Genomic DNA, 144179 nt, shown 5'->3' with positions numbered 1-144179 from the left:
TACAAAAAACTAGGTGTCAATGTTTTTTAGGAACTGGGAAATTGATACAACAGTCTAGATATACAGGTCCTTCTCAAAAAATTAGCATATTGTGATAAAGTTCATTATTTTCCATAATGTAATGATACAAATTAAACTTTCATATATTTTAGATTCATTGCACAACAACTGAAATATTTCAGGTCTTTTATTATTTTAATACTGATGATTTTGGCATACAGCTCATGAAAAATCTCAAAACATTAGCATATCATGAAAAGGTTCTCTAAATGAGCTATTAACCTAATCATCTGAATCAACTAATTAACTCTAAACACCTGCAAAAGATTCCTGAGGCTTTTAAAAACTCCCAGCCTGGTTCATTACTCAAAACTGCAATCATGGGTAAGACTGCCGATCTGTCTGCTGTCCAGAAGGTCATCATTGACACCCTCAAGCGAGAGGGTAAGACACAGAAAGACATTTCTGAATGAAAAGGCTGTTCCCAGAGTGCTGTATCAAGGCAGTGGGAAGTCTGTGGAAAGGAAAAAGTGTGGCAAAAAACGCTGCACAACGAGAAGAGGTGACCGGACCCTGAGGAAGATTGTGTAGAAGGACCGATTCCAGACCTTGGGGGACTTGCGGAAGCAGTGGACTGAGTCTGGAGTAGAAACATCCAGAGCCACCGTGCACAAGCGTGAGCAGGAAATGGGCTACAGGTGCCGCATTCACCAGGTCAAGACACTTTTGGGCTACAGAGGAGCAGCACTGGACTGTTGCTCAGTGGTCCAAAGTACTTTTTTCAGATGAAAGCAAATTTTGCATGTCATTCGGAAATCAAGGTGCCAGAGTCTGGAGAAGACTGGGGAGAAGGAAATGCCAAAATGCCTGAAGTCCAGTGTCAAGTACCCACAGTCAGTGATGGTCTGGGGTGCCATGTCAGCTGCTGGTGTTGGTCCACTGTGTTTTATCAAGGGCAGGGTCAATGCAGCTCGCTATCAGGAGATTTTGGAGCACTTCATGCTTCCATCTGTTGAAAAGCTTTATGGAGATGAAGATTTGGTTTTTCAGCACGACCTGGCACCTGCTCACAGTGCCAAAACCACTGGTAAATGGTTTACTGACCATGGTATTACTGTGCTCAATTGGCCTGCCAACTCTCCTGACCCGAACCCCATAGAGAATCTGTGGGATATTGTGAAGAGAAAGCTGAGAGACGCAAGACCCAACACTCTGGATGAGCTTAAGGCCGCTATCGAAGCATCCTGGGCCTCCATAACACCTCAGCAGTGCCACAGGCTGATCGCCTCCACGCCACGCCGCATTGAAGCAGTCATTTCTGCAAAAGGATTCCCGACCAAGTATTGAGTGCATAACTGAACATAATTATTTGAAGGTTGACTTTTTTGTATTAAAAACACTTTTCTTTTATTGGTCGGATGAAATATGCAAATTTTTTGAGACAGGAATTTTGGGTTTTCATGAGCTGTGTGCCAAAATCATCAGTATTAAAACAATAAAAGACCTGAAATATTTCAGTTGGTGTGCAATGAATCTAAAATATATGAAAGTTTAATTTTTGATCATTACATTATGGAAAATAATGAACTTTATCACAATATGCTAATTTTTGGAGAAGGACCTGTATACGGTACATGATCAGGCATAATATCATAAAATACTTATGACCACACTGATTATCTCTTCATCACGGCACCTGTTATGCAAAGTTCAGACTGCACAATTTTCAAACTCTTCGGATCTCTACTCTTTTCACATTGCATGACTATCTGGGAAGCATTCGGTCACTGCTGTGTTCACACTACACGATCAGCGACAGGAGGCTTCACAGAGTTTTATGAATCAGTGTATCCAATCAGAGGTTCGGATCACTAAAGTCACGTCATTTCTGCAGTTTGGCGGTTTGACACGCGATCCGAATCATGAATCAATATGCTGATTAATTAAGCTCTGAGGCTTCAGGAAGCAGTGTTTTGAAATCGGCCATCACTATATAAGTCGTAATTTAAGGGTTTTCTTTGCGCACAAAACTATTCTCATTACTTCATAAAATTATTGTAGAATCACTGTAGTGACATGGGCTTTTTAACAATGTCTTTAGTATCTTTTATGGGTCTTGAGAGAGTAAATGACATTGTGTCCAATGGAGGCCTTTCTGAGCCATCAGATTTCAACAAAAATATCTTCATTTGTGTTCCAAAGATGAACGTAGGTCTTATAGGTGTGGAATGACATGAGGGTAAGTAATTAATGATAGCAATTTCATTTTTGGTGAACTAACCCTTTAATCAAACAAAATGCAAAAAATCAGTTTTGTTCTTAACAAAGATTATTATATTTAATTTATACAGTGAAGACAGTATCTAAATACTGTAAGACGTACCTGAAAAACAAAGCACTGTTTATTTCTTTGTATCTCTGACTGTCGCATTTATCTATGCTTGTAATTTTGTATTATTTTCAAAGCAGACTCACACTCAGACACTCAGACAAAGCGTTTCAAGTCATTTGGTCAAGTTATATCACAATATATTGCAGAAAAACTAAATATCACAATGTCATTTTCCCAATATTGTGCAACACTAGTTACAAGAGAAGCACAAAGAATTTCAATATATTTCCCAAGTCCTTCCTGTTGTGTAAGCACAGCAAATAAAATGTTTAGGTTTCAGAACACACTGCCTTTTTCTCTCCATGCATTCTGCAGATATCTTACTACTTTTGGGCTCTTCTTTCTTTATACTCTGATCTTCACAAACTTAATTTGTTCGATACAGTTCTGTGGATATTATTAGTTAGATATATTTTTGGCTATTACAGTTTTCATTTTTACTTGATTTATTTGTTTGTCTTTATAATTTTACACTTTAAAATATTCCTCATTCAAATTTGATTTCTGACATCACTTGATCATCTGTCTGGATCACACTACTTCAAGCATGAACCTGCTTTATATCCTTTTATTGGTCTTTTGGTCAGCTTTCAGTAAGTACATCACATTCCTTCACCTCAGATTTTTTTTCTGTCTTTTGCGTTTGTAAGGAAAGTGTGTCAGTAGAATTGTTTCTGTGTTTGAGATTCATCTGATATGATGCCACCTGATTAAATATCTATCTATCTATCTATCTATCTATCTATCTATCTATCTATCTATCTATCTATCTATCTATCTATCTATCTATCTATCTGTCTGTCTGTCTGTCTGTCTGTCTGTCTGTCTGTCTGTCTGTCTGTCTGTCTGTCTGTCTGTCTGTCTGTCTATCTATCTATCTATCTATCTATCTATCTATCTATCTATCTATCTATCTATCTATCTATGTCAATGACATGACGTGCATTTTTTTTTTTGCCAAGTTCATTTTTTTTTTTTTCAAATCTTTTTTTTCAAATCATTTATTCAAATCTGATAAATGACATTTATTCTACAAAACCTATTTAGTTTGAATTCATTGTGTTTTGTTGTCTGGCAGTCATCAACAACTGTCTGAACAAATGAGTAGTACTAACATTAATACTTATAATAATAAGTATATAATTAATATTAATAATTAATAATAATATTAATAATATAATTAATAATAATAATAATAATTAATAATAATATTAATAATATAATTAATAATAATAATAATAATAATAATAATAATAATAATAATAATAAAAAATACTATGCGTCATTTAGGTTTGAAACCTTTCATATAAACCCATTTTATAAATATCAGTAGTTTTAAAGCTGTTGAGATAATGGATTTTGTGTGTATACAATGTTTTGATATTTTGATGTTGTTTCCTGCTGTATATTTGGACACTCAAACATTGTGTTTGATATTTGTATTTTGAATTTACAGGGGATAAAGTATAACCCACAAAAAGTATTTAGCCAGCCACCAATTGTGAAAGTTCTCCCACTTAAAAAGATAAGAGGGAGATATATACCTGTATATATAACTGTAATTTTCATCATAGGTACTTCAAATATGAGAGACGGAAAGAGACAAAAATAATACAGAAAATCACATTATCTGATTTTTAAAGAAATTATTTGCAAATTATGGTGAAAAATAAGTATTTGACCTACAAAAAAAAACAAGATTTCTGGCTCTTACAGATCTGTAACTTCTTCTTGAAGACGATCCTCTGTCCTCCACTCGTGAACCTGTATTAATGGCACCGGTTTGAACTCATAATCAGTATAAAATACACCTGTCCACAACCTCAAACAGTCAGACTCCAGACCCCACTATGGTCAAGACCAAAGAGCTGTCAAAGGACACCAGAAGCAAATTTGCAGACCTGCACCAGGCCGGGAAGACTGAATGTGCAATAGGTAAGCAGCTTGGTGTGAATAAACCAACTGTGGGAGCAATTATTAGAAAATGGAGGATATACAGACCACTGATAATCTCCCTCGATCTGAGGCTCTACGCAAGATCTCACCCCGTGGGATCAAAATGATCAAAAGAACAGTGAGAAAAAAGACAGGTTGCTAGAGAGCTTTTGGATGATCTGGAAGAGGACTGTTTGAATGTGATGAGGTCAGATGAAATCAAAATAGAACTTTTTGGTAAAAACTCAACTTGTCGTGTTTGGAGGAGAAATAATGCTGAGTTGCATCCAAAGAACACCAGTGTTTCCCCTACCATTGTTTTGAGTGGGCGGCCCGGCGGCCCACCTGTACCTTTTTGTACTTGAAAATCTAGTTCAGACCTACATATTTAATTTGTATGTTTATTCTGCTCTGTGCTGTGCTCGTTATTTGATTAGTTGCTCTTATTTGATTACTGATTGACTTTAACAATATTTAGAATATATATATATATATATATATATATATATATATATATATATATATATATATATATATATATATATATATATATATATATATATGCCTATATATATGAGCCTGACTGGGTCAGAAGAAAAAATCCTTAGCATGGAGTCCTTACATAAAAAAATAAAAATAAAAAACAACGGACAGTGAGCTTCATGTGGAACGGAGAAGGTAAATCATAAACAGACAAACAAAATAGTCCCCCCCCCCCCCCCCCCTTAAAACAACTCAAGCAAAGTCTCCTTTGACTTTGAGACCAAAGTCTTAAAGTGCACAATTGGTGGCTGACTAAATACTTTTTTACCCCACAGTATATACTCTCTGTGTTAATGGTTTAAATTTATCCTTGTAATATTCCTAATCAGATGGATGTCATATGACTAATTGATTGCAGTATAAAAGGCTTCTGAATGAGTCATGCTTCCATATCCTGATGAAGTCTGATGATCAGCCGCTACTATGAATGTATTTTTGGTGCAAAAAAACTGAACAGGTGTGAAAGTGGAATTTATAGATGTAGATTATATCCACACGTGTATCAATAAATTTGAAATCACAGAGAAAAATCTTTTAGGAGTTGTAAATGCATCGCAAGTAGTTCTCCACTACAAACACAACACAACATTTAAACCTTCACACATTCTTCACTGCAGGTGCACAAAATCCTATTTCTATGAATCACACATGAAGAAACTCATACTCATTGTTTTGGGAAGTTTGAATCGGTGAATATATCAAAAAAAAGTAACGGTTCCATTGCTAACGTACTGAGCTGTTTGAAACGGCCAGCGAGACATTATATTTGTTGGGGAATGCAAACTATTTGTAAAAATATATATATATATATATATATATATATATATATATAATATATTGAATTCGTAACCTATAAATTTTTCTCAGTTTGAACTTAAAATGGAATGTGTTGTCTATAACAGTGTCGGATATCTTTTTTTCTTGTAATCAGGTAGTACCAGCTCCTTCCTTATCTACAACAAGGACCACAACAAATGTGTGTATGCCGCGAGTGCTACTGTAGTGCTGACTGCGCCATGTGATGCATCTTTCAAAGCTCAACGTTTCCAATGGATTTCCTCTTCACGAATCATCAGTCTTGCTTTTAGTCTTTGTTTGGGGGCCGAGAAGATTGAAGACAGGGCCAAAGTTATCCTTCTGCCCTGCAATGTATCTGACCCTGGACAAACCTGGGAATGTAAAGATGAGAACTTGTTTGGCTTGAAGGGACATTCACTACACCTGAACTATGGAGATTATGATGAGCCAAATATGATGTTGTATAAAGGAACAGGTGTTTGGAGTCACTGGCTGATTTATGGGACTGACAAAAATGTGTGTTCTCATGGATATCAAGGTATGACCAAAAGTCCACGTAACAGCCATTAAAACTTTTATAATAATGGCTGCCAAAATGTTAAATTCACATCCAGTATGACTATTATGAATTTCCCTGTATGATGTAACATTTATTGAAGGTTAAAGAATTATGTTTCCTTAGTCATTTGAGTTTCAGATCAAACCCTTCAACTATTCTAAACTCCTTATTGAATTTCTTTATGTTCTGCAGAGAAAGCTAGTGATTTAAATGGAAAACCATGCCAGTTCCCTTTTAAGTTTATGGGCAAGTGGTACGCTGACTGCACTGTGGACGGCAGGGGCGATGGTCAGCTGTGGTGCGCCACAGTAAATGATTTTGACACGGACGAAAAGTGGGGTTTATGCCACCCAATAAGTAAGGCAACACAACTATTCACTTCAAAAACATTGCTATTTGTTTTTAATGAGCATCATAAAAAAACAATTTGTATAGCAGTGCTTTTCCTCCAACCTCCAAATGACATAAAATTTTAAATAAAGTTAAAAACAAAAATATATAATATTATTTTTTTATAAAATTAGCTGAAAACATTGTCAGGCTAGCACAAGGGGGCAAAAGATCAGGCAAAAGGGCTGAGATTTTATTTGTGCCCACCCAGTTTCAATTCGTCCCCCCTCAACCCCCTAGATCCGCATCATGTTCGGCAGCAGCAGGTCTTAAAGTGACAGCAGCCTAATAAGCCAGATCCAGTGATATTTGTCATTAATGGTAATCAAAGAACAAAGGTAACAGAGCAAATTGTAGCTTTAGTGTTAATCTATATTTAATTTATAATTTATCCAGCTAAGACTGTAAAGTGTTTAAATAATTTTGTTCAATTTCTGTATATTTCCTATATCTGTTAAACAGGTAGGAAGTAGGGATGTCAATTTACACAAATTCCAATGATCGATCTATGTTTAAATTACAGATTAATTAATCGATTAATTGTTAACCTTAATACTGCAATATGCATCTATAGCAGTGGCTTATAGCCGACAGCATGACAGACAGGGTGTGCAAATGCTTCTCAAAATGCCATGCATTGCATGCAATGCCCGCAAAGTTTGAAGTCTGAACGAAACCAGACTGTAACGATGAGTCAATAGATTGGGGATCCAAATGCAATTTTATTAAGACAACAGTCCACAATCAATGTCCAGAGTACAGGCAAGGTCAAAATACATGCAGGCAGTCCAAACAAACAAACAAACAAACACCACAAGGCAGGAAAAGTAGGCAAGAGAGTAGTCCAGAAACAGGCAGGTGATCCAAAACCAAGAGACATAAAACATGAGAGAACGCTCAGAATTGTAGTGGTTACACTTTACAAGACTTCGCCATGAATGGCAGATTGAACATGGTTTATATAGACCGAGGTGATGAGGTGATATATAAAAAAAGAGACCAAAAAGAACTCAATTTGGTACTTGTGCTGCCTATGAAGCACTATGTGAACACATTCTGGCCAAAAACACAAAAATAAATGTCAGGCCAATTTTCTTACGAGAATACAGAATGTTAAACAGCTTTTGATGACTAAAAAAAATATTGGCAGTATTGGTAGGCTATACCTGCCTTCATTCATAGTACTTAGTACTCTAAAAAGACGCCATTTAACACACATTTAAAATAATCAATTTTTATGTTTCTACATGAAAATTCATGTTGGTGTGTTTTATTTCAGTTGCCCCAGTGCCCAACATCACAGTGTTCAGGCAGAACCAGGACAGAGAGCATGTGGTAGTGATGTGTTCATTTGGCAGGAGGTTCACTGAGAGCTCTTTCCAGCTGTCAGTGGAGGGTGAACACAACTACACACTGAAGAACCCACTGTGTTATTCAAATGAAATGTGTGTGTTTGATGTGAAAGTGAGCACACCTGTTTCCTTCACCTGTGTGCACGAGATTAATTCTGCTGTGAACCGTCACAGTGAGACCTACACAGATGAGGAAGGAGTATCTTTATTCTACATCTGCTATTCCTCCTCCATTGCTGGTGGTCTCTTCATCATGACTCTGGCAGTGATCGTGACCAGCATCAGGAGCAAAGATAAAGGTGTGTGTTTCACCAGTTACTCACAATCATATCAAAATCTATAAATGAAAATAATGAAAGTGCATACACAATGTGCTGAGAGCATCTCAAAATCATTTAATTTTGTATTATTTCCTTACAAGAAGATCCAGGTCATTGAACAGAGTTTCTCTTCCTCAATCATATTGCCGGTGACTGCAATGGCATTACATATGCCTACAGAGCTCGATATAGTTTTCTACATGTTTACATTAGTTTACAATCTTACATGTTTACAATCTCACATTAGTTTTTGTTTGGAGGTGTTTTTTTAAATGCTATTAAAGATAAACCTGGCTTTGTCTTGACTGTGTCTGATGATTTGATCAGTCTTTAGCTTCAGTAGTTTTCCAGCACACACAGACTAACCCAGTGAACTTTTCAGAAGTTGCAGTGTATATGTGTGCAGTTTTTTTATTTTATTTTAGATTTTCGTTAAAATTTTACATGATGCAATTTTAGAGGTGTATTGCAGCAACTTTATTTTCCCATTAGGATAAATTGCTTAGGTTAAGATAAAAAAATGTATACTAAATTAATTGATACAAAAATAAATGCTTCACTTACTGCTGTAGCTTTAATTTCTGTCTACATCAGTTGGCAGTAGCTTTATATTATATTACACATATTTATAATTAATGATACATGAACTAATACATACATGCAAAAAAAAGTAAAATGTCACAAAAAATAATTTAGTTTTAAATTTAAAATATAGCCAACAATGGGTCAAAATTATAGATTTTTCTTTTATGCCAAAAAAACATTACAATACTAAGATCAAGATTCCATGAAGATATTTTGTAAATGTCCAACCATAAGTATATAAAAATGTAAGCAGTAATATGCATTGCTACGGACTTCATTTGGACAACTTTAAAGGCAGGAGACCAGGGTCACACTTGTGAACAAACATTTAATTAAACGTGACCATCATAAGGCTGCTGAATTTTCTTGTGTAACAAACCTTCCTAATCCCCTTGCAAGATACTCTGCTCTTGCTGCAGGGTCAGAGTTAACACACTGCCTATGGCAAGCATTGTTTTTTTTGTGTGTTTTTTTTTTGTTTGTTTTTTTGATTGCTTGGTAAAATAGACGTAAATAGTTATAAATAAATAATAAATGCATAATTAATAAAATTAAATTAATTATCTTTATTATTATTATTATTATTATTATTATTATTATTATTATTATTATTATTATTATATGCAACATTATAAATGTTTTTAAATGACCCAAATTGGATAAAAATGTATTCAAAATAATACTAAAATAAAGTATGTTATGTATATAAACCATCTATTGAATATAAAACAATCTAGGACATATATCTATAATGGAAAACACTCTGCAGTGGTCGCAACACATTATATTTTTAAATTCACTCAAAATTTACAGACATAGAATTGGACACCAAAACAAAACAAGCTTGATTCCCACAAAAGGTCAAACTGTATAAAAATATATATATATTTGTAGAAATAACTTAATACTCATTGTTTTGTTTTTTGAGGTTGCACCACATTATATTCAACTGTGATAACTGCATACCAGCTTTTAAAACGGTTATTTTTTTCCAAATGTGAGAGTTACAAACATGCTTGCTGCTTCAGTGGGTCCTAGGCAAATTGTCAAATGATGTAACTTCCTGTCTCTGAATGGATTTCAACATGAAGTCCAAAAATGTGTAGTTTCTTGATGGTCGCACCACATGATATTTCATAAAATGGACATCCTCGGACAGTGTTTGTTTGAATATTATGAAAGAAACAAACAAAACAAAAATCTTTGCAATATTGTTGCAGGGTTACAAAACACTTTGGAAATCATGCCAAATAGTGCACAAAATAAATCTGAATACATTTAGACAAAAATGGATGATTTGGTCACGGCCACAGATGGAGTATTACATATATATGATATATTTTCATGCATTTAAATCAATTTTTAACTGAAAAAATGAAATCAGACAGAAAATTTAGACGCCATGTCATTGACCCTCAAGCCATCTGAAAAAACTCTAATCTCACTTTCCTTTCTTTTATTTCCTTTCTTTTTTCCATTGAGTATCGTGTTTTAAGCTTTGCCACAAAGTTTCGATCAATTCAGTAAAGCCCAATTCAACTTCAAATCTCATCCATGAGACTTTCCATCAGTCCGCCAACATGCCACGTGATTGGCTTCCCAAGAGGACGATCAAAGACACGACAAGACTCTCAGCGAATCAAAGAACCGGGGAAATCCCCTCTCCAGCAGGACTAAGAAGGAGGGAATACCCATTCAAAGACAAACTACAAACACAAGTATAACATTTCCAGAATAGCTGAACTGGTGCATTGATATCAGGGTTTTTAAATTAGATAAGAAATGATAGGAAGGTTAAATTAGTGATTGATGGTTCATTCAGGTCATGTGTTATAAATGCATATGGCTAGAAACTTGGGATTTCATCATTTCACTCACCTAAAACTCATTCTTTCCTCACTTTCCTTATTTCTGTGTGAATGTGTGTGTTGCATGTGTTTGTGTTAAATATTAGTTTTATATGTTAGAGTGACAACAAAGTCATGTTTGTATTTAAAGATAAGTTTTCTTGTGTTTTGTGCTATGAATTCAATGTCTTGTATTGCTGATCAGTCACCTTGCTATTAAATAATGTTTTCACAATTGTTTAGATATTAATATGCAGAGTTGATAGTTACGGCGCGTTTAAATGAACACTGGACGAGTCATTTGCTCGGCCATAAAATAATTGACTCCTTCAAAATTCCCTATGAATTAAATAATAATTCCCTTTGAGCTAAATAGACCTGTTTCCCTTACACAGCGTCCTACACATAGGAGAATCTATGCTTCACTAAAGGCCCAAACTATATGTGTACATAAAGAATAAATGAGAAGTGCTGAATTGCTTAAAGTTAATAAATGCAGTGACACTGAAATAATGGTAATACCACTTCCTGAGCTCAGTTTTTGTGCAATAGGCTGTTTTACTTCTTCAAAATGTAATAATTTGCGTGACTATTTCCTTTTACATTTTGATACATGTCATGTATATTTACCAATACTAAATTATGTATCGATTATAACTTCAGCTACATCACAGTATAACATAGGCCTTGTTTCTGAAAAACTCTTGAAAAACTTCTGAAATAAAAAGTGAAGAAAAACACAAACCCAACTACACAACATTTTACAGAAAAGAAATTCCTTTGAAATGCAGTTCCTCCTTTTGCTGTTTAGCTGCTCAGCTTTACATAATACACTAGAATTATGCAAGTACATTATAGAGAATAATAAGTAAATAAATGATGTATACTTTCACAAGTTGGATGGTTTCTTTTATTCAGAGAAATTTGCTATTGTATAAACCCAATTATGAGCAAACTCTGCCTGTGAGTATTAAATCATTCGATTTTTAATTGATATTTTCGATATTTGTACGAGAATCAGACATGTGAAGAGAAATCTAACTTTTGCTCTTTGTTTCTTTAGCCTCAGATCTTCTATACTGAGGAGAATGTTTTGAGCATGTAGGCTGACGAAGAGCTACGTGTTGGAAACATTACCACCTGTGGGAGTCTAGCAATATATTTTTACATGTTTCAGAGCTGTGGTGTGGCAACTTTTTCCTGACTATACAAAATGTAATTCAATTTTATGAATGTTTTTTCTGCTTTCCTCATTTGTAGATAATTTGAATGAAAATAGCTGAGAAATTAATACATGTTTTACACTGTTTTCTTACAGCTGTAGCTTCTGACTACATCCAGTAGGGGGCAGAATTAGCTGCGGTTTAGTACTGCTGGGGGTGGTGACGAAACTGCCTTAAAGGGATAGTTCATCCAAAGAAGAAAATTAGCCATGGTTTACTCACTCTCAAGTCATCCTAGGTGTATATATGACATCCTTCTTTCAATCAGATATACAATCAGAGTTATATTAAGAAATGTTTGCGTAAAGAAAAATATCCATATTTAAAACATTACAAACTGTAAATCTCTAACTTCCGCTAACTGTCATGGTTAATGAACATGCCTATCACTAAGATTGCCATTGTTAGGGGTTAACAGCTTATGACCCAGGACCAGTAGTGAAGAAATGAAGACAGAGTCAGGATTCCAATTAAATAAAAGAAAAATTTACTTAAGAATAGTTTGCAGTTTCAAAAGAAGAAGCCAGCTTCAAGTCTCACAAGGAGTTCGTAGGCCGCGCTCCCTCTCTCACCGTCTCGTTGCCTCGCCCTATCGTACATACAATTGTCCCAACAGTTATACCGTTTTCAAGGTCTTATCCACGTCATTACTGCGATGTGGATGGTTCTGATTGGCTCAGAGACAATGCACAGTCATGGTAAATTTCCACTCATGTCAGTTAATCTGATGCACATTTCCACTGACGTGTCACTTGTTGATGCTTTCACCCAGAATTAGGCCCGTAGTGACCTTCCAGATCTGGAGCAGGCGCCAGCTTGCCCAGAACAACAAGTCCACCCATTTCTTAGGGTGCCCATTGTACACCATTCTGATCTGTAACACAGAATATTGCGCACATACACAGATACACAGTCTCTCCAAGGTTGGAGCTGATTAAGCTCCAGTTCTAACCAGTTCTTACCAAAACATACTGATAACATGTGCTTTCTTTTAGTGAGAGGGACACACAATAGTACAGGCAATATTCATCTTGAGTCTTTAGTGTTGCAGTAAAAGGAAATATAAAAGGAATAAAATATAATAAATTAAATGAAAGACAAATCCATATTTCATATCTGGAAGCCGGGCTAAGTGAGCAAACCCTGTTGCTGCACTCCTGACATGTTAGGGGTGTGTGATACCTCCAAAATCCAAACACATGACCTTGTTGCCAGTGTTTAGTGACACATCACACATCTCTAGGCCAGACCCTCAGTCACTCCTCAGAGACCAAATATACACTTTAGAAAACAAGAAACAAAGCAAAATCATAACTGGATAGAATCATTATAATAATATAGGATAAATATTGATTAAAGTTTTGATTATGAAGTTAATTAGGATATAAATATATACAGGTATATTGAAGCGGCAGTGGATTTCAAAATCCCCCCTTCACCATCTTACCAGAAATGAGGAAAAATCCTACTCCAGTTAACGTGTCCCTATCACCAAAAATATTGGTATTCAAAAGTAGCATGTTTCTCATATGAAAGATTGCCCCTGCATATTTAATCCTATGCCTTATAGCCTATATTTAAATCATGCTTTGGTCCTTTATGTCCCTCAGTTCTTGCCATAATAAATGACTCTTTGTCAACTGGTGTGGTGCCGCAAAACTCTGATATGAACATTATTTCAAATTATCGTTCAATCTCAAATATTTCATCCTAGAGGGTGTGGTTGCCGCCCAATTTAACAAACGCTTAGATGAAAATCATTTATTTGAGCCCCATCAAACTGTTTTTTCAGAAATTGTACAGCACTAAGACTGAATTGGTTAAAGGGTTAGTTCACCCAAAAATGAAAATTATTTCATTAATTGCTCACCCTCATGTCGTTGGACACCTGTAAGACCTTCGTTCATCTTAACTATTTTCTATTTAAAAAATAACTATTTTCGTCGCATTGTAAAATTATTGTACTGCCACTGTAGTGAGATGGACTTTGTAACGAAGTCTTTAGTGCCTTTTATGGGTCTTGTGAGTAGGTCAGTGGAAATGTACTGAATGCCAATGGAGGCCTTTTTGAAGCCTTTCTCAGCCATCAGCTTTCAACAAAAATATCTTCATTTGTGTTCTGAAGATGAACGAAGGTCTTACAGGTGTCCAACGACATGAGGGTGAGTAATTAATGAAATAATTTTCATTTTTGGGTGAACTAACCCTTTAAAGTCACTAATGGCTTGCTAATAGCTTCCGATTACGTCTCCCTGTCTCTTCTCATTCTCTTCAGCCTGTGATACCATTCACCATAAGTTATTTGATCGTCTTGAACTGTATTTGGTTTGTCAGAGGCTGGTTTAGGTCCTATTTTACTGATTGCAGTCAATTTGTTTTTTATAGGTGGCTATAAGTCTATCTGTTCATACTGGTGTCCCACAGTGGTCAGTATTGGGTCCCTTACTTTTTAGTATGTGTATTTATTTACCCACTTGGTCATTAATAAAGGATTTTATGTAGCCTAGAAATCTAGACGCACCCTAGCGGCAGCAAATTTAATTTGCCTGCAAGTGTCGTCTAGGAACTCTCAATACCCTTCTGAGCTGTGTTCCTCTCAATCTGGACGGCCAATCACATCGTGTATAGAGTCGGCAGGCGGGGCCATAATGACGACGGCCGAGTTGCGTTTGCGCTTCTAGTAAACACAGAAACTGGCAAACGGCGGTCTTTCGAATCAGCTTTGACTGCGATTAAAGACTTGGAGTTAAGCTTTTCTCTGAGAAAAGAACAAAGAACGGCACTGAAGTCATTCTTAAAAAGGGAAGATGTGTTCGGAGTTCTGCCGACCGGCGAATGTTTAATCTATCAACAAGCTCTGTTTCACCTTCGTTGCTCTGGTTGGTGTAGCGCTATCCTATCGCGTGCAGATGGAGTTTGAAAGACAACCGTTTATCCCGCCCCTCAGATTGAGCTGTCTATGGTGAGTTTCCAGACCAAACATCTTGATGTGGGTCTGGCTTGTCAGGCTAGATTTTATGTAGATGATATGCAGATTCACATCCTTTCAAGACCAGGTAAACATGTGGACATTGTGCATCTTTCGTAGTGTATCACCGAGATCAAGATTTGGATGTCTAATAATTTTCTGTTTTTAAATAGCTCTAAAACGGAAGTAATGCTCCTCTGCTCTCAATTGCAAAATGTTGGTTCTCTTACTTTGCCTGTTGATGTTGTTGCCTTAGAATTTGATCAACTCTTTTGTCTTTTCACGTGTTGACTACTGACTAATGGTCTTCAAGCTGGAGTATCTAAACCAGGGCTATTAAAATCTTACCCTGGAGGGCCAATGCGGTGCAGAGTTTAGCTCCAACCCTAATCAAGCACACCTGAACTTGCTAATCAATGTCTCCAGGATCATTAGAAAATCACAGGTGGGTGTGTTTGATTAGGGTTGGAGCTAAACTCTGCAGCGCATTGGCCCTCCAGGGTAAGATTTGAATAGCCCTGATCTAAACCCTCAGTTGACAAACTTCAATATTTCAAAATTCGGCTGCTAGAGTTCTGTCTGGGGTCAGGACTGGTGATCATATTACCCATGTCTTGGAGTATTTGCACTGGCTCCCCATCAGGTACTGTATCGATTTTAAAATCCTTCTGTTAGCATATAAGGCTTTGCAAAATCTGGCTCCTCAATACTTGACTGATTTATTAACGCCTACGAACCATGTCGTAATCTGTGTTCCTCTTTTTAGAGTAGTCCCTTGGTTTTCCCAGAAACAGGGCTTCATTCTAGGGATAATAGAGCATTATTTTCTTATGCCCCTTAGCTTTGACTTTTAAATCCCTTTTCAAAACATTCTATTTTAGGATTGCTTTTACTTCATTATTCATTTGTATTTGCTTATTTTTGTATTTAAAGTGTTTTCTCTGTTCTTGTGTTTGCTTGTAAAGTGCTTTGAGAAAGTGCTATATAAAATAAGTGTATTATTAATATTATTATTATTATTATCTTTTTGTTATTTGTAATTTTGCATTATTACCTTTTATTAGATTTTTGTAATCTGACAAAAATGACAGTTTTTGCTTACAGAACAATGTCTTTGGGTGTTCAGGCAAGTAGGGTTGTGATCATGGATCCTAAGTGCCCAAATCCACAGGTGAGCATCTTTTATCGGTAACACACTCAAACTGATCTTCCCGTATGAGGCCTGCTGTGCCCAGACCCACAGCTGTATACACTGATCCCTGAGAAGATGAGCTCTCCTCTAAATTTTAGTTAGATCTGCATTGTTTTAGTTTAAGTTTTAGTTTAGTTAATTCTGCATTGTAAAAAGTGCTATATAAAAAATGGACTAGATATTGGCACACTTGAATTGGATGTGTAAGGGTTGTTGTTGTTCAGATTGTTGCAATTTTATGTCTTTGTCTTGAAAAATATTCTTATGTCCATTATGGCAACTAATTTGCTAAATTGGCTGCCAGCACAAAATTAGCCTAAAACATTTTTTCCCTAAAACACATAAACCCACGAGTGCCAGATATGGGTACCATAACATTTTAAAATGCATGAATTTGTATTTAATTTTAACAACATTTTATAAAAACATTGTAATGTATCAATTTGCTGTTATTTATTTAAAAACTGAAGAAAATCATGCAGTCACGGATCGGATAATTTTTCGGATCAGAAAAAAGGGGGAGGAGACTATTTTTATTTGCTTTCCATTTATTATATGAAAAATGTTGGTGTTAGCATAACCTATATGGTTATGGTTTTAACAAATATAAAATAAATAACCAGCTGAATAAATCGCATTTTACACAGTTGTTAAAGTGTAACGTGAAATACAACCTGTGATGTGAAAATGGACCTGAGCATATAATGAAGATTTTCAGTGGAGAGAGTAGACCTCTCACGCCTGTTTAACACATAGACTATTCATTATTTTTATTTAAAATCCAAAAGTTGGTACTGAACATGGCTTTTCATCATTGCAGTTCTCTTTGTAGGTCTACACTCTTTTATATCATGTTTAAACACACTACATTTAAACGTTTTATTCAATTCATTTATATTTATATAGCCTAGTACCTTAGAAACAGGCTGTGGAATATGTTAAAATAACAAACATTTTAAAATTAGAACTTAAAATAGACAAAAACAGCCAACTTGTTTTTTCTTTAATTTTTTAAAAATCTTTTTAAAAGAAATCCTGCAGGTCATAAATAACTTTTTTCCCCTCCAAAAAAGGAGTGTTCTCCATTATTGCACTTGTATACCTAAAGCTAAATGCCATTTCCTTGCTTTACCCAAGGCAAAAAGCCATGTGTTGACTTTGAAAGAGTACACTTTACATTATATGCACCTGTGGGGAAATTACTAGATTTTCGCATCAATGTTTTTTTTAATGCAGACAGTGTGCTATCACTTTAATTCAGCACGTTCAGCACAGCAAAACAAAGACTTGTGCTGCGTTCCAGTTCATTTTTTATCATGCCCTTCACTTGCGAAATTCCCTCCGTCCCGTTCACTCGGATGTGCGTCATTGCTTACGTTGCATGAGTGCCCACTACTGGCGGAACATTTGCTATGGACTGAACTGGAACGCCCTAAGCCTTTGATCACTTGGAATCCACTATGGAGTTGATTTATTATTGTTTTCCTTTACGAAATTGTTTAATGCAGCATTCTATACGTATATGGATGTGTTTGGGTTGTTTTAAATGTTTTTTTACATATCAGAGCTGTTTGTGGTGGGGTAAATTAAACGTGATATGTGGTGACGTCACAATCGCGTAGCATTGTGGTATATGAAGCTGCCTGAAGTGTACATATGGGCTGTGTCCGAAAACTTAGGCAGCTGACTCGTTGCCTCGCTGCCTCATCAGGCAATGACCCTGCAGGCAGCGTTTTGTGCATGAAGGCACCTCACGAAACTAATTTCGGATGACTTCTAGGGCAGTGTAACAGTTTAATGATCTACAGCTAAAGAGAGCTCTGGTGATAACTAAACACATATTTAATTACTACAGTAGTGATTTCTCGCTAGAAATGATATCAGAAGTGGAATATGTTGGTAAAAAAAAACTTACATTTACACACAAACTGACGCAACTTCTGGACGCCATCTTGCAGGATTGTGGGATATCAAAGGCAACGAAGGACACGTGTGCTGCCTTCAAAAATCGATCAGATGAAGGTATCTCAGGGGACAGGAAATGAAGCAAACATTAGATTCGGACGTGGCTCGATGCCTTCCTGTCTTGAAATGTGTCCTCCGAAGGCAGCATTTTGCAGGTTTCGGACACAGACATGAAGTAGACTCGCTCTCTCAGTCAAAATCGAAGGACCAAGGGTCTGTCCATATAAACTTCCATTGTCCACTTCACGAAGTGGAACGCACTTCAAAATGGCGGTGGGGATTCCCCCAAGGGGAAGTGCTTAGGGAAGTTCGCACTGACGGACTGAAACTGCGTGCAGTGTGAAAACTGTAATCTGTTAAAATGGGTACGGAAAAAACACACACCGCAAACAGACTCTACTGTGTGTGAAACGGGCATCAGCAGGTGTCGCTTCAGATAGCCATGCTTGATGTAGCCTACTGCTACTTTCATACGGCTCTCTCATGCTGCCACAGTTACGTTACAGTTTTGTCCACCACCCTTCTTCCGTCGTCATTATATTTCACGGGGAAGCCGAAATGGTCTCATGCGATGTGAATGACGCGGGAGGCTTTTTAAGTTCTTCTGCTCCTTCGCTAGCCATTGTTGACTGATTATGCCTTCACATGAACCACTGCTGTTTCACTGAAACTCGGCATCGAGTTTAAAGGAACAAAATTACTTAAAAAGCAATATCGGCATATGAAATGGTCTTTTCCTCTGCGATCGCTAAACAATTAAGATTAATCCGCAAGTTAAAAACAAACCGCAATAGATCCGCGGGTCACATGCGTGCCAAACCGTGGATCGTGATCTGTTTGGATCACGGATCAACTGCAATCCATTGCACCCCTAACAGTTAGTATTCATTTAATTTTCAAGGACTTTTGGCTTGTTTCTCTTCTACTCGTTTCCTTTGTTCTTGTTTCCTGCCAACAGTTGTCATGGATACTCATTTAACGAGCACACCTGTTTACAATTTTTTTTACAAAAAAATAATAAAAAATTCACCAGTTTAAATCTCCATCATCATCGGACTAAAACAAGACAACTATGTAATCTATGTAAACTATGTAGCCTACCTAATTTGTCTCCACTGTTTTTGATTGAGTCCTCACATGTCCCTAATTCTGTTAAATAATGTATATATTTAAGCCTTTCCTTCCTTTTACTGTACAGTCAATGTTAATGTGGTTGTCATTCTCCAGCTATCTCCTATGTGTTCCCTTTTTTTATCATTAAACACCTTTGTGCACTTAAATACACCCACACTTGACATACTATAAGTTCTATATAGTCTTACAAACAAGAATGTATAATGCTTTATGTACATTAACACGATTATAATGCATTATAATGGAGGATTCTAACATGTTTTCTTATTTTAAAAATGTGGTGCTTCTCATTCAGTGTGTGAAGTGCTGGAAACCATGGGTATATGTGAGCGCTAAATATTGTAGTTTTATCTAAAGCCAAACATGTTTCATTCAAGCCCTTTCAGCTCTGTGCACGTTCCCTCTTTCTCCAGACGTGCGCCACACGCTTAACGCTCAAACGCAAGCCCCCGATGATATCGTCCATCGCAATGTTTTACTGCAGACATCTAATTTAATCCCAATTTGGTAGAAATCACCCAACCCTACCCAAAACTATTCTTGGAAATATTGGAAATATTTTCTTTATTCTTGTTTTTAAATAAAGGTGAAAGAGAATAAATAAAATCACAGATTCTTGATTTTATTTTTTTATTAATTTTAAAAAAATATCCCAATTTTCCTGGAAATGGGGAATAGAAAGTATAGACAAGTTAATGTTTGTCATAAGAGCCACATCTGCTTTGACATTTTTTCTTGGTAACACTTGATAGACTTTTTTTTTTTCTTGGTAACACTTGATAGACTTATTTTTCTTGGTAACACTTGACACTTCCTCTATTAAAACCTTAAATCTCTGCTCCGCACTTGTCTCAGAAAGCTGTAGCTCTCTAATGACAGCACAATGAACCTGCTTTATATCCTTTTATTGGTCCTTTGTTCAGCTTTCAGTAAGTGCATCACATTTCTCTGCCTCAGATTTTGTGTTTATCAACTAGGTGTAAGGAGTCAATATCAGTTTTGCTGTGTTTTTGTAGATGTGTCTGATGCATGGGAACCAGATTACAGGACAATGACAGGTGTGTTAACTTGATTAATTTAAATCTATATATGTATTTAAAAAAAAAAAAGATAGAATCAATATAATTTTGCAGTGTGTTTGTACAGCCTCTCCTGATGCATGGCATACCACTACTACTAATACTACTACTTCAGTGACAGGTGCGTCATCCAATCTAATTACTTTAATTTGTCAGTGACTGCTCATTTTCAAAATAATTCAATAGTCATTAAGTCAATATAATTTTTAATGTGTTTTTGTACTCATTCACTGGTCAGTGATACAATAGTTTACCATTCAACGAAATTGTCTGACTTTATTGTACTGTCAAAAAAAAAATATTTCAAAGTGCAATTTAAAAATGTAGACAAATCTTGACTGAAATATTTGCTTCCACTCTCAGAAAAAGATACCAAACTTTTGGAAGTAGGAGTACTTTTGAAAAAGGACTGCTCTAGTGACAGCTTTTGTTTTTTTCCTGAGTGTGTCAATGATATAAACTAAGCTGAGCTCATAATGTTCATGAAACACCTTATTTTATTATCCTAATATGTCTGAGCTATTAAAATTTTTATTTTAAGGCAGCTCCAATACCTATATTTAATTTTGGAGGAAACATACAGAGCATTAAAAATAATAATACATAAATATAACATTAATCATTTACTACTACTTTATCAAAAACATGGAGTTGTACAGTGAATACAGAGTTAAATAATAAATGTTAAACTGTGACTTATTGAATACTGTAGTGTTTCCAGGTCCAAGTCTCTACTCAGTTTAATCTTAATAGCTGTTTATGAGCACTAATCATGTCTAGCTCACCTTTAAAGGGGTTATGTACTGAATTATTTTTTTTATTTTATAAATTATTATAACAAATTAAATAACTATTAGTAAGATTGTTTACCTTAAAAACTGTCATCATTTATAAATAAAAGCTAATATTCTACCCTAAATGCATCCCTAAGATTTAAACACAGACATTAATGTAAATCCCCACTGCTATGATTGGGCGACAACTTTGTATATGAAATATGTGTTTGTGTTTTCTACGTGTTTTACTATTACAGCTGCTGAGAACCCATCTTGTCCCCCACGTCCCTCCAACCATGTTTTTTTTACTTTTTCCCAGTCTGCGTTTACGGAAAAAAAAGTTGCCAACCACCGCCAGGGTTTTTGATAATTTTAACAAAAATGTAATAGCCCATAGAATATTTTGTTGTATGAATATCTGAACATGCAATATATCGAAATAAAGAATAGACCCTCTGCTTTTAAACAAACAAACAAAAACAAGCAAAAAAATTATCCTAGCTTGGTGCATTCCTTTTTTTAGCAACACTTAAGTTTCATAAAAAAGCATAATTTTGAACAAATGTTTGTCAAAGACTACAACTAGATTCAGAGTGATTATCAAACACAGATGGAGCAGACCAAGTCCATTAACACCATTATTTTCTATACACTTCTACCGTGTTTGGTTGTGAAATGTATTTTGCACACTAGACAGAGTTGTCTGCAGTTCTTCATATTGTAAAGACATACAATGTGAAACCTTGTCGCTGACCCATTGTGCAATGTGCACACAGCACCAACTGAATGCTACCCCAGATAGTCGTGCAGTGTGAAAAGAACAGTGATCTGACTGCTTTAAAAATTGTGCAGTGTAACCTCTGCATTAGATGGCCAATACCATCTAAAAAGTACTTTATTTAGAACCCATAGATCTGTATACACTTGGAAAAAGCAACTTCTCTCTAAACAGACATCATGAGCACTACTACAGATATAAGCCAGCAAAAGTTTTGGACGCCTGCCTTTATGCACATGAACTTTAATGAAGGGAACTTTAAATGTAGGTAGCCCACCCTTTGCAGCTATAACAGATTCAACTCTTCTGGAAAGGCTTTCCAAAAGGTTTCAGAGTGTGTATATGGGAATATTTAACTATTCAACAGGCCTTCTTCGGTCAGGACTGGGTTAGATTTAGTAACATCAACATTTTCCTAATCACAGAATGGAATGTTTTGCTTTTTTCAGTGTCTGATTATAATTTTCCATTCATTCAGATACCAGCTCCTTCCTTATCTACAACGAGGACCACAACAAATGTGTGACAGTCGTGAGTGCTAATGTGTTACAGGCTGTGCCATGTAATGTATCATCTAAGGCACAGCATTTCCGATGGATTTCCTCTTCACGAATAATCAGCCTCTCTTTAAGTCTCTGCTTGGAGGCAGAAAATCTCGAAAACTGGGTCAAAATTATCCTTCAGCCTTGCAAAGAACTTAGCCCAATGCAAACCTGGGAATGTAAAGATCAGAACTTGTTTGGCTTGAAGGGACTGCCACTGCATTTGAACTATGGAAATTCTAATGAGCAAAATATGATGCTGTATAAAGGCACAGGTGTTTGGAGTCACTGGTTGATTTATGGGACCAAAGAAAACTTGTGCTCTCGTGGATATCAAGGTATGACCAAACGTACACCTGACAGTTAGGAAATTTGGACAGCTATTAAGACTTTATTATGATGGCTGCAAAAATGTAACATTCGTGTTTAATTGTCTATTATGAATTTCCCTGTATGATGTTAGCATTTGTTGAACTAGGTGAAAGACTTCTGTTGTCTTATTGTCAGTGATCAAATTCTAAACTATTCTAAATTAAACTTAAACCCCTAATTTAATTTCTTTATGTTCTGCAGAGATGACTAGTATAGGTGGTAATTCAGATGGGAAACCATGCCATTTCCCTTTTAAGGTTGGTGGCCAGTGGTACGCTGACTGCACTGCTGACGGCAGGGACGATGGACAGATGTGGTGTTCAACAGAAGAAGATTTCGACACAGACAGAAAGTGGGGCTTCTGCCCCCCAAAAAGTAAGACAACACAACTATTCACTACAAACACATCACTATTTTAATGACCACCATAAGCACCGTGTATAGCAATGGTTCTCAACCAGGGTACTCAGCAAACTTTCAGGGGGCCACAAGATTACATAAAAGACTACGAAATAAGATAAAACAAGCATTAAAATGAGCTAAAACAACTAAAAGCATGGACATGATTATATATTTTAGAACTTGTACCTCATGTTATGACACTACGATTATTAAAGATCAGACTGTGGATTGTGTAGAAAGCTACAAATATCTTGGGACAGTCATAGATTCTAAACTGACTTGAAAAGAACTGTGAGATGGTTTATAAAAAGGGTCATCAGTGTTTTGCCTCAGAAAGCTATCAAGATTTCACATTGATATATCTATGATGACTCTTTTTTATCGGGCCTTCATTGAATCAATTCAATGAAAAAAGAATAATAATAATAAGTATGGTGGAGAACAATAGTGATGCCTTGTTACCGCAAGCACCACTAATAAAAAAGCCAGTTCATTACACCTTTAAATTCATAAGCACTTAACAAAAGAACACTTATCTTTAAATACAAACATGACTTTATTGATTATTCTAACACAAGAAAAAACTTAAATGGTTACTTCAGCGATTAGCATAGCTTTGTATCAGTAGAAACCCTGAAGTATATACAAATGATTGTGCTTCGCGCCAGACTGAACACGCGGCGTGAATGTATGCCGCGAGTGTGGTCGCGATTGCCTCCGCTCTCATCAGTCAATCTAATCTGACTCCTGCAGCGTTTGTGCTGTGACACTCGCGTGGCGACTCACTCATTATAATGAATAGACACGTTCAGGATTTAAATGTAATGTCTGTTCTCTAACTCAGTCACTGTAATCCAGTAGCAGTGGTTTTGGGAATGGCCTCACAGGGCAGCAAAGCATTCTGGAAGCATTGTTGTCTTTCATCCCCATGAGACAAAAATACATTTTCTGTATTTTCTCAGTCTGGAAGGCACCAAATTAAAAAATAATTGTGATTGTAAGGTGAACAATCTTTAGTGCGTTCGAGGCTATCTATAATCCATTGAATAAAAGTATTGGGGTTCATGCTGCTAAGTTTTGGAAGGTGACATCTCGAAATTGCAATTGGCATCGTGATAACTAGCCTCGGACAAAAATATGGCATGTCAAAACAGATGAGTGCAATAGATTACTAGAAAGAAGAAAAAAATTATATCGAAATAGTAATATATTTATAGTAGTATATTTAGTAATATTATATACATTATATTATATTAATAATATTATATACATAATAATTTAATAATAATAAATATTTGAAATTCCATTCAAATTAATTGTAAAAGTAATGACTAGTAAATAAATATAAATCACTGTACATTGCTATTTGTTACATGTAGGCCTGTCTTGTCTCTGTTATAGTTTAGCCTGTGTATCTCCCCATGTCAATCACCTGTGCCTTGTCATTCACCTGCTCCTCGTTATCCTGTTATCTTGTGTATTTAATCCTTCAAATTGCCCTCTGTGTTTGTCGGTAATCATTAATGTCTAGCTGTGTTGCATGTTCCCCTGAGTTTGTTGATAAAATCCATGTTTATTGTTCTCCTTCTTCTCTGTGAGCTTATCTACGAGCACAGCACGTAACACTATTGTTGTTATGGAGGAGCTGTCGTTTACACATTATATCTACACCCTTTACCCTCACTCATTTCATACTCAATGTTAAATTCAAATCTAAAGTTTTAGTAAAGTTGGAGCTAAAGTTCCGGTAAATATTTAATTATCCACCTGATTAGTAAAATTAAAATGCAGGACTGCAAATCCATTAAATTTTTTTACAACAACTGCAAACAAAACTTTTTTTTTTTCATTTTTATTGGAACATGTTTTTGTTATAATGCATAAATTTAAATGTTCATAGTACTGCTCTACTGTCTTAACATAATATAACTAGTGCGTCATCATAATATGGTTAGTTTCTATTGAAATTGAAGTATACATTTAATAAGTAGCTCTATTTGACTAACTTTGCATCGAAAGTCCTATCTCAATGTCTCTATCACCAGGGATCCTTGCCCAAAAAGGATTACCCCTGCATTGAGCCAAAGACTTTAGGGACTTTGGACCTTTGAAAGTACGATCATCACACACTGCAACATTCAAATCTGTGTCACGCTGCCGCTGATCCGGAGAGAGCAGCTGCCATGTGAATGTACCGTATAAAGCAGCTTTACAAAGTCTTTTCAACCACATATTAAATAAAAGTGTACTGTAATAAAAATGTACAGACTGAAAGTCTGATACTTGTATTGTCGTTATGCCAGAAGATGGCGACTAGTGAATGTTTAAAAAAAAAGTGTTTGTCATTGAATAATCTGTTTAAAAGATTTATTCACAAACACTGAACTATCCAATAATGGAGCACATGTTTATAACTTAAACAATCATTTGAATGTAGTCAATTTTTTTCGCTCAAATTAATGTTTTCAAAATGGACTAAAGCAATGAACATTGTCAGAACCGTTTGCATGTTTGTTTAGTTCTAAGTTTTTTTTTCCCCTTCCAAAATGTGGGAGAATCTTCATTTTAGTCAGAGTCATGCAGCTCTAACTTATACTACAGTCAATTTTGTAAAACATCTCATGTGCCCTGTGTATACATACATGTTGCCTGCTTGCTTTCAGATTTTGCTGAAGATCAGCATAAGAAAGGATTATCTTTATTCTACATCTGCTTTTTCTCCTTCGTTGTTGGTGTCGTCGTCATCATCACGACTGCGGCAGTGATCATCAGGAGAAAAGCTAAAAGTGTGTTTCACCCAATCCACTCATCTTCATGCCTAATATTTATTTGTACATAGCTTTGTGTTTTGCTCAGCAGAATGTAATTTTTTTCAACAGATTCGGCGATTACTGGGACAGATAATACTATATGGATGTTTAAGAAGACATCAGAGTTTCTGAAGAGGAAAGAAGAGGCAACAAACCAATTAATTAATTCAGATTGATCACATGTTCTGCTGAACTGTAATACTCTTTTAAAATAAAAGTAAAATACCCATCATATTAATTTTATCTACATCTTATTTTAATCACAATGTTCAAAATTGAAGGTTATACTGTTAGGACCCACTCAGTGAGCGCCCCCTGCTGGCCTCACTAACACCTCTACCAGCAGCTACGTAGTTTTCCCAGTTGGTCTCCTATCCAGGTTCTGACCAGGCTCAGCCCTGGTTAGCTTCAGTGGGAAACCAGTCTTGGGGTACAGGGTGAGATGGGTACTGGTTGTAAGTAACTGTGTTCATTCTAATGCCTGTTAGTAAATCAAACCAGTGACTAAATATCAACTTGCGTTGTTTCTCTTATTAGAATGAAAATATCAATTCAATTCTATAAAGAAAGCGATCAAACAAAGCTCCGGCTTGCAGCTGTCAATCAAACTGCAAGAGTTTATCAGTGACGCGTTTATCAGTGACTCTCAACATATAGTTGACAGCAACTATATCAAGTTAGTGTACAGAAAATGAGTTGCACAGTGATGAGATCACTGTTTTTATTCGCTCATCATGTGTGTGATCGGCTACAATGGTCATCACTGCAGCCTTTTATGCCATGATCTGAATATAATGCCAAATAATCGAAATATAATGCCATAGATCTAAATGTAATGCAACACTTTTCACGACTAGTTAACCATGAGAGTTGTAATAGTAAAATCGCACTAAAAGAGAGAGTAATATACTATTTAAAATGGAAAGACGTTAGCTAATCACAGCAGTGGGTGTTTACACTGAAGTCTCCAAGCAGACACGCCCCTTAAAACAGAGCGTTCAGACCAGAGGGCTAAAATCAGGGTAGGAAAAATGCTTTTTATTTATAAATTATGAAAATATTTGATGTGAAAAGCATTCTAAAATTATAAGTGCACACCAGGAAACATCATTAAACAATAAGACAATCCAGTTTATAAACCCTTTAATCTGGAGCCTAACGCCGTTTTCACACTGCACGCGCAAGCAGTGCGTTGGTAGGGCAGGAGCAGCGCGTATGGAGAGCAGGAGCCACACGCTCCCGTTTTGCATTCACACTGGCAACATTCGTTTTGCGCAGATGAACCGCGGCTCGTGTATTGCAAATACAAAGGAATATTGTCCATTATGTCACATTTTCCGGTGTTCTCCTCCGTCACTGTCATTCTCGTGCTTTGATTTATGATGGGCACCATATATCTGATGCAAATGTGACCTTTTCCCGTCTGTCCCAAAAACACATGCATATAACATGCTGTATTATAGATAGTTTACATGATAAAAGTAACCTTAAAGTTAAGACATGCCTCTGGGTTTAATCATTTAAATGGCCCGTTGAAGTTTAGACAAAAACTTTTGGCCGTGATGTGTTTTCATGCATTTCATTTATTTTTTTCACTGTGCAGGATGTCATGTGGTGAAACTCACGGAACCTTTTAATTAATGATTTTATGGTGACATCAATTTTATCAACAAACTATTCACTGTGGCTTGAATTCAGCGTGAGCAGCGCGGCAAAAATAGACTCGACGGCGAAACGATCTCGGCATTGCCGCTTCTGCTCTGCTCCTGTGACGCGCTGCCGCGCCATCTCTGCGTGCGGTGTGAATGCTCTAATCTGTTAATATGAGTGCCGAAAAAAACCCCGCTCCTCATGCCCTGCTAGCGCGTGCAGTGTGAAACCGCCCTAAATATGGAAGGAGATTATTTAAGTCTTAAATAACATGCTGTTTTTTTCCTAACCAATTTTGCATTTTAAATTTCCTCCATCTGCAGACACATAAACAGGTTTCAAATTCAAAATTAGACAGTAGAACAGCTCGTTTTTGTTCAGAATGAAAGTTATACTTCCTCTTTCCCAGATCAATCAATCAATCAATCAATCAATCAATCAACTTTATTTATATAGCGCTTTTACAATGACGATTGTTTCAAAGCAGCTTCACAGTATCAAACAGGACAACATTGCAACAAATTTTGATTTGGCTAGTTTAATTTGGATAGTTTATAGAATTAAATATGATCAAATGAATACATTTGATTTGTATGTTTAGTTGAATAACTTGGATCATAATTCTAGTGTCCCCAACTGAGCAAGCCAAGCCAAAGGCGACAGTGGCAAGGAATCAAAACTCCATCAGGGCATGATGGAGAAAAATAAACCTCGGAAGAAACCAGACTCAGTCGGGGTGCCAGTTCTCCTCTGGCCTATTCTACAGTGTATAATTATTACTCTGGCAACCTTGCAGGTCATAAATCATATTAGATAGGAATATTCAAAAAAATTCCTATCACGTAAGAGACGGGTTCATTTAAGATGGCGCGTCAATTACACAAGAATATGAATACTTGAAAGATCTGAGTTATTGCGTCGGAAACAGGTTTATTGAGGTTGACGTGCCGGTGAGGCAAATTGCAGATGAGAAACTAAACACTTGCAAAAGCTAGAAAAACAGAACACATTTAGAAAAATATGCCATAATAATCAACAAATTATTATTATTTTTAAATCGATAAACACATTTACAGAAAGAGATAGTAAAATAAATACAACATCTGGTTCTGCAACAGCACAGATTTCTCCTTCAGTTTATGGAATCTATGGATCATTGTGCTGGTCTTTCTCTTGACGAGCCTGGAATGTGTTTACCATAAAACTAAATGCAGAAGAATGCACCTTGTGATCTCTGTGGCTATCACACTGGATGGCTCGAGTTGGGCTATCCGCTGGTCAGTTTGGCCTATATTAATATCCTTTTACGTGCAGATGAAGCTGACCGAAGCTTCTCACTGTGGTGATTAGTCTTTGGAAAGTCAAAATGGCACCACAATGTCAACATATATACGCGCTTGCCATCACCCTGTTTGCTACTGTTTGACGGTGTGTACATACTGGCATGGAGCAGAGCGAGCGTTTTTAATTTATTCCCATCCCGCTCACAAACTTCCATAAGAATGCAATTAAAAAGCTCGCTCTGCTTCGTATCAGTGTGCACACACCGTCCTTAAAGAGCATATTGCAGGTTAAATTTTTTTTGAGATAAACATATAACCTTGTATGAAAATGCCATATGAAAAGGTAATGCAGGATTTAAAATGATTTTAAAAGACATAAGAGCACAAATTTAGCAGATAAAGTGGCCGTTTTGTTGGCTGTTTGTAAAACCGCTGTTTTTTTCAACATCGCGTCATATTACGTCACGAGAGGGAGTCGTCTGCCAAGCTCTGCATTGGCTCAGTGCAGAATAGGTTGGTATTCTGTAGTAATCAGTGTATTTTCGGTAGTTTTTCTATTTAAATTTATCATTGTCATGGAAAATGATAGTGTCCAGCCTGTCAGGACATTGAGTCCACAGGTTTCCTAAAAAAAAAAGTTAGAAAAGCTGCATTGTGGCGTTTTGTGCAGGTGAAGAGACGGTACTTCACTTCTGCATCTGCTTTGACACACGCGGTGGTGTGTGTGTGTGTGTGTGTGTTCACTTTACACCGCGGATTATCAGCGATATGATGAAGTTTAACATTGCAATACTCATGTAGTTAAAGGATAATATTAAATGATTAAATACTCACACGCAATGCTTCTTGGCTATTGTTTTTACATTAATCAATTGCAACATTGATTAATACAAAGTATGTAGGCAACATAAACACACATGCATAGTCTCACACTTTAACAAAAAAAAAGTCAGGAATTATCTGCTGATAATGTATATTTTATTCAAGCGTACATCGTTCACTCAAATACATACTCAAAACGTCATACATCCCCACACTATCGACGGTGAATTGGCACAAAATAAACCCATAACACAGAATGAGTGAATAAAGTATCACATTAACACTGTCTGTGGCTCGGCCGCGGCGGAGTGTGACGGCCGGTCGCGGATCCGTCAGACGATCAGCTCGGAGAAACCGCGTGAACTGAGCACCGTAACTGAGGCGATCCGGGCGAACACACACACACATACACGAGCGTTCGCGTTAAACAGAGACTGAAGACTCAAACCAGAGACTCAGTGTTGCTGCTAGCTTTAGATAGAAAACATTACTTGTGTGCAAATGATTTGTTGAAAAGCATAGAACAGCAGCCCTTTCAACAGAAACAACCAGAGAGGGAGTGAGGACGCACGTGCGTATGTATGTGTGTGTGTGGTGTGTGTGTGTGTGTGTGTGTAAAAAGGCACTGTAATGGTTGCAGCAACTGAGCTATAGCATACTCATAGATCTAGCCTGTGACATGGTTGTGCATGATTTGGCAATAGGGGAGAGCCATGCTGGTGAAAATCAAGCCGACTCCCGATTCTTTTTGGATTTTGTATGTTTAAAAAATATCGTGAGAGAGGGAGGTGCGAGAAACGTGCTCGGCTCGTCGTGTTTTTCCTCACATGCTGCGAGCCACGACCATACGAGCATCCACAATGTCCACGCGAGGGAAAAACATCTTCTGCGAGCTCATATTTCAGCAAAAACAGCACCGGTAACGTTACGCCGCGCGCCCGGCTTTAACGTCTAATGTGGACGGCGAGTGTGACTTAAGCGATGGTCTGAACTTATTATTAGTTTCTGTTATTGGTATCAATACTCCTAGATGACCAATAGCAGCTTTGCGATTGCCTGATACATGATAATTATCTGCGAAGTATTGTAATCTGAGCACAGTGTTAGCGTATAATGTTATGAGCCGACTCGCTCACCTGCTCTGTTTTCCACTGTTTCTCCTCACACAACAACTCAAATCCTCTCCTCTGACCGTTGTTCTGTCTAATCCTGGCCTGTCCCTTATTGTGTGTCATAATTGCATGGCTGTGGTCTGCCATATGAGTATTAATAAACATTTATAATTTCCTCAGTGTCCGAACTGTCATTGCGATCCATTGTTTTCCTATGGTTGAAAGTCACGGCACTCCCTCTCGTTATGTCACTTCCGGTTTGCGCATTTTTAGATGCGGAAGTAAAATTTCCTCACAAAAACGACTCAAAAAGCCTTATTAGCGTATTTACAAGTATATTTTAAAGAAATTCTAGGTCCTACATTATTTTTCCATACACTGACTCACTGGAGTCTCTAACCTGCAATATGCTCTTTAATGCCAGCTACAACTTGCTCGCTGGTATCTGTGCCTGTAATGCGAGTTCGCAGTATACAGTAAACGCTGTTTAAAACCTGTACCATGATCCGTTTCAACCGACATAAAATAACATCGATAACATCTCAACCGATTTGAATCATTACGTAATTTGTATTGATTTTCAATCGGCTTATATTTTAACAAAATTGTTACATTATACACATTTTTATTAATAATGCATTATGTGCAGTTATGATATTAAACTTTATTACATACACAACCGTATGATCCATAAGGTTAAAAACTGGTAAGCACTGATGGACGTCAGTTTTTTTTGACACCCTTTTTTGACACGCCTTTTTGACAACCCAACCCGTTTCATCAAACCCAAACTATCAGTGAAGAAGAGTCAAGATTTTTGATGTCTTTGCTGTAAAAAAATACATCATAAGATACATTTCAATTGGATCACTAATCATTCACATGGGCCATTGGTGCTTGGACAACTACTTATAGGACTACTATCTTACACACACAACATTACTTTTACAGGCATTTTAGATAAAACGACTTGCACATTACCACGTATTCAGCCAAACACTATATGTCAAACGATGCGGGATGTCAAAACAGATTAATACAAATACTTTTAATCCTGTGTGATTTCAAAGTGATCTAATAAGGAGTTCTAAAAGTTTACATTTATCAAACAGAGCTTTTTGGCGATTGTTTGAGACACCAGGGCAAATGTCACTGTGATCTCGTAATTGTGTGGTCAGAGCTAAAGGTTCAGAACTGTATGTCCAGATCACCACAAAGAACAAATGTGCATGTAACATCTATAATGGATGTCGATGTTTAATGTATGTGGGTTGTTGTAAACATTATGTGGCAAGCAGCGGGGCGAGGGACCGCGAGAGCGGGCCGGTGACGAGTGTTAATGAGTGCCAGCTGCATGACACACCGGTCTCGTCTCGCGGCCATGTGACGGGAGCATAAAAGGAGGAGAAAAGGCAGTGGAAAATGAGAGAGGACCAGGCCTGGAATTCATGTTAAGTTTTGTTTACGTTTTATTATGTGTGTGTGGGCAGTTGTCCATGAGGGGCTGCCCGCGATTTTACTTTCGTTTTGTTTATTTATTTTGAATTAAAGTTTTGAACGTTTGAACGTTTGCCGGATGAAAATTAGCACCCGTCACCAGCCAAATACGGGTGATTTTGAGTTGTGGCGGGTAAACTCGCTTCACCTACCGGCCACATTGGCGGGTAAATAAAAATAGCATACTATTTCCCCTCTTTGTAAACTTTGTTTAATGCATGCGAGTGTGGCCATATGTCCGAATATGACCAGTCGTTTTCGCCGTCATTACCCGGATGTAGTGCCAGACGACGCGAATAAGAACTCGCGCGCTGAGAGATTCATCACTGTGCATCATCCGAGAGCGCGCACTCGTCTCACAGCGCGCAAATATTGAGTTCTCTTTCAAGTCTTGCGCTTAAATGGTCAAACTCACAAAAAGTATGTCAACATGTCCATCTTGATGAGTATCTAAGCAGATAGTCTGTATATGCCTCAAGTGAACCGTATACAGTCGGGAAAGACGAGTATATCCCTGCACTAGGTCTTAAAGGGGCAGTAGCCTTTACTGCTCTTTAATGTCAAACAAAAGGACATCACTCACTGCTCTTGATTGAATAGCTTTTGTAAGTTTAATAAGGATTCATCTTTAATTTAAACCGTTAAATATGCAGTTATTTTACATTTGATTACTTTATTCAATTTCTGTACCTTTCTGCAGGCCTGTACATTATTAATGTAGCCTACACATGAGTGAGGTCAAGTTAAACATTTTAGTTTGAATGTTATTTTTTACTGTGGATTGTTGCAATGTGCTAAAAAAATATTTGCATAATTTGTAATTGATTTATTATTTGAAACTTTAATATTAATTTATACAATTGCAATGCCTTGATTCTTAGTAAAGTTACACCGTCATAGCATTAGCCATAAATGCGATGGTACTAATAATTGGCATAATTTCTTTTGCTGTTTCGGTTTCGGCCAAGAATTTTTATTTCGGTGCATCCCTACTGACAATGTTCTGCTTGGTATGTGGTCAACATGCTTCAGAAGATGCCACAACTAATGGTTTCATTGTCGGGACTAAAAACCTAAAACTGGAAGCCATAAAAGACCACGAATCATCCAAATGCCACATCCAGGTAAAAAAAAAAAAGAGCACAGAGCCCTACTCATTTAAAGAAATGTATATCAAGAGAGAAAGAGAAAATGTCAGTATTTCATTGAAACTTGAGATTAAATAAACTGCTTGTAGAGCTTGTAGTAATAATTTTTCACATGCAGTTACACAATGTCGGTTAAAAACAAGAAAGTGGCTGGTAAAAACATGGAGTGGCTGGTAGATTTTGAAATCCACCAGCCACAGTGGCCGGTGGACAAAAACGTTAATTTCCATCCCTGGTTTGCCGGTTCCCGCCTCCTGTTGTGCAAGACAAATTTCAGACTTGTCTGACAATAAAGTGTATATCACATATCATATCATATCATATCATATCATATCATATCATATCATATCATATATCAAATATCATATCATATCATATCATATCATATCATATATCAAATATCATATCATATCATATCATATCATATCATATATCATATCATATCATATCATATATCATATCATATATCATATCATATAAATGAAGGCCTAGACCTAAATTCAGATATTTTGTATACATATTTAAATCATAACATATGATACTAGTTCCTACAGATTTTAATATATATTAAAATCGGGTTGATTTTGAAAACTGGAACTGGAGACAGTAAATGTTTCTCATGAGAGGCACTTCTGCTTTTTCCCCACTTCTACTCTGCATTTTTCTCAAGTCAGTGTCAGACTGTCACATGTGTCTCAGAAAGCTCTAGCTCTCTAATCTATGACAGCACGATGAACCTGCTTTATATCCTTTTATTGGTCCTTTGGTCAGCGTTCAGTAAGTGCATCACATTTCTCTGCCTCAGATTTTCTGTCTATCTACTGAATTAATACCATTTTTGCTGTTTTTGTACAGATTCGTCTGATGCATGGTACTATACAGGTGCATCTTTAATCTATACATCTTTCTGTCTATGTTCCTATATAATATTCCAAGATGTCTTCAAATACAAGGATAGCAGTCAATATAATTTTTGTTGTGTTTTTGTACAGAGCCGCCTCAAACTACACCTCAACCTTCACAGAAAGGTGCATTATCTAATAACCTCAATTTATTAGTCTATACACTTTTCCTTTATTCTGCATTCAGTTCATATAATTTTATAATATTTTATATATTCAGTCAAAAATAATTTTTATAATTTTAATATAATGTGTCTGTTATTTAAAAAAAATAGCTGTGACTTTTGGAGAGTTTTTTGCAGAGATCATCTAATAACTTCTAAAATCTAGTGTTCTACTTTAAAAATACTTTAAAGTGCAATTTAATATCAGGACATACCTTTGCCTCATTTGCCTGAAATTTCCCTGTTAGTGATACTAGCTGAGATTATAATTGTCACGTACTGCTCTGGTTTATTTTTCTCTGTGTTCTGTTCCTGTTTTTTTATGGGGTTAGAATTGTTGCATTATTCTAAATAAATAGATTGTGATTCACAAAAAAGTATCAAATTCACAATTAAATAGATTAAGATTCACATATAAAAGAGATTTACACAAATGTACAAATTTCACAAATAAATAACATTTGCAAATGAAAAATAAATATTTACCAATGTGTTTTTTTGTCAAACACAACTCTGCATGGCATTTATTTGTAAATCACTTCTGTGCATTTGTAGATCCCCATATGCATTTGTGGAATTTGAAACAGTCAAGAAACAATTAAAACATTTCTATTCTGAAACATAATTTAAAGCCCATCAAATTGTAACACTGAAAATATGTTTAAAATTTGGATTTCATTACACCATTAGACTGTATATCAAGCCAAGCCACATTATAATATTTATGAGCCTTTGAAAATGCCAGAGAAACAGTGCTTCACATCTCTGGGAACAATGCATTAAAGCGTCACGTTATTCAAGATAGAACAGAAAAGCATCAATAGCTGACTAATGAATAACTGGATTCAACCTCGTGATAAACATGCAAGTTTGTGTAATAGGTGAAATTATGGTCAGACAACAACCAACGGCATTTCCCACTTCTTCAATCAAGCAGTTAATGATGCATATGAGCAGCTCTATGCATCTAACAATAAAGCATTATAAATATTGTTTTTAAACATGAAATGCATGCATTTCGATTCCCTTTGTTTGTAGTCATGCATTTAATAGTGAAATGCCCAGCAAACAAGCGGTGTGCATATTTATCAATTAAAACACTTGATCATACAAATAATATTTCATATGAATCAGATTTTTTTTATTGTAAAAGTTACTTACAGCAGCCAAAATAAATGCAAAGATGTATTTTTCAGCATTGCATGATTTTTATATGCATTGCACAAATTATACAAGTAGAAATTGCTATAGAGGCTCATGTGACATTTCTGTGCTACGCAGTCACGAAAGCCTGATCTATCTGCAATTTGATTTCACCCGGCAACTCAATCAGGAAACCTGTACATTAATTTATCCTGCTTCCGTTACACATTTGCAGGAAACAATTACAGACTGGCTTATCCACCTGGTGCGCTATTGGCAGATTTAACACGATGACGGATAGAGAATCGATGGATCGATCACTTTGGAGTGACATTTACTTAAAAAAAGCTAGGCAACTTTTTCCACACAAAAAGTGCTTGTAATCTTTACTCGGGCTATTCTAAGTAATATTTACTTACTAGAACCACTTATTTTTTATGTAAAATACACAAGTAAATTGCACTGGCAATACTCATCTATAGATTGTAACTTTCACTCAGATTACCATTGCATCCAATTACAAAACGCAAGTGAACATTGCTGATATTTCTGAGTTTTGCATGATGCACCCAGAATGCACAGTGGCATGAAGCATGTCGCCATTGTTGAGATTCTTAGGCTGAATCTTGATATCTGTGTGTGAGAAAAGCTTGCAGGAGTTCAAAGTGCTTAGTGTACAAGCTGTTATGAAATGTATACAACTTTTCTGGTTAAAACTGTGCTGGATCTTTTCTAGAATAAAACAAGGTTAATAGTATATTGCTCATACTCAGGTATAAGATTGATGAATTAAGCCACTACACAATGATCATATTCTGATCATCAAGCGGCCAAAAGCATCTGATCATGTTTTCTCTGCTTTTCTTGCCATAACAAACCCAAATACAGTAGTGAGAGAAACACTAACATTAAAAAGTCGCCAAACTGCCCAACTAAAAAAAACACTAATCGCCATAATGGTGACATATTAATTCTCAATAAGAACTTATGTAGCTTTAGCTACCGTTATTGTGATTAAAGGGGGGGTGAAACACTCAGTTTCAGTCCATCTCATGTCAATCTTGAGTACCTATAGAGTAGTATTGCATCCTTCATATCTTCGAAAAGTCTTTAGTTTTATTATATTTATAAAAGAAATATGGGCTGTACCGAGTTTTTCCGGAAAAAACGAGCGCCTGGAGGCGTATCGAGTGGGCGGAGCTAAAGAATGACGAGTGCGCACAAAACGGTGACGTCCTCAAGCGTGGAGAAACCCATCGCTATCGAGCTCAGCTAATAGATATATGATCCAGAATCATTCGGAGGCTGAAATAAATTGAACAGGAGAAACAGCAACAGCAGGACGTCCGTCTCTGTGGTATGGACTGTATTTAGTGGCCTGTCAACATTTGTGTGTGTTTACTCGCAGTTTATGAGGACATGATTTGGTTTATGGACTTTTGTATGCGACTAAACCTTAGCAGTAGCAAGAAAAACGGTTTTGCATGTCAGACTAGTGTAACGTTATACATAGAACAACAATGGAGTAACTGTTAGCGCATTTAAATGACGAAGCACGCAATCGTGTCGTTTACTGATGTTTACTCACGTGACGATAGCCAAGAGCAGAGACAGTTGAAGCAGTTTTACTCACCGGCTGCTTCCAAAGCAGGACCGAACCTTTATCACTGGGACCGCTCCGTCAAAAACACACTTCTTTGGTATGATTTGGTGAAGTCCTGTGACAGCAGTGGCGTGGAAATCCACTTTGCGACGCGACTGATGCGATGTTGTGAAGCTTCCCGTCATTTCTGCGTTCAAATCTACATTTATTTTTTTTGTTTCAATGTCGATTTTTTTTACTCTAGCAGCGACAAAAACGGCTTCAACCAATCACATACAAGGAAAAAAATGTGACGAAATGTCCAGTTGATGTCACAAGCTATTCAATCAACTTTAACCTTTGCCAGGCATGGCATTTCTCATGAGATTACAACTGTAAGCTGTACAGCTGCAGCTGTGTTTGCCCACTGTAGGCTACAGACAGCAATGTTTTATACGCATAGACCTTTTATAAATAGTTGATTTTTTTCTAAACATTGTGTCTGCAATTATGGAAAGTGAACGTGTTGCCATCAGTAGGCTATGTCTGTGGCACTGAAATGTTTACATTCATGAGACTCGACTGGAAACATCTGCTCGGATCGATTGATTCCCTGAAGTGCGCGGTTTGTCTCGTCAGATGCGCTGCCGTCTCTGGAGGAGATCCTCAAATTGTCCCACAGACTTTAGAAAGTAAGTGCTGAACTGGCCATGATAAAGTTTTAGCTCCTGTACAAGATTAGCATCCTCCCCTTCAGACTCTCTGTTCTATAAAGGCATCTTTACACAGCCGAGTTAAGGCGGGTCTAACGCGGGTCTGTGTCTGCTCAAAATTCTGTGTAAAGACGCGATGCCGCATTAAAGCAGACTTAAAATATGCCGGGTCTGACCCACCTCGGCCCCTAGTATCAAAGGCGACATAGAAGCGGTTTTGATTCAGTGTAAATGAACGCGAACCTGTGCCGCCTTAAACTACATCATTGTCATGACAACCGCCTGTCAGCAAGCTCACTAGGCGCGAGAATCAAGAAGCAGCAAGGAGACAAACCATCTAGGAATTAAAGTAAAAGATTTCTGTACTCACATCGTCAAGCTAACCACTGTAGTGTTCGCTGTTTGTAATCTTCCTTTGAAGAGACTGGCTGATCAACGCACTGCAACATTTCCCCTCAGAAACGGTAAATGCTTAACCCAATCGGCGTCACTGTGCAACCCAGTATTATAATCTCTTGGAGAGAACGATATTTTATATTAGATTTGATATTTAAATACAGTTACACGAATAGTTGAACGATCAAGTATGGTGACAAAATAAAACGTGGTACTTTTCTAATCGGATTAAAAAGGAGAACTATAATGTTTGGCGGAATAGCACTTCTGAGAGTACTTCGGCTCGGCGCAGTAAAAAGTCCCGTCCGAAACATCTTTCCTCACATCTCCCCCTCACTCTCTCATTTCTGTCAATAGGGAGATGTGAGGGAAGATGTTTCGGCCGGGACTTTTTACTGCGCCGAGCCGAAGTACTCTCAGAAGTGCTATTCCGACATACATTATAGTTCTCCTTTTTAATCTGATTAGAAACGCGCCACGTTTTATTTTGTCACCATACTTGATCGTTCAACTATTCGTGTAACTGTATTTAAATAGGGGAAACGTGGAGGTGTTTGGTACTTCTAACTTGATCTCTGTTTGGTACCATAGTGAATGAACTGGGCTTAGTGGGCTAAGCTAAATGCTATCAGATCGTCACCGCGCGTCAGAGAGATTAAGAGCACGCTCTCAGACGAGAGAGGTGTGTATCAACTCGTCGTAGTTAAGGGAATAACATAGTTTAATATGAAAAAGCGGTGCAGTATCCCTTATCAGAGGTGGAAAGTAACGAATTACATTTACTCTCGTTACTGTAATTGAGTAGTTTTTCTGTGTACTTCTACTTTTTTAAGTAGTTTTAAAAATCTGTAATTTTACTTTTACTTAAATATATTTTGATTAAAGTATTGTACTTCGCTACATTTTAAACCACATCGTTACTGAGTAAAAATATATCATTAATGCAAAGAGGGGAGGAAAAAAAATGCGATCCAGAAATGACTATATTGAATAGAGGGCGCGGGGCGCAGGAGAGAACAAGCGCACAAATATCAGATGGAGACGAACAAGACAGACGTCCGTGATGCAGACCCAGGTGAAAGCAAAACGCTGTCGTGAACCCCTGGCTAGTATGGAAATACTTTGGATATAGAAAAAAATAACATGGTGTTGTCCTGGAGGATATCAAAATGTGGATGCAAATGAAGAAACACATAGAACATGTTCATGCACACATCCCTCTGTGCAGATAAAGGTATGTTTATAACTTAAGGCCGATTGATTTCTGTGACGCAGAGGGAATCCCGGAATCCAGTCATGAACATTAACTTTACATTATAATGTAGAATTCACGTAATACACGCAAACGAATAACTTGAAAGTAGAGCTGTAGGCCTAGAATAAATCAAATCGCGACATGGTCTGTGAATATTAAAGCACAAAACATTGCTATATGAATATATGATCTGCTTGTTCTGTCTCTGTGAATGAGCTGCTCCGTCTACTACATATGGACTCTATAATTCTTTAACATTTTAACGAATTAATAAGTTGTTAATCTAATTCATATTTAAGAATAAGAATATTTTGAATATTAAGAATATTTTGTTACTCTTTCCACCTCTGTCCCTTATACCACCAGGTATAAACAGGGCCTAAATCACCAGCCCAGCTTTAACGAGTCTACAAGATAGAGTTCACTAGAGACCAGTCTCACATTAATAGCCTTCACAGATTATAACCAGAAACATCTCCAATGTGTGTGCACAACAAAAGCAAAGTGAATATTCACATCACCTTACTCGCTCTAAATTCCATGTTTTAGGAGTTACTTGTGCAAACATGTGTGCGATGAGTGTCTTAATGCACATCATCGTCAACAATAACGTTCCTTTTTGCCATTTTGGCTGGAGATAAATACCATTGCTGCTCTGTACCTGTTGTGAAAATACCAAATATGCCGGAAAGCCAAATGGTGATGTTTCTGGGATCACAGCAGCACCATCAAGAGATCCACACAACTCTCCTCCAGAAACTGTGTCTGGATGAAAGCCACTTCCAGCTCTACTTGAGGATGACGGGTGCCCAGTTTGATAACGTGCCAAACTCTTTGCTGGTTTTTTTGATTGAGGTGATGGTGTTTATTCACGTTTTTGCATTGACTTTGTATGCAATCTACTCATGCAAATAATTAAATTCGCTTTAAGTTTGCACACACCATCGGTCTCTCCTTTAACTTCTAAGACATTCCTAAAGGAGGGTGTGCGTGACTTTTTCATTTACATTGTTCTGGCATTTCATGTTAAAAGTCTGGCGAGTAAAATACATTTACTAGTCAATGGCAACTCAAGCTTCAGTGTGTCCGTAGAGGGTTGAATCTATGTATTTTGGATCATGCAACAATTCTAGCCCATTGTTTTCCCTGCCTGATTTCCTAGTTAGTTTAATTACATTGTATTTGTATTAACATTGTATGTGTATTCATTTAAGTGTTTATTCAGTTAACTGAACGGTCGTGTCAATAATAAACATTGTTCCTATTATATCAACTTGTGATATCCTGTGTATTTCCTATAGATTTATTATTAAAAACTATTTTAGTTTCTTTGCTCTCTACTTTCAATAAAGTGGTATGTGACAATAATATTCATGAGGCACCTTATTTTCTGAACATAAAATCACCAAAGCTGATAAAAAATTGTGTACTTTGCGTCTCTTTATACATTTAGGAGCATCTTCAAATCCCTGCTGGGACTGGTACAAAACACCATGTTATTGGGCCACAAGTAGGTGTGCAGATAATTATATTCATATGTTATCATATATTTGACTTTCAGCTGTTCAAACATCTATGTTTCTCTTTGTTTTATTAAAGCTGAACCCAGCAACATAAGCATACCTCATTACCAGATACAGAGTAAGTCAGCAGATTGCATTGATGCATCATTTTGGGTAAAGTAAGGTGACTTTTTATGTATGTTTTTATTTTATTTTTTTATTTTTTTCAATGAATGAACATTACTAACATCATACTGGTGCATCAAAGGTGTCTCATTTCCTTCTTATTAGGTATCATTTAGTTTCTAATGTTCTTTGTAATGTTGCAATGGTCATAAATTCAGCTCTTCAAACTGTAAAAAATAAAAAATATAAATAAAATTGTCTCTCTTTAATGAAGCTCAAGCCCCCTACTGGAGGAGACCGTATTACCAGATGCCAAGTAAGCAGCAGATTTATAGTGTTGTACTGATGCATCATTTTGGGTATTGAAGTAAGATGATCCCTTTTATTGTTTTTGATGAACATATAACATCATACTGGCACATCAAATATATGTCTTATTTCCTTCCTATTAATTATCATTTAGTTTCTAAATATTCCTTGTAATGGTTTAATGGTCATAAATTCAGCTCTTCAAACTGTAGAAATAATAAAACTGTCTCTCTTTATCTTAATGAAGCTCAAGCCCCCTACTGGAGGAGACCGTATTACCAGATGACAAGTAAGCAGCAGATTTATAGTGTTGTACTGATGCATCATTTTGGTAATAAAGTACAGATGACTTATTTTTTATTTTCTTAAATGGATGAACATTACTAACACCATACTGGCGCATCAAATATGTCTCACATTGCTGCTTTATTGGTGATCATTTATTTTTATTTCCTTGTAATGGTTTAACTGACATAAATTCAGCTCTTCAAAATGTAAAAAAAACAAAAACAATACAACTGTCTCTCTTTATCTCAATGAAGCTCAAGGCCCCTACAGGAGGAGACCGTATAACTGGATGCCAAGTAAGCAGCAGATTTATAGTGTTGTACTGACGCATCATTTTGGGTATTAAAGTGAGATGGCCTTTATTATTTATTTGTAATTATTTTCTTAAATGGATGAACATTACTAACACCATACTGGCGCATCAAATGTGTCTTACATTGCCGCCTTATTATTAGTGATGATTATATATATATATATATATATATATATATATATATATATATAGATTGTATATATATAGATTGTATATATATATATATATATATATATATATATATATATATATATATATATAGATAGATAGATGATTATATATATATATATATATATATATATATATATATATATATATATATATATATATAGTCTTTATCTTAAAGTGGGGTGAAATGCTATTTCATGCTGAGTTTTTAAACTGTTAAAGACTTTAATTCCCATCGTAAACATGGACAAAGTAAAAAAAAAAAAAAAAAACCTACCTGACGTCAGATAGGGCTGAATGTCCTTGTACGGGCCGTACGGGCTCTTCTCCTGGAAGCACATGCGCTGCAGTCACAGGACTTCATTAAATCAACAATGTCACCAAAAAGTGTGTTTTTGGTTGTCAGGGCAAGACAACCCAGTACAGCTTTCTCAAATTAACCTAGAATTTTTTTTGTTCCCTGCATTTCGGTGACATTGGTTTAGAAACAAGGTACAGTTCAAGTCCGAATTTGTAGCTCGTCTAAATGCTGAAAGATGAATTGGTTCCAGCGATTAAGGTTCACGGTTGTATGTTGGAAGCAGGCAGTGAGTAAAACTGCTTCAAATGTCTTTATGTTGTTAGCTATCGACTCGCTCATTCAAATGCGCTACTATTCCATTGTTTCTCTATGTAAACACGCACTAGTCTGACGTGTAAATCCATTCCACTTGCTACTGCTAACATTAAATCGCATACAATAGTCCATAAACCAAATTATGACCTCATAAACCGTGAGTAAACACACACAACTGTTGCAAAACTCACGAGCATAACAAGCTGCTAAGCATATATAAGTTATAGTACGTACCATAGAGACGTCCTGCTGTAGTCGTTGTTGCTGCTTCTCCTGTTCAATTTCAGCCTCTGATTCTGGATCATATATGTATGGCTAAATCTGATTGATCTCAATGGTTTATTTAGGATTATGTTTTTTTCTCCACAATTAAGGATGTCAGAGCTTTCAGATGCTCTCAACGCAATTAGTGTGCGCGCCCTTCATTATTTAGCTCCGCCCACATGATATGCCTCCAGCCGCTTGGGTTTTTCGGAAAGACTCGGTACAGCCATATCTTTCTTTTATAAATATACGTTTACATTTACATTTATGCATTTAGCAGATGCTTTTATCCAAAGCAACTTACAACTGAGGAGGAAAGGAAGCAATCTGTCATGAAGAGGTGAAGAGACGCAAAAAGTGCCCTATATACAAAGATTTGGATATTACTCAGAGTAGCAAAAACTAGAATAGGGAGGGAAAAGATAAAAATAGAAGAGGAAGAGTTAGATCCGCTCATTAGCTGAGCGAAGGCTTCTGGTGGGGATGTAGACTCGTAGGAGCAAGTCGAAAAATGCTGGTGCCGAGCTTGTGGAAGGTCCATAAGCAAGAGTCAGAGCTTTGAACTTGATGCAGGCAGCAAGTGGTAGCCAATGCAGAGATGAAGAGATGTGTGACATGAGCCCTTTTGGGCTCATTGAAGACAAGACGTGCCGCAGCATTTTGGATCATTTGCAGCGGTTTGATTGCACATAATTGAAGTCCAGCCAGAAGCGCATTGCAGTAGCCAAGTCTAGAAATTACCAGGGCTTGGACAAGAAGCTGTGTTGCATGCTCCGTAAGGAACGGTCTGATTTTCCTGATGTTGTGCAGCGCAGACCTGCATGACCGAGCTGTCTTTGAGATGTGGTCTTTTAAGGACAGCTTGTCATCAAAGATTACTCCAAGATTTCTGACCGACCCTGAAGGGGTAATCAAAGATGAACCTAGCTGGATGGTGAAATCGTGTTGTATGGTCGGATTAGCAGGGAAGACGAGCAGCTCAGTTTTTTCTAAGTTGAGCTGCAGGTGATGTTTTTTCATCCATTGCTGACATATCCGCCCGGGCAGCTTGAGATTTGTGCATGTACAGTGGGATATATTTTTTTTATTATACACAAATATAATAAAACTAAAGATTTTTTGGAGAAATTAAAGATGCAATACTACTCTATAGCTAGTTAGGTATTCAAGATTGACATGAGATTGACTAAAACTGAGTATTTCAACCTCCCTCTAATGAAGCTCAAGCCCCTTCCTGGAGGAGACGGTATTACTGGATGCCAAGTAAGCAGCAAATTTAGTGTTGTATTGATGCAAAATTTGATTAACTGATGCATGAATTTGGATGGATAATTGAAATAAGATGACTTTTAATAAAATAAAAGATGATTTTATTTTTTTATTTTAATGAATAAACATTACTAATATCTGGTGCATCAGAGGTGTCTAATTTCCTTTATATTAGTTATTATTTTGTTTCTAATGTCCCTTGTTGTTTTAATGGTCATAAATTCAGCTCTTCAAACTGTAAAAAAACCACACAAACAATGTGTCTCTTTATCTTAATGAAGCTCAAGCCCCCTACTGGAGGAGACCGTATTACCAGATGCCAAGTAAGCAGCAGATTTATAGTGTTGTACTGATGCATCATTTTGGGTATTGAAGTATGACGATGCCTTTTATTGTTTTTAAATGAACATATAACACCATACTGGCTGGCACATCAAATATATGTCTCATTTCCTTCTTATTAGTTATCATTTAGTTTCTTAATATTCCTTGTTTTAATGGTCATAAATTCAGCTGTTCAAACTGTAGAAATAATGAAACTGTCTCTCTTTATCTTAATGAAGCTCAAGCCCCCTACTGGAGGAGACCGTATTACCAGATGACAAGTAAGCAGCAGATTTATTTTGTTGTATTGATCAATCATTTTAGTAAGATGACGATACAGTGAGGAAAATAAGTATTTGCTATTTTGCAAGGTCTCTTACTTGGAAATCATGGAGGGGTCTGAAATTGTCATCGTAGGTGCATGTTCACTGTGAGAGACATAATCTAAAAAATAAAAATACAGCAAAAAAATACAGCTGCATATAAGTATTTGAACATATGTCTATCAGCTAGAATTCTGACCCTCAAAGACCTGTTAGTCTGCCTTTAAAATGTCCACCTCCACTCCATTTATTATCATTAATTAGATGCACCTGTCTGAGGTTGATAGCTGCATAAAGACACCTGTCCACCCCATACAGTCAGTAAGAATCCAACTACTAACATAGCCAAGACCAAAGAGCTGTCCAAAGACACTAGAGACAAAATTGTACACCTCCACAAGGCTGGAAAGGGCTACGAGGAAATTGCCAAGCAGCTTGGGGAAAAAAGGTCCACTATTGGAGCAATCATTAGAAAATGGAAGAAGCCAAACATGACTATCAATCTCCCTCGGACTGGGGCTCCATGCAAGATCTCACCTCGTGGGGTCTCAATGATCCTAAGAAAGGTGAGAAATCAGCCCAGAACTACACGGGAGGAGCTGGTCAATGACCTGAAAAGAGCTGGGACCCCCGTTTCCAAGGTTACTGTTGGTAATACACTAAGACGTCATGGTTTGAAATCATCCATGGCACGGAAGGTTCCCCTGCTTAAACCACCACATGTCCAAGCCCGTCTTAAGTTTGCCAATGACCATTTGGATGATCTAGAGGGGTCATGGGAGAAAGTCATGTGGTCAGATGAGACCAAAATAGAACTTTTTGGTCATAATTCAACTAAACGTGTTTGGAGGAAGAAGAATGATGAGCACCATCCCAAGATCATCATCTCTACGGTGAAGCATGGGGGTGGTAGCATCATGTTTTGGGGGTGTTTATCTGCACATGGGACAGGGCGACTGCTCTGTATTAAGGAGAGGATGTATTGCAAGATTTTGAGGAACAACCTCTTTCCCTCAGTTAGAGCATTGAAGATGGGTCGAGGCTGGGTTTTCCAACATGACAATGACCCGAAGTACACAACCAGGATAAGCAAGGAGTGGCTCTGTAAGAAGCATATCAAGGTTCTAGGGTGGCCTAGCCACCAGGTCTCCATACCTAAACCTAATAGAGTTGAAAAATCAGAACTTTGGCAGATATTCACGCCACATTAAACAATGAGGAGCCTGCTTACCCCTGTCACGTGGCGAAGTGATGGCTGGGAATCCCCGAGGCCAGAGTAATTTAAAAATACTACTGTTATTTTGTCACAAAATGTAGTTTTAAGAGTTTTTCAGGTGAGAATGTAGTCGTATAAAGTTCAAATATGTGGTTTATTTATTAAAAGAGAGCCTATTTGAAAATTTGATCAATCATTTTAGTAAGATATATATATATATATATATATATATATATATATATATATATATATATATATATATATATATATATATATATATATATATATAGTACAGTACAGTGCAAAAGTCTTAAGCATGTTAGTATTTTTACCCCAAACATTTTTAAGCCAGTTATTTATATATTTTGCAATAGTGTGTCAGTAGGTAATATCAGTTTACATTTTCAAACATTTATTTTGCCATTAATTGTAATAATCCATTCCAGTGAGATGTTTGATCCACACGGAGATCTAATCTTACCATCATCGAGTCCGTCTGTGATTACATGAAGAAACTAAAAAAACTGAGATGTTGTCGCAGTTCTTGAGGATTTTGTCTCAGTTTTTTTAATTTCTTCACGTAATCACAGATGGACTCGATGATGGTGAGATTAGATCTCCGTGTGGATCAAACAGCTATTGTCAGACTCCTTCTGCATACAAAAATCTCATTGGAATGGATTTTTACAATTAATGGCAAAATAAATGTTTGAAAATGTAAATTGATATTACGTACTGACACACTATTGCAAAATATATATATAACTGGCTTAAAAGCATTTTTTTGGGGGGGGAATATTAACTTGCCTAAGACTTTTGCAAAGTACTGTTTATATTTATTTTATTTTTTTATTTTTATTTATGAACATTAATAACACCACATTGGCACATCAAAGTTATGACTCATTTGTTTTTTATTAGTTATTTTGTTTAAAATTTTTCCTTGTAATGGTTTAATGGTCATAAATTCAGCTCTTCAAACTGTAGAAATAATAAAACTGTCTCTCTTTATCTTAATGAAGCTCAAGCCCCCTACTGGAGGAGACCGTATTCCCAGATGCCAAGTAAGCAGCAGATTTATAGTGTTGTACTGATGCATCATTTTGGGTATTGAAGTATGACGATGCCTTTTATTGTTTTTAAATGAACATATAACACCATACTGGCTGGCACATCAAATATATGTCTCATTTCCTTCTTATTAGTTATCATTTAGTTTCTTAATATTCCTTGTTTTAATGGTCATAAATTCAGCTGTTCAAACTGTAGAAATAATGAAACTGTCTCTCTTTATCTTAATGAAGCTCAAGCCCCCTACTGGAGGAGACCGTATTACCAGATGACAAGTAAGCAGCAGATTTATAGTGTTGTACTGATACATCATTTTGGTATTAAAGTAAGATGACTTATTATTTATTTTTGTAAATGGATGAAAATTACTAACACAATACTGGCACATCAAATATGTCTCACTTTGCCTTCTTATGCTGTGTTCACACTGGGCGCGAATGACACGATTCGCGTGAGTGATTTACATGTTAAGTCAATGCAGAGACGCGAATAGGCATTCTGCAGCCCGATTCGCGCATGACGCGGCAAGAATCACAGCAATTGTGCATTTTGAGCATTTTGAAAAATCAAAACTTTAGCAGTTATTGGCACTGCGTTAACCAATGAGGAGCCTGCTTACCCGTCACGTGGTGAAGTGATGGATGGGAATCCCAGAGGCCAGAGTAATTTAAAAATACTGCTGTTATTGTGTCACAAAATGTAGTTTTAAGGGTTTTTCAGACGAGAATGTAGTCATATAAAGTTCAAATATGTGGTTTATTTATTAAAAGAGAACCTATTCGAAAATTGTATCTGTCCTTTTCGGAGGTGTGAGACCCAGGCGATCAGCGCTCATCAACCCCGGCGAGAGCAGCCTTAACTAGGCTAGTCCTTCTGCCGACTGCCGCTGTCTTGCAGAAGCGCCTCCCATGACGCAAATTTGCATCTGTTGTGTAGGCATGTGCCGATATCAATTTTTCATGTTGCGATTAATTGATGAAGTTTTATCACGATATACGATATTATCACGATATTGAAATAAGTTGCAAAAAAAAGTGTTGCCATAGCATAACAGCTTTAAGAACTATTTTTGTAAGAACCAAAATAACTGAATGTTTAAATACAATAATGCACCAAAAATATATACAGCTCTGGAAAAAAAAATTAAGAGACCTCTCATTGAGAAATCAATGTTATGTGGTCTCTTGATTTTTTTCAGAGCTGTAAAAGTACAATTTTCAAACTGATTAAAGTGCAAAAGAATTAGGCTATAAAGAACAACAGGTAGGCTTACAAATTACAATAAGGTCTCATTAGTTTATGCATTAACTAAGATTGAGCAATAGCTACATTTGGTACAGAAAGTATAATGTTTTTGTTAATGTTAGTTAAGAAATACTGATCATTGTTAGTTTTATCTTAGGTTTATTAAAAAAGTTATTTTGATTTTAATGTTATTAAAAAGTAACTAAGAAATTAACATAGAATGATTAATTCTTTATAAGTATTTTTCATTGTCAGTTTGGTAATAATGAATTAACACATGTTGTTAACTAATGAAGTCGTATCTCAAAGTTATACTGAATAATAACAAATCATTAGAACAGTTCTAATTATTAGGGTATGTTGTAGTCCAGATTGAAACATAAAAATGTTTAAATTTGAAAATAAATAGCCTATTAAGTCTTTAAGTATTAAGTATTTGGTGCTGTGATGAACAACATTGAGATTACAAAAACGAATGGCTGTTTTAAAAACTATACGCGTTTTTTTGTTTGTTTGCTGGTTTCCGGGGTAACCGGCTGCATTCTGCAGTTCATCAGCGCCCTTGACGCAGAATACAGCAGTGTTGAGCATTTATACGGTTGATGGGCAAAGTATTCTTGAATGCATTATAAACAAATTATAAATTGTTAATAAATTATTATTTACGATATTTTAAAGTGCCCACGATAACAATATCGTGCATATTCATTATCGTGATAAATCGCATTATCGAAAATCGGCACATGTCTACTGTTGTGTAGTAAATGTCAGACGCGAATGAAGCAAATTTCACACGAATGAAGCAAATGGATTCAAAATGTCCAACTTCATGCGAATAGTGCAATTTATTCTTGTCATTCGCGTCCGGTGTGAACCTGCGTTCAATGAATGTCACGCGCGAATGAAGCAAATGGATTCAAAATGTTCACGGGTCCAACATCGCACGAATAGCGCAATATATTTGAGTCATTCACGTCCGGTGTGAACGCAGCATTACTAGTGATCATTTTTTATTTTTTATTTCCTTGTAATGGATTAACGGTCATAAATTCAGCTCTTCAAATCGTAAAAAAACAACAATAGTTTTTCTTTCTTTATCTTAATGAAGCTCAAGCCCCCTACTGGAGGAGACCGTATTACCAGATGACAAGTAAGCAGCAGATTTATTTTGTTGTATTGATCAATCATTTTAGTAAGATGACGATACAGTGAGGAAAATAAGTATTTGCTATTTTGCAAGGTCTCTTACTTGGAAATCATGGAGGGGTCTGAAATTGTCATCGTAGGTGCATGTTCACTGTGAGAGACATAATCTAAAAAATAAAAATACAGCAAAAAAATACAGCTGCATAAGTATTTGAACATATGTCTATCAGCTAGAATTCTGACCCTCAAAGACCTGTTAGTCTGCCTTTAAAATGTCCACCTCCACTCCATTTATTATCCTTAATTAGATGCACCTGTCTGAGGTTGATAGCTGCATAAAGACACCTGTCCACCCCATACAGTCAGTAAGAATCCAACTGCTAACATAGCCAAGACCAAAGAGCTGTCCAAAGACACTAGAGACAAAATTGTACACCTCCACAAGGCTGGAAAGGGCTACGGGGAAAATGCCAAGCAGCTTGGGGAAAAAAGGTCCACTATTGGAGCAATCATTAGAAAATGGAAGAAGCCAAACATGACTATCAATCTCCCTCGGACTGGGGCCCCATGCAAGATCTCACCTCGTGGGGTCTCAATGATCCTAAGAAAGGTGAGAAATCAGCCCAGAACTACACGGGAGGAGCTGGTCAATGACCTGAAAAGAGCTGGGACCCCCGTTTCCAAGGTTACTGTTGGTAATACACTAAGACGTCATGGTTTGAAATCATCCATGGCACGGAAGGTTCCCCTGCTTAAACCACCACATGTCCAAGCCCGTCTTAAGTTTGCCAATGACCATTTGGATGATCTAGAGGGGTCATGGGAGAAAGTCATGTGGTCAGATGAGACCAAAATAGAACTTTTTGGTCATAATTAAACTAAACGTGTTTGGAGGAAGAAGAATGATGAGCACCATCCCAAGATCATCATCTCTACGGTGAAGCATGGGGGTGGTAGCATCATGTTTTGGGGGTGTTTATCTGCACATGGGACAGGGCGACTGCTCTGTATTAAGGAGAGGATGTATTGCAAGATTTTGAGGAACAACCTCTTTCCCTCATTTAGAACATTGAAGATGGGTCGAGGCTGGGTTTTCCAACATGACAATGACCCGAAGTACACAACCAGGATAAGCAAGGAGTGGCTCTGTAAGAAGCATATCAAGGTTCTAGGGTGGCCTAGCCACCAGGTCTCCATACCTAAACCTAATAGAGTTGAAAAATCAGAACTTTGGCAGATATTCACGCCACATTAAACAATGAGGAGCCTGCTTACCCCTGTCACGTGGTGAAGTGATGGATGGGAATCCCCGAGGCCAGAGTAATTTAAAAATACTACTGTTATTTTGTCACAAAATGTAGTTTTAAGAGTTTTTCAGGTGAGAATGTAGTTGTATAAAGTTCAAATATGTGGTTTATTTATTAAAAGAGAGCCTATTCGAAAATTTGATCAATCATTTTAGTAAGATATATATATATATATATATATATATATATATATATATATATATATATATATATATATATATATAGTACAGTACAGTGCAAAAGTCTTAAGCATGTTAGTATTTTTACCCCAAACATTTTTTAAGCCAGTTATTTATATATTTTGCAATAGTGTGTCAGTAGGTAATATCAGTTTACATTTTCAAACATTTATTTTGCCATTAATTGTAATAATCCATTCCAGTGAGATGTTTGATCCACACGGAGATCTAATCTTACCATCATCGAGTCCGTCTGTGATTACATGAAGAAACTAAAAAAACTGAGATGTTGTCGCAGTTCTTGAGGATTTTGTCTCAGTTTTTTTAATTTCTTCACGTAATCACAGATGGACTCGATGATGGTGAGATTAGATCTCCGTGTGGATCAAACAGCTATTGTCAGACTCCTTCTGCATACAAAAATCTCATTGGAATGGATTTTTACAATTAATGGCAAAATAAATGTTTGAAAATGTAAATTGATATTACCTACTGACACACTATTGCAAAATATATATATAACTGGCTTAAAAGCATTTTTTTGGGGGGGGGGAATATTAACTTGCCTAAGACTTTTGCAAAGTACTGTTTATATTTATTTTATTTTTTTATTTTTATTTATGAACATTAATAACACCACATTGGCACATCAAAGTTATGACTCATTTGTTTTTTATTAGTTATTTTGTTTAAAATTTTTCCTTGTAATGGTTTAATGGTCATAAATTCAGCTCTTCAAACTGTAGAAATAATAAAACTGTCTCTCTTTATCTTAATGAAGCTCAAGCCCCCTACTGGAGGAGACCGTATTCCCAGATGCCAAGTAAGCAGCAGATTTATAGTGTTGTACTGACACATCATTTTGGTATTAAAGTAAGATGACTTATTATTTATTTTTGTAAATGGATGAACATTACTAACACCATACTGGCGCATCAAATGTGTCTCACTTTGCCTTCTTATGCTGTGTTCACACTGGGCGCGAATGACACGATTCGCGTGAGTGATTTACATGTTAAAGGGGGGGTGAAATGCTGTTTCATGCATACTGATCTTTTTACACTGTTAAAGACTTGGAATCCCATACTAAACATAGACAAAGTTTCAAAAGTTAAGGTGGACGTTTGATGGGAGTATTTCTTTGTCAAAAATACTACTTCCGGTTAGTCATAAGTTTCGGCAAGTTTTTTGAGATCATGCGTCCCCATTGACGTTAGTGGGGGCGGAATTTCCTTGTATGGGCCTTACGGACAATTCTACCGGAAGCGCGTGAGAGAGAGAGAGGGAGAGAGAGAGCAACAGCCTACGCCCATCAAAGCGCTGGCTTGTAGGATGCTAAACAGGTGATATAACCAGTAGCTACTGACTTACCCACTGATAGGCCGGCGGTCGATCTGTATTAGCACTTTCCTCACGCGACGGGCGAATCACTTTCCTCACAGAGCGACTCACTTTCCTCACGCGGCAGGCGAATCACTTTCCTCACTGAGCGAATCACTTTCCTCACAGAGCGAATCACTTTCCTCACGCGGCGGGCGAATCACTTTCCTCACTGAGCGAATCACTTTCCTCACAGAGCGAATCACTTTCCTCACGCGGCGGGCGAATCACTTTCCTCACTGAGCGAATCACTTTCCTCACAGAGCGAATCACTTTCCTCACGCGGCGGGCGAATCACTTTCCTCACTGAGCGAATCACTTTCCTCACAGAGCGAATCACTTTCCTCACGCGGCGGGCGAATCACTTTCCTCACTGAGCGAATCACTTGCCTCACAGAGCGAATCACTTTCCTCACGCGACGGGCGAATCACTTTCCTCACAGAGCGACTCACTTTCCTCACGCGGCGGGCGAATCACTTTCCTCACTGAGCGAATCACTTTCCTCACAGAGCGAATCAATTTCCTCACGCGGCGGGCGAATCACTTTCCTCACTGAGCGAATCACTTTCCTCACTGCAGCGCGCTGCTGCACACGTCATTATTTAGCTCCGCTCACATGACACGCCCCCACCCGCTCGGCTTTTTTCGGAAAGACTCGGAACAGCGCATCTTTCTTATATAATTATAAAAAAACTAAAGACTTTTCGGAGATATGCAGGATGCAATGCTACTCTATAGGTACTCAAGATTGACATGACACTGACTGAAACTGAGTGTTTCACCCCCCCTTTAAGTCAATGCAGAGATGCGAATAGGCATTCTGCAGCCCAATTTGCGCATGACGCGGCAAGAATCACGGCAATTGTGCATTTTGAGCATTTTGAAAAATCAAAACTTTAGCAGTTATTGGCACTGCGTTAACCAATGAGGAGCCTGCTTACCCGTCACGTGGTGAAGTGATGGATGGGAATCCCAGAGGCCAGAGTAATTTAAAAATACTACTGTTATTGTGTCACAAAATGTAGTTTTAAGAGTTTTTCAGGCGAGAATGTAGTCATATAAAGTTCAAATATGTGGTTTATTTATTAAAAGAGAACCTATTCGAAAATTGTATCTGTCCTTTTCGGAGGTGTGAGACCCAGGCGATCAGCGCTCATCAACCCCGGCGAGAGCAGCCTTAACTAGGCTAGTCCTTCTGCCGACTGCCGCTGCCTTGCAGAAGCGCCTCCCATGACGCAAATTTGCATCTGTTGTGTAGGCATGTGCCGATATCAATTTTTCATGTTGCGATTAATTGATGAAGTTTTATCACGATATACGATATTATCACGATATTGAAATAAGTTGCAAAAAAAAGTGTTGCCATAGCATAACAGCTTTAAGAACTATTTTTGTAAGAACCAAAATAACTGAATGTTTAAATACAATCATGCACCAAAAATATATACAGCTCTGGAAAAAAAAATTAAGAGACCTCTCATTGAGAAATCAATGTTATGTGGTCTCTTGATTTTTTTCAGAGCTGTAAAAGTACAATTTTCAAACTGATTAAAGTGCAAAAGAATTAGGCTATAAAGAACAGGTATGCTTACAAATTACAATAAGGTCTCATTAGTTTATGCATTAACTAAGATTGAGCAATAGCTACATTTGGTACAGAAAGTATAATGTTTTTGTTAATGTTAGTTAAGAAATACTGATCATTGTTAGTTTTATCTTAGGTTTATTAAAAAAGTTATTTTGATTTTAATGTTATTAAAAAGTAACTAAGAAATTAACATAGAATGATTAATTCTTTATAAGTATTTTTCATTGTCAGTTTGGTAATAATGAATTAACACATGTTGTTAACTAATGAAGTCGTATCTCAAAGTTATACTGAATAATAACAAATCATTAGAACAGTTCTAATTATTAGGGTATGTTGTAGTCCAGATTGAAACATAAAAATGTTTAAATTTGAAAATAAATAGCCTATTAAGTCTTTAAGTATTAAGTATTTGGTGCTGTGATGAACAACATTGAGATTACAAAAACGAATGGCTGTTTTAAAAACTATACGCGTTTTTTTGTTTGTTTGCTGGTTTCCGGGGTAACCGGCTGCATTCTGCAGTTCATCAGCGCCCTTGACGCAGAATACAGCAGTGTTGAGCATTTATACGGTTGATGGGCAAAGTATTCTTGAATGCATTATAAACAAATTATAAATTGTTAATAAATTATTATTTACGATATTTTAAAGTGCCCACGATAACAATATCGTGCATATTCATTATCGTGATAAATCGCATTATCGAAAATCGGCACATGTCTACTGTTGTGTAGTAAATGTCAGACGCGAATGAAGCAAATTTCACACGAATGAAGCAAATGGATTCAAAATGTCCAACTTCATGCGAATAGTGCAATTTATTCTTGTCATTCGCGTCCGGTGTGAACCTGCGTTCAATGAATGTCACGTGCGAATGAAGCAAATGGATTCAAAATGTTCACGGGTCCAACCTCGCGCGAATAGCGCAAAATATTTGAGTCATTCACGTCCGGTGTGAACGCAGCATTACTAGTGATCATTTTTTATTTTTTATTTCCTTGTAATGGATTAACGGTCATAAATTCAGCTCTTCAAATCGTAAAAAAACAACAAAAGTTTTTCTCTCTTTATCTTAATGAAGCTCAAGCCCCCTACTGGAGGAGACCGTATTACCAGATGACAAGTAAGCAGCAGATTTATAGTGTTGTACTGATACATCATTTTTGTATTAAAGTAAGATGACTTATTATTTATTTTTGTAAATGGATGAACATTACTAACACCATACTGGCGCATCAAATGTGTCTCACTTTGCCTTCTTATGCTGTGTTCACACTGGGCGCGAATGACACGATTCGCGTGAGTGATTTACATGTTAAGTCAATGCAGAGACGCGAATAGGCATTCTGCAGCGCGATTCGCGCGAATAAGGCAGCGCGAATGGTGCGATTTGCGCGCATGAATCACGCCAATTGTGCATTTTAAAAAAAATCAGAACTTTGGCAGATATTCGCACTGCGTTAACCAATGAGGAGCCTGCTTACCCCTGTCACGTGGTGAAGTGATGGATGGGAATCCCAGAGGCCAGAGTAATTTAAAAATACTACTGTTATTGTGTCACAAAATGTAGTTTTAAGAGTTTTTCAGGCGAGAATGTAGTTGTATAAAGTTCAAATATGTGGTTTATTTATTAAAAGAGAGCCTATTCGAAAATTTGATCTGGCGTTTTCGGAGGTGTGAGACCCAGGCGATCAGCGCTCATCAACCCCGGCGAGAGCAGCCTTAACTCGGCTAGTCCTTCTGCCGACTGCCGCTGCCTTGCAGAAGCGCCTCCCATGACGCCAATTCGTGTCTGTTGTGTAGTGACTGTCACACGCGAATGAAGCAAATTTCACACGCGAATGAAGCGAATGGATTCAAAATGTCCAACTTCATGCGAATAGTGCAATTTATTCGTCATTCGCGTCCGGTGTGAACCTGCGTTCAGTGAATGTCACGCGCGAATGAAGCGAATGGATTCAAAATGTTCACGCGTCCAACCTCGCGCGAATAGCGCAAAATATTCGAGTCATTCACGTCCGGTGTGAACGCAGCATTACTAGTGATCATTTTTTATTTTTTATTTCCTTGTAATGGATTAACGGTCATAAATTCAGCTCTTCAAATCATAAAAAAAACAGATAAATAATAATCATAGTTTTTCTTTCTTTATCTTAATGAAGCTCAAGCCCCCTACTGGAGGAGACCGTATTACCAGATGCCAAGTAAGCAGCAGATTTATAGTGTTGTACTGACACATCATTTTGGGAATTGAAGTATGATGATGCCTTTTATTGTTTTTGATGAACATATAACATCATACTGGCACATCCAATATGTCTTATTTCCTGCTTATTAGTTATGATTTAGTTTTTACATTTTCCTTGTAATGGTTTAATGGTCATAAATTCAGCTCTTCAAACTGTAGAAATATTAAAACTGTCTCTCTTTATCTTAATGAAGCTCAAGCCCCCTACTGGAGGAGACCGTATTACCAGATGCCAAGTAAGCAGCAGATTTATAGTGTTGTACTGATACATCATTTTGGTATTAAAGTAAGATGACTTATTATTTATTTTTGTAAATGGATGAACATTACTAACACCATACTGGCACATCAAATGTGTCTCACTTTGCCTTCTTATGCTGTGTTCACACTGGGCGCGAATAACACGATTCGCGTGAGTGATTTACATGTTAAGTCAATGCAGAGCGAATAGGCATTCTGCAGCCCGATTCCTGCGAATGAGGCGACGCGAATGGCGCAATTTGCGCGCATGACGCGGCAAGAATCACGGCAATTGTGCATTTTGAAAAATCAGAACTTTGGCAGATATTCGCACTGCGTTAACCAATGAGGAGCCTGCTTACCCCTGTCACGTGGTGAAGTGATGGATGGGAATCCCAGAGGCCAGAGTAATTTAAAAATACTACTGTTATTGTGTCACAAAATGTAGTTTTAAGAGTTTTTCAGGCGAGAATGTAGTTGTATAAAGTTCAAATATGTGGTTTATTTATTAAAAGAGAGCCTATTCGAAAATTTGATCTGGCGTTTTCGGAGGTGTGAGACCCAGGCGATCAGCGCTCATCAACCCCGGCGAGAGCAGCCTTAACTCGGCTAGTCCTTCTGCCGACTGCCGCTGCCTTGCAGAAGCGCCTCCCATGACGCGAATTCGTGTCTGTTGTGTAGTGAATGTCACAAGCGAATGAAGCAAATTTCACGCCAATGAAGCAAATGGATTCAAAATGTCCAACTTCATGCGAATAGTGCAATTTATTCTTGTCATTCGCGTCCGGTGTGAACCTGCGTTCAGTGAATGTCACGCGCGAATGAAGCAAATGGATTCAAAATGTTCACGCGTCCAACCTCGCGCGAATAGCGCAAAATATTCGAGTCATTCACGTCCGGTGTGAACGCAGCATTACTAGTGATCATTTTTTATTTTTTATTTCCTTGTAATGGATTAACGGTCATAAATTCAGCTCTTCAAATCATAAAAAAAACAGATAAATAATAATCATAGTTTTTCTTTCTTTATCTTAATGAAGCTCAAGCCCCCTACTGGAGGAGACCGTATTACCAGATGCCAAGTAAGCAGCAGATTTATAGTGTTGTACTGACACATCATTTTGGGTATTGAAGTATGATGATGCCTTTTATTGTTTTTGATGAACATATAACATCATACTGGCACATCCAATATGTCTTATTTCCTGCTTATTAGTTATGATTTAGTTTTTACATTTTCCTTGTAATGGTTTAATGGTCATAAATTCAGCTCTTCAAACTGTAGAAATAATAAAACTGTCTTTCTTTATCTTAATGAAGCTCAAGCCCCCTACTGGAGGAGACCGTATTACCAGATGCCAAGTAAGCAGCAGATTTATAGTGTTGTACTGATACATCATTTTGGTATTAAAGTAAGATGACTTATTATTTATTTTTGTAAATGGATGAACATTACTAACACCATACTGGCGCATCAAATGTGTCTCACTTTGCCTTCTTATGCTGTGTTCACACTGGGCGCGAATGACACAATTCGCGTGAGTGATTTACATGTTAAGTCAATGCAGAGATGCGAATAGGCATTCTGCAGCGCGATTCGCGCATGACGCGGCAAGAATCACGGCAATTGTGCATTTTGAGCATTTTGAAAAATCAAAACTTTAGCAGTTATTGGCACTGCGTTAACCAATGAGGAGCCTGCTTACCCGTCACGTGGTGAAGTGATGGATGGGAATCCCAGAGGCCAGAGTAATTTAAAAATACTCCTGTTATTGTGTCACAAAATGTAGTTTTAAGAGTTTTTCAGGCGATAATGTAGTCATATAAAGTTCAAATATGTGGTTTATTTATTAAAAGAGAACCTATTCGAAAATTTTATCTGTCCTTTTCGGAGGTGTGAGACCCAGGCGATCAGCGCTCATCAACCCCGGCGAGAGGAGCCTTAACTAGGCTAGTCCTTCTGCCGACTGCCGCTGCCTTGCAGAAGCGCCTCCCATGATGCAAATTTGCATCTGTTGTGTAGTGAATGTCACACGCGAATGAAGCAAATTTCACGCCAATGAAGCAAATGGATTCAAAATGTCCAACTTCATGCGAATAGTGCAATTTATTCTTGTCATTCGCGTCCGGTGTGAACCTGCGTTCAGTGAATGTCACGCGCGAATGAAGCAAATGGATTCAAAATGTTCACGCGTCCAACCTTGTGCGAATAGCGCAATATATTTGAGTCATTCACGTCCGGTGTGAACGCAGCATTACTAGTGATCATTTTTTATTTTTTATTTCCTTGTAATGGATTAACGGTCATAAATTCAGCTCTTCAAATCGTTAAAAAAAAAACACAGATAAATAATAATAATAGTTTTTCTTTCTTTATTTTAATGAAGCTCAAGCCCCCTACTGGAGGAGACCGTATTACCAGATGCCAAGTAAGCAGCAGATTTATAGTGTTGTACTGATACATCATTTTGGGTATTGAAGTATGATGATCCCTTTTATTGTTTTTGATGAACATATAACATCATACTGGTCTGGCACATCAAATATATGTCTCATTTCCTTCTTATTAGTTATGATTTAGTTTTTACATTTTCCTTGTAATGGTTTAATGGTCATAAATTCAGCTCTTCAAACTGTAGAAATATTAAAACTGTCTCTCTTTATCTTAATGAAGCTCAAGCCCCCTACTGGAGGAGACCGTATTACCAGATGACAAGTAAGCAGCAGATTTATAGTGTTGTACTGATACATCATTTTTGTATTAAAGTAAGATGACTTATTATTTATTTTTGTAAATGGATGAACATTACTAACACCAACTGGCGCATCAAATGTGTCTCACTTTGCCTTCTTTTGCTGTGTTCACACTGGGCGCGAATGACACGATTCGCGTGAGTGATTTACATGTTAAGTCAATGCAGAGCGAATAGGCATTCTGCAGCGCGATTCCTGCGAATGAGGCGACGCGAATGGCGCAATTTGCGCGCATGACGCGGCAAGAATCACGGCAATTGTGCATTTTGAAAAATCAGAACTTTGGCAGATATTCGCACTGCGTTAACCAATGAGGAGCCTGCTTACCCCTGTCACGTGGTGAAGTGATGGATGGGAATCCCAGAGGCCAGAGTAATTTAAAAATACTACTGTTATTGTGTCACAAAATGTAGTTTTAAGAGTTTTTCAGGCGAGAATGTAGTTGTATAAAGTTCAAATATGTGGTTTATTTATTAAAAGAGAGCCTATTCGAAAATTTGATCTGGCGTTTTCGGAGGTGTGAGACCCAGGCGATCAGCGGCGATCAGCGCTCATCAACCCCGGCGAGAGCAGCCTTAACTCGGCTAGTCCTTCTGCCGACTGCCGCTGCCTTGCAGAAGCGCCTCCCATGACGCGAATTCGTGTCTGTTGTGTAGTGAATAGGCTTGTTCGACTTCCCCTAGCGATGCGCAGAGCGATCGGCGGCTGACTTGAAGCAGTGCATGCCGGTTAGAAATGTTGTCCGACTTGAGACAGCGCCGACAGCACGTGACTGTGACGTATGTCAACAAAGTACCGCGAGAGCGATTCGAGAGCAGCCGGCTGATGCAGCCGGTGCAGATTCTCAAGGGGGGCTGCAGGTGGATGCAAGAGCTCTGATGACGACACAGCTGATCCACGATTGGCCGATTCACCGCATGACAGCGAACACGTGCGTTTTGTGTTTATTCTAAAACCTTACTTTATGCTAATGCTCACAAATCATTTATTTATAACAGTAAAACCTCTTTTCATGTAGCCGCGATGTTATATCATCATGTTTATCAAACTAAAACTGATAAAAACCGTTGATAACACTTCATTGATAGTGTATGTTTATATGTTGAACATTAATCTTGTCCAAATAGACGCTTTATTAAACAGTACATAAAGTATTGGATGAAAATATCATTTGAAACATCTGTGTATTTGAGAAATGCTGCATTTATTTAACTTCAGCTGTGATAAAGTTTACAAACACAGCTCAAGCGTCACCACGGGAAGCAGAAAGCGTCCGACTTCACGTCTCCGTTTGCAGCTCCTCCCCGCCTGCACTCGGCTACTCTCGCCGATCGCATCCATCCAGCCGCAGCCGATGTCGAACACACCTAATGTCACACGCGAATGAAGCGAATGTCACGTGAATGTCACACGAATTAAGCAAATTTCACACGCGAATGAAGCGAATGGATTCAAAATGTCCAACTTCATGCGAATAGTGCAATTTATTCTTGTCATTCGCATCCGGTGTGAACATGCGTTCAGTGAATGTCACGCGCGAATGAAGCAAATGGATTCAAAATGTTCTTCTTTATCTTAATGAAGCTCAAGCCCCCTACTGGAGGAGACCGTATTACCAGATGCCAAGTAAGCAGCAGATTTATAGTGTTGTACTGACACATCATTTTTGGGAATTGAAGTATGATGATGCCTTTTATTGTTTTTGATGAACATATAACATCATACTGGCACATCAAATATATGTCTTATTTCCTTCTTATTAGTTATGATTTAGTTTCTAAATATTCCTTGTAATGGTTTAATGGTCATAAATTCAGCTCTTCAAACTGTAGAAATATTAAAACTGTCTCTCTTTATCTTAATGAAGCTCAAGCCCCCTACTGGAGGAGACCGTATTACCAGATGCCAAGTAAGCAGCAGATTTATAGTGTTGTACTGATGCGTCATTTTGTCCGTTAAAGAAAGAGCGTCAAATGTAACCCTGGTTTCCTGAGAAGAGGAACAAGACACTGCGTCTGGCAATGCTATGGGGAACACCATCAGCTTAATCTGTGTTTAAGCATGTGTTATTGGATGACGACAGTCAGTGACATCACTACCGGTGCGACCATGAGTATATAAGAGGGTGCCTGTTAGGCCTGCACGATAATGGTTAAACTGATAATCATGATTATTTTGCTCAAAATTATAATCCCGATCATTAATTATGATTATTCTATCAAAAAGGGATGTAGCTATGGCCATTTTTAATGTTCTCTACCAATCTACACTACACCCAAAATACCTGTAGGTGGCACACCGACTTCATTTAATCAACTATGATAACTTCGTTAGATGGCAAATCAAAACAAACACAACTCACAGGTCACTCCCCCTAGCTCTATGCTGTGCTACAGCCCTCCCTCCACAGCTCCTCCCCCATCACAACGGAGCCGGCCGTGAACACGCAGGCGGATAAACAGTTATGGCACATTCACTGGTACGGACGAAACATCAATAATATTATTTACATTGACCTTGGCCTGCCCATACTTTGACTACAAACTTGGTCCTCAAAACATTACATGTTTCAATAGTTGCTTTGAACAGTGCATGACATTTTATCTGTATGTTATGCGACTAGAGTTTTGACACAGTTGTGTACTTTTTAAAAAATGAAACATATCAAGTTGGGATACTTACTTGTCAAGCAGAAATCTGGCTAACTCTGCATCGGTTTATAATCCTTTCAGAACATGTAATGTTAGCTCCCTCCACCTCGGAAAAGCCTCTCCAATATTTACCCTTGTTTTATTTAGGGCTCTATCGAATTCTTTCTTTTGTCTTTTTTATCATCGTCATCTGTCTTTTTCCGTTTACCCGTCTTTATTTTATGAGTAGATGCCACTCGAGGAATTGGCAGTTTGGATTGTTTGTCCGCCATAATAAGCAAAGCTGTGGCACACCGGTAATCTTGAATTTGAACGCCTGTACACGCTGTGCAATAAAGAGGGGTTTGATCAGCGCGCACAAGCTTGATTGACACTGCTAAGACACTCCCCCTGCCTCTGATTGGTTGTTTCTTACCGGGAGCGGTGCATTTCTGCAAATGGCAATAGGACAACTGGGAGGAGCCAGAGGAGCTTGATTTTTTTCACAGATTATCTGTCTCTATTCTACTGTCAGGACATAATGGCAGGTTTAACAAATATGTAAAAATAAAAAAAAAATTTTTTTTTTACAAAAGATACCTACTGCAGCTTTAAGGGGAAAAGCTATATTTGGGGGATTTACGTTAATTGCATATGGCAACCACAAGCATGACTTAGGCTCATTACCAACGCAAGATGACGCAAATCCCAAAGAAAAAACACATTTTAAGGATAAAATGAGCGGGCCAATATCATGATGATTATATGAAATCAATCAAGAGATGCAGATATCGTTATCGTGATAAAAATACAATTAATCGTGAAGCCCTATTGCCTGTAGTACATGTCATCAAAAACTTTGTTTGAAGGAGACATAAGCAGGCAAGCCAGAGGCATGGGAAGGATACGAAGCGTCTCATTTCCGCTTCTCAGGGAACCAGGGATACATTGGTAACAGAGACATTTACTGTGTCCTAGAGCTGCAACTAACGATTATTTTTTCTGTCGACTAATCTAACGATTATTTTTTCGATTAGTCGACTAATCTAACGATTAATTTTTTTACCCTTTGAAATTTTTCAAAATTCTGTGGCACCCCCTCGAATAAGTTACGCTAGAGGTGTAACAGTACAGACTGCTCACAGTTCACTTTGTATCACGGTTTTAGGTTCACGTTTCAGTGCAGTTCGGTATTTGCTATGTTCAGGGGAAAAAGGACTACTGTCAAATGAAAATAAAGAAAATAAGAACAGATAACTTAAATAGAAGCAGCAGCACAAATAAATACTATCGAGCAAAGATGAGAATAAAATAAACAATGCTTTTCAGGATTTTCAGGTGGGTCTAACATTAGTTTTTAGGTAGAGAAATGGAATTAAGTAATCAAAAGTAAAATAACCACACATTTAACTGTTTAAAATTAAAAAAATAATCCTTATTAAACTTACAAAAGCTATTCAGTCAGGAGCAGTGAGTGATGTCTTTATCTTTTGTTTGACATTAAACAGAAAGCAGTGAAGGCTACTGCCCCTTTAAGACCCACGGATAGTCGTCGTATTTTCTGTATAAAGTTCACTTAAGGCATAGAGTAGGCTATGACATTTTGACATACTTTTTGTGAGTTTGTCCGTTTAAGCACAGGATTTGAAAGATAACTCAATATTTGCGCGCTTTGGGACGAGTGCACAAAGACAGATCTTCTCATTCGAGTCTCCTGGCTACAAGGGAGTGATGACGGTGAAAATGACTGCTCATATTCGGACGTACAGCAGCACTCGCATGCGTTTTATAAAGTTTACAAAGAGAGACCGTTTTGCCCACGTTTTTCTTTTATTATCGCTGTTGTTGTAGTGTACCTGAGGAGTCAGCACGTGTATCCATCGACAGAAACATACATACAGCATTATTTTCAAGTTACAACCCATATTAAAGATGCGTCATCAGATGCGAGATGAACCGAAGTGTAAGTGCGTCCCCGCAACTTTTGCTCGGGATCCCGGTTGGGAAACACTGGTCTGTATTGATTGACACCGCGCTGGTTTGTTTAGAATTATATGCGCGCCGTGACCGCGCGCTGCCGCGTGATGAAGGCTTGTCGCAACTCTGTTATTCAACTGCTCTGGTTTTAAAAGCTATGTCATACTAATTGCGCCAAAATGCAATAAAACTTGTTTTACGGTCGAATGCAACGCGTGTGTGTGTGAGTGAGTAGACGCGCAAAAGGGCGGAGAGAGAAGTTAAGGAAATGCAGCTAAACGAATACGCGTGCGTCTTTTAAATAGCGTAAAAATGAATGAATGACGAATGTGGCGGCCGTTATTGATTATGTGGCAGCCCTCCACAAATACGTCTATGTGTGGGAAACACTGTTTGGCCTCTGTTTAAAGTATTCCCATACTTTTGATATTTGCGGTCTAGGTTTTTGTGATAGAACCAGGAGCAGAAGCCAACATTACGCGAGATGAACGTCTGACACGACGCGTCGACGCATTTCACGAACGTCGACGTATTTCCGTAGTCGACGTCATCGATGACGTCGACGCGTCGTTGCACTTATACTATGTCCTAAAAGTATGAACTCTTTTAGTGAAGAAAAAGTACACACTTTCGAGTGTGTAGCAGAAGAGAATTCAAGCTTCGGGAGATACTACTTCATCATCTTTAACGGATTCTGTCACTTAGTTACGTGCATCCCATCACCTGCCCTGTCAATCATCGTCAGATTCGTCACAGTTCAAATCCGCCACATTCAGTTTCATTTACGTATCGGAGAGAAATGTAGCTGCACGTTGATTTGCCAGCCGTGGGTCTTTAATGCTGAGACTCTCCTCATGGGTTTGCAGTGTAAATATAATGACGCATTTAAAAGTTAATTGCCAAACGTGTCATTAAAAGTTCATAATGCTGCTGAAGGTAAAATATAATGTGGAGAGCACTGAAGAAATATATTGTCGTCAGGTTAAATACTGATAATTGATCATGCAAACCTTTATCTAAACCTCTCAACTTAACCTCTCAACGTCTGACTCGCACACTTTTAACACTTTTTATCCACGTTTGTAGTTCTAATTGAATCCTCATCCAACTCGCAATGGGTTGTGGGCAACATCAGCCGTTAAGAGTGTGCATTCGACTTACCTGACCGGAAATAGTAAACCATCTGGGTATCTTTGGATACTACGATTTGGGACATCCTAATTCTATTTTCGAATACTATTTAGTATGGACAGTATGCGAATTGGGACGCAGGGAGCCTTTTTCGAATGGGAATTCGCACTGTGTCTGAGAAGATGATATGGAGAACAAATACTACGCCATATTGAGGAAATGACTGCCCGATCGACTTGAGGGCTTAACTCAAGTAAGGACTTTTAAGGACTCTTCCCCAACTCAAGCCACCAGTGGACTGTCCATTACTATATTCCCTATGGTCACCACCCAAACTTTCTTACCCTATGCATGGAAAGTCTCAGCCTTTTAACCTTCCTCACCGGGCCAGGCCCTAATGCTCGTACCAAGGGCAGAGCTCAAAGGTCTGGTAACACCAGCTCTATACAAGACATAACCTTTAATGGGAATACTGGCTCAGGAAATATTTAGTCAATCCCCTAGCCTGTCATTATCCCTAGAGGGAGCAAGCTTGAACAAAACCCTGAACAGTAGGGACGGGAACTCTACACTTGACCCTGGGGCACTGCTGAACAAGGAGAGCCAGTGAAGAGCTAGCTGCAATGCAACAACTCAAATTATTGCATTGTTAATGACGTGTTCTACAGGGGCCCTCTTATACTCATGGCCGCACCAGTAGTTACGTCACAGACTGTTGTCAGCCAACGTTGTTGCGTTTAAACGTGCTTCAGACATCGGTCACGTTGATGCCTCATAGAATCTTGTCAGACGCAGTGGGAGTTCCCATTTGAAAGAGAACTAACCTATTGTTCTAGAAAAAACCTTTAAGCTAAACAGTAAATCTGTTCAAAGCTGTTCTGCTTAATTAAACAAGTGCAGCTTTTAAGTTTGAGGCTTAATGGCAGGTGATATATTAGTATATATATTAGATATATTAAATACAGCGATATATTAGTATAGGGTCATTATTTTTGGTTTATAAATTGAGCTGGTCAAAAGTAGAGAATGTTAGCAGATTCACACTATTATTGCTATTTTTGTATAGTTTGTTTTAACATAGATATTTTTCTTTTTTTATTCTCTCAAATAACAGCATCATACCGGCTCATCCAAGGCATGTTTCATTTCCTTCTAATTGGTCAACATTTAAATAAATAAATATGGAATATAAACATTTTATTTTAAACCGTTTATCTTGACTGTTAGTTTAGAACAGTTTGGAATTAAAAAGCATGTCAATGTGATTTCAGATGCCCCAGTGCCCAACATCACATTGTTGAGGCCGAACCAGGACAGAGAGCATGTGGTAGTGGTGTGTTCATTTGGGAGGAGGTTCACTGAGAGCTCTTTCCAGCTGTCAGTGGAGGGTGAACACAACTACACACTGAAGAACCCACTGTGTTATTCAAATGAAATGTGTGTGTTTGATGTGAAAGTGAGCACACCTGTTTCCTTCACCTGTGTGCACGAGATTAATTCTGTGGTGAGCCGTCACAGTGAGACCTACACCTACAGCTCATCTGGTAAAACATACGGTAAATACACTACAAATTACATTTTCAAAAGTATTATAATCCTAATGCTCTGTTTTGCTATTTTGACATCTCAACATAAGTCAATGTAATCTAAACACTTTAAAATATAAGGTTTCCTTCCAGTGGGCTAATGGCAGTAATACAGGGCCATACTAGTACAAATTAAATATTTCATGTTCAGTAAATGTATAAATTGTGTCTCGTCGACATGAGAAAACCCTATTACCAGACGGAGAGTAAGTCAGCAGAGTTTTTGTCTTGCAAACTTCTGTCGATTGATTTTTTTCCCTCCGATTTAAAATGAAAGTACCCTACTAGCGACATATGGAAGCATCAAAGATATAATATTTCCTTTTTATTACTTTTTTTATTAGGTAAATACAGTTATGCGTCTGTTTTGTTTTTTTCTCCGAAAAAATATGTTTTCCACATATTGTCACATGGGAGCTGTTCCAAAACCATGTTTCCCAAGTACAAAATGTGTTTCACATATAAATTATGTTTTTTTTCTATGCTTGTGTTTGCTTTCAGATTTTCCTGCGGTCTTGAATCAGCATGAGAACGGAATATCTTCATTCTATATTGGCTTTTTCTCCTTCATTGTTGTTTGTCTCTTCTCCATGACTGCAGCGGTGATCATGGCCAGCCTTAAGACTATGAGCAATGCTAAAGGTGTGCATTTCACCTAAACAACTCATGTCTAATAATCATTTGAACACATAAAACTATTGTATACATCATCATTCATGTTGTAGCATTTGGTTTTAAATAAAGGACGGCTATTTACGTTCCACTGATTTTCATATATGTATACGCGAATATGTCAGTTTGCACATGCAAGCTCATACGAAAAGTTTCGCATTTTGCAAGTTACAAAGTTCAGGTTTGGTGAACTCTGACCTGCTCATTCGCATCACATGAAGATGTGACCAGTAGATCGATACTTCACCCCGTGACCTATTGGCTTAATTAAAAGAACGATATTTCAGTAAAGTCAAGTAGATTGCATAGTTTTACATTTTGAAATGTATTACTATTTGTTATATGTTGAATAATGCATTTTTTTTTTACAGGTTCAAAGATTACTGTTGCAGCGAATGAATATTTGGAAGTATAAGACAGAAAGAGGACAGAAATGACACCTAATCATAATCAATTTAGATTGATCAAATCATTTTCTGCATGTTGAACTATTACTCTTTTATAGGCTACATCTATATAGTGAGATGTAATTTTTTTAAATTAATTATAACTAACCAAATTTGCTGCAAACTAGTAATAGAGAATTATACAGTTTAAAGAACCAATCATAATAGAGAAAAATGTAATGTAATAAATAATGCATGGACTCTATGCTGTATTTTTTTTTTTTTTTTGGTGAGGGGATTCTCTCTGAAATTGGTCTGAGATCCTCCTGGCCGTGATTAAAGCATATTCAAAGGCATTGTCCGGAGTCTGTCTCATTACTGCTGCACGGCAGGCCAGATTCTGCTGCGATATCTTGTTCTTTTAACAGTTAAGGGGTTTTCCCATGTCCTGCATTTGTTAGTTGCACCTTGCTCTGTGTTCAAAACAAGTTTCAGTCCAATATAGGAATGTTAATGGTTAATCGATGATCGATTCATTTTTTGATGTAACATTTCATCGATAAACTCATCGATTAAGCTGGGTCATGCACGCATGTTCTGCTCAACCGGGTAAAAAACAGATTCAAGGAAAAATGAAACAAGCTCACTGGATTTGTCTGGGACCATTTTACAGCTGAAGTTACACCTTCATCATGACTAAAAGCATGACTACCTCATTTTGTGTAGGGCAATATATATCTGATTTATCTCATATAATTAGTAAAGCTCCGGTGATCATCTACAGCGCATGCAGCTCAAACAGCAATGCAAAAATTAAAATAAAATAAAATAAAAATCAACAAAAAAAGTTGCCTCACTGTAAAAAAAAAAAAAAAAAAAAAAAAAATGTCTCCAATTGAAAATTTTCTAGTGACTGATCACGTATACATTTTTCAGTTGGCCGAATTGAAATTCTCTGAATTGATGCAATTTAATTCACAGAAATTTAGTTCGGCCAGTCACTTGAAAATTTTCAATTGGAGACCTGATTTTGTTTTACAGTGCTCAAGGAAGGCAACAATGGAATGGAAGGCCATTGTACCATAATGGAATCGCATAAGGCCATACCAGACACAGGTTGGATACAAATATAGCATATCTGTAAGAAAAATTGTTAGAATTCTTTAAATATATTTGCTTTTTTGCATGATTTTGTAATGCAAATTCTTATATATATATATATATATATATATATATATATATATATATATATATATATATATATATATATATATATATATATATATATATATATATATATATATTATATATATATATATATATATATATATATATATATATATATATATATATATATATATATTGTATTAAATATAGTAATTCACATAATACAATTGCACCTATTATGATCTGCACATTTTCTATAGCACTTCTAAAAAGGTGTTAAACACAACTGCCAGTTGATGAGGGTGAGGATGAGGTGTCGTACTGTAATGAGGAAGATAAGGTCATAGTGACAATCTGGCTGGGAGAGAGTCGGGGTGATCGGAGATGAGAAAGAAAGGATTTGACCATTTGATAAGATGGTTTGGTAATACTTGTGTTCCACGATGGTACAATGTTACCGGAGAAAAACAGCTGAATTTAAAATGTTACTTTTTTATTAAATATGAAAATTGTAATACATTTTAAAAAACTGGATAAATGTTTTTTTTTTTAAGTGTCTGATTAAAGAAATTGATGTTTTCAATAAATATATTTATTTCTACAGGAAAATGTCACATGTTTCAATTTGTTTGTTGTGGTACAATGTTGCCTTGAGGCAACAAACTTCATAAAAAATAAAATAAATAAATAAAAAATATGAAAATTTGTATTGCGATTATTATAGTAGTATCCATTTTTAGGCAGGAAAAATATTTTTTCCAAAACATATTGCGTACCATAGAGGGTAACTATGACTGGGACTGTCATATTACATAACATTAATGAAAATACTTTTGTAATAAATGCTTGGTAATTAAATTGGTTTTAGTTGCCGTGTTAAGCTCGTTGTTTCAGGAAGACCACGTTCACAGGCAGTGTTGGTGAGACGTTGTATTAGAGGTTATATTTGGTTATTAAATAAGTAATTGAATTAAGTGATCAATCACATCGATCCATTTACAATCCTATAGCCCTTTATTTAGACTAATAAAAACACTTCTCCTTCATTTGGCGAGGAACAGGCATTATGGGCAGCATTTGTACACCGTCAATTAAAGTATTGTTTAAGGCTAACAATTAATCGATTAATTGATCGTTAAATTTAAACAATAATCGATCAAGGGAATTAGTGTAAATTGACATCCGTAGTCTAATATTGCCTGCATCTAATGGTGTAATAATGAAACTTTTGTTGCTGTTCATGGTCAGGAGCTATTTTTTCCAGCGGACAGAAGGCTTTTTCTGATTTTACATCATGAAATTTGCTTTGATACTTATTTTTTGGCTTTAATATATGCAATAAGCCGAGTGAAGCCGTGCTTTTATAACAGCTCTGTGTCGTGCCTTACTGCTTTAGAAGGCACCTCTTCTGCAATTTATTAAAAACAATATATACCTTTTCACTGGCTTCTTACTATGCTGGTGTACTCCTGAAATTCAGCATTGCAAATTATTTTTGTATTTAGTTTTTTCCTCATTTGCTAGCAATTTAGATAGAACTGTGTGCAAAATTAATAAAGACATTTTACACAAATTCATATTTTATGTTCTTTTGTGTGTCATTGTATATTTACATTTGACTTGTTTTTACTACATCTGTTTATTATTATTATTATTATTATTATTATTATTATTACAACTTCTACTGCTACTACTACAGTCTGATAAATTTCTTGTCAGTTGCATTTTTTATTTGTATTGTATACAATACAAATTAAAAAAAATTTTTTTTATAAAATATCTTCGTTTTTTGTATAAAAAAATACAATATAATAAATAAATACAAAAGATATTGCTAAATTCCAAAATTGTGAATTAGTATTTTGTATAGACAGACATTATTACCTATTTCTTTACATTACTAAACTAGAAATCTTTCTCCATATGTAACAAGCACAGCGTCTCTATTGAGAGTAACAGTGAAGCTCCTCCTCCTCCTCCTAGTCGGATCCCTCCCTCCCTCCCTCCCTCTGTTTTTCTCTGTCTGTATCTGTCCATCTCTGCGCTGGTGTTCAGTGGCAGCGTATCTCTTCACTACAGAGGCAGCTACATTCTCTCTTCCAGGATGTCGGGCCTTCTGACCAGCTCTGCTCTGCTTTTCCTCTCTCTGACGCTGTTCCAGATCCTCACACCAGAGGCAAAGGTAAACCAAGCACTACATCAGACCCTCATCATGCAGGTTTGGCGAGATGCTAAATTCACTCTGATTTCTCTATAGCTATACATTTTAGCATGTTTTTTCCCCTTTTGCCTCATGCAGTTAGAATAAGGGTTTGCATTTGCTGGTAATTAAATGCTGATTTCATTCTGTTTAAGGGGACATTCCTATTTCATTTCGAATATTTGCATATCAATCATGCACATGGATCATTGTGAATATGAGAAAGTACGCCGTGTATTCTTTAGGTGTTTTTTTATACGTTACTCTTGGCTGCGTGTTAATTTCTGCTGAACTGATCGAGATCACTCGAGCCAGATGGCGTGAAATAGGGCGTACAAATCATCATTGCCTGGCAACAACAGAGCACATATAACAGGGCTGGCGAATCGAATCCTGATTTAATTCTGGAAATTTCTCGGAAAGCCAACAGTCCAGAAATGGAAGCTCTTGCAAACAACACGAGCTCACATTAACCATAACGTGCATTGTTTAATTACTGGGCTCTGTGTTATTTTAAGATCAGAGACATCATTTGTTGTTCTGATCTGTTTCTGATTAAAGCAGGACTGTACTATATTATGTCATGAACTAAAAGTAAATCTGTTTTAAGATTTGAAAAATTTAATATTCTATTAAATTCAAGTGCTAGCATTACAAGTCTTATTTGCAACAATAGGGCCTGTGGTCTCTAGACCCCTGTAATGTATTTATCCTTCAAATGACAGTTCAGCAGCAGCACTGAAGCATTGGAGAGATCTGTGGAGCGCCGTCGTGAAGTAAAGTAACTAGTCGAGTTTGTTTTGGCCATCTGTTGCAGTCATTAGCGTGTGCGCTCAGGTTTTCAGCACCACGGACAGCGGTCGTCACTGATACAGAGCTGATTGTGAAAGCCACAGAGGTTTTGGGAACGTGTGAAGGATTATGGGCCGTATCTGAAGGACAACACAGGATCAAATCAATAGGAGAGGAAGCACAATCTCATTAGCAGAACAAACAGCCAGTCTTTCACTCCAAGCGGAGGAGGAACGCTGCCATGGCAACAGCTTTCAGAGAGCGGCACACTCCGTTTTATCATGTCCATCCATCCATATAGTCATTTCATTATGTGCTTTTGTTATTTTTATTAGTTTCTGTTTCTATTTAGCTTTGTTTTATTTTTATTTCAGTTTTAGTAATTGCTTTCAGTATTAATATTAGTATTTATTTCAGTCAGATTCCAAGGCAACATTTCTAATTTAGGTGATTTTAATTTTTTTTATATTTATATTTTAGCATAATTTTATTTTTATCACAGCTTTAGTTTTAGTAATTATTATTAGTATTAATTAGTGCGGTCAAATCAATTTATCATAATTAATCACATCTAACATAAAGGTTTGTAAATATATAATGTGTGTATATACACAAACACAAACATATAATTACAAACTTGTGTTAGATGCAATAATAGTATTTATACTATATAGTATAATAATAATAATAATAACAATAGTATTTTTACATTTATAATTATAATATTTATTTTATTTCAATTACTGAAAACTAATTTGTATAGTTTTAGTTAATAACAAAACTGATTGGTTTACACTTAAACAGTTACCGTACTGTAAAATGTTTTAACGTAAACATTCTGTGTTACAACATTATCATTATTAATCTCTAGTAGGGCTGTGCGATATTGAAGAAAAATGCGATATCTTGTTAAATAATGCGCTATTCGATTTGCGATACGATATTGCAATTAGTGTGTAAAATCCATTTAAATTATATAAAAAAAATTATTTAAAAATTGAGAATGAAACCCATTTGCGTTTCACATTCTTTCTGGGAAAAGGAAGCATTGCTACAACTTCTAAAAGTGACCAGCTGTATTGTAGAAAAAAATTGTGTCACAAATTGTTCACGTTTCGGTGTGTGTGTCAGACAACGCGAGACTGCGAATTATTGTTTTTCGCAAATTATTGTGTTTAATAACTCTTTTTGACGTCAAGCAAGTCACATAAGTAACAGTAATTTGCCCAGTCTATTCTCTGCCCAACGTGTGACCTAAAACTTACACTTTTCATAATGTTAAAGTTGCCTATTAAAATCATTCAGGTATTGCGAGCCATTGCGATATGTACATTTGCGATATTTCGATAATTTCGATAAATTGCACAGCCCTAATCTCTAGCATGTTTTACAATGACACACAACTGTAAACATGACGCACTTTGGCTGGCATCTGCAGGAGAGAGGGTGTTTGTAACTTTGCAGAGAGTTGTTCATGTTAGAAATCTTTCCATTGGCGCATTAATGCGGAGTAGAGCAGATGGTAAGGAACCGGAGGACATCAACACCACTTGAACTCATGACATGAACAACAAGATCTTCCCACCACCCACACAAACATATACACACACACACAGAGAGTACATACGTCACACGAGATTATACGTCTGGGACGAAAGACGTCATAATGCGCCAGAGTGAGTCATCAAATTAACTCGCACATCAGTGCCCAGAGCGATCCTGTTCCTTTAGTTTCATATGACACAATCTGCCTCATTTATTATGAATCATAACAGCCCTGAAATACCATACCGCGCAAAGCTCAAACCGAAGAACTGGCTCAACACAGAAAGAGTTTCATTTCTTATTCTGACGATGCATGTACAATAACACAAATCTTGCACAGAGGGTCGTTTTTGAGCACCACTGCTAGTTGTCTCTCAGCACTCACTTTGTCATTTAAAATAATTACGTTGCACACAGAGGGTGTGTAGACAATGTTATGACTCAGCACCCGGTTTACAACCTCAGGCTTGAGCTGGCCTGTTCAGTGGCTATGAGAAACAGATTCGAGGCTCTCTAGACAATAAATCACTGCTGAACGCAGGTCTCCTATCAGTAATGGTGGACATTGATCATCAGAGCCAGTGACAGAACTACTATACGCTGAAGAGGAGTGGGTTACTCACTGTCAGAATGTGCTGGCTATGCACACTACAGTGATTTCAGCTTCCTGAAAAGCATCTTTCTTTTCCTCTCAATAGTGTGCAAGTGTAATTGAATGACTCATGGAGAGGAGGTGTGAGGATGAGAACAGATAAGAGGGGAAGAAAACGTGCTTACTAATGCTTCCCCTGAATGAAATGTGGCGAACTGTGTCAAATGCATGAATGATTTGTGTGTGTAAAGTGTCATATTGAAGTGGGAGGTGTGTGTTTCTGTGTACTTCAGAATCTACAAATCAGCCAAACTGCCTACTGCCATTCAATATTAAATTTGTCCACTGAATATATTAATTGCTAAATATTAAGATTAAATTTCATAAAACAAGGAATGCAAAACGTGCTGCAAGGGGTGTAAAATCTGTGTCCTGGTGCTCTTTGGGTAGGGACAATACGACTCACAAAAGATATCAAGCCAAGGCACTCAGGTTTATGAAAAGTATAAAAAAGCTTTTATTTTACTTTATTAAGCCTTTAATAAAGGCTTTTCCTACTTTTCATAAACCTTAATTCCTTGGCTTGATACCTTTTGTGAATAAGATTAAATTTCATTGATAAATTGCATTCAATTATTAACAATAGAAAATTAAACAGCATTTATTAAAACTTGTTATTGATGATTTCAGTCTTTTTCCACTAAAACCTTTTAAAATAATCAAAATAAAATTGCCTAGAGCATCTATAACCATGTGTAATTAACTCAATTTCATACCCAGACAAATATGCATCACAAATTTACAAATTTCATAAACAAACTATTATAAACATTTACACTATTACTATATGAATGGAGAGCCCCATTCTATCATTATTGTTAAAGATGATGCAAGCGATTTCAGTCATTAGTTACTAACAATCAGTGCTCGACTTTAAAGGTGCACTATGTACATTTTACCGGCATCTAGTGGTGAGGTTGCAAATTGCAACTGTCCACTGCTCACCCGTCCCTTTCGAAGCACATGGAGAAGCTACGGTGGCTGACACAGGACAAAGATGTCATCTTATGAGACAACAGAGAGTAGCTAGTGCTCTGTAGAGAAGTTTGTCTGTTTAGCGCTAGTGTAGATAAAAATGGCTCATTCTAAGGTAATAAAGATATAACAGTTCATTATGCAAAGTCTTTATATTCCACTGAAAACATAGTGTGGTGTGACAGGCTGCGAGACGAGACCGGTGTGCCACGCAGCTGGCACTTGTCAACATTAATCACCGGCCCGCTCTCGCGGTCCCTCGCCCCGCTGCCTGTCACACCACACATAGTTATGTATATTATTGCATTTCTGTCAATAGATCCTCATAATGCACACTGCACTTTGGCTAGTGGTTCTCCAAAGTTTTCACTGGTCACAATTTTGACATCTACCATGGGGAAAAGCTACCATTTAGATATTTCAGGCATGTGATTGGCTAAGGACAAAAAAGCAGGAAAATATACCATATTTTATAATATAGACCAACCCCTACCCCGCCGCGCCGAACAAACTGGTGGCGGATCAATACGGACAGTAAAGCAGGACCCATAACAACTTATTTGAACAAAAAAATACATTTTATTGTAATAACTTTTTTGTACAGTATGAAAAATAACTAATTATTTGGTGGATGCATTTTTACCCAATTTTAATAGCTAAATGTGCAACATGCACATTTTCATGTCAAAAGAAGGCCTCAATTTTTCTATGACTCTTTAGCCTTTGTAGAAAGCTTTTTTTAGAGCCTCTACACGTTTCTTTTGGAATTTGCGCCTGGCATGATAAATTAATCGATAATGACGAAATGGGGGTGCAATTCACATTTATTCCACAAGGTGGCGATGTCTGATACACAATGATGAAGTGACGTTTCACTCATAGTTACCTCTGACAGAAAACGAAACAATAATAATTATAATCTGCAAAACTTGAAATGACTCAGTGATTTACTGCAGAGAGCAAGTACTGAACACAATCATGTTAGTGTCACTGTCTCTTGATGATGGATGTGGTCAAGAAGCTGTCAGTGAGCAAAATATTGATTTTGAAGATGTTGAAAATGAGTTGGAGAATATGCGTGAGATCGCGAATATGAGGCAGAAGCTGAATATACTGGTAAACGATCTCTGACGAGGAAATATGATGATGGTATTAAACATCTGCTCAAACTGAACCCTTCCAAGCTCCAAAAGGTAACGAAATACGTTTTATTATATTCTTCTGTAGCTGTTACTCTAACATCAGGAGTTGTATTATCGCGACAGGTAGAGGTCTAACGTTATCCATGTTAAATATAGAACCGGGTGCCCAATATGTAAGAATGTTTGGCGAAACAGTCATGCATTTAAGGGTTAAGCTATGGAATGGCTTCAGATGACTTTGTTACCCAAACTGACGTGAAAAAAGCGGGGGGCGCCGAAAAGCGCGCTGTTTGCATATATAGCTAGTGCTAGCAAATACAAGTAATGTTAGCTGTCAAGTTAATGTTAAATGCAGCTTAAACATCCTGCCATAGTGGAAAATCAATCAAAATCGATCATCTAATCAATCGACAACTAAGTCAAATTAGTAACTTATAGGTTATATATAGACACAAGCAATAGTATACCCAGATCATCCGATCCGGTGATGTTCTTGTCACGATACAGTCCTTGTTGCCCATCCCGCGATCGTGGTTTCGACCCGGGTTACCATGGTGACGGCTGTGAGATGACGGTCAACCCACCAATCCCCCCCCCCCGCCAATTTTTTTTTTTTTACAGATCTGCATGATTTACGTAGGTCACATTTTCAGGTCGGAAAATCCGGAATTCCGGATTAATCCGGAAAAATCACATCCCTGATATTTGTAATATCTCATAATTTGGCAGCAGGTATATTAGGCTGCTGTCTTTTTAAGACCTGATACAACTGTATGTAAGAAATGAAATGAGAGAAATTAAGAAATGAAATAAGAAATGAAAAATTATAAAATGGCCCTAATATGTCACTAGACGTTAAGAAATCATGTTAATTTCAAATACTTATATCACTGACAACAGTAGTCCGGCCAGGAAATTTGTCATTTAAAAGTTGTTGTTGCAGCCCTCAACTGATGTTGATGTTGACATGTTGTGTTTTGGCCTAAAGCTCCACCCTCCACCTATCTACCAATCACAAAGTCAGTAGTGTTTAGGGCTGGGCGATATGGAGCAAAAAAATATATCTCGATATATTTTGCTATATCTCGATATACGATATATATCTCGATATCTTTACAGGAAAAATAACCCCCTAAAAACTACAGCAAAAACAAATATGCCAAATACCACAAAAACTTTTTTTTTTTTAATTGAAGTACAAAGAGGTAGTCAAGTGCTTTTGCGACATTTAAAAAAAAAACTCCCTGATTACATAAATAATAATAATTTAACTGTAAAAGAAAATAAATAATATTGCCTTCTTTTCATTTATTTCATGCTTTCAAAAGATGAATCAAATACTCCCTTTTTTACAGTTAAAGTAAACAGTAAGCATTTTGCAGAAAGATGGGGGCATGACTGAGATATAAATAAACAGATTTTGTCATAACACCATTTCCTGTTAAATTTGTATCAAAATTCAAACAGTGATGTTTGTCATGAGTTTGACAAAATTCAAACTCATCATGCAGATCATGTAGGCTACACATGAGCTGAATTTCACTTTTTTTCCAGTTACAGAACGAAATATGAATGTCAGAAGGTAGGCTATATGATAATATGATACAGTACAACTTACAGAAGAGCACCGCGTGTCTCAGGACACCCGGGATGTCGCGTTTTTCCCTCTTGGTTAAAACGTGAATAGACCTATTCATCATAATCCCGTGATAAAGCTGACAAAATAATAATAGTAATGATATTGCAATACTTTTTAAATGTTTTCAAATGATATGCGACCATTTTGACATTTTAACCGAAAACTATGCGATCAGTTAGACATAGATCATAAACTGGCATGATTGCGACCGCGTCTCGCACCAGTAGTGTCAATCACCTGACTGTGGGTGAAACGTGCGATTTGAACTATGATGAACATTAATATTTCTTTATGAATTTTATCAAGCAGTTGTGTTAGAAGGAAAACATGGTCTCTAAACTGAGTCCTGAACAACGTGCGCGCTTGTCAACATGATAACTAATCCTCACCTGGTTGTGGAAGCAGCCGTGTTCAATGAGACAACACGCGAGGGGAGGGGGAACAAAGCAAGAGGCGGGAGGCGCGCGAGGCTCCGCGAGCACAACACAGAGAAGGCAAACAAGCAAAGTGGCGGAATCAGAATTAAATATAAACAATATATCGATATATACGATATGTCCAAATCCATATCGAGCTGAAAAAATATCTCGATATATTTTAAATATCGAGATATCGCCCACCCCTAGTAGTGTTTCTGCATCCGGGTTGCCAGCTCTGCTCTAGTTACCACAGCTGCAGATCTACAAACGTTCCTGCTGGATCCTGCAGCCAATCTGGCAACCTCGAGTCAGGGGGAGGGGGAGAGGGGATAGGGATTGCAGTACCAGTGTTGGCCACAATCGTACACTTCCTTTAACCTCTTAACCCTCGCCCTGTGCTGAGAAATAAATAAAAAAATGACATACCCCAAATAAAAATGTCTGCAGCTCTTAAACCCTATGGTCTATATCCATAAATGTGGTCTTATTTTAAACTAGACACTTTAAATTATGTTACCCAAAAGTCATAATAACTCAAATAGTATAGGGACAGATTAAAACAAGGGGAAATATGCATGTAAGTGACTCACGTTTTTATTTTTTTATTATTCCCTTATGGAAAAAAATATTAGATTTTAATTTTTATGCCCTGAAAATAACCTAAATATAAAACTGAATGTCTGATCATGCTTTGATTAAAATTTGAGGACGATTCTCTCAAAAATGTAGCTTCTGTAAGCTTTTATGTCAAAAAAGAATGGGGCGTCCTTTCAATAAAGTCCAATTATATTAGAACATTTGTGTAATAGTAAAGAGTAGTTTTTATTCAAATAAATCTGCAATAAACTGCTAATTATAATGCATTTGCAGTCCCTGATAACTAAAACAACTATTTACAGAATTTACAAGTGTAAAAAAACTCATTTAGTTGATAAAAACAGTCTCTTATTTAGTCTGCGCGTTGTGTGTAAGTATGTGTGCTTACACTGGCAGGCGCTGGATACGATGAATGAAAACTGTGGAGACGACGCTAATTAACAGCTAAGTAAGCATGAGGTATTCACCAATGCTTCTTACGACATCTCTTACAGAAACTACGCAAAATATTGTCTTTTGATTCGTTACTACATCCATCAATCAAATCTATGCTGGCTATGCATTGGCTAGGCATTGACTGGCTTATCCAACAAAGGACCGGCGAGTTTGACTGACAGATGTATCACCCAGTGACGCGCTCCCTTTCTATTTATGTGTCCTAGTCAGCTTTTGATTGAAGGAGAGAGACCTGGGAGGGTTTAATATAACCGGAACAGTCCACAGTACAGGGGAGATTGTCAAAATAAGGCTTACAATCGCTATTTCATTGAAAATGGACATGATTGATTACTCTTAACACAAAACGCTTATGCAAACAACGGAGGATTTTTAGTTTTTTCCCCTTATTTTTTCGTTGTTTTGGATTAAAAGTGGGATGCATTTTGAAGAGTGGACTCTTACACAGACATGTATGCTGTTGTTTCGTGGATTCGTCCGATCTGATCTGAACGTCAGGAGATGAAAGATGAGTACCGCGTTCATTATGCTAATGTTTAAATAGCCACTGCTTTAGCATTTAATTTAACCCTTTCCTCTCTGGTGTATTTATTGCAAAAACGAGTTCAGAACATGAATCTTGAGTGTTTTAGCTTTCAAATGATGCATAGTTTGTGATAGTTGATTGAACAGTTTGTATAAAACAAAAGTAATTATAAGTAGAGACACGCCCACTTGCGTCAGACGCCCCGCCCACGATCCGGTGCGGATTAAGAAGTAACTGACTGTGTTTATGTGAATACTCACCAAGACAGGGATTTTAACATTATTTTGTGTGTATTCGACAGTTTAAGAGCAATAAGCAGCAGACAAAAAAAAACTCTGAGAATGCGCCACTGCTGAAATCCACCTGAATTTGCCGGTATAATGTCAAGCCCTGCTAACAATAATAATAATAATAAAAAGTTTTGCAGAAACTAAAATCGATTACAGCATCTTTAACCATTTTTAAATAATGTAATTTCACAAATCTACAAAACTTCGTCCACCAAAGACACATCAACTGTCAACGGAACTAATCTTGCAGTGCCATACAGAGTAGATCACAATTATGAACATAAGTTAAACATTTAACGTATATATGAATGGAGAGCCCCATTCCATCTAAGTTACCATCTACTTACTGTTGCGCAGCCTCCACTCCATCATTACAGGAAATTCATAGTCTCTGCTGCATCCGAAAACTGGAAAATACTGCCTTCGGAGGACACATTTTAAGGTAAGAAGGCATCAAGGCACGTCCGAATCCAATATTAGCATCACGTCCAGCCTGAGACCATTCATCCACCGCTGCCTTTGATATTCTGCCTTTCCATTCAGTGACAGTTGAGAAAAAGAAAGATAGCGTCTAAAATGTCACAGTTGCTGGTCAGTTTTGTGTGTAAATGTACGTTTTTAACCAACGTTTTCCACTTCTTTCTAGCGAGAAATATCTAAGGTTACTGTAGTAATTAAATATTCGCTTAGTTACCACCAAAGCTCGCGCTATTTTGCTGCAGATTATTAAACTGTTACGCTGCCTCAGAAGTCGGTCCGAAACTATCCGAAATCAGTTTCGTGAGGTAACTTACCTTCGTGCGTAAAAAATGCCTGCAGAGTCATTGCGAGGCAAACAAATCAGTTGCCTAGGTTTTTGGATGAAGTCTCTGACGCACTTCTTCTCTTTACCTGTTGTCCATGTCATAATGTGATTAGAACTAAAGGTTATACTGAAAGCTGATTGGCTTGAATGGACAGCCATTGACGCTACGTCATTTGAATCTTCATTTTGCCCGTTTAGTAAGTAGAAGTGTTTTTTTTTCTGTCAGCCTCCTCTAAAATTCGTGTGTGGGTGTGTGTGTGTGTGTGTGTGGTGTGGGGTGGGGCTGGTACGTTATCAAAACACATTTTGTACGTTACAAAATGTCCCCACAAAGATGGCAATATCCGAAATCCTTGTCCTTGTGGGGACATTTTTAGGTCCCCATGAGGAAAACATCTTATAAATCACACAGAAGGAGTTTTTTTGAGAAAGTAAAAATGCAGAATGTTCCTGTGATGGGTAGGTTTAGGGGCAGGGGCAGTGTAGGGGGATAGGATGTACAGTTTGTACAGTATGAAATCCATTACGCCTATGGAAAGTCCCCATAAAACATGGAAACACGACATGTGTGTGTGTGTGTGTGTGTGTGTGTGTGTGTGTGCGCGTGTACATTGAAATGAGAAATGTAAAACATGGAGTGGACCACAGTGTACTGTGGAGCTTATAGAGATTTCCACATCAGCTCTGTTTTCTGTTCAGAAAAGCTTTTATGTGTTTATTGTTTGTATTATTCTATGTTATTTTTCCTTTTCCATTGTTGCACTTTGAGATTCTTTGGAATGAAAAGTGCTTTATAAATAAAATCTATTATTATTATTATTATTGTGGGGACAAAATGTCTCCAAAATGATGACAATAACTGAAATATTTGACCTTGTGTGGGTTTTTGGAAAAAATAAAGGCATTAATTTGGAAATAAAATTTTGGAAATAATGAGGGATAACCTAATGAGGAAAACAGCCTACAAATACGTAATACAGATTTTATTTATTATTATTATTATTATTATTATTATTATTATTATTATTATTATTATTATTATTATTATTAATTGGTAAACCCCAAGTTATGGGTACAAAGACGGCAATTTCCTTGACCTTCTGGGGGCATTTTTTGGTCCCCATGGGGAAAATAGCTTATGAATCATACTAAGGCCACATTACATTACATGGTTCAAGTGACCAAATTCCAATTTTATGATCAGATATGTGGATATGTGCTCACAACATCTGTGATACCCACGGACGTGTGAACAGTTTCGGTTTCAGGCCTCGTTCATATGTAGAAATTGGCATCCGCCATGTGAGCGTATGTATGGATCGTATATTCCCGTCAATGCGAGTCGTACGTCATTGACGTACATTGCAGGTCAGGTGTACACCAACGTGATCACATTACTCTTTTTAATGGTGCAATGGAGGACAAAGGCTTAACCCCATGTTTTACTGACCTTTAAAGTTGGTACGGAAATAAATTCCATCCATAAATGAAGATATCGGATATATAATTCACTTTTAGAAGAAGATGTATGCTTATTGTTAAAAAAAGAATATAGTCAACTAATCAGAACAGGGCACTAAGACCTGCAGTGTAAATGCGGCCTAAGTGAGTTTTCTTCATTTTTTAAGGTATATGTTTAGTGTAGGAGAATAAAATATACAGTTGGAATACTGAATAAAAACCATTAGAATAATAATAATACATTTTATTTTGAAATGCACTTTATATTACACAAAATCTAAAATGTAAAACAATCAAAAAATGAAAACTGAAACAAAAATAATTAAGTAACAAATCAACCAAAAGCTCTGCTAAAAAGGTGGGTTAAGACCACATTTAAAAGCATCTACAGTCTGTGGGATCTGCAAGTGGTCAGGGTGAGTAAGTGGTGATTATATTTATGGAAAGTCCCAATAAAACACAAGTGTGTAATATAATGTAGCTTTACAAAGGAGTTCCATGGATGTAAATAAAGTTGTTTATATTGCTTTAACATGGAAACAGGAAACATCTTTCACCAATCATCTGTTGGATTTCTCTTCCTCTTTTTCTCAGCCTCTCTCTGCCATGCGTGGCGGCGGTCGCAGCTTTGACAGCCAGGCAGGTGGAGTGCGTCTCAGAAGAGACCTGCGGGATTCAGTGCCCTACGAGGCCCAGATGATGTCTTATCCCCTCGCTGACTTCAAGAGTCGGAGCAATGATCTGTACTACCAGCCAGAGGTCTTGAGAGCTCAAGGTCTAGGACAGGCCCTCCAGCGACTGGTGGAGAACGATCAGAGGCGGGAGCAGGAAGCAGCTTATCTGGCATCAATGCTGCGTCTCCTTAACGAAGCACAGAATAACGGACAGGGCAAACCAGAGGAAGATGAGGAGGACGAGGGGGATTTCCAAGGACCGTACCCATCGGACTATGATGAGACCGAGCAGGCTGTGAGCATGGCGAAGCCCCAGGGCCTTCTGGATCCTCAGCTTACTCAGGCTCTACTCAACCGCTACAAGCAGGAGAGACTGAGGCAGGCTGGACTCGCTCCGACAGCCAACAGGATTCCAGAGATGGAGCAGGACAAAGACCAAGAGATGCTCAGGTAACAGAAACATGCTGATCAAAACCAAACCAGTGCCTCAGAGTCAGGGTTAACTATTAAAAACATTTTTGTTAATTAAAATAAAGCTGAAACAAATCTCTGAGAGAGGACTCAAATGTAGAAAGAGTGATAAAGGGTTTATTGACAAAACAGCAGACACGTCAAGAAGATGAGGGAGAGGATGTGATAACAGTCCAAATGATAGGCAGGGACAAGGCACGATGACAGGCAAGCAGAGGGAATGGCCACCGAGACCAGCCCAGTGTGTGAACAGGCTGGTGTGCTGTGGTAGAAGTGAAGCACCAGGCTGATGAATGCAGTAAGAGTCAGACAGGATCACACTAGCCTGACAAGCCAGAGCCACATCAAGATGTTTGGTCTGGAAACTCACCATTGACAGCTCAATCCAAGGGGCGGGATAAACGGTCGTCTTTTAAAATCCCTCTGCACGTGATAGGATAGTGCTACAACCAACCAGAGCAACGAAGGTGAAGCGGAGCTTGTTGATAGATTAAACTTTTGCCGTATCGGTCGGCAAAACTCCGAACACATCTTCCCTTTTTAAGAATGATTTCAGTTCCGTTCTTTGTTCTTTTCTCAGAGAAAAGCTTAACTCCAAGTCTTCCAGAGTCACGGTCAAAGCTGATTCGTAAGACCGCCGTTCGCCAGCTTCTATGTTTACTAGTCGCACGCTGACGCAAGCGCAACTCGGCCATCGATAGGCTTGTTCGAGATCCCTTGGCGCTGCGCAGAGAGACCAAACGGTGTATGACATCGAAGTACCGCGAGAGAGATTCAAAAGCATAAGGAGTAGTTTGCTACAATCGTTCTCGCGGTACTTTGATGTCATATGCTGATCAGTCTGCGCAGCACCAAGGGATCTCGAACAAGCCTATTATGTTAAGCCCCACCCACCGACTCTATACACGATGTGATTGGCCTGACCAGAGTTAGGTTTTTACAGCTCAGAAGTGTATTGAGAGTTGCTAGACGAAACTCGCGGCAGATTAGATTTGCTGCCGCTAGAGTGCATCTAGATTTCTAGGCTAGGATCACACAGCACACGTGGAAAGACTCACAGGGCACGATCATGCATAGCACTTGTGCTTGTGAGAGAAAGGAAGCAACCAGAGATGCTCAGCTTGCAGGACAGGACTGTACACTGCAAAAAATGCTTTTCTTATTTAGTATTTTTGTCTTGTTTCTAGTCCAAACATCAAAAAATTCTTAAAACAAGAAGTATTTACTAGACAAGCTAAGGTAATTGTCTTGTTTGGGGAAGAAAATAACTCAAAATTAAGAGAGTTTTTGATTAAAATAAGCAAAATAATCTGCCAATGAGGTAAGCAAAATAATCTTAATTCAAACAGAAAACAAGATAATTTTTCTTACTTAAGTTTGAGTTATTTCTTCCCAAAACAAGACAATAATTTTGATATTTTTACTAGAAACAAGACAAAAATACTAAGTAAGAAAAGCATTTTTTGTAGTGTTACAATCAGACGACCCAATAAACACAAGAAAAAGCAGATAGCAGAAACAAATGCTTGGCAGTAACTAGATAAACTACTACTACCAAACAAAGTGTAACAGCACAAAGATTATAAAACTGGCAAAACATGAGGGAGAGAGCACACATTATAAAGGAAGCAAAAACACATTAGGAACAGGTGAACACACTCAGACAAATGAGACTAAACAAGAGGGGCTGGTAACTGGAAACAAGAAGGCAAGAACATGGGAGCACATGGTAAACACAAACCAAGACAGAGCCATGTGTTCAAGCACAACGCAAGACAGACAGAAAGACAGACAGACAGACAGACAGACAGACAGACAGACAGAGAGACAGACAGACAGACAGACAGACAGACAGACAGACACAGACAGACAGACAGACAGACAGACAGATAGATAGATAGATAGATAGATAGATAGATAGATAGATAGATAGATAGATAGATAGATAGATAGATAGATAGATAGATAGATAGATAGATAGATAGATAGATAGATAGATAGAAAGAAAGAATAGACACAGACAGACAGACAGGTTTTGGAAGAGCATGCGCATATGATTTTGGCCAAAAAACGTAATATGTTGAAACGTTACGCAAACATACAACAGTATCTCTGTCTTTGCGTTATAAAGGTACCTTGTTGAGAAGATCCTCTCCGGCTTGGCATCAGGTGGCAATCAGGGAGGCCCCTCAAACCAGCGTGCTAAACGGGACCTGAGCGCCATGGCCAGCATGGAGCGATCCGGAGGCCCCGCCCTAAAACGCTCCCGCCGCTCTCTAGACTCCGCCCCTGCCCCCTCCCCCCAGGTGGAGGCGTCGCTGCTGAGGGTGAAAAGACTCGAGGACGACATCGACGACGACCTCATCGCAGGGCAAAGTAACAGAACGCCACACGCCGGCCTGCAGAGAATGAAGCGCATAGACACTGACCTGCCGCCCCCCAAAAAAACCAGCCGCAAGCGCAGAGCCCTGACCTATGACCCCGCCCTGATCGCACAGCACATCCTGCAGTACCTGCCAGCCTAAAGAGTGCATGTGAAAGCCAGAGGAAAACAAGGGAAAAGTGGGGAGGGGAATTAGAAGGAAATCTAGACTGACAGAGAGGGCGAGAGTTTCACTTGCTTACAGATATGCCAGCATTCATTGTCATCTGCCTAAGTCTAATCTAATCAGGCCTGCTTGCCAAGGTACTCTGATATGATGCTACTGTTTCGATGTTATACTATAATAAATTCCACACACATAACAGCTTATGGAATATGCTTTTTGTTTTTCTTCTTGCCATATTGTACAGGCATTTTAACACCTTCTTGACAGATAAGGCTGCTGGTATCTCACTCGGTTCTTAAAAACAAAACCACGGCTTGACCGGGGTCATGCAAGAGCGTTTAGGTGACGTTTCTCATGTGAGTTTCTGCTGAAGCCCAGAATCCCTGAGCTTCTCCACCGATTAAAGGAGCGTTTGCTGGTTCTGCTCCTGTCATGCTCCATATATCCTCATAAATCAGAGCTTTACTACAGCTGTCAGTGGGTGTGGAGAGCCTCTTTGCCTCATTTCAGATTGTAACAGAGCTCACATTGTGATCCAGCATTTCTGCTTTTTAACTGAACTGCAGCTCTATATGGAAAATAGTCATTTCCAGGTTGCTGTATTGAATATTTCCTGTGATAATGAACATAAATTAGCCTATAAAACAGCTTTCTAGAGTAGGCCATTGATAAAACACAACTTAAACATTGTGGAATTGAATTTACATACACTACCATTCAAAAGTTTGGGGTTTAGTTATTTATGTTTTAGTTAAGAAATGCAAAACTGTATTCATCAAGAATGCTTTAAACTGATCAAAAGAAACAGTAAAGACATTTATAATGTTACAAAAGATTTCTATTTCAAATAAATGCTGTTCTTAGGATTTTTCTATTCATCAACACTGTCTTCAGCATATTAGCACCAAATCAGCATATTATATCTTAAGAATCACATGAAACATACCATATCCACATTATTAAATATATCAAAAATATGTTATGTTTTGTGTATTTAATGTGTAAAAAATACAATGTATAAAAACAAAATTATTTTAAATTGTAATAATATATACCATTAGTTTTTACTGTATTTTTAATCAAATAACTGCTATTTCACATGAATAAATATCTATCAAAAATATATTATGTTGTATATTTCACATGAAATATATAATGTGTAAAAATACAACATTAACACAAAAAATATTTTAAATTGTAATAATATTTAACATTACAATTTTTACTGTATTTTTTATCAAATTGCATATTCTACATTAATAAATAGTCAAAATATATTATGGTATATTTCACATGAAATATGTTGTGTAAAAATACAACATATTAAAACTAAAAAAGTTATTTTAAATTGTAATAATATTAAAAATATTAATTACCATTTTAGTGTATTTTTGATCACCAAACTTTTGAACAGAAGTGTGAGGATGAAGACATTTCCATCTAAACAGCAATGCATCTACACAACATAACCTGAACAAACTGCTTCACAAATGTATTTAATTTAATTTACATTTACAGCAAATAACAGAGCAATTGTGAGTTTTACATGCCTAAATCTATCTACTGTATGTTCTGTTAAAAATGACGTTTTTGCTTGAAACAAATGATTGAGAGAGAAAAATATATTTATTGCAGAAGATGTCTGGTACAGGTTTAAACAGCACAGCACAGCGCATCAGATCAACCGCTTTATACAGCACTAGGTGAGTTTAGGCCGGTCTAAATGTCAAACAGTGAGTTTCCTGTCCTCTCTTTCTCTGATTGGCTGTGAAAGTGGTGTGCCATCTTAATGTCATTTGCATCCTATCCCAGCTTGATGAAATGTTTTTTGTCCTCCTTGACTTGGCTTTGAAACACTCTGTCTGATACGTACTAACTAATCCCTGTCCTAACTTCCTGCCTTCTGGGTTTGTAATCTGACTATTATGAATTTGTGAAGGAAATCGTGGCTCTGAGTATATAAATGCTTTTCGATATTCGTGCAGTCATAAAATCTTGTACAAAAATACATATCTCTGCACTGCAAGTTGTCAAACACCAAAAATCACTGTACGTGCTAATAAAGTGAATGTGAACACCAACAGTTTGTTTAGAACTTTGTTTTGAGAAATAACATCACATTTAACATTTAACGCATTGGCTCGAGAAAAACGCACAAGTCATGACCGAGACAAGGACTTGTATGTAAACGATGGATGAAGACGATTTTGAATACATGCAATTTTATGAAACTACCATACTACCATTTCACGAGTTCACAATTACATCAAATTAAATAGAGTAAAGATTATGCGTATTTGGTGTCCTGTCCAGGGGAGGGCTCCGGGCTCGCATTTTTAGCCCGAACCCAGACTATTCAGAGTATGGGGTGGAGGGATGCCAAAATAAAAATGGTCAACGAAAGAAGGTAAATCTATTGTATATATACACCTCTTATCGTTGATTAGATTGATTAGCTTAATATGCTCCACTCGTGTTTAATTAGATTTAATTATCTGAACGTGCTCCACTTGTTTACTTAGGTTTGATTATCTGACGTGCTCCATTGTTTAATTAGGTTAAATTATCTGAATGTGGTCCTCCCGAAATTTGTTAATAAAACATCACATTGTGACATTTCCATGTGAAACGGCTATCGGACATTTTTGGGGATGGGACATGATTTCATCCATTATTTCTTGACTGGACAGTACAAAGTAAGTGGACTGATGGTCAGAAGCATGCATTAAGAAAATAAATAGGTCAACAATAAAACCAATTAAATTGATTTACAGAATTATAATACTGAAACTGTGACTATCCTCCCATCTTGTCTTAAATACATGCATAAGAACACTGAACCAAACATCAAGCATCATTTGATCTGTTTGTGTACCGCACAAGGTCACAGAGACCTGGACTATAACTCAAACAGAAACGCACTAAAGAAAATAACCGTCCCTCTTCTCTATTATAAACCACCATTATAAGATCAGACTAATGTTCCTCCGTCAGGGGAGAAAGGACTCAGTACTGTTGCCAGGTGACTGTTTCTAAGCAGGCAGGTTATGTAAGCTGACTTCACAGGATGATGACATCATGCTGAGGGGGAAGAGAGAAGCGTCTCTTCACACGATTTATGTCATCATTATTTGTCGAGAGTGAAGTTCACAGACGACGTGATGAAACGGCCACCTGAGAGGGTGAGAAAGAACAGCGATGTGAGATCCAGAAGAGAGGAGAGGATGCTTGAATGCTAGCGCTAATTAGAAACATAAACGAAGCCCGGAGAAACTAGATTGCAGCCTTACCAGCAGTTTCTGACTGTTGAGAACAGCTCAGGCCTCTTTCATGCTGCCAGTAACAAGCCAGTCACTGAGAAGAGAGGACAAAAGAGAACTGAAACATCTGGATCTATATGATAACATGATAATGAATAGAATTAACATGTCGTGAATTTAGTCAACTAAGAAAGAAAGCAGTACAGCTCACAATGTCACCTTATTACCACAAAAAGGATAGTACATTTTTCGTATATCTGTATTAAAAAAAAAAAATTTCATATGAGTATATGTTAAAATATTATATAAATATATGTTAATGTATAATGTCAATATTAAACCAGTGTTATTTTAGTATAATTTATAGTCTATATTATAATTGTTTTTTATTTTTATATAGTTTCATTTTAATATATTTATCTTGATTATTTTCTTATTTTATTTCAGTTTAGTTTTGGTCATTTTAGCACTTCAACTTATCTTTAACTTCATCTTATATTTATATTTCATTTAATTTCAAAATAAAAAAATATATATATTTGTATGTTCAAATGTATTATTTGAGAGAAAAAAAATATGGTTTAGTTAAAAAGCTAACTAAAGTCTCTTCATATGGGCTGTAAAGCATGAATAGATTTAGAGATGTTAGGAAGAATAAGTGAAGCGTTTACCATCACCATCCTTAGCATTTTCTGGCAACAGGGCATCTTGGCGATTCGCTAATACGAAAGCCAGTGTGGAAAGTATGCCGGCATCCAGGACCCCCAGCAAGGCCAGTATGTACGCCCAGTGAACGGAGCAGTTCCCTGGGAAGAAACTACTCACACGCTCCCCGCACAGCGCCCGCATCTCAGCGCACGCCCAGGAGTCTGGGAACAACACACACGCCAGGGCCAAACAGAAGCCTGGGGACAGAAACAGATTACATTAGGAACACGAGAGAGAGAACGATAATGCGCTGCTTAACATATTTAGATCCGATTTCTGGTCAAGAAGGCCACATTAGAGTGTGGAGAGATCTCAGTGTAATGTTGCTTTTGCAAAGAGGTTGTTATTGAAGGATGGCTGAGCAAACTATATAGGACTCGACAGCAAACTCATAGCCTGTGACCCCAGAGCCTTATTTAGCACGCAAAAAGGTTAGCCAATCATAAATGAGATCATTTACGTCCTCCAGAAATCTTAAAGGTACAATAACTCTTAGGGTCATAAAGAGGATCATGACAAACTGAATTATGATGTTTTTGGCCCAAAAACCCTGAATAACATTATAAGTGGAACTTTCAGACAAAAACAACTGCTCTAAAAAAAGGATTTTAAGAAAGTATGAGCTCTTTAGAAGAACATTTACAAGCTACATATACATACACACAGTCAAACCAAAAATGTATTCAGACACCTTTAACATTTTCTCACATTATCACAGTTTATTTGCCTTAGTTTATAAAATGTGAAAAAAAAACTCATAGTTAAACCGTCAGAATTAATTCATCTTGATAATGTCAGATAATTTTGATAGAAAGGTGTGTAGCTGATTAGTCAACCGATCAGCTGTCAGCTGTTAAATTTGTAAGTACACAATTAGATCATATTAATCTAGGTCAACCAATGAGCAAGCAATGCTTCATTTTGTTCAGTCTGTGTAAAAGGCTGCATTAGCAATTTAATAAAAAAACACTTCATCAAAGCATGCTCAGTGTCAAATTTGTATAAATTTTAATGGTAGCTCACCGTATGAAGAATTGTTGGGTATAATATACCACAGTTATCCTCACTTACATAAATGTACTGTCTGAACAATTTTTGGTTTGACTGTGTGTGTGTGTGTGTGTGTGTGTGTGTGAGCCTGTTTATGTGGTTTATGAGGACACAAATTTGTATAACTACATGGGTATTACACTGGTATTACACTATAAATGTGGTTTATGAGGACATATCAAATGTCCCCATAATTCAAATGGCCTTAAAATCATACTAAATTATGTTTTTTTGAGAAAGAAAAAATGCAGAATGTTTCCTGTGATGGGTAGGTTTAGGGGCAGGGGCAGTGTAGGGGGATAGAAAATACGGTTTGTACAGTATAAAAACCATTACGCCTATGGAGAGTCCCTGTAAACCACATAGACCAACATGTGTGTGTGTGTGTGTGTGTGTGTGTGTACACCATATTTTGTATGTCTTTGTTTTATCTATGTATGTGTATAGTGATATGTATATAATGATTTATAGATATGTAGCTGCCTTCTTGTGAAACCATTCAGATTTGTTAGGGGGAATTGTGGCATTATATTTGAATGAGAATTAAGCACAAATTTGTATTTTGACATTAAATTGAGAATAATGAGTATGAAAATATACAAGATGGAACTGTCTGATTGCATTACAGTAATGAATACCTGAGGGAAAATTAATTGCTTAATTGTCATGAAAAATGTCACAATGCAAAACAACTTAATGGTCCTAAAACATAGGGCTGTGCAATTAATTATATTTCAACTTCAGTTTTGGTGTCCAATTATTATGAAAACAAGATAATCGAGGTAAAACAATTATTGTAACTAATAAAACTGACCTGCAATATTGACCAAAATAATCCTGATTGTGATATTTGCATTAATCAGGCAGCCCTACTAAAAATTATTTGACTTAAATTAGATGCATATTAGGGTCAATAAGATTTAATACTTCTGAGTGACAGACATTTATAATGTTACAGAAGATTGTCATTTCATATAAATGTTTTATAAAATGTAATGTTTATCTAAATATAATTTAATAATGTATAATATATTTCCACAAAAATATTAAGCAGCACAAAAATGCTGTTTCTTGAGCAGCAAATCATCATATCAGAATGATTTCTGAAGGATCATGTGACTCTGAAGACTAGAGTAAGATGCTGAAAAATAGCAAACTTTTAAAAATCTCACAATATTATTGTTTTTCCTGCCTTACACTGATGAACCGTCTCACCTGCTGTGAGCTGCAGCCAAGCGCATATCTTATAGACCGTTGCTGCGTTGCAGAACCTGAACAGACACAGGCAACCCACGCTGGCCCAAACCATGGTGAGAGACATGCACACCAGCACAGCGGGAGACTGGAAGGCAGGGAGCGGAGTCAGGGTGTGAAGAGACCCCCGGCATTCTGGGACGGGCCAATCTGTCTCCATGCAGACCTCAAAGAGCCCCAGTGTCCCGGTCGGAGGGGCCGGTCCCCCTCCGCGGTAGTGCAGCTCTCGAGTGCCGACCCATGACGGCTGGACGAGAATGACCACCTCGATAACAGCGAAGCAAAGGGTGCAGATGGCCCACAGCACGCCCACCGCACGGGCGCTCCGGATGAACTCGGTCTGATACAGACGGGCCACCTCAGACGAGTGATGCTGCATGCTGGACACAACTGCGGCAACAATAAATTATGTTCTGTTTAATACAAAACTTAATAACCACAATATTATACAGTGTTTATTATACATATTATTATTATCATACAACCATTCTAAACTCATTTTTTCTTAATATCCATAACAAACCATATTAAAGGGATGCTAGCACTTTAATTTACAGTTATGTTACCCATGTGCATAGTATGTACCTATATTAGTAATTGCAATAACTGTGTAATATTTAGGTACTAACCCTGAACCTACATCTAATCATAACCTTTAATAATGCATTAGTAAATGTTAAAATTGACATTAACTCAGATTAATAAATGCTTTAAGACCTGTTGGTTTATGATAACTAATGCAGTTTACTATAATGTTAACAAATGGAACCTTATTGTTCCAAAGTGTTACCATGTTGTTCTTTTTTGTGTTATTGATTTACATTACACTTTAAAGAATGCTGTTACAATTAAGAATGTCCATAAAACATGGTGATACTATGGTACTATAAGTACAAACATGTAAATACCACAGCCATTTTACCCCTAAAATATCACAAAGCATGACCAAATTATAACAAAGGACATGATGCACAGATGAACAGCTAAGAAAGCGAATGCCTACAGGAAAATGAACACAAAGCCTGTTCTCAACATAGTAAACAATGTCAAATAGATGGATGAAGGATGGATGATTCACCTTTCTGCTCTGGTTGTTTCCAGGTCTTTTCCTCCCAAAACAGGGAACTGCGTGACAAAATCACATTAAAATGTAATTACTGGAGAGCAGCATCACGTAAAAGCGTGGGATTGAGCGAAAGAGAGAAATTGACCTGAATGGGGGGATTCTTCTCCTCCTCTTGCTCCCGGTGGGATCACGACAGGATGTGCGACATTAAAAACAGGCCCACGCTGGCTGCAACCATCCTCCTCGCACATATGGAGGGAGAGGAGAGTGGGAGAGGGGAGGGGAGGGGGAGCGCAGGGCCATTCTGATTGGGAGGAGGGTCTCAGCGTGTGTACACACACACACACACACACGCACGAACGAACAAAAGCAAAGGCAATGCGATGCAATGATGCACAATGATAAAATGAAATTATCTGTCGATCCTTGTAGGGGGAAAATAGTAACAGCTTGTCAATCCTAAAAGCATTACATTACATGCAGAGATGAAAGAGGAAGCGAGAGAATAATACATGATGCAGAAGTGATGCAGTTCAGATGAGCCCAAGATAAATGACAGAAAGACAGCAGCAGAGAAATAAATGTTTGAATGGTCAAAGGAAGAAGCTCATCTGTGAATCATTTAACAGGTTCACTGACAGCATCTCTCTGAGGACATAATCATGAATGCGAGCAAAAGAACTTCACATTAAAATCACATTAAATATTCCAAAATAAAGATATCCATTAATCAACTTTAACTAAAAGAAATAATACACTTTCGGTGAATATCATTAAAATATTTCACCTCAAAATCTAAATATTATATATATTATAAATGTATTGTAAAATGTAATTTATTCCTGTGGTCAAAGCTGAATTTTCCGCATCAATATCTCCAGTCTTCAGTGTCACATGATCCTTCAGAAATCATTCTAATATGCCACTCAAGAAACATTAATTATTATAAAAAATTAAATAAAAATAGGATTCCTTAATGAATGGGAAGTTAAAAAGGACAGTTTTAAAATAAAAAGCTTTTGCAACATTGTTATATATATATATGGAAAAAAATAAGAGACCAGTTAACATTGATTTAAGTTCTCTTTTTTTTTCAGAGCTGTATATATACATATATATATATATATATATATATATATATATATATATATATATATATATATATATATATATATATATATATATATATATATATAATTAAAAATACAATTATAACACACACTATAATGTATAAATACTTGGGTAAAAATATGCATTACTAAATATTTTTTGTGGGTTTGTTTGCATTATGGTAATGAAAATTAAGGGAGAATTGTCATTAATTGTCAATTGGGTTGAAATGCACTGAACATGTTTTTGACAGGGTTTACGCCCTTTATCTTTTTTTTACAAATGTGACCATAGAAAGAACTGGCTTTAAAGAACAAGAAACAGACGGGTTTTATTTAGATTGCAACATGTACCAACGGTTACAAAGTCAGTTTCCAAACGCCTGTGCCACTATACTTGTGCAAAAAAAAATAATGGAAATATACAAAACCACAAAATAACACTGTTTTGGGAAATATTGCACTTTTTATTGCTTTAAGTTTAAGTTTTTTTTTCTAATTTCTACAGTTTGAATATCTTGGCCTGGAGTGATACAATGAAAACAGGAATGCTTCACAACAGTGCAGTGCGAACGCTGTTGGCTTTGCACTGAGAATGCGAAACATTTGAAACTAAATACTACAGTTGTGGCTGGTGTAAAACATTTTGGTTTTAGCACCAGGCTACCATGCTTCTGCAATAACTTATAAAATTACTTTAACAATTTGCAGAGAGTGCACCTTTTAAAAAATGATTTTCTTCAAGACGAAATAGATTACATTAATAAAATTTATATTTTGGCAGACAACCTCATAATTGGCACAATGAGAATCTATGAAATATGTTTAAGACACAAGTGAAGAAGGAAGACAGAAGAAGTGAAAAAAAATTGCTTTCACAGCAGCTCAGTTTGGTGTTATTTTCACTGCATCTATATACATGCAAACAACAACCATCTCACAACACGCAAACACACACACACACACACACACACACTTCCTTCTCTCTGCTGGTTTAGTTGAAAGGAAGAATTCCCTCTCCAAACTTCACGAGGTGAGCAGCGTTTTTGGCTTCATGGAGCACCTGGTTGTGGACGTATGACTCACAAGCGTAGCACCAGACAGAAAGATCAGCGAAGCTCAGCACAATAGGGTGACCGGACACCTGCCCGTGGGTCACCATATGCTGGTTCACATAACGCCCACAGAGCACCTGGAAAAAAGAGGAACATTTTTTGCTGATTGCCTCTACAAAATTTAACCACATTAGGTTTTATATGTGATTTCAAATAGGTAAAATACTCATCAAATTTTGTAATAAAAAAAAATAATGCATCTTAACTAATAATTGTGTGGATTATTCATATTTATTTTCACAGAAAAAATTCTGATGACAAATTCATGAGGCTGTGGATTACAGGTAATAAAGTTGTAACGTTCAGTTTCTTGCACAGACCGATCATTTCGCATCATAAAACCTTCATTAAAAAAAATGTGTCGTCAGGAGACATGGGTATTCATTTAAGGTGCGTCTCAATCAGCTACCTAGTTCAGTAGTCAGGGCACTAATCAGGGAGTTAGCCCATTGATTTGTGTCCTGATCAGTGCCCTGAATACTGAACTAGGGAGCTGATTGAGACGCACCCTTAGTTTCGCCTGTATGTTTATTTGACTCTCAAAGTAACTGTAGTCATTGACTTGCATTATATGAATCACCAAGGACTAAAAATCTTCTTTATATTTCTACTGAATGAAAAAAGACACCTACATGAACAGCAATTTTTCATTTTGGGTGAACTATCCCCCTTTGACATCGTTCGAACATTAATGAATCTGGAGTATTCTTAAAGAGTGTCCACGTACTCAAAGTTAGTAATGTGCACAAAACATCTCTATTTACTCTCTCCTGAAATCATGTCAACAAGATCCTTGAGCAACAAGTGTGCCAGTTCAAACACAATAAGCACCTTCCACAGACCCAGATTACAGACCTCCCATTAGCCAGCTGTATATAGATGTACCTGCATCTTTATGCAGAGGAACTTTAAGCTACAGCGCTCATTTTCTTATTATTTTGCTGTATATGATGACACATTTAAGATGATTCATGTAGAACATTTAATCCTAACACAGTTATAATGCCACGTTTGCGTAGGTCATTTCCATTGTTCCTACATTCTATTAGAAATGTTATAGTAACTAATCTATTACTGGTTACCGAATGAGGAGTTTTGTTTGTATGCAGATTTCACACACGTTAGAGGATGAGACCCAATGTGTACCACTGTCGGCAATGGGTCATCTAAACCTCAGTATGTTCTCACTGTGATTTTGAGCATCATTAGCGGTTACCTTGTAGCAGAAGAGGCAGATCCAGTTTTCTGCATCACCTCCACACTCTTCACACGGCAGGAAGACATCAATGCCACCTGCGGGCACCGGCCGCACAGACTCCAAGTGTGGGCACCATGGCAACGGGTTCACCACATGCATGCCATCCTAGCAACAAGAGCCACATAGTTAGATTCACTCAAATTCACATCATCAATATCACACAGAATAAAACTGATTGAGGCAACAGAATTATAACATACTACTACCTGTTACAAGTAGCATTCTTAAAGGGTTAGTTCAACCAAAAAATATACTGATGTCATTAATGACTCCCCCTAATGTCGTTCCACACCCGTAAGACCTCCGTTCATCTTCAGAACACAGTTTAAGGTATTTTATATTTTAGTCCCAGAGCATATGCAGTCTATGCACACTATACACTAAACCTAAAAAAAGATTCAAACGGCCATCAATCAGTGACGCCAATGTCACATGATTTCAACAGTTTGGCAGGTTGACACGCGATCCGAACTGCTGAAATCATGTGACATTGGCGATCCGAATCATTGATCGATTCACTGATTCATGGCCGTTTGAATCTTCATTTGAGGATTGAAAACAAACAAGGAAGAGAAGACTGATGCTGAATAAAGTCGTAGTTTTTGTTATTTTTGGACCAAAATGTATTTTCGATGCTTCAAGAGATTCGAATTAACTAACTGATGTCACATATGGACTACTTTGATGATGTTTTTATTCCCTTTCTGGACATGGACAGTATAGTGTGCATAGACAGCATATGCTCTCGGACTAAAATATAAAATATCTTAAACTGTGTTCTGATGATGAACGGCGGTCTTACGGGTGTGGAACAACATTAGGGTGAGGAGTTAATGATATCAATTTCATTTTTGGGTGAACTAACCCTTTAAATCCCCCACATGCATTTACCGTACTGGGTGTATATATACTTGTTTATGATGCATTATAATTAGGCTTGAATTTGAATTGTATGCTTAAATATGACTAATATTTGAATATGGCTGTTCTCCTGAGGCTACATGAGCAAAATATGAATGCACCACATTCATTTGTTTATTCAAAGCAAATAAATAACATGACTATCTGTAAAAAAAGAAGAAGTGCATAACGTTTAAACTAACATTTAGAAATAAAATCTAAATTAGTAACTTGCATAAACAATTTAAACAAAACAGCATCATGTATTTATGCATTGTTTAAACACAAAGAACCAAAGCGCCGATTTCACAGTGCGGAGTGCGCTTCTGGGAGTTGGAAAAAAAGTCATGAGACATGTTTTTTTGAAAGTTGTACTTCTTTTAACATTACATGGCTTTCTAAACAAGTGAGTGTAAAAGTCAAATATGTCTGTCTAGTGCTTGTTTTCATGGTAACAATGCAATCCGTGCTCACGGTTTTTGCTTCTCTATTTTTGCAATGTTTTGAATGGCTTGAACACATTACCAAATCTGTGAGCTGGGCTCCAAAGACCTCTATAACTGCTTTCACAGTCCCACCACAAGCAGCCTCCAGACCACAGCTCTCCTGGTCATACATGGCAGCTGAATTTCCAGTGACCACAGACACTGGGATAGACCGGTCCTGTTAAACAGAGCATGTTTAATGACTGAATATATTATGAGTCACCAAAACATACTGCTAATGACATTTGAGATTGCCTACAGGTGTCTCTGCTTTTACAGCCGAAATCTCTGCATGTGTGCCGTCTCCATCTCTGGCTTCCTCTGATGTGGGTTTTAGGGGTGAGTCTGACTCCTGGGCAGCCGAATTCCTCTGTTGGTTGGATTTCACCTTCCGTCTGGCTCCTCCAATAGCAACTGACGCTGGGCTGGTGTTTGATGAGGTACTTGTGTTGAGATTCAGAGAAAGCAGATCCTCAGTGAGCTCATCAAGGCCGGACTGCTCAGGATGCTGCAGTTTCTGTCCAGGACTCTGAGCAGGGGTGGACTGGCGAGGCGATTTCTTGCCCTTGCCTGCCGATTTCCGCCTGCCTTTTGGTTCAGGAGACGGCAAAGACAAACGAAGTGACTCCGGAACTGATAATACAAACAAACAAAAGCATTTTGCGTTAAAATAATCATCATTTTCATACAAATTTTCAATTCCTCAGCTATGAAATTGATAAAGTAGACTTTGTGTCACTAGATGCATGTCAGTCTCAGCTCTGACTCACTCTGTATTCTCAGGGAGCTCCAAAAGGGGGAGTGGGCACGCAGGACATTGTTAATGGTGACAGCAGCGCTGGTCTTGGGAGGAGGTAGATGGTCTAGAGGTGGAGGAGAGTCTCCAAGCAACATACTGGTGCACATGGACATGGACTCAGAGATGGAGGTGAGGTTATATCCTCCCTATGGTGAAAAGAGAGATGACATCATTAACCAGTGTGTATATATGCGATTGTTCAACAGTTTGGAGTCAACTTTTTAATGTTTTAGTATGAAGTTTTATTCGCACCACAGTAAAAAAATTATTAAACTGTAATACTGTGAAATATTACAATTTAAAATACTTTTTCTTCTTCTTAGGGTATTAACCCTGGCAAATAATTGACAAGTGGTCGGTTCCAAAATCAGTTTGTACAAGTTCCAAAATCTACTAACAATATTGTAAATTAATTAACATTTTCTATGGTTATTTTTGAAAAATGTGTGTATGTCTCCTTTGATTTCAACAATTTTTATTATATACAAATTATGGCTACCATCAGGCACCATGCGCTCTAGATATCGACATCAGCATTGGGCACTGAAAAACTCAATAGTGAATGTGAGAGTGAAAATGACCCACCTCCAGTATGACTAGCACTCTTCCTGCTGCCAGACCCATCAACTGATGGGTGAAGTGGGCATAGCCTTCTGGGGTCACCTGATACCCTCCTAACGGATCACCCCGTGCCGCATCAAACCCAGCAGATACCAGCACCAGCTCTGGGGCAAACTAGAACACAGACAACGCTATTCACTTAGTATTAAACTTCAAACAACACATGGGCATAAGGTAAAATAAGCATATTTTACCTCTCTGGCTATTGGCATCACTAAGTGATGGAAAGCTGCCATGTATTCTGCGTCTCCCATCTTTCCTCCATTCCAGGGGATGTTGACATTGTATCCTCTGCCTTTCCCCAGCCCCACCTTATCATAGTTAGCATCCTCAGAGTTGGGGAAAAACGTCCCGTCTTCATAACAATGCAGAGAAACATACAGGACGCTGAATAAAGAGAAAGACATTGGTTAAAAATGCACACTGACCAATGCATATGCGACTGATCAAAACAAAAATATATTTGTTTATAAATTATATGACAACATAAAGAGGATAGCTACACATCACTGATCCCAGATCAGGCATTAATGAACACTTACTCACTGTTTGTGGCGGGGATGTCGAATCCATATGATAAAGCCTGTGCTGACATTACGACTGATAAACTGAATCCATGCTCTACTAATTCTCTGGGCGGCAAAGCAGAGGAAGAGGCGGTAACCTTTCCTGGTATGACGTCATAACAGGAGAATTCAAGATCAGCTCGTCTGAGCTCTAATTTTCTCAAAGGCAGAGAAAGACAGCCAGAACTCGGTTTACACCGATCAAAATGTCTAGCCTCTTGAGGCCAATATTCAGGCTAGGGGAACTCATATTAATGTTGAAAAACCGCATAAAATTAAAATGCCATGCCATGTGACCTTTAATTAGGGGCCAAGCACCGAAGGTGCGGAGGCACCTATTGTAATCGTAGCCGTTCCTATTATTAGGGGCCAAGCACCGAAGGTGCGGAGGCACCTATTGTAATCGTAGCCGTTCCTATTATTATTATTATTATTATTATTAGGGGCCAAGCACCGAAGGTGCGGAGGCACCTATTGAAATCGTTAGTGTTCCTATTATTATTATTCTGCTTCTTCTTCTTCTTCTTCTTCCGCCATAGGAGTCTCTGGCAGCCCATAGAACCGTATGGTAAAAAGTTGTGAAATTTGGCACACTCATAGAGGCCAGTCTGAGCTGTCACTATAGCAAATTTGGTGCCTCTAACTCAATCCCTCTAGCGCCACCACCTGTCCAAAGTTTCACTCATATTTATGCTTATAACTTTTGACCCCTAAGGGCTAGAAACAAAATTCTTTTTTCATCGGATTCCTTGGCTCAAGCCGATTCGATTTCACCCTATGATGTCATTTTCCGGTATGCAAATTTTCCCGCCATTTTGAATTTTCTGAAAAACCTACTTTTTCGAACTCCTCCTAGGCCGTTGCTCCGATTTTCACGAAAATTGAAACAGATCATCTTCAGAGCATGTTGACAAAAAGTTATGGAATTCAAGTTGATTCGTCCAATCGTTTTCAATAAACGCACAAACAAATTTTACGTGGAGGTTGCAAAAACACACTAAAGGCTATATCTCCGCAACGCTTTATCGAATTCAAACCAACCTTGGTACATGTCATCACAAGCATGACTTGAAGCAACATGCAGCGTTTCGGCGCAGCGCCACCTACCTGTCCGGAGATACGAAAAATGCCTATTTTGGCTTATAACTTCTGAACCGTTTATCCAAAAATCATAAAATTGGTCTCATTAGATTCAGGGCGTCATGCCGAGTCGACTGATATCCAATTTTACCATGTCGGCCATTTTGGATGTCGGCCATTTTGAATTATGTGCAAAAATGCTGTATTTTATGAACGCATGAACAGATTGTTATGAAACTTGGTATGGGTCATCACCACGATGCCCTGAAGTAGCCTGAGAAGTTTCGAAACAGCGCCACCTAGTGGAGAATTTTTTTTTTCAAACGCTTATAACTTTGGGTGTGGTTGACATATTTTGATGGGAGTGTGTTTTTTGGTCTCCTGAATCCTTGCCGACTCCAACGATACCAGACTTGCCAGGTTTCGGCATATGGTTTGCGCAGAGTTGTAATTTAGTGCTTAAAAAACATTTGCTGATATCTTCGAAACCGCTAGTCCGATCGAGACGAAACCAGCCTCAGAAGTTCGGAAACATAGGTCGATAGCTATACGCTAATGCCCAAATCTCAAAATATTGATAGTAAGGGGTAGTAAAATCCAATCAAAGTCAGGTGTCAGTCCTTTTTTACGTGTTTTTTCATATAAATGTCTATAACTCCAAAACAAAATGAGATATTTTCACCAAACTTGACACACATATGTATGGGCTCACTATGAGGACACATAAAAAAATTGGTGGGATTGTGCCTCTTGGTGGCGCTATAATAAAACAAAACATGAAATTCCCATTGACTTCAATGCAGTATTACGGTTTAAAATGCTAATGCTATAATTTAAGAATGCATTAGCGTATCGTTACAAAACTCGGTATGTGTCTTCCGCTCCATGTCCTGAAGATACTCAAAAAGTTTCGGGGTAGCGCCACCTTGTGGTCAAAAGTTGTAATAAAATGTACAGAAATGCGAATAACTTTTGATTAAATTAACCCATTGTAATGAAACTGGTCATAATACAGTCAATGGCTCATGCCGAGAACATGGATACCAATTGTGCCATATTTTGCAAACCTATCTGTCCTCCGTCTTGTTATTTGTTAAAAACCTACTTTTTCAAACTCATCCTAGACCGTTTGTCCGATTTTCACCAAAATTGATCCGTATCGTCTTCAGACCATGCTGACAAATAGTTATGGATTTCGGATTGATAGACAAAACAGTTTTCATATACCACTGCAACAGAGTTGAGCCATGATGCAAAAATTACTCTTGAGGCTGTATCTCTGCAATGCTTTGACATATTGACACCAAACTTTGCATGTGTCATTGTCATCTCAATCTGACTAAACCACATCAGTTTCGTAACAGTGACACCTATTGGTCGAAAGTGATAAACCATTAAACCATTATTATTGACTGTATTTAAAATTTGACTGCTATTTTGCCTAAAATCAACTTAATAGGTCCTTAATGGCTCATTGTTGCAGTTGGCTTGAGACTTCCAGCCATGCTGGCATGTCTTGTCTTCTTCTTTGCGCTTGGCCCCGATAATGGCTGCTTGCAGCTATATTTAGGGGCCAAGCACCGAAGGTGCGGAGGCACCTATTGAAATCGTTAGTGTTCCTATTATTAGGGGCCAAGCACCGAAGGTGCGGAGGCACCTATTGAAATTGTTAGTGTTCCTATTATTATTATTCTGCTTCTTCTTCTTCTTCTTCTTCTTCCGCCATAGGAGTCTCTGGCAGCCCATAGAACCGTATGGTAAAAAGTTGTGAAATTTGGCACACTCATAGAGGCCAGTCTGAGCTGTCACTATAGCAAATTTGGTGCCTCTAACTCAATCCCTCTAGCGCCACCACCTGTCCAAAGTTTCACTCATATTTATGCTTATAACTTTTGACCCCTAAGGGCTAGAAACAAAATTCTTTTTTCATCGGATTCCTTGGCTCAAGCCGATTCGATTTCACCCTATGATGTCATTTTCCGGTATGCAAATTTTCCCGCCATTTTGAATTTTCTGAAAAACCTACTTTTTCGAACTCCTCCTAGGCCGTTGCTCCGATTTTCACGAAAATTGAAACAGATCATCTTCAGAGCATGTTGACAAAAAGTTATGGAATTCAAGTTGATTCGTCCAATCGTTTTCAATAAACGCACAAACAAATTTTACGTGGAGGTTGCAAAAACACACTAAAGGCTATATCTCCGCAACGCTTTATCGTATTCAAACCAACCTTGGTACATGTCATCACAAGCATGACTTGAAGCAACATGCAGCGTTTCGGCGCAGCGCCACCTACCTGTCCGGAGATACGAAAAATGCCTATTTTGGCTTATAACTTCTGAACCGTTTATCCAAAAATCATAAAATTGGTCTCATTAGATTCAGGGCGTCATGCCGAGTCGACTGATATCCAATTTTACCATGTCGGCCATTTTGGATGTCGGCCATTTTGAATTATGTGCAAAAATGCTGTATTTTATGAACGCATGAACAGATTGTTATGAAACTTGGTATGGGTCATCACCACGATGCCCTGAAGTAGCCTGAGAAGTTTCGAAACAGCGCCACCTAGTGGAGAATTTTTTTTTTCAAACGCTTATAACTTTGGGTGTGGTTGACATATTTTGATGGGAGTGTGTTTTTTGGTCTCCTGAATCCTTGCCGACTCCAACGATACCAGACTTGCCAGGTTTCGGCATATGGTTTGCGCAGAGTTGTAATTTAGCGCTTAAAAAACATTTGCTGATATCTTCGAAACCGCTAGTCCGATCGAGACGAAACCAGCCTCAGAAGTTCGGAAACATAGGTCGATAGCTATACGCTAATGCCCAAATCTCAAAATATTGATAGTAAGGGGTAGTAAAATCCAATCAAAGTCAGGTGTCAGTCATTTTTTACGTGTTTTTTCATATAAATGTCTATAACTCCAAAACAAAATGAAATATTTTCACCAAACTTGACACACATATGTATGGGCTCACTACGAGGACACATAAAAAAATTGGTGGGATTGTGCCTCTTGGTGGCGCTATAATAAAACAAAACATGAAATTCCCATTGACTTCAATGCAGTATTACGGTTTAAAATGCTAATGCTATAATTTAAGAATGCACTAGTGTATCATTACAAAACTCGGTATGTGTCTTCCGCTCTATGTCCCGAAGATATTCAAAAAGTTTCGGGGCAGCGCCACCTTGTGGTCAAAAGTTGTAATAAAATGTACAAAAATGCTAATAACTTTTGATTAAATTAGCCTATTGTAATGAGACTGGTCATAATACATTCATTGGCTCATGCCGAGAAGATAGATACCAATTTTGCCATATTTTGCAAACATATCTGTGCTCCATCTTGTTATTTGTTAAAAATCTACTTTTTCAAACTCATCCTAGACCGTTTGTCCGATTTTCACCAAAATTGATCCGTATCGTCTTCAGACCATGCTGACAAATACTTATGGATTTCGGATTGATAGACAAAACAGTTTTCATATACCACTGCAACAGAGTTGAGCCATGATGCAAAAATTACTCTTGAGGCTGTATCTCTGCAATGCTTTGACATATTGACACCAAACTTTGCATGTGTCATTGTCATCTCAATCTGACTAAACCACATCAGTTTCGTAACAGTGACACCTATTGGTCGAAAGTGATAAACCATTAAACCATTATTATTGACTGTATTTAAAATTTGACTGCTATTTTGCCTAAAATCAACTTAATAGGTCCTTAATGGCTCATTGTTGCAGTTGGCTTGAGACTTCCAGCCATGCTGGCATGTCTTGTCTTCTTCTTTGCGCTTGGCCCCGATAATGGCTGCTTGTTAGGGGCCAAGCACCGAAGGTGCGGAGGCACCTATTGAAATCGTTAGTGTTCCTATTATTATTCTGCTTCTTCTTCTTCTTTTTCCGCCATAGGAGTCTCTGGCAGCCCATAGAACCGTATGGTAAAAAGTTGTGAAATTTGGCACACTCATAGAGGCCAGTCTGAGCTGTCACTATAGCAAATTTGGTGCCTCTAACTCAATCCCTCTAGCGCCACCACCTGTCCAAAGTTTCACTCATATTTATGCTTATAACTTTTGACCCCTAAGGGCTAGAAACAAAATTCTTTTTTCATCGGATTCCTTGGCTCAAGCCGATTCGATTTCACCCTATGATGTCATTTTCCGGTATGCAAATTTTCCCGCCATTTTGAATTTTCTGAAAAACCTACTTTTTCGAACTCCTCCTAGGCCGTTGCTCCGATTTTCACGAAAATTGAAACAGATCATCTTCAGAGCATGTTGACAAAAAGTTATGGAATTCAAGTTGATTCGTCCAATCGTTTTCAATAAACGCACAAACAAATTTTACGTGGAGGTTGCAAAAACACACTAAAGGCTATATCTCCGCAACGCTTTATCGTATTCAAACCAACCTTGGTACATGTCATCACAAGCATGACTTGAAGCAACATGCAGCGTTTCGGCGCAGCGCCACCTACCTGTCCGGAGATACGAAAAATGCCTATTTTGGCTTATAACTTCTGAACCGTTTATCCAAAAATCATAAAATTGGTCTCATTAGATTCAGGGCGTCATGCCGAGTCGACTGATATCCAATTTTACCATGTCGGCCATTTTGGATGTCGGCCATTTTGAATTATGTGCAAAAATGCTGTATTTTATGAACGCATGAACAGATTGTTATGAAACTTGGTATGGGTCATCACCACGATGCCCTGAAGTAGCCTGAGAAGTTTCGAAACAGCGCCACCTAGTGGAGAATTTTTTTTTTCAAACGCTTATAACTTTGGGTGTGGTTGACATATTTTGATGGGAGTGTGTTTTTTGGTCTCCTGAATCCTTGCCGACTCCAACGATACCAGACTTGCCAGGTTTCGGCATATGGTTTGCGCAGAGTTGTAATTTAGTGCTTAAAAAACATTTGCTGATATCTTCGAAACCGCTAGTCCGATCGAGACGAAACCAGCCTCAGAAGTTCGGAAACATAGGTCGATAGCTATACGCTAATGCCCAAATCTCAAAATATTGATAGTAAGGGGTAGTAAAATCCAATCAAAGTCAGGTGTCAGTCATTTTTTACGTGTTTTTTCATATAAATGTCTATAACTCCAAAACAAAATGAAATATTTTCACCAAACTTGACACACATATGTATGGGCTCACTACGAGGACACATAAAAAAATTGGTGGGATTGTGCCTCTTGGTGGCGCTATAATAAAACAAAACATGAAATTCCCATTGACTTCAATGCAGTATTACGGTTTAAAATGCTAATGCTATAATTTAAGAATGCACTAGTGTATCATTACAAAACTCGGTATGTGTCTTCCGCTCTATGTCCCGAACATATTCAAAAAGTTTCGGGGCAGCGCCACCTTGTGGTCAAAAGTTGTAATAAAATGTACAAAAATGCTAATAACTTTTGATTAAATTAGCCTATTGTAATGAGACTGGTCATAATACATTCATTGGCTCATGCCGAGAAGATAGATACCAATTTTGCCATATTTTGCAAACATATCTGTGCTCCATCTTGTTATTTGTTAAAAATCTACTTTTTCAAACTCATCCTAGACCGTTTGTCCGATTTTCACCAAAATTGATCCGTATCGTCTTCAGACCATGCTGACAAATAGTTATGGATTTCGGATTGATAGACAAAACAGTTTTCATATACCACTGCAACAGAGTTGAGCCATGATGCAAAAATTACTCTTGAGGCTGTATCTCTGCAATGCTTTGACATATTGACACCAAACTTTGCATGTGTCATTGTCATCTCAATCTGACTAAACCACATCAGTTTCGTAACAGTGACACCTATTGGTCGAAAGTGATAAACCATTAAACCATTATTATTGACTGTATTTAAAATTTGACTGCTATTTTGCCTAAAATCAACTTAATAGGTCCTTAATGGCTCATTGTTGCAGTTGGCTTGAGACTTCCAGCCATGCTGGCATGTCTTGTCTTCTTCTTTGCGCTTGGCCCCGATAATGGCTGCTTGCAGCTATATTTATTATTATTCTTCTTCCGCTCTTGAGTCTATGGCAGCCCATAGAACCGTATGGTAAAAAGTTGTGAAATTTGGCACACAGATAGAGGACAGTCCCATCTGTCACTATAGCAAATTTTGAGTCTCCAATTCAATCCCTCTAGCGCCACCACCTGTCCAAAGTTGCACTTATGTTTATGCTAATAACTTTTGAACCATAATAGCTAGGAACAAAATTCTTTTTTCCTTTGATTCCTTGGATCAAGCCGATTCGATTGCACCCTATGACGTCATTTTCCGTCATGAAAATTTTCCCGCCATTTTGAATTTTCCAAAAAAGCTACTTTTTCGAACTCCTCCTAGGCCGTTGCTCTGATTTTCACGAAAATTGAACCAGATCATCTTCAGACCATGCCAACAAAAAGTTATTAAAGTCAAGTTGATTCGTCGAATCGTTTTTGATAAATGCGCAAACAAATTTTACGTAGCAGTTGCAAAAATACTCTTAAGGCAGTATCTCTGCAATGCTTTATCATATTCAACCCAAACTTGGTACATGTCATCATGAGCATGACTTGAAGTGATCTGCAGCATTTCGGTGCAGTGCCACCTACTGGTCCGGAGATACAAAAAATGGCTATTTTGGCTTATAACTTCTGATGGGTTTTTCCAAAAATCATAAAAGTGGTCTTGTTAGATTCGGGACATCATGCCGAGTCGATAGATATCCAATTATCCCGTTTTACCCATTTTGGGCGTCGGCCATTTTGAATTTTGTCTAAAAATGCTGTATTTTATGAATGCATTAGCATATCGTTACGAAACTTGTTATGTGTCTTCTGCACCATGCCCTGAAGGTGCTCAAAAAGTTTCGGGGCAGTGCCACCTTGTGGTCAAAATGTATAACAAAATTTACACAAAGGCTAATACCTTTTGAATAAATTAACCTATTATGATGAACCTGGTCATAATACATTCCTTGGCTACTGCTGAGAACATAGATATCAATTTTGCCATATTTGGTCAAACGTCCTCTCCTCCATCTTGTTATTAGTTAAAAACCTACTTTTTCAAACTCCTCCTAGGCCGTTTGTCCGATTTTCACCAAAATTGACTCGTATCATCTTCAGCCCATCCCGACACAAAGTTATTGATTTCACATCAATCGATTAAATAGTTTTTGTTTAACACAGCGACGAAGCTGAGGCATGATGCCAAAATGACTCTTAAGGTTGTATCTCTGCAATGTTTTGACATATTGACAGCAAACTGTGCATGTGTCATTGTTATCTCACCCTGACCACACCACATTCATTTGGTCACAGCGCCACCTATAGGTAAAAAGTGATACATAATTAATTTGTAACTTTATGTATAATTGTATATCTTTTTTGCCTCAGCTTATGTTAATAGGTCTTTAATGGTTCATTTTTGCAGCTGGTCACTCCCAGCCATGCTGGCATGTGTCATTTTCTTCTTTGCGCTGAGGCACGATGCCAAAATGACTCTTAAGGTTGTATCTCTGCAATGTTTTGACATTTTGACACCAAACTGTGCATTTTTGCAGCTGGTCACTTCCGGCCATGCTGGCATGTCTCATTTTCTTCTTTGCGCTTGGCCCCGGAATTGCTGCTTGCAGCTATATTTATTATTATTAGGGGCCAAGCACCGAAGGTGCGGAGGCACCTATTGTAATCGTAGCCGTTCCTATTATTATTATTATTATTATTATTATTATTATTCTTCTTCCGCTCTTGAGTCTATGGCAGCCCATAGAACCGTATGGTAAAAAGTTGTGAAATTTGGCACACAGATAGAAGACAGTCCCATCTGTCACTATAGCAAATTTTGAGTCTCCAATTCAATCCCTCTAGCGCCACCGCCTGTCCAAAGTTGCACTTATGTTTATGCTAATAACTTTTGAACCATAAGGGCTAGAAACAAAATTCTTTTTTCCCTTGATTCCGTGGCTCAAGCCGATTCGATTGCACCCTATGACGTCATTTTCCGTCATGAAAATTTTCCCGTCATTTTGAATTTTCCAAAAAAGCTACTTTTTCGAACTCCTCCTAGGCCGTTGCTCTGATTTTCACGAAAATTGAACCAGATCATCTTCAGACCATGCCAACAAAAAGTTATTAAAGGCAAGTTGATTAGTCGAATCGTTTTTGATAAATGCGCAAACAAATTTTACGTAGCAGTTGCAAAAATACTCTTAAGGCTGTATCTCTGCAATGCTTTATCGTATTCAACCCAAACTTGGTACATGTCATCACGAGCATGACTTGAAGTGATCTACAGCGTTTCGGTGCAGTGCCACCTACTGGTCCGGAGATACAAAAAATGGCTATTTTGGCTTATAACTTCTGATGGGTTTTTCCAAAAATCATAAAAGTGGTCTTGTTAGATTCAGGACATCATGCCGAGTCGATATATATCCAACTATCCCGTATCACCCATTTTGGGCGTCGGCCATTTTGAATTTTGTCTAAAAATGCTGTATTTTACGAATGCATTAGCATATCGTTACGCAACTTGTTATGTGTCTTCTGCACCATGCCCTGAAGGTGCTCAAAAAGTTTCGGGGCAGTGCCACCTTGTGGTCAAAATGTATAACAAAATTTACACAAAGGTTAATAACTTTTGAATAAATTAACCTATTATGATGAAACTGGTCATAATACATTCCTTGGCTACTGCTGAGAACATAGATATCAATTTTGCCATATTTGGTAAAACGTCCTCTCCTCCATCTTGTTATTAGTTAAAAACCTACTTTTTCAAACTCCTCCTAGGCCGTTTGTCCGATTTTCACCAAAATTGACTCGTATCATCTTCAGCCCATCCCGACACAAAGTTATTGATTTCACATCAATAGATTAAATCGTTTTTGTTTAACACAGCGACGAAGCTGAGGCATGATGCCAAAATGACTCTTAAGGGTGTATCTCTGCAATGTTTTGACATATTGACAGCAAACTGTGCATGTGTCATTGTTATCTCACCCTGACCACACCACATTCATTTGGTCACAGCGCCACCTATAGGTAAAAAGTGATACATTATTAATTTTTAACTTTATGTATAATTGTATATCTTTTTTTGCCTCAGCTTATGTTAATAGGTCTTTGATGGTTCATTTTTGCAGCTGGTCACTCCTAGCCATGCTGGCATGTCCCATTTTCTTCTTTGCGCTGAGGCATGATGCCAAAATGACTCTTAAGGTTGTATCTCTGCAATGTTTTGACATATTGACACCAAACTGTGCATTTTTGCAGCTGGTCACTTCCAGCCATGCTGGCATGTCTCATTTTCTTCTTTGCGCTTGGCCCCGGAATTGCTGCTTGCAGCTATATTTATTATTATTATTATTATTCTTCTTCCGCTCTTGAGTCTATGGCAGCCCATAGAACCGTATGGTAAAAAGTTGTGAAATTTGGCACACAGATAGAGGACAGTCCCATCTGTCACTATAGCAAATTTTGAGTCTCCAATTCAATCCCTCTAGCGCCACCACCTGTCCAAAGTTGCACTTATGTTTATGCTAATAACTTTTGAACCATAATAGCTAGGAACAAAATTCTTTTTTCCTTTGATTCCTTGGATCAAGCCGATTCGATTGCACCCTATGACGTCATTTTCCGTCATGAAAATTTTCCCGCCATTTTGAATTTTCCAAAAAAGCTACTTTTTCGAACTCCTCCTAGGCCGTTGCTCTGATTTTCACGAAAATTGAACCAGATCATCTTCAGACCATGCCAACAAAAAGTTATTAAAGTCAAGTTGATTCGTCGAATCGTTTTTGATAAATGCGCAAACAAATTTTACGTAGCAGTTGCAAAAATACTCTTAAGGCAGTATCTCTGCAATGCTTTATCATATTCAACCCAAACTTGGTACATGTCATCATGAGCATGACTTGAAGTGATCTGCAGCATTTCGGTGCAGTGCCACCTACTGGTCCGGAGATACAAAAAATGGCTATTTTGGCTTATAACTTCTGATGGGTTTTTCCAAAAATCATAAAAGTGGTCTTGTTAGATTCGGGACATCATGCCGAGTCGATAGATATCCAATTATCCCGTTTTACCCATTTTGGGCGTCGGCCATTTTGAATTTTGTCTAAAAATGCTGTATTTTATGAATGCATTAGCATATCGTTACGAAACTTGTTATGTGTCTTCTGCACCATGCCCTGAAGGTGCTCAAAAAGTTTCGGGGCAGTGCCACCTTGTGGTCAAAATGTATAACAAAATTTACACAAAGGCTAATACCTTTTGAATAAATTAACCTATTATGATGAACCTGGTCATAATACATTCCTTGGCTACTGCTGAGAACATAGATATCAATTTTGCCATATTTGGTCAAACGTCCTCTCCTCCATCTTGTTATTAGTTAAAAACCTACTTTTTCAAACTCCTCCTAGGCCGTTTGTCCGATTTTCACCAAAATTGACTCGTATCATCTTCAGCCCATCCCGACACAAAGTTATTGATTTCACATCAATCGATTAAATAGTTTTTGTTTAACACAGCGACGAAGCTGAGGCATGATGCCAAAATGACTCTTAAGGTTGTATCTCTGCAATGTTTTGACATATTGACAGCAAACTGTGCATGTGTCATTGTTATCTCACCCTGACCACACCACATTCATTTGGTCACAGCGCCACCTATAGGTAAAAAGTGATACATAATTAATTTGTAACTTTATGTATAATTGTATATCTTTTTTGCCTCAGCTTATGTTAATAGGTCTTTAATGGTTCATTTTTGCAGCTGGTCACTCCCAGCCATGCTGGCATGTGTCATTTTCTTCTTTGCGCTGAGGCACGATGCCAAAATGACTCTTAAGGTTGTATCTCTGCAATGTTTTGACATTTTGACACCAAACTGTAAATTTTTGCAGCTGGTCACTTCCGGCCATGCTGGCATGTCTCATTTTCTTCTTTGCGCTTGGCCCCGGAATTGCTGCTTGCAGCTATATTTTATAAATGGACCTCTTATGGACTTTGGAATACAGACCAGTGTTACTTTAGTATTATTTATATACTATTACAGTATATATGAATATTTAAATACGTTTTTATTAATTACTTTTTCAAGTTTGTTTGTTTTTTGTAATTGTTTATCTTTTATTTAGCTTTAATTTTTATTTTAGTTTTAGTCATTCAACTTAAAATTGAACTTTCATTGAATATTTATATTTTATTTCAGATTTATTTAAATGCACAATTTTTTTTGTGATTGTTTTAGTTAACAATAACAGCACTGATCCAGACCAATGTGTACACTATATGAGCTTATGGTTAACTGCGGGTCTGAACAAACCTGTCATCCTCCTCAAAGATGTGCTGCGTCCCGTTTCCATGATGAACATCCCAATCGACGATGAGGACACGCAGGGATTTGTGCGTGATGCTCTGGGCATAGCGTGCGGCCAAAGCGGCTGTATTAAAGAAACAGAAACCACAAGCTGTGTCTTTCTCTGCATGATGGCCGGGAGGACGGACTATGGCAACACCGTTTCTCACCTACAGGACAAAACAAATAATTGAGGACACCTAGGAACAAATACAAGTAGTAATATTACAGTATGCTGTACACTGAGACAAACTAAAGACAAAAAGACAGACCTGGCCTGTGAGTATAGCCTGCACGGAGTTAAAACATGACCCAGCAGCCATCAGGGCACAGGTGTAGCTCTCATTATTGATGTAGATAGAGTTGTAATCATTCCCCAGTCGGTGCAGCTCTCTGGGTTTCATGTGCTCCGTATTCTTAATAGTGCTTATGTGTTTAGAACTAGCACAAGAGAGATAGAGCAAAATCAATTATTAGTTTTACTAATCAAATGATCATTGAAAAGAGATAATGTATTATTTTTTGAGAAAATGTTAATCACGCAAATAAAATACGGTTTTGCATGTCAATTCAAAAATTATTGTGATCATTATTTATTTACTCGTCTGAATGCATTTCACCTGTGACAGAGTGCCAACTCTTCCTCTGTTGCCAAGCGAGCTGGTATCCGATGGCAACGGGACAGCAGGCCCAACTCCTCATGTCGGGAAAAGATCCGGGAAATTCTCTGAGGGAGCTCTGGGTGATGGCTGTAGGAATCAATACATCCTCATCTTATGTATTATGCACAACCAAATAACCAAAAATACACACAAATGAAAAAAACTGTCACTTTTCAGCTGTCACTTGGTTATTGTGGTGCTTATGTTATGAAAGCAGGAGTCCCTCTCACCCATCCCACATGTTGTGATGAAGCATCATTCTCTGGTCATAAACTAGCCCAGTGATTGGAGAAGAAACCTTCACGTCTGCACATACTGGAGCGGGCAGGGTAGAGTCATCGGACAGAGGACCCCCCTCTGAAGGTCATCAAACACACATTCAAGAGCCAAGAAAACATACAAAGCTTTCACCAAGGTGCCAGTTGTAACAAATGATTGGCACTTTGAATGCTTGAGCAAATATGACGTTGGATATTGTTTACTGGTTTGTAGCTAAGCGCTAACTTTTTATCTAAAGATGACATGATAATATAATTTCCCAATGAAATCACAATGACCAATGAATTTCCATGCTGTTTCAAATAACTTACATATACATATACAGTAAAACCTAAATTTATTCATACACCTTCAATATTTTCTCACATGATCACACTAAAGTTTAGAAAATTGTAATAAAATATCACAAGAACTCATAGAACTTAGATCACAGATTAAAACTTTGTCAGAATTCATTCATCTTGATAATGTCAGATAATTTTGATAAAAAGGTATGTAATGGATTAGTCAACCAATCAGCTGTTAGCTGTTTAATTTAAGTACACAATTAGATCATATTAATCTAGGTCAACCAATGAGCAAGCAATGCTTCATTTTGTTTAGTCTGTCGTGTAAAAGGTTATCGCATTAACAATAAATGAAAAAAACACTTCATCAAAACATGCTCAGGTCAAAGTGTCTGAATAATGTTGGTCCCAAATCTTTATACATTTTTTCCACTGAATGAAGAATTGTTGGGTATAATATGTCAGTTTACTTTATTTTTGCTGTCCTCACTTACATAAATGAACTATTAGTGTCCTGCACCCACTAGTAAACAATTATATCTAGTGTCTGAATAATTTTTGGTTTGACTATGTGTTAACATATTTAGATGAGAGAGAGAGAGAGAGAGAGAGAGAGAGAGAGAGAGAGAGAGAGAGAGAGAGAGAGAGAGAGAGAGAGAGAGAGAGAGAGAGAGAGAAAATATTTGTAGTTAAGATTTTCGAATTTTACAAAATTTCTATATACCAACTTATTTATGATACACTTTTCTTAATCACTAGATGTATAAATAGTTTTTATTATTTTTCATGATTGCATCAAAACAATATGGTGATCTGAATTTTTAATGATCTAATTATTTTGGTTCTTACCAAAAGTCTGAAGACTCTTCCAAAATGGATACAAGGCAGAGATGGTCTTTGAGATGGACTTCAGGGCACTGCAATAAAAAACACCCCCCAAAAAAACAAAGAAAATAGGAAGTAAGAGATAGAAATGTAAAAGAATATAGGCAGATGTGCTCCTCAGTTCACTCACTTCTCACTTGGAGCACCAGGAGAGGGCAGGTGAGGGCAGGGGTCACCAAGCAATGACCTCACACTAGCGCAAACACCCTCTGCTGTGGACTGGAGGCTATACCCACCCTAACAGATGAAATTGTGTGTGTGAGATGTTAACCAAAATAAAGATGTTTTTCTTTCTTATGGCATAATATGATCATACCTCCAGAGCTAGCACGAGGCGGCCCTGTGCTACACCTTTCAGCATATGGGTCAGGATGGAGAAACATTGTGGACTCACTCGCATCTCACCCTAGACACGCAAAACACTTTAAATAATTAACATAATGGAATGAATTTTGGAAAATTATATTAGATGGATTGAAGCTGTGCATCACACCTTTGGGTCACCGATCACAGAGTCAAAGCCGGCCGCTACTAACACCAGTTGAGGCTGAAACTGTGAAGAACATACATAAGAGATCACTCATTAATAGACGATAAAACATTAATTTAGATGTGCAGGTGACTGATATGAAAGGTGTACCTCATATGCTACAGGCAGGAGGAGCTGCTGGAAAGCTGTGATGTAATCCCCATCTTCCATCCCTACCTGGAGTTAAATAAAGAGATCAGGCCACAGTCAGCAGCTCCTACACAGACCATATCCTCTCACACTTCTTTATTTTTTCCTTTATAGTCCACTATTAATGTTAGTCAAGGTGGTAAGTTAGTTTCAAATGACCATTTTTAACCTCAGCTGTGAAATTTAACACGTCTAAGTACTTCTACATGCAATTGTAAATCGGTTAACCTCTCGAAGTCACATAAACATTGAAAAGCGGAGAAAATTAGCATGGTGTACCTTGTTCCAGGGCAGGTTAATATTGTAGCCCTGACCTGCTCCTGAACCCACCGAGCTGCTGTCAGACTCCTTGAGATGCGGCCAGAACGAGCCATCTTCATATCTGTGCACTGAGAAATACAGCACACTGCCACACAGGAGGAAAGAGATGAGATGCCAGACGTTATATACATCCCAAGTGACACACTATCTAATATACTATGCACCATGTATATCCGTGTAGTGTATACATTTTATAAGGTTTTATCTTTCACTGTCAGAGTCTGACAGCCCCTCCGACTCCTCTAAGTTATTAGAGCTTGCTAGCTTGGTACATAATCCACAAGAACAAAGTTCGTTCTGGCCAGGACATTCCACACTTCAAGAAAAAAAGCAGGTGCCAAACATGTCCGTTTCTCTGCATTAACCCCTCCTACTTTAAATGTCTGGCCAATCACATAATAGTTCTCATACACCCACAAGAAAAAGTTCTGCTCTGACGATGTGTCGAGAACAAGGTGCGAGAACTCCCAAACCAGGGCTGTGAGAACAAAATTACGTCATTTTGTTTTCCCAGCCCTGGGAGCGAGAACTATTTATCTGTTCTTGTGTAGTATGTAATGGCCTTAAAGCTGGTAAAGCGTCCATCAGTCCACACTAGTGTTGTCAAAAGTACCGACCGCAATACCAAATCGGTACAGAAATGTTAAAAATGTGACGCTTCGAGCGCTGTTGAGCTGTAATTGTAAACACCTGACTGGTCATTGTGCTCACGCGCTCATCGGATGTGCCTGTGATTGGCTACAATGATTTAAACGCTCTGTGTGTATCTGTGCAAGCGCTCCGTGAAAAGCGTCATTGATGTATTTTTACAACATGTTTGTGAAGCGCTGATCAAAGTAGCCAATCATAGACCTATTTGATGAGCGCGTGAGCACAATGGCCAGTCAGAGGTGTTTACGATTCCGCTCAACAGCACTCAAAGAGTCATATTTTTAACATTTCAGTACCGATTTGGTATCGCGGTCGGTACTTTTGACAACACTAGTCCACACTTCGTTTTTTGGGTCCATCAGCTGGGTATTTAAAGTGTATTTATTCTATTTTGTAATTTTTAGTGTGAAGACACTGCTCGGACTATATGTAAACTAAAAAATGTTACAGAATAGTACACTAATTGAGACGCACCTATTCATACAGAATATTTGTGATATGATGTGTGCAAATGTACCTGGGATCCTCTTCAAAAATATACTGGATTCCCTGTCCATGATGCACGTCCCAATCCACAATTAGAACTCTGCATGATTGGAAAAGCAACAATCCATGTTATAGATTCTCAAACCATAAACTTCATTAAAGACAACAGGAAAATTGCATTTAAAAGACATTCACCTTCTGTAATGTGACATTTTTTGAATATTCAGTGGTATAAATGAAAACAGAACCAACTAATATTACTGGCTAATATTTGAGTATGTCAATGGAAAAATTAAAGACATTTCAGAGGTGGCGAAAGTCATTACATTTGATGAAAGACTATGAAAACATTTTTATCACTAGAGATCATCAAACATGCTCTGATGAATTGCTCACAATGGCCCTCATTTATCAAAAGTGCGTACACCAAATTTCCAGCGTACACCTTGCGTACACCCAAACCCACGGTGACTTTGAGATTTATCAATATGGACGTTGGCGTACGGCACGCTCAAATCCTACGCCAGCTCAGGAGGTGGTGTACGCACGTTTGAGTTAGTGGGAAAATGCGCAGAAAAACAATTCCTAACACCACAAACGCACTGACAAAGATATGCTATATGACCCACTGTTAAAAACCACAAAAACAACATTCAGTGTTTATTTTTGTGCAACATGAACGTCAATGTTTAATTTGTGTGACTTTACCAAAGCGTTTGATTTGTAGGAATATGTAATCCTCCAGTCGCGAGCCTGTGCGCTTTATCTGACGTTTCAGGCCCGCCTGGCCCGGCAGCTGCGCACGGACTAGTACTAAAATAATTCAGACTGACAAAATAATAAAAATGACCTTCTTCTTTTAAATAATAATAAAATCAATAAAAACGGCATTTTCTTCTAAATAACAAGCGTCATTAAGAATAATAATCATAAATATAGCTGCAAGCAGCCATTATCGGGGCCAAGCGCAAAGAAGAAGACAAGACATGCCAGCATGGCTGGAAGTCTCAAGCCAACTGCAACAATGAGCCATTAAGGACCTATTAAGTTGATTTTAGGCAAAATAGCAGTCAAATTTTAAATACAGTCAATAATAATGGTTTAATGGTTTATCACTTTCGACCAATAGGTGTCACTGTTACGAAACTGATGTGGTTTAGTCAGATTGAGATGACAATGACACATGCAAAGTTTGGTGTCAATATGTCAAAGCATTGCAGAGATACAGCCTCAAGAGTAATTTTTGCATCATGGCTCAACTCTGTTGCAGTGGTATATGAAAACTGTTTTGTCTATCAATCCGAAATCCATAAGTATTTGTCAGCATGGTCTGAAGACGATACGGATCAATTTTGGTGAAAATCGGACAAACGGTCTAGGATGAGTTTGAAAAAGTAGATTTTTAACAAATAACAAGATGGAGCACAGATATGTTTGCAAAATATGGCAAAATTGGTATCTATCTTCTCGGCATGAGCCAATGAATGTATTATGACCAGTCTCATTACAATAGGCTAATTTAATCAAAAGTTATTAGCATTTTTGTACATTTTATTACAACTTTTGACCACAAGGTGGCGCTGCCCCGAAACTTTTTGAATATCTTCGGGACATAGAGCGGAAGACACATACCGAGTTTTGTAATGATACACTAGTGCATTCTTAAATTATAGCATTAGCATTTTAAACCGTAATACTGCATTGAAGTCAATGGGAATTTCATGTTTTGTTTTATTATAGCGCCACCAAGAGGCACAATCCCACCAATTTTTTTATGTGTCCTCGTAGTGAGCCCATACATATGTGTGTCAAGTTTGGTGAAAATATTTCATTTTGTTTTGGAGTTATAGACATTTATATGAAAAAACACGTAAAAAATGACTGACACCTGACTTTGATTGGATTTTACTACCCCTTACTATCAATATTTTGAGATTTGGGCATTGGCGTATAGCTATCGACCTATGTTTCCGAACTTCTGAGGCTGGTTTCGTCTCGATCGGACTAGCGGTTTCGAAGATATCAGCAAATGTTTTTTAAGCACTAAATTACAACTCTGCGCAAACCATATGCCGAAACCTGGCAAGTCTGGTATCGTTGGAGTCGGCAAGGATTCAGGAGACCAAAAAACACACTCCCATCAAAATATGTCAACCACACCCAAAGTTATAAGCGTTTGAAAAAAAAAATTCTCCACTAGGTGGCGCTGTTTCGAAACTTCTCAGGCTACTTCAGGGCATCGTGGTGATGACCCATACCAAGTTTCATAACAATCTGTTCATGCGTTCATAAAATACAGCATTTTTGCACATAATTCAAAATGGCCGACATCCAAAATGGCCGACATGGTAAAATTGGATATCAGTCGACTCGGCATGACGCCCTGAATCTAATGAGACCAATTTTATGATTTTTGGATAAACGGTTCAGAAGTTATAAGCCAAAATAGGCATTTTTCGTATCTCCGGACAGGTAGGTGGCGCTGCGCCGAAACGCTGCATGTTGCTTCAAGTCATGCTTGTGATGACATGTACCAAGGTTGGTTTGAATACGATAAAGCGTTGCGGAGATATAGCCTTTAGTGTGTTTTTGCAACCTCCACGTAAAATTTGTTTGTGCGTTTATTGAAAACGATTGGACGAATCAACTTGAATTCCATAACTTTTTGTCAACATGCTCTGAAGATGATCCGTTTCAATTTTCGTGAAAATCGGAGCAACGGCCTAGGAGGAGTTCGAAAAAGTAGGTTTTTCAGAAAATTCAAAATGGCGGGAAAATTTGCATACCGGAAAATGACATCATAGGGTGAAATCGAATCGGCTTGAGCCAAGGAATCCGATGAAAAAAGAATTTTGTTTCTAGCCCTTAGGGGTCAAAAGTTATAAGCATAAATATGAGTGAAACTTTGGACAGGTGGTGGCGCTAGAGGGATTGAGTTAGAGGCACCAAATTTGCTATAGTGACAGCTCAGACTGGCCTCTATGAGTGTGCCAAATTTCACAACTTTTTACCATACGGTTCTATGGGCTGCCAGAGACTCCTATGGCGGAAGAAAAAGAAGAAGAAGAAGAAGCAGAATAATAATAATAGGAACACTAACGATTTCAATAGGTGCCTCCGCACCTTCGGTGCTTGGCCCCTAAATATAGCTGCAAGCAGCCATTATCGGGGCCAAGCGCAAAGAAGAAGACAAGACATGCCAGCATGGCTGGAAGTCTCAAGCCAACTGCAACAATGAGCCATTAAGGACCTATTAAGTTGATTTTAGGCAAAATAGCAGTCAAATTTTAAATACAGTCAATAATAATGGTTTAATGGTTTATCACTTTCGACCAATAGGTGTCACTGTTACGAAACTGATGTGGTTTAGTCAGATTGAGATGACAATGACACATGCAAAGTTTGGTGTCAATATGTCAAAGCATTGCAGAGATACAGCCTCAAGAGTAATTTTTGCATCATGGCTCAACTCTGTTGCAGTGGTATATGAAAACTGTTTTGTCTATCAATCCGAAATCCATAACTATTTGTCAGCATGGTCTGAAGACGATACGGATCAATTTTGGTGAAAATCGGACAAACGGTCTAGGATGAGTTTGAAAAAGTAGGTTTTTAACAAATAACAAGACGGAGGACAGATAGGTTTGCAAAATATGGCACAATTGGTATCCATGTTCTCGGCATGAGCCATTGACTGTATTATGACCAGTTTCATTACAATGGGTTAATTTAATCAAAAGTTATTCGCATTTCTGTACATTTTATTACAACTTTTGACCACAAGGTGGCGCTACCCCGAAACTTTTTGAGTATCTTCGGGACATGGAGCGGAAGACACATACCGAGTTTTGTAACGATACGCTAATGCATTCTTAAATTATAGCATTAGCATTTTAAACCATAATACTGCATTGAAGTCAATGGGAATTTCATGTTTTGTTTTATTATAGCGCCACCAAGAGGCACAATCCCACCAATTTTTTTATGTGTCCTCATAGTGAGCCCATACATATGTGTGTCAAGTTTGGTGAAAATATCTCATTTTGTTTTGGAGTTATAGACATTTATATGAAAAAACACGTAAAAAAGGACTGACACCTGACTTTGATTGGATTTTACTACCCCTTACTATCAATATTTTGACATTTGGGCATTAGCGTATAGCTATCGACCTATGTTTCCGAACTTCTGAGGCTGGTTTCGTCTCGATCGGACTAGCGGTTTCGAAGATATCAGCAAATGTTTTTTAAGCACTAAATTACAACTCTGCGCAAACCATATGCCGAAACCTGGCAAGTCTGGTATCGTTGGAGTCGGCAAGGATTCAGGAGACCAAAAAACACACTCCCATCAAAATATGTCAACCACACCCAAAGTTATAAGCGTTTGAAAAAAAAAATTCTCCACTAGGTGGCGCTGTTTCGAAACTTCTCAGGCTACTTCAGGGCATCGTGGTGATGACCCATACCAAGTTTCATAACAATCTGTTCATGCGTTCATAAAATACAGCATTTTTGCACATAATTCAAAATGGCCGACATCCAAAATGGCCGACATGGTAAAATTGGATATCAGTCGACTCGGCATGACGCCCTGAATCTAATGAGACCAATTTTATGATTTTTGGATAAACGGTTCAGAAGTTATAAGCCAAAATAGGCATTTTTCGTATCTCCGGACAGGTAGGTGGCGCTGCGCCGAAACGCTGCATGTTGCTTCAAGTCATGCTTGTGATGACATGTACCAAGGTTGGTTTGAATACGATAAAGCGTTGCGGAGATATAGCCTTTAGTGTGTTTTTGCAACCTCCACGTAAAATTTGTTTGTGCGTTTATTGAAAACGATTGGACGAATCAACTTGAATTCCATAACTTTTTGTCAAGATGCTCTGAAGATGATCTGTTTCAATTTTCGTGAAAATCGGAGCAACGGCCTAGGAGGAGTTCGAAAAAGTAGGTTTTTCAGAAAATTCAAAATGGCGGGAAAATTTGCATACCGGAAAATGACATCATAGGGTGAAATCGAATCGGCTTGAGCCAAGGAATCCGATGAAAAAAGAATTTTGTTTCTAGCCCTTAGGGGTCAAAAGTTATAAGCATAAATATGAGTGAAACTTTGGACAGGTGGTGGCGCTAGAGGGATTGAGTTAGAGGCACCAAATTTGCTATAGTGACAGCTCAGACTGGCCTCTATGAGTGTGCCAAATTTCACAACTTTTTACCATACGGTTCTATGGGCTGCCAGAGACTCCTATGGCGGAAGAAGAAGAAGAAGAAGAAGAAGAAGAAGCAGAATAATAAATATAGCTGCAAGCAGCCATTATCGGGGCCAAGCGCAAAGAAGAAGACAAGACATGCCAGCATGGCTGGAAGTCTCAAGCCAACTGCAACAATGAGCCATTAAGGACCTATTAAGTTGATTTTAGGCAAAATAGCAGTCAAATTTTAAATACAGTCAATAATAATGGTTTAATGGTTTATCACTTTCGACCAATAGGTGTCACTGTTACGAAACTGATGTGGTTTAGTCAGATTGAGATGACAATGACACATGCAAAGTTTGGTGTCAATATGTCAAAGCATTGCAGAGATACAGCCTCAAGAGTAATTTTTGCATCATGGCTCAACTCTGTTGCAGTGGTATATGAAAACTGTTTTGTCTATCAATCCGAAATCCATAAGTATTTGTCAGCATGGTCTGAAGACGATACGGATCAATTTTGGTGAAAATCGGACAAACGGTCTAGGATGAGTTTGAAAAAGTAGATTTTTAACAAATAACAAGATGGAGCACAGATATGTTTGCAAAATATGGCAAAATTGGTATCTATCTTCTCGGCATGAGCCAATGAATGTATTATGACCAGTCTCATTACAATAGGCTAATTTAATCAAAAGTTATTAGCATTTTTGTACATTTTATTACAACTTTTGACCACAAGGTGGCGCTGCCCCGAAACTTTTTGAATATCTTCGGGACATAGAGCGGAAGACACATACCGAGTTTTGTAATGATACACTAGTGCATTCTTAAATTATAGCATTAGCATTTTAAACCGTAATACTGCATTGAAGTCAATGGGAATTTCATGTTTTGTTTTATTATAGCGCCACCAAGAGGCACAATCCCACCAATTTTTTTATGTGTCCTCGTAGTGAGCCCATACATATGTGTGTCAAGTTTGGTGAAAATATTTCATTTTGTTTTGGAGTTATAGACATTTATATGAAAAAACACGTAAAAAATGACTGACACCTGACTTTGATTGGATTTTACTACCCCTTACTATCAATATTTTGAGATTTGGGCATTGGCGTATAGCTATCGACCTATGTTTCCGAACTTCTGAGGCTGGTTTCGTCTCGATCGGACTAGCGGTTTCGAAGATATCAGCAAATGTTTTTTAAGCACTAAATTACAACTCTGCGCAAACCATATGCCGAAACCTGGCAAGTCTGGTATCGTTGGAGTCGGCAAGGATTCAGGAGACCAAAAAACACACTCCCATCAAAATATGTCAACCACACCCAAAGTTATAAGCGTTTGAAAAAAAAAATTCTCCACTAGGTGGCGCTGTTTCGAAACTTCTCAGGCTACTTCAGGGCATCGTGGTGATGACCCATACCAAGTTTCATAACAATCTGTTCATGCGTTCATAAAATACAGCATTTTTGCACATAATTCAAAATGGCCGACATCCAAAATGGCCGACATGGTAAAATTGGATATCAGTCGACTCGGCATGACGCCCTGAATCTAATGAGACCAATTTTATGATTTTTGGATAAACGGTTCAGAAGTTATAAGCCAAAATAGGCATTTTTCGTATCTCCGGACAGGTAGGTGGCGCTGCGCCGAAACGCTGCATGTTGCTTCAAGTCATGCTTGTGATGACATGTACCAAGGTTGGTTTGAATACGATAAAGCGTTGCGGAGATATAGCCTTTAGTGTGTTTTTGCAACCTCCACGTAAAATTTGTTTGTGCGTTTATTGAAAACGATTAGACGAATCAACTTGAATTCCATAACTTTTTGTCAACATGCTCTGAAGATGATCTGTTTCAATTTTCGTGAAAATCGGAGCAACGGCCTAGGAGGAGTTCGAAAAAGTAGGTTTTTCAGAAAATTCAAAATGGCGGGAAAATTTGCATACCGGAAAATGACATCATAGGGTGAAATCGAATCGGCTTGAGCCAAGGAATCCGATGAAAAAAGAATTTTGTTTCTAGCCCTTAGGGGTCAAAAGTTATAAGCATAAATATGAGTGAAACTTTGGACAGGTGGTGGCGCTAGAGGGATTGAGTTAGAGGCACCAAATTTGCTATAGTGACAGCTCAGACTGGCCTCTATGAGTGTGCCAAATTTCACAACTTTTTACCATACGGTTCTATGGGCTGCCAGAGACTCCTATGGCGGAAGAAGAAGAAGAAGAAGAAGAAGAAGAAGAAGAAGAAGAAGAAGAAGCAGAATAATAACAAGCAGCCATTATCGGGGCCAAGCGCAAAGAAGAAGACAAGACATGCCAGCATGGCTGGAAGTCTCAAGCCAACTGCAACAATGAGCCATTAAGGACCTATTAAGTTGATTTTAGGCAAAATAGCAGTAAAATTTTAAATACAGTCAATAATAATGGTTTAATGGTTTATCACTTTCGACCAATAGGTGTCACTGTTACGAAACTGATGTGGTTTAGTCAGATTGAGATGACAATGACACATGCAAAGTTTGGTGTCAATATGTCAAAGCATTGCAGAGATACAGCCTCAAGAGTCATTTTTGCATCATGGCTCAACTCTGTTGCAGTGGTATATGAAAACTGTTTTGTCTATCAATCCGAAATCCATAACTATTTGTCAGCATGGTCTGAAGACGATACGGATCAATTTTGGTGAAAATCGGACAAACGGTCTAGGATGAGTTTGAAAAAGTAGATTTTTAACAAATAACAAGATGGAGCACAGATATGTTTGCAAAATATGGCAAAATTGGTATCTATCTTCTCGGCATGAGCCAATGAATGTATTATGACCAGTCTCATTACAATAGGCTAATTTAATCAAAAGTTATTAGCATTTTTGTACATTTTATTACAACTTTTGACCACAAGGTGGCGCTGCCCCGAAACTTTTTGAATATCTTCGGGACATAGAGCGGAAGACACATACCGAGTTTTGTAATGATACACTAGTGCATTCTTAAATTATAGCATTAGCATTTTAAACCGTAATACTGCATTGAAGTCAATGGGAATTTCATGTTTTGTTTTATTAAAGCGCCACCAAGAGGCACAATCCCACCAATTTTTTTATGTGTCCTCGTAGTGAGCCCATACATATGTGTGTCAAGTTTGGTGAAAATATTTCATTTTGTTTTGGAGTTATAGACATTTATATGAAAAAACACGTAAAAAATGACTGACACCTGACTTTGATTGGATTTTACTACCCCTTACTATCAATATTTTGAGATTTGGGCATTAGCGTATAGCTATCGACCTATGTTTCCGAACTTCTGAGGCTGGTTTCGTCTCGATCGGACTAGCGGTTTCGAAGATATCAGCAAATGTTTTTTAAGCACTAAATTACAACTCTGCGCAAACCATATGCCGAAACCTGGCAAGTCTGGTATCGTTGGAGTCGGCAAGGATTCAGGAGACCAAAAAACACACTCCCATCAAAATATGTCAACCACACCCAAAGTTATAAGCGTTTGAAAAAAAAAATTCTCCACTAGGTGGCGCTGTTTCGAAACTTCTCAGGCTACTTCAGGGCATCGTGGTGATGACCCATACCAAGTTTCATAACAATCTGTTCATGCGTTCATAAAATACAGCATTTTTGCACATAATTCAAAATGGCCGACATCCAAAATGGCCGACATGGTAAAATTGGATATCAGTCGACTCGGCATGACGCCCTGAATCTAATGAGACCAATTTTATGATTTTTGGATAAACGGTTCAGAAGTTATAAGCCAAAATAGGCATTTTTCGTATCTCCGGACAGGTAGGTGGCGCTGCGCCGAAACGCTGCATGTTGCTTCAAGTCATGCTTGTGATGACATGTACCAAGGTTGGTTTGAATACGATAAAGCGTTGCGGAGATATAGCCTTTAGTGTGTTTTTGCAACCTCCACGTAAAATTTGTTTGTGCGTTTATTGAAAACGATTGGACGAATCAACTTGAATTCCATAACTTTTTGTCAACATGCTCTGAAGATGATCTGTTTCAATTTTCGTGAAAATCGGAGCAACGGCCTAGGAGGAGTTCGAAAAAGTAGGTTTTTCAGAAAATTCAAAATGGCGGGAAAATTTGCATACCGGAAAATGACATCATAGGGTGAAATCGAATCGGCTTGAGCCAAGGAATCCGATGAAAAAAGAATTTTGTTTCTAGCCCTTAGGGGTCAAAAGTTATAAGCATAAATATAGCTGCAAGCAGCCATTATCGGGGCCAAGCGCAAAGAAGAAGACAAGACATGCCAGCATGGCTGGAAGTCTCAAGCCAACTGCAACAATGAGCCATTAAGGACCTATTAAGTTGATTTTAGGCAAAATAGCAGTCAAATTTTAAATACAGTCAATAATAATGGTTTAATGGTTTATCACTTTCGACCAATAGGTGTCACTGTTACGAAACTGATGTGGTTTAGTCAGATTGAGATGACAATGACACATGCAAAGTTTGGTGTCAATATGTCAAAGCATTGCAGAGATACAGCCTCAAGAGTAATTTTTGCATCATGGCTCAACTCTGTTGCAGTGGTATATGAAAACTGTTTTGTCTATCAATCCGAAATCCATAAGTATTTGTCAGCATGGTCTGAAGACGATACGGATCAATTTTGGTGAAAATCGGACAAACGGTCTAGGATGAGTTTGAAAAAGTAGATTTTTAACAAATAACAAGATGGAGCACAGATATGTTTGCAAAATATGGCAAAATTGGCATCTATCTTCTCGGCATGAGCCAATGAATGTATCATGACCAGTCTCATTACAATAGGCTAATTTAATCAAAAGTTATTAGCATTTTTGTACATTTTATTACAACTTTTGACCACAAGGTGGCGCTGCCCCGAAACTTTTTGAATATCTTCGGGACATAGAGCGGAAGACACATACCGAGTTTTGTAATGATACACTAGTGCATTCTTAAATTATAGCATTAGCATTTTAAACCGTAATACTGCATTGAAGTCAATGGGAATTTCATGTTTTGTTTTATTATAGCGCCACCAAGAGGCACAATCCCACCAATTTTTTTATGTGTCCTCGTAGTGAGCCCATACATATGTGTGTCAAGTTTGGTGAAAATATTTCATTTTGTTTTGGAGTTATAGACATTTATATGAAAAAACACGTAAAAAATGACTGACACCTGACTTTGATTGGATTTTACTACCCCTTACTATCAATATTTTGAGATTTGGGCATTAGCGTATAGCTATCGACCTATGTTTCCGAACTTCTGAGGCTGGTTTCGTCTCGATCGGACTAGCGGTTTCGAAGATATCAGCAAATGTTTTTTAAGCACTAAATTACAACTCTGCGCAAACCATATGCCGAAACCTAGCAAGTCTGGTATCGTTGGAGTCGGCAAGGATTCAGGAGACCAAAAAACACACTCCCATCAAAATATGTCAACCACACCCAAAGTTATAAGCGTTTGAAAAAAAAAATTCTCCACTAGGTGGCGCTGTTTCGAAACTTCTCAGGCTACTTCAGGGCATCGTGGTGATGACCCATACCAAGTTTCATAACAATCTGTTCATGCGTTCATAAAATACAGCATTTTTGCACATAATTCAAAATGGCCGACATCCAAAATGGCCGACATGGTAAAATTGGATATCAGTCGACTCGGCATGACGCCCTGAATCTAATGAGACCAATTTTATGATTTTTGGATAAACGGTTCAGAAGTTATAAGCCAAAATAGGCATTTTTCGTATCTCCGGACAGGTAGGTGGCGCTGCGCCGAAACGCTGCATGTTGCTTCAAGTCATGCTTGTGATGACATGTACCAAGGTTGGTTTGAATACGATAAAGCGTTGCGGAGATATAGCCTTTAGTGTGTTTTTGCAACCTCCACGTAAAATTTGTTTGTGCGTTTATTGAAAACGATTGGACGAATCAACTTGAATTCCATAACTTTTTGTCAACATGCTCTGAAGATGATCTGTTTCAATTTTCGTGAAAATCGGAGCAACGGCCTAGGAGGAGTTCGAAAAAGTAGGTTTTTCAGAAAATTCAAAATGGCGGGAAAATTTGCATACCGGAAAATGACATCATAGGGTGAAATCGAATCGGCTTGAGCCAAGGAATCCGATGAAAAAAGAATTTTGTTTCTAGCCCTTAGGGGTCAAAAGTTATAAGCATAAATATGAGTGAAACTTTGGACAGGTGGTGGCGCTAGAGGGATTGAGTTAGAGGCACCAAATTTGCTATAGTGACAGCTCAGACTGGCCTCTATGAGTGTGCCAAATTTCACAACTTTTTACCATACGGTTCTATGGGCTGCCAGAGACTCCTATGGCGGAAGAAGAAGAAGAAGAAGAAGAAGAAGAAGAAGAAGAAGCAGAATAATAATAATAGGAACACTAACGATTTCAATAGGTGCCTCCGCACCTTCGGTGCTTGGCCCCTAAATATGAGTGAAACTTTGGACAGGTGGTGGCGCTAGAGGGATTGAGTTAGAGGCACCAAATTTGCTATAGTGACAGCTCAGACTGGCCTCTATGAGTGTGCCAAATTTCACAACTTTTTACCATACGGTTCTATGGGCTGCCAGAGACTCCTATGGCGGAAGAAGAAGAAGCAGAATAATAACAAGCAGCCATTATCGGGGCCAAGCGCAAAGAAGAAGACAAGACATGCCAGCATGGCTGGAAGTCTCAAGCCAACTGCAACAATGAGCCATTAAGGACCTATTAAGTTGATTTTAGGCAAAATAGCAGTCAAATTTTAAATACAGTCAATAATAATGGTTTAATGGTTTATCACTTTCGACCAATAGGTGTCACTGTTACGAAACTGATGTGGTTTAGTCAGATTGAGATGACAATGACACATGCAAAGTTTGGTGTCAATATGTCAAAGCATTGCAGAGATACAGCCTCAAGAGTAATTTTTGCATCATGGCTCAACTCTGTTGCAGTGGTATATGAAAACTGTTTTGTCTATCAATCCGAAATCCATAAGTATTTGTCAGCATGGTCTGAAGACGATACGGATCAATTTTGGTGAAAATCGGACAAACGGTCTAGGATGAGTTTGAAAAAGTAGATTTTTAACAAATAACAAGATGGAGCACAGATATGTTTGCAAAATATGGCAAAATTGGTATCTATCTTCTCGGCATGAGCCAATGAATGTATTATGACCAGTCTCATTACAATAGGCTAATTTAATCAAAAGTTATTAGCATTTTTGTACATTTTATTACAACTTTTGAGCACAAGGTGGCGCTGCCCCGAAACTTTTTGAATATCTTCGGGACATAGAGCGGAAGACACATACCGAGTTTTGTAATGATACACTAGTGCATTCTTAAATTATAGCATTAGCATTTTAAACCGTAATACTGCATTGAAGTCAATGGGAATTTCATGTTTTGTTTTATTATAGCGCCACCAAGAGGCACAATCCCACCAATTTTTTTATGTGTCCTCGTAGTGAGCCCATACATATGTGTGTCAAGTTTGGTGAAAATATTTCATTTTGTTTTGGAGTTATAGACATTTATATGAAAAAACACGTAAAAAATGACTGACACCTGACTTTGATTGGATTTTACTACCCCTTACTATCAATATTTTGAGATTTGGGCATTAGCGTATAGCTATCGACCTATGTTTCCGAACTTCTGAGGCTGGTTTCGTCTCGATCGGACTAGCGGTTTCGAAGATATCAGCAAATGTTTTTTAAGCACTAAATTACAACTCTGCGCAAACCATATGCCGAAACCTGGCAAGTCTGGTATCGTTGGAGTCGGCAAGGATTCAGGAGACCAAAAAACACACTCCCATCAAAATATGTCAACCACACCCAAAGTTATAAGCGTTTGAAAAAAAAAATTCTCCACTAGGTGGCGCTGTTTCGAAACTTCTCAGGCTACTTCAGGGCATCGTGGTGATGACCCATACCAAGTTTCATAACAATCTGTTCATGCGTTCATAAAATACAGCATTTTTGCACATAATTCAAAATGGCCGACATCCAAAATGGCCGACATGGTAAAATTGGATATCAGTCGACTCGGCATGACGCCCTGAATCTAATGAGACCAATTTTATGATTTTTGGATAAACGGTTCAGAAGTTATAAGCCAAAATAGGCATTTTTCGTATCTCCGGACAGGTAGGTGGCGCTGCGCCGAAACGCTGCATGTTGCTTCAAGTCATGCTTGTGATGACATGTACCAAGGTTGGTTTGAATACGATAAAGCGTTGCGGAGATATAGCCTTTAGTGTGTTTTTGCAACCTCCACGTAAAATTTGTTTGTGCGTTTATTGAAAACGATTGGACGAATCAACTTGAATTCCATAACTTTTTGTCAACATGCTCTGAAGATGATCTGTTTCAATTTTCGTGAAAATCGGAGCAACGGCCTAGGAGGAGTTCGAAAAAGTAGGTTTTTCAGAAAATTCAAAATGGCGGGAAAATTTGCATACCGGAAAATGACATCATAGGGTGAAATCGAATCGGCTTGAGCCAAGGAATCCGATGAAAAAAGAATTTTGTTTCTAGCCCTTAGGGGTCAAAAGTTATAAGCATAAATATGAGTGAAACTTTGGACAGGTGGTGGCGCTAGAGGGATTGAGTTAGAGGCACCAAATTTGCTATAGTGACAGCTCAGACTGGCCTCTATGAGTGTGCCAAATTTCACAACTTTTTACCATACGGTTCTATGGGCTGCCAGAGACTCCTATGGCGGAAAAAGAAGAAGAAGCAGAATAATAATAGGAACACTAACGATTTCAATAGGTGCCTCCGCACCTTCGGTGCTTGGCCCCTAAATATAGCTGCAAGCAGCCATTATCGGGGCCAAGCGCAAAGAAGAAGACAAGACATGCCAGCATGGCTGGAAGTCTCAAGCCAACTGCAACAATGAGCCATTAAGGACCTATTAAGTTGATTTTAGGCAAAATAGCAGTCAAATTTTAAATACAGTCAATAATAATGGTTTAATGGTTTATCACTTTCGACCAATAGGTGTCACTGTTACGAAACTGATGTGGTTTAGTCAGATTGAGATGACAATGACACATGCAAAGTTTGGTGTCAATATGTCAAAGCATTGCAGAGATACAGCCTCAAGAGTATTTTTTGCATCATGGCTCAACTCTGTTGCAGTGGTATATGAAAACTGTTTTGTCTATCAATCCGAAATCCATAACTATTTGTCAGCATGGTCTGAAGACGATACGGATCAATTTTGGTGAAAATCGGACAAACGGTCTAGGATGAGTTTGAAAAAGTAGGTTTTTAACAAATAACAAGACGGAGGACAGATAGGTTTGCAAAATATGGCACAATTGGTATCCATGTTCTCGGCATGAGCCATTGACTGTATTATGACCAGTTTCATTACAATGGGTTAATTTAATCAAAAGTTATTCGCATTTCTGTACATTTTATTACAACTTTTGACCACAAGGTGGCGCTACCCCGAAACTTTTTGAGTATCTTCAGGACATGGAGCGGAAGACACATACCGAGTTTTGTAACGATACGCTAATGCATTCTTAAATTATAGCATTAGCATTTTAAACCATAATACTGCATTGAAGTCAATGGGAATTTCATGTTTTGTTTTATTATAGCGCCACCAAGAGGCACAATCCCACCAATTTTTTTATGTGTCCTCATAGTGAGCCCATACATATGTGTGTCAAGTTTGGTGAAAATATCTCATTTTGTTTTGGAGTTATAGACATTTATATGAAAAAACACGTAAAAAAGGACTGACACCTGACTTTGATTGGATTTTACTACCCCTTACTATCAATATTTTGAGATTTGGGCATTAGCGTATAGCTATCGACCTATGTTTCCGAACTTCTGAGGCTGGTTTCGTCTCGATCGGACTAGCGGTTTCGAAGATATCAGCAAATGTTTTTTAAGCACTAAATTACAACTCTGCGCAAACCATATGCCGAAACCTGGCAAGTCTGGTATCGTTGGAGTCGGCAAGGATTCAGGAGACCAAAAAACACACTCCCATCAAAATATGTCAACCACACCCAAAGTTATAAGCGTTTGAAAAAAAAAATTCTCCACTAGGTGGCGCTGTTTCGAAACTTCTCAGGCTACTTCAGGGCATCGTGGTGATGACCCATACCAAGTTTCGTAACAATCCGTTCATGCGTTCATAAAATACAGCATTTTTGCACATAATTCAAAATGGCCGACATCCAAAATGGCCGACATGGTAAAATTGGATATCAGTCGACTCGGCATGACGCCCTGAATCTAATGAGACCAATTTTATGATTTTTGGATAAACGGTTCAGAAGTTATAAGCCAAAATATGCATTTTTCGTATCTCCGGACCAGTAGGTGGCGCTGCGCCGAAACGCTGCATGTTGCTTCAGGTCATGCTTGTGATGACATGTACCAAGTTTGGTTTGAATACGATAAAGCGTTGTGGAGATATAGCCTTTAGTGTGTTTTTGCAACCTCCACGTAAAATTTGTTTGTGCGTTTATTGAAAACGATTGGACGAATCAACTTGAATTCCATAACTTTTTGTCAACATGCTCTGAAGATGATCTGTTTCAATTTTCGTGAAAATCGGAGCAACGGCCTAGGAGGAGTTCGAAAAAGTAGGTTTTTCAGAAAATTCAAAATGGCGGGAAAATTTGCATACCGGAAAATGACATCATAGGGTGAAATCGAATCGGCTTGAGCCAAGGAATCCGATGAAAAAAGAATTTTGTTTCTAGCCCTTAGGGGTCAAAAGTTATAAGCATAAATATGAGTGAAACTTTGGACAGGTGGTGGCGCTAGAGGGATTGAGTTAGAGGCACCAAATTTGCTATAGTGACAGCTCAGACTGGCCTCTATGAGTGTGCCAAATTTCACAACTTTTTACCATACGGTTCTATGGGCTGCCAGAGACTCCTATGGCGGAAGAAAAAGAAGAAGAAGAAGAAGAAGCAGAATAATAAATATAGCTGCAAGCAGCCATTATCGGGGCCAAGCGCAAAGAAGAAGACAAGACATGCCAGCATGGCTGGAAGTCTCAAGCCAACTGCAACAATGAGCCATTAAGGACCTATTAAGTTGATTTTAGGCAAAATAGCAGTCAAATTTTAAATACAGTCAATAATAATGGTTTAATGGTTTATCACTTTCGACCAATAGGTGTCACTGTTACGAAACTGATGTGGTTTAGTCAGATTGAGATGACAATGACACATGCAAAGTTTGGTGTCAATATGTCAAAGCATTGCAGAGATACAGCCTCAAGAGTAATTTTTGCATCATGGCTCAACTCTGTTGCAGTGGTATATGAAAACTGTTTTGTCTATCAATCCGAAATTCATAAGTATTTGTCAGCATGGTCTGAAGACGATACGGATCAATTTTGGTGAAAATCGGACAAACGGTCTAGGATGAGTTTGAAAAAGTAGATTTTTAACAAATAACAAGATGGAGCACAGATATGTTTGCAAAATATGGCAAAATTGGTATCTATCTTCTCGGCATGAGCCAATGAATGTATTATGACCAGTCTCATTACAATAGGCTAATTTAATCAAAAGTTATTAGCATTTTTGTACATTTTATTACAACTTTTGACCACAAGGTGGCGCTGCCCCGAAACTTTTTGAATATCTTCGGGACATAGAGCGGAAGACACATACCGAGTTTTGTAATGATACACTAGTGCATTCTTAAATTATAGCATTAGCATTTTAAACCGTAATACTGCATTGAAGTCAATGGGAATTTCATGTTTTGTTTTATTATAGCGCCACCAAGAGGCACAATCCCACCAATTTTTTTATGTGTCCTCGTAGTGAGCCCATACATATGTGTGTCAAGTTTGGTGAAAATATTTCATTTTGTTTTGGAGTTATAGACATTTATATGAAAAAACACGTAAAAAATGACTGACACCTGACTTTGATTGGATTTTACTACCCCTTACTATCAATATTTTGAGATTTGGGCATTAGCGTATAGCTATCGACCTATGTTTCCGAACTTCTGAGGCTGGTTTCGTCTCGATCGGACTAGCGGTTTCGAAGATATCAGCAAATGTTTTTTAAGCACTAAATTACAACTCTGCGCAAACCATATGCCGAAACCTGGCAAGTCTGGTATCGTTGGAGTCGGCAAGGATTCAGGAGACCAAAAAACACACTCCCATCAAAATATGTCAACCACACCCAAAGTTATAAGCGTTTGAAAAAAAAAATTCTCCACTAGGTGGCGCTGTTTCGAAACTTCTCAGGCTACTTCAGGGCATCGTGGTGATGACCCATACCAAGTTTCATAACAATCTGTTCATGCGTTCATAAAATACAGCATTTTTGCACATAATTCAAAATGGCCGACATCCAAAATGGCCGACATGGTAAAATTGGATATCAGTCGACTCGGCATGACGCCCTGAATCTAATGAGACCAATTTTATGATTTTTGGATAAACGGTTCAGAAGTTATAAGCCAAAATAGGCATTTTTCGTATCTCCGGACAGGTAGGTGGCGCTGCGCCGAAACGCTGCATGTTGCTTCAAGTCATGCTTGTGATGACATGTACCAAGGTTGGTTTGAATACGATAAAGCGTTGCGGAGATATAGCCTTTAGTGTGTTTTTGCAACCTCCACGTAAAATTTGTTTGTGCGTTTATTGAAAACGATTGGACGAATCAACTTGAATTCCATAACTTTTTGTCAACATGCTCTGAAGATGATCTGTTTCAATTTTCGTGAAAATCGGAGCAACGGCCTAGGAGGAGTTCGAAAAAGTAGGTTTTTCAGAAAATTCAAAATGGCGGGAAAATTTGCATACCGGAAAATGACATCATAGGGTGAAATCGAATCGGCTTGAGCCAAGGAATCCGATGAAAAAAGAATTTTGTTTCTAGCCCTTAGGGGTCAAAAGTTATAAGCATAAATATGAGTGAAACTTTGGACAGGTGGTGGCGCTAGAGGGATTGAGTTAGAGGCACCAAATTTGCTATAGTGACAGCTCAGACTGGCCTCTATGAGTGTGCCAAATTTCACAACTTTTTACCATACGGTTCTATGGGCTGCCAGAGACTCCTATGGCGGAAAAAGAAGAAGAATAATAATAATAGGAACACTAACGATTTCAATAGGTGCCTCCGCACCTTCGGTGCTTGGCCCCTAATAATAGGAACACTAACAATTTCAATAGGTGCCTCCGCACCTTCGGTGCTTGGCCCCTAATAATAATAAGAAGAATCTTACAAATTGTCATGTAATTATTAATGTGAATGAATCTTACTCGACATCACATCATCATCACTATTGTACACCCCAATACATGTGCCGTGATACGAAATTAAATGCTAATTGTTTCAAAACGTGCTGTAAAATAATGCAGTGATGGTAATTTATCATCCAAACAGCTTTAAACTGCTGGAGTGCGCTTCTCAACCCCCACACTAACAGTAGCTACTCGTAATTTGGGTCCATATTTTGTTTTTGTGAGCGCCTTTATTCCCACTCTTTAAACTCCCAAATAAAACAATTTCGGGTTTTTTTCCACTTCCCTGGTGATGGTCTCGATGGGCGCATCTCAATCATCTCACTAGTCCACTAGTCAGAGCACTGATCAGGGAGTCAGCCCATTGACTTACGTCCTAATCAGTGCCCTGACTAAGTGGACTAAAGAGATGATTGAGCGCGCCCGATCTCCACGTCGGAGAAGTTTCGTTTCTTTGCCGTCTTCTGTTTGTCCATGGCGTAAAATGAGGGCGTGGGGGAGGCGGAGACTTGAATATATAGGGGCGTGTTATTCTAATGACGATCGTTTTCAGCCGCGGGATTTATCAATGGCAAGTATTGCGTACACCTGAATTGCAGAGGTGCGCACAGTTTCATAAATCAGGCGGTGAGAGGAGTGTAAGCACAATCTTACACCAACATATACACCCGTTTCTACGCAAGATTGATAAATGAGGGCCAATAAGACCAGGAAACTTTATCAACAAAGTAAATAATGTCAATTTCATAATGTCTTTAATAAATAAACCTCGGGTTTAACGGAGAAGTGCCAGACTAATATGCATATTTGAGCTGAAAGCAACTTGCACTGACACATCTTAAGAGACTTTGTTTAGTCAAGATGCACACCAGGTAAAAGCTCCTTAAATGTCCTAATTGAGCTAAGGCCTACTCCTGGCTTAATCTAACCCCATCTGTGAAACCAGGCCATAAAGTGTTACTAAATGTATGATGCTAAAGCAAAATGCAGACTCTCACCGTTTAACACCATGCTGTTTTTGAGCGTAGCGTGCTGCTATGGCCAGATTATTAAACATACAGTAGCCGTTCATCTTATCTGCCTGAGCGTGGTGACCCGGAGGCCTGCATGAATAGGGGAAAAAAACAGAAACTTAAATAGATCAATAAATAAATCTATATCAAAACACAAAGATATTAGTATTTTTCAAAAGAACAGATGCAACAAGACCTGCTGACAGAGAAGCCATTACGCAGCTGTGATGTCATCACTTTATCCACCAGCTGGAGGACTGATCCCACCGCCAGACAGGCAGAGCTGAAAAATTCCTGATGAAATTGGAAAAAAAAATAATTCTTTCTTAAATTGTTTTATAAAACAGTCACCATATTGCTTGAAAACCATAAAATAATGGCTATTTGGCCTAAGAATAGTTTATCTGATTATTATTAAAGTTCTTTTCAAGGAAAGTCTGCTCACTTATACTTGCAATGCCTCTGGGCAGCTATTTTTGGCATCACATTTCTTTCTACTTGAATGGAAAAATCCTGAAGTTGCTAAAAATGCTTGCCACACTCACATTTAAATAACATATTACAATATATTTACATGACAAGCCACATAAATGTTATTTCATATGCTTAAATGGCATTAAAATGCTTATATGTTTATATATATATATATATATATATATATATATATATATATATATATATATATATATATATATATATATATATATATATATATCACGTGCTATCCTGAGGGCATCTAGACACTGACTTCTAATGGCAGCCGCAGTGATGGCACTTTAAATTAAAAGGTGGGACTTACAGTATTCTGCGTATATTGCACTTTCTTACGCTCGTAATAATATGAGCACATCGTCTTATCTATATATGAAACATTGAAGCCTTTTATCATGTTGCTGTTGTAATCATTCAATAAAAAGAAAAAAGCCAGAGGCCGAGTGCACAGTTATTTTATTTTTGTTTTATGATTAAGAACATATGGTTAATTTTAACCTTTTTGGTTAATATTGATTGGTTGACTCTAATAAGTGCATTAGGATTGTGATTTTTATGAACAATTACAATTTGGAACTGGAATCCACACGCAATAAATTCCAGGTCTGGAAAAGACACGCGATTAGGTGACTTACAGGATGCAGGTAGACGGAGTCGTATTTATCAGAGAGAGTCTTCAGCTCCTCCTCCTTCATGTTCACTGTGGATTTCATCAGCTCTACATAATCCTTTCTATCATACACAACACATTTCCCCATGTTACATAGGATAATCACAAAACAAAATCAACCCAATTAACAGCATCAATGCGTATAAACTTACTTATGAACGAGTAATAGCTCATCTTCTGATACAGCTCGGGCCTGAAACACAAAGTTAAACTATTTAAAACTGCTCAAAGTAATTCAAAATTCAACATAATGAATAATATCACTACAGGAGTGTCTCTACCTCTACTCGGACACAGCGTCCCAGCAAACCCTCCGTCTCCAGCGTCTCCATTACAGTGCTCACTCTCGCTGGACACTCAGGGTGACTGTGAACACAAAAAACCCAATCCGCTGTTATATAAGAACTTTAATAATCTAAAACTAAGTAAACTTAGTATTGTACGTGAAATTAAAAATCAAGAATAGGTGCAGCATTTACTGACGAATTTCATATAATGAATTATAATTGAACCATTCTGAAGCATCACCTAGCATCCCAGAGGCAGTGAAAGTGAGTGAAGGCATCGACGTAGACAAGACCTGTTCCCGTTGCTGTTCCACGCAAATCCTAAAAAAACATGCCAAGAACATTCAAACAGCTGTTTCAGAAGCACTCTATCCACATGCATGCAATGCCACACTGGTAACATACATTACTGCATTTACATACATTTAGATTTATGCATTTGGCAGACGCTTTTATCCAAATCGACTTACATTCCATTTAAAGTACACATTTTTGTAAGTTCTTGTACTTACTTGTACTTAAGTACTGCATGCACATTACTGAATTTTAATAATCAACTCCATACACAACAACACCATAGACATGCAGTAGTGATAATGTTGGGGAACTACTTTGAAATGGTCTTTCAAAGTACACACCAAAAGCTACTTGTAATTTAAAGTAGTTAAGTACAGTAGAGCTAGCATTCTGAGTGCATAAACTACATGCCAAGGCAAGAATTGGGAAAATTGGTCAGGGGGATAAATTGTTAGGAAATTAATGTTGCAATGACAAAAACCTTTATACTTTATTTATTTTATTTTATATAGTAATTTCTTGGCAAAAAGAAAACAGTGACTTAAAAGTGTTTACCAGGTTTTCTAGATCATTGGTCATCTGCTCCTCCGCTTTGCTCCGATCCATTCTCCCCTTCCTCCGTGCCTCCTGTAGATTCTTCTTATGGTTCGGGTTGTTGTTTTCTCTCTGAAGAGCACAAATGTTTTGTTTTTTTAGAGAGAATTAAACATGGCAGAAGCCTACACTCTTTAAAACAGGAATCCAAATAAAGCTAGCTCCCACATCTGACCTTTAAAAATGAGCAAAACAGAGCACGACGAGATCAAGTGGGCAAACTTCACCAAGATCTGTGGATTATTAACTACTCATGCACAAACTGATTAAAACGCCAAGCGCGGATTCAACCGAGGGGGCCCGTTCAAATTTTTGGTTACACTTTATTTTAAGGTGTCATTGTTAAAGTGCAATTATATATTTAAAGACAGCACTTACTATAGGGTTAGGGAAGGATTAGGGTTTGGTTGAGGGTTAGTTGCATGTAATTATGCATTAATTACTGTTATCACTATGGTAAGTAAATGTAACAAGGACACTTCAAAATAAAGTGTTACCATTTGTTTTTTTGTTTCGTTTTGTTTTTTGCATGTGGGCCCAGGGCTGACTTGATACAGCAATGTAATGAAGAGTACACATTCTCTCACTTTGGTTTCTGGTGTTCCTCTTGGAGAACGAGTAGAACCTTTGCATTCTGGGACAGGATCCATCAGTGGAGGATTTTACTGATCCACACCAAAGACCTTAAAAAAAGTGACAGTGACAGGTGCTCAAAATATTTACATCAAAAGTCCAAACTTGGGTTAATTGTGTGGTGTACAAAAAAAGAAAGTTCTGTTTGAAAGAACTAATAGTTTAATAATAAAATGGAGGTTATCGCAGATGCTACACTTGTTTGTTTGTTTTTGGGTTTTTGTATATACAGAATAAATGATCAATAAATTTGCTGTGTTAAGTCATGTTTAAGCTGTGGATGTGAACAAAATAAATAGCAGTTCAATACCCAGTAGATCTTTTAAGAGATTTCATTTTTGTTTTCTGATTCTTTATTACCAATATGACGATACATGAAATTAACTAAAAGGTAGATACTTAATAATATCTGAAAACAATATAAAATCATTCTACTTCTGAATCACTCTACTCCACAAATTCAATATCAAGAGCAAAATATTTAATAAGATGACCAAATAGACTATAAAAATGCAAACGTCTAGAAAATGTTGACATGTCACTAGAAAGGTATAACATTTTTTACTTACTGCTTTCAGAAATGTGTGATGTGTATGATCCGATGTGTGTAAGAACAGAACGGTTGTCAGATTTTGTGCTGTTGGCAAAAACACACTTTGAAATTTGTTTTTTATGAGAAATACCAAGCTGCCAGTGATTTAAGCCCTCAAGCTGTTTTGCTTTCCTAAGTGTCCGGTGCCTGTTATTATTCTCTGGATTGGACATAAAAGTGGAAAATAGTCGTAGCCAAATTGGGACGGCATAGCAAAAACAACTGTAAGATATGTATTCATACGAAAGAGAGCACAATAACGTTTTTGTTTGGAAATGCTAAAAGCTAACTCACGCCCAACTATGCACAGGATGTCGCCAAGAACGGTTTTCTCTGAGGCATAAAGTAGTTCCCCCGGTAGGGGGCGCGTGGAGGCTCAGCCAGCACAATCAGAGCCCGTCCCACGGGCAGCATTTCTACATTTATTTTAGCGTAAAACGTCTAATTTCAAATCATGTGGCTTAAAGGAAAATTTTTCACAGCAAGCTCTATAAAATGATACTTCCAGTCAACACAAACGACTGTGATCGGTCCATGATCTCGTCGATATTAACCCGACTAATTTAAAAAGGCAAAATTGGTCCAATTAATGGCGAATATACCGTGTCGTAAACGGCGTACTAAACCAATTAAAAAACACTTCCCGGGTGTTTAGCTCCACTTCTTTCAGGAATGACTAACTATCAACTGCCATTCTTCCCACTTATATTTCTATGAGGCGCGCGAGCACTGACAGGCGCACTGAAATTACGTCAGTGACGCAGAGCGCGTGCTCGCTGTAACGCTGGAGGTCACTGTTGCATATTTAACAAGCGATAACATGAAAATATTGATTTCGGAACCGCATACAACTCTTCTTTTACTATTTTAGAAAGATATGATAAAGATAATACGAGTAGTATACTAGTGCGTGGCTATGAATTCAGCACAGATGTTTATGAAACGACAAAACTGTTAATTGGCTTGACACAACCGATTTTATAATAAAACAAACAAATATAGACATGCACAAATATGACCACGATTTACCATTTTACACTGGTTCTTTTAATTTAAATATGTATTTGTTTGCTGTTATTATATGTTATATTATGTCAGGGGTGCCAAATTGCTCACTAAGACAATATTCAAAGAATCACATATTGGCTAAAGCAGGCGTATAAGCATATAATAAAAACGATGTAAAAACATACATAAATAACTTATCTTTTTAAAAGATTAAATTAAATAAATCGATAAATTAGATTAAAATTAATTTGGGGAAGAATATCATAAAAATGTAATAATTAATACATCTAACAATACAATACTGTATTAAGTTGGGGAGAAACATCATACATGTAATGTTACAGAGGCTAGATATTTTCCAAATAACATTTTACTCATATTTATAAAATTTTCACTGAATAAATTATGCATGGAAATATATAGCTTTCTTTTACATTGTATGTCATACCCTCGCACGAGGATGATAATATGGGGGGGGGGGGGTGAGGTATCTAAAAAATTAAAAACACCTAGGCTGAGCTATTTTCAGTATTTTTGCTGTAATTATGACAAGCCTGCTTGTTTTCAAACCTTTTTATTAATAGAAACTAGGGGTAATTAATTTAAAACTGTATGTTCTGCAATAAAATCCTTTAGGAATTTCCTTGTAGGAAAAGGAACATTATTTCATTTGCATCTTGATTTTGTTTTTGTTTATTTAGATTTAGATAATTTTGATATATTAATAATGATACATTGATTTATTAATGTAATACTTTTAAGTCATCCTGCAGCGCTCTATAAAACTATCAGTACTGATAGAACATCTACAATAATATAATGAAATGATACAAGTTGCATTTCATCCGAGTCCATGGTTACTTTCGAATGGCTGTCAGAGTAAGATGCTTTTCCTACAGGGTCAATGAGGTCAACCAGCAATTTCTTGACCCACCAGTGGAAACCATCAAAATGAATGCGTAATGACACAAACTAATCATACCTGCTGGAACATTGGGTTACACTTTATTTTGATGAACTTGGCAACTACATGTCAACTAACTCTCATAAGAGTATCAGTAGACTGTAGTAGACTCTTATTAGTAGACTATTAGGGTTCGGGTTAGTAGAATACACTGACATGTACTTGCAAATGTACTTATAGTATGTAGAGCATCTGTTGGGAGCATCAAAATAAAGTGTTAGCAGATATTAAGCAGACAGACTACTAATACTAGAACTAGTTGACATGTAGTTGCAAAGTTACTTTAAATGTCTAAAGTGGATTATCGAAATAGTGTGACCGAAAATTTTCTTAATTTGACTTTTCTCATAAAACAACTTTTCTATAAAGGACTCCAAAAATGTCAAACAAAATAAGTCACCAATTTATAAGAGTTTGCATACAAAAGCAGGTTAGTCAGGCTCTTATGGAGGAGGACTCTGACCTTATGACCTGTGCAGATCAGATGCAAAGATGATTGTGCGACTTAAATCACCATGTCTTTGTAAGTCTGCTTACATGAATGGAAAAGACTTTGTGAGCTTGTGAGCGCTAACGTACAGTCCTGTACGTGTCGGCTGGACCTGTCCTGTGGTTGCTAATCTCTCCGAGTCACTCAGTACCATTTCCCCCTCACTATGGTGCCGACTCCACCAGATAACACGGCTTCACCCTGAATGGAGGAAGCCGATGACAGAAAAAAGCGAACGATGTGCCTCGTGTACCAGGCTTGAAAAAAACGCCCATGCCATTGCTTGCAGCCTTCTTATGTGCATCTCCTTTTCCCTTCTGCACTTTTTTTATAGAGTCCGGAAAACCAGAAGCTGCCTGCGTTGCACAATGAGGCTCCACTAGAAGCCAGGGGAGCAGAGCTATGTGGTCAACCGTGAGAGATGGAAACAGATGGAGGAGAGGGGAGGGGCGCTATCTGAGAAATCATCACCAACCAGAGTAAAACTGAGACACAAATCCATATTTCACACCGCTGAGCCGTTTTTTCCATACCGGCCCGGAAGAATGCACGCAATGAAGGCAATTTATTAGCTCAAAGATGCTGGGAAAATATTGTGCAGGGTGAATATCGTGGGCCTTACTTGGCACTGCGATGACAGAGTAGTCATCATTATGATTTTGACTGGTGAGCAACCACATAGCAACATCTTAGTTATACACCTTAGCAGCTGCATAGCAACACCTTGGCAACCACACACAACATCCGAGCATCGTGCCCCGTGCGTTTTCCACTGGCAATCATCACAAAAATACAAAGTTATGTTAACTCTAGCCGGCGCAGGCTGATCCTTAACTCAATCTGTTTGGTTCCAGCTGTATCAGTAGCCAATGAGCTCGCGGCTCAACTTTCAAATGGTCAGCATTTGCAGCGCTCTTTCAGAAACCCTCCACCGTCCCCAGCTCCACCTGTATAGAACTGCTAACAGGGGTGATTCATGTATGCTTGTACAGCAGTGGTATGTCTAATTACAGACTGTAGCAATCCTAGAAGATCATTACAAATCACACTGTACGACATGCATCTAATAAACTTGGGTATGACATGTATGTAGAGTGTACGGTGATGACACCTATTGAATCGTAGGCTACGACGCAAGTTCGCATAGAAGAATAAAATGCCATCAGCATGAGCTAGTGGTAAACAGAGCGAGATGAATCGCACCTTGGCAAATGGGGTTCTTCTGTGCTAAAAATTGAGGACGATAAGAGGAGAATATGGATGCGGTCATGGCTAGGGAAAAGAGGCCAACTTGGCAAATGGAGCTTGAGAAGTTTTAGCGCCATGCCGTGTTGATAAAAGTGCCATTTCATGTTGCATTTGTTAATGGCTCATCTGTAGTCGTAGGTCGTAGCAGCAAACACACTGTGAGATCATCTTGCTAAATTTCTGATACTGTATTTCTATAACTCATTTTTATAATTCAATGGCCCAGTCAATTATTCCATACTTTATGAATATCAAGAACGATATTGTACTGTTTAGGAAG

The 144179-nt window shown here is 37.8% G+C and overlaps 6 protein-coding genes across 19 annotated transcripts; 4 read left to right on the top strand and 2 right to left on the bottom strand.

Annotated features, from left to right (window-relative positions):
* The first annotated feature begins 2686 nt into the window (after positions 1-2686).
* LOC137039151 (macrophage mannose receptor 1-like) lies at positions 2687-8587 on the top strand. Of its 4 annotated transcripts, none has more exons than XM_067414397.1 (6): positions 2687-2985; positions 4109-4327; positions 5802-6206; positions 6420-6584; positions 7897-8268; positions 8394-8587. In XM_067414397.1, the coding sequence occupies exons 2-6, from the start codon at positions 4243-4245 to the stop codon at positions 8405-8407; spliced, it is 1041 nt and encodes a 346-aa protein (XP_067270498.1). In that variant the 5' UTR covers positions 2687-2985; positions 4109-4242; the 3' UTR covers positions 8408-8587. The 4 variants fall into 4 exon arrangements, with proteins under 4 accessions (XP_067270498.1, XP_067270497.1, XP_067270496.1 ...); XM_067414396.1 differs by having other exon boundaries at positions 8391-8587; XM_067414395.1 differs by having other exon boundaries at positions 7897-8587.
* Positions 8588-15394: 6807 nt separating this feature from the next.
* Positions 15395-26389, top strand: LOC137039153 (macrophage mannose receptor 1-like). 3 transcript variants are annotated; one of them, XM_067414401.1, is made up of 8 exons: positions 15395-15555; positions 16017-16083; positions 20220-20261; positions 20350-20403; positions 22315-22716; positions 22952-23125; positions 25816-25938; positions 26032-26389. In XM_067414401.1, the coding sequence occupies exons 3-8, from the start codon at positions 20255-20257 to the stop codon at positions 26136-26138; spliced, it is 867 nt and encodes a 288-aa protein (XP_067270502.1). In that variant the 5' UTR covers positions 15395-15555; positions 16017-16083; positions 20220-20254; the 3' UTR covers positions 26139-26389. The 3 variants fall into 3 exon arrangements, with proteins under 3 accessions (XP_067270502.1, XP_067270501.1, XP_067270500.1); XM_067414400.1 differs by having other exon boundaries at positions 16004-16083; XM_067414399.1 differs by lacking the exons at positions 15395-15555; positions 16017-16083 and adding an exon at positions 20075-20132.
* Positions 26390-34149: 7760 nt separating this feature from the next.
* LOC137038293 (uncharacterized) lies at positions 34150-68635 on the top strand. 8 transcript variants are annotated; one of them, XM_067412763.1, is made up of 15 exons: positions 34150-34251; positions 34330-34356; positions 34467-34502; positions 41083-41139; positions 41229-41270; positions 41532-41573; positions 41814-41855; positions 42109-42150; positions 44437-44478; positions 44766-44807; positions 56430-56471; positions 66362-66382; positions 66519-66803; positions 67335-67475; positions 67877-68635. In XM_067412763.1, exons 1-15 carry the CDS (start codon positions 34206-34208, stop codon positions 67918-67920), a joined length of 951 nt encoding a protein of 316 aa, XP_067268864.1. In that variant the 5' UTR covers positions 34150-34205; the 3' UTR covers positions 67921-68635. The 8 variants fall into 8 exon arrangements, with proteins under 8 accessions (XP_067268864.1, XP_067268865.1, XP_067268866.1 ...); XM_067412764.1 differs by lacking the exons at positions 42109-42150; positions 44766-44807; positions 56430-56471 and adding exons at positions 49772-49813; positions 59430-59471 and having other exon boundaries at positions 67877-68634; XM_067412765.1 differs by lacking the exons at positions 42109-42150; positions 44766-44807; positions 56430-56471; positions 66362-66382 and adding exons at positions 49772-49813; positions 59430-59471.
* Positions 68636-71081: 2446 nt separating this feature from the next.
* pcsk1nl (proprotein convertase subtilisin/kexin type 1 inhibitor, like) lies at positions 71082-88332 on the top strand. The gene is made up of 3 exons (XM_067414393.1): positions 71082-71240; positions 83152-83681; positions 85834-88332. The coding sequence occupies exons 1-3, from the start codon at positions 71163-71165 to the stop codon at positions 86225-86227; spliced, it is 1002 nt and encodes a 333-aa protein (XP_067270494.1). The 5' UTR covers positions 71082-71162; the 3' UTR covers positions 86228-88332.
* Positions 87859-94229, bottom strand: lhfpl4b (LHFPL tetraspan subfamily member 4b). Its single transcript, XM_067414394.1, has 6 exons — positions 93735-94229; positions 93602-93648; positions 92485-92913; positions 90183-90416; positions 89542-89605; positions 87859-89425 (listed from the first exon to the last, which is right to left on the bottom strand). Exons 3-5 carry the CDS (start codon positions 92900-92902, stop codon positions 89580-89582), a joined length of 678 nt encoding a protein of 225 aa, XP_067270495.1. The 5' UTR covers positions 92903-92913; positions 93602-93648; positions 93735-94229; the 3' UTR covers positions 87859-89425; positions 89542-89579.
* Positions 94230-95011: 782 nt separating this feature from the next.
* Positions 95012-140555, bottom strand: hdac6 (histone deacetylase 6). 2 transcript variants are annotated; one of them, XM_067414392.1, is made up of 28 exons: positions 140484-140555; positions 140167-140234; positions 139552-139647; positions 138926-139036; positions 138315-138394; positions 138068-138152; positions 137939-137979; positions 137752-137848; positions 136821-136918; positions 136610-136714; positions 117176-117244; positions 115966-116092; positions 115648-115713; positions 115501-115560; positions 115324-115413; positions 115138-115244; positions 114972-115039; positions 113787-113913; positions 113515-113643; positions 113167-113335; positions 112862-113064; positions 100071-100263; positions 99841-99990; positions 99227-99401; positions 98716-99089; positions 98497-98634; positions 97030-97176; positions 95012-95890 (listed from the first exon to the last, which is right to left on the bottom strand). In XM_067414392.1, the coding sequence occupies exons 3-28, from the start codon at positions 139612-139614 to the stop codon at positions 95693-95695; spliced, it is 3270 nt and encodes a 1089-aa protein (XP_067270493.1). In that variant the 5' UTR covers positions 139615-139647; positions 140167-140234; positions 140484-140555; the 3' UTR covers positions 95012-95692. The 2 variants fall into 2 exon arrangements, with proteins under 2 accessions (XP_067270493.1, XP_067270492.1); XM_067414391.1 differs by having other exon boundaries at positions 140167-140538.
* Positions 140556-144179: the final 3624 nt, after the last annotated feature.

Source organism: Pseudorasbora parva, chromosome 13, assembly GCF_024679245.1.
Source record: "Pseudorasbora parva isolate DD20220531a chromosome 13, ASM2467924v1, whole genome shotgun sequence".
In the NCBI taxonomy this organism is placed as follows: Eukaryota; Metazoa; Chordata; class Actinopteri; order Cypriniformes; family Gobionidae; genus Pseudorasbora; species Pseudorasbora parva.
Note: the sequence above shows the minus strand (reverse complement) of the source record. Positions and strands in the feature narration are given on the sequence as shown.

Excerpts from the sequence above, each read along its gene's own strand:
- LOC137038293 (XM_067412763.1), top strand. The coding sequence starts at position 34,206 with ATGAACCTGCTTTATATCCTTTTATTGGTCCTTTGGTCAGCGTTCA. Across the intron at positions 41,574-41,813 it reads ACCGTATTACCAGATGCCAA|CTCAAGCCCCCTACTGGAGG; the intron begins GTAAGCAGCAGA and ends ATCTTAATGAAG. Across the intron at positions 67,476-67,876 it reads GACTATGAGCAATGCTAAAG|GTTCAAAGATTACTGTTGCA; the intron begins GTGTGCATTTCA and ends TTTTTTTTACAG.
- hdac6 (XM_067414392.1), bottom strand. The coding sequence starts at position 139,614 with ATGGATCCTGTCCCAGAATGCAAAGGTTCTACTCGTTCTCCAAGAGGA. Across the intron at positions 136,715-136,820 it reads AATGGCTTCTCTGTCAGCAG|GCCTCCGGGTCACCACGCTC; the intron begins GTCTTGTTGCAT and ends CTATTCATGCAG. Across the intron at positions 115,414-115,500 it reads CTGTGATCGGTGACCCAAAG|GGTGAGATGCGAGTGAGTCC; the intron begins GTGTGATGCACA and ends TTGCGTGTCTAG.
- lhfpl4b (XM_067414394.1), bottom strand. The coding sequence starts at position 92,902 with ATGCAGCATCACTCGTCTGAGGTGGCCCGTCTGTATCAGACCGAGTTC. Across the intron at positions 90,417-92,484 it reads TTGGCTGCAGCTCACAGCAG|GCTTCTGTTTGGCCCTGGCG; the intron begins GTGAGACGGTTC and ends TTCTGTCCCCAG. Across the intron at positions 89,606-90,182 it reads AAATGCTAAGGATGGTGATG|TGACTGGCTTGTTACTGGCA; the intron begins GTAAACGCTTCA and ends CTCTCTTCTCAG.
- LOC137039153 (XM_067414399.1), top strand. The coding sequence starts at position 20,087 with ATGAACCTGCTTTATATCCTTTTATTGGTCCTTTGTTCAGCTTTCA. Across the intron at positions 20,404-22,314 it reads TACTACTACTTCAGTGACAG|ATACCAGCTCCTTCCTTATC; the intron begins GTGCGTCATCCA and ends CCATTCATTCAG. Across the intron at positions 25,939-26,031 it reads CATCAGGAGAAAAGCTAAAA|ATTCGGCGATTACTGGGACA; the intron begins GTGTGTTTCACC and ends TTTTTTCAACAG.
- pcsk1nl (XM_067414393.1), top strand. The coding sequence starts at position 71,163 with ATGTCGGGCCTTCTGACCAGCTCTGCTCTGCTTTTCCTCTCTCTGACG. Across the intron at positions 71,241-83,151 it reads TCCTCACACCAGAGGCAAAG|CCTCTCTCTGCCATGCGTGG; the intron begins GTAAACCAAGCA and ends TCTTTTTCTCAG. Across the intron at positions 83,682-85,833 it reads AAAGACCAAGAGATGCTCAG|GTACCTTGTTGAGAAGATCC; the intron begins GTAACAGAAACA and ends TGCGTTATAAAG.
- LOC137039151 (XM_067414395.1), top strand. The coding sequence starts at position 4,243 with ATGGTCAAGACCAAAGAGCTGTCAAAGGACACCAGAAGCAAATTTGCA. Across the intron at positions 4,328-5,801 it reads GAAGACTGAATGTGCAATAG|GTAGTACCAGCTCCTTCCTT; the intron begins GTAAGCAGCTTG and ends TCTTGTAATCAG. Across the intron at positions 6,585-7,896 it reads GGGTTTATGCCACCCAATAA|TTGCCCCAGTGCCCAACATC; the intron begins GTAAGGCAACAC and ends GTTTTATTTCAG.